Consider the following 121,896-nt stretch of genomic DNA (forward strand, 5'->3'; position numbering starts at 1 on the left):
ATCTGATCACTTTAAAAGATTTCTTCCTAGTCCAACTTTCTATGTCTTTTAAACATCAAATCAGCACTTCTCTGTGCTCATTCCGAAGCTCAGAAGAGGGCCAAGCAGGATTCAGAGGGCTTGACCACACCTGAGAAGGGATCTCCGAAGATGTGAATCACATCATACCAGGGCCTTTGAAAAAGTCAAAAAATCATCAGAATTCTACTGGACAGAGCCACAGGTCACTTAAATCCACAGAATGACACTGTGGTTGCCTCCCTGCTGGCCATGTTGGGTGACGTGGAATTGACCCACCACACCTTCAGTGTAGTCGTGTCTACCTTGCCACAGTGACTGATTAGGTACAGTAGGAGGGATGCTCAGAGGAAGACAAGCTCGCTCTTTCTCTCTAGAGTGTAGAACACAGGCATGTAAGGGCCTGGGCTGAGGGCAGCCCCTCTGCTGCAGTGAAAGAAGCCAGGGTGGGGACAAAGTCATTTCACAGAGAGGAGCTGAGAACATGCCTGAGGAAGTGAACCACATCTATTCCTGAAGTCAAACCTACTTCTGTACCTTTAACTTAGAAAACATAATAAACTCTCTAGGGTTTAAGACAGTTTTGAGTGCGTTGTTGTTTCCATTTTTTTTACTTTTTCTTTCTTTTCTCTTTTCCTTCCCTCTCTCCCCCTTTCTCTCTCCCTCTCCCCTCCTCCTCCTTTCTTCTTCTTCTTCTTCTTGTCTGTCTCTCTCTCTCTCTATTTTTATTTATTTTTATGCGATACTGGGGTTTGAACTCAGGACCTACACCTTGAGCCACTCTACAAAGCCCTTTTTTTGTGTGTGAGGGGTTTTTTTGAGATAGGGTTTTGCAAACTATTTGCCCAGGCTGGCTTTGAACCACAATCCTTCCTGAGTAGCTCGGATTACAGGTGTGAGCCACCAGTAAAACTAAAAGCAAAACTATCCTAACAGATGTCAATTACTTCTAGCCTTATTTTTGCTGGTTTTTTTTTTTTTTTTTTTTTTTGTGGGATTGGGGTTTGAACTCAGGGCTTCAAACTTGCAAAGCAAACACTCTACTGCTTGAGCCACTCCTCCAGTCTATGCTACCTATTTTTAAAAGCAAAAATAGCTCTGTTTCCTATGAGGGAGCTTCCTGGGCGAACCATTTGGCTCTTGGCCAGCTCTTTCTCAAACCCCTCTCCTTCCCTACAACCATCCTGTGTCTTCAGACACCTGTGCTGATTCTGCTCAATTGCAGCACACAACAAGATGAAGGGAAGTAGGCACCACACTTTGAAGTATCAAAGACTATTGGATGTGTTTTAAAGCCACCAGAACCCAATTCAGAGTAGTAATTTTAAGAATATTCTCAGCGTGACAGTTCAGGTAGGATCAATATTTCTAGGTTAATGGTAGAAACACATTACCTGGGGGTGTTTGCAAAAGGAAAAGATTCCTGTGTCTATCTCCGTGCTATTCTGTATCAAGAGCTCTAGCACAGGGCTCAGAAATGTGCATTTTTGATAAATCACTCTGGGTCCTAATGCAAGTTGCTAGGGTTCAGGAGTCTGCATTTTGATAAGTCCCCAAAGTTATTATGATGCTGGTAATCTGTGAAAACACTGATGCTGAAATTGGCAATAATTGCTTATTGGAACAGCAGTATTGGAAATTCCAACACAATCGGTGAACACCAAATGGACAGTCTGGTCACAGGCTGAGGCAAGAATGAGCAGCACTTGGACAGTGCCATGGAGCATTCTGGCCAGAAAGACTTCTCTGAGCATGCGCTGAGAAGAGGCTGGGCACTGCTACAGGATGATGGGTTGGAAAGCGTGAGGGTGGGGCTTGGTGGGCGGGAGGGACTCTTGGTCAGCACTCACCCCCTGGACCCTTTGGTCTGGTTCTGATGATGGGGCTCAATAGTAACAGGCTGAGCACAGAGGCCCATCCTTGCTCCTGGTGGGGCCCAGGAGGTGGCCCTTTGTTTAGCTCCATCTGCTTCTTCACCAGGCTTTCAGGAAACTTGCCAGGAATGTCTCTGAGTTTCCAGCCATTGTCTGGGCTCCTCCTGCTCTCTTTTTTGTGGGTTGGTTTATATCTGTGCTAGACCCTGGGAGGGAACCCTCACAAGAATTGCTGACCAGCTGCTGGGGCCCCCGTTGTAAGCTGGGACACTAATTATCTCTCTCCTTATTTGCCATACAGAGCTGTGACCCGGGTGGTTACAGAGCTGCTGCCCAGTCTAGGTGTCATTGGTCCAGAAAAGGGCAAAAGAGCAAATAAAGTCTTGAACAGCGTGAGGGGCGGAGGAGCCGTGTTAAAGCAATTAGTACCAGCAGTGAAGGCTGGACTCCTACCCTGTGTCACAACACCCCTGCAAGTTTGCAGCCACTGCTCGGACCTGCTCGGTGGACATATGTCCCCAGGGTTTTCCTGTGCTTTTTCCAAGCGTGGGAGTCAGGGAGAGCATTTCCCCAATGGGCTTGTCGTGACATCAAATCGAATCCTTGCAAAACCTTCCCCCAAACTTTCCTCCTGTCGCTTGTCTTTCACAGAACTGCTTCTAAAGCAATTGTAACACAGTTCTTTTTTCTCACACTCAATCCTGCTTGACAAAAAAGTTTAGAAAATAGAGACATGAAAAAAAAAAATCCACCCTACACCCAAAGATATTTGGTGTTAACATTCGGAAATATTCCTTCTAGACTTTGTCTCTCTCTGCACAGAGAGACAGAAAGACAGAGAAATGGAGAGACAGATTGTCTAAAAGGAATATATAAGAAGTCTAGAAAGAATCGTGTTCAACAGGGAGCATGATTAAGTGGGGGGAAGAAAACTACACAGCTAAAATTTAAAATGATAAAAGTATACGTATTTACAAATATGTAGACTTAGAGCTCTCAACCCCAGCAATTTGGTGGGGAACTCTTCATTGTGGGGGGCCTTGTGCATTGTAGGGTGTTAGCATCCTGGTCTCTACCCTCTAGACCCTAGTGGCCTCTCCTCAGAGCCAGTCATGATAACCCAACATGTCTGCAGATATTGCTACATGTTCCCGGGAGAGCAAAATCACCCTTGGTTTAGAAATCACTGACGCTCCCCCTCCCCCGTCCCCACACACAGAGGTAATAAATGGAATCCTTGTCTCTTTAAATTTACAAACATTTACACGCCACAAACTCTTTCCGTGACAATTACTAGGGACCTGAGCACTGTGTGCAATGGGTACCACTTGGCTCCCGTGTGAAGTAATGGATGCCACCAGCCCCCTACCACTAGACACTGCCAGGCATGAAATTATACCACACGCCCTGAGTCATCGCTGCTTTTGAAACCTAAGGCGTTCGAAAAGCGAACGTCTTTCCACATGACACCTGTGTGCTGAGCGTGTGACTTTGCCTCTCTAGGTCCCCGTTTCCTCAACTGTAGAATGGGGATATACTGAGAACTCATTACCAACGGCTTCCTTAGCCGTTGCCTGGCACAGACAGCGCCCTCCGTGGAGCTCTGTAACTGTGATTAACGTCTGTACGTTATGATCATTACGGTAGTTTTTATTTTTATTCTTTCTTTATTTATTTTTTATTACGGTAGTCTTTAAACGCTTTTAGTGACCTCTGTCATATGCAGGCACCATGCACAATTAGTCTGTATTGGTGGACTTTTAGGTGGTTTCCAAATTCATAAATTCCAAATCATAAATCAGCCTGCCAATAATACAGTCATGTGTCATTTCCACAGAAGTCATGGGAACCACTGAAAGAGAAGCGAAACCACTCATCCTAACCTGGGCCTTGTGAAGCAAGAGAAAACTCATCTTTTCTATGACCTGGTTTTAGGAAAATCAGACCTCTCTTCTTCCCTGCTCTGCCCACCCTTCCTCCCCTCCCATCCTGCCAGGCTCAGTTCATCTGTCCTAGGTCAAGGTGCTGACCTCAGGGCACCGCTCTTAGGCTAAGCCCTTGTTGGTTTGTTCCTGTTCCTGTGTCAAGCCTGAGTCTCCTTCTTTCTTTCTCAAGCACCCAGGGTTGTAGTCAGACACCTGCAAGAGTCTTCTTTTATTCTTCTGTTTATTTTTAAGTGGAGGGTGTGCAGAACTCGATGTATGTGACATTTGAGTATATGAAAGTGTGTCTGCACAGTTTAAAAGAGCTGAAAGAAAATAGTCCTGTGCCCACAACTCAGACCAAGAAACACAAGAGTTGATGCCCAAAAGTGCCCACTGGGGTATCTGTCTCCTCCAAGAGGGCATTTTTTGGAGAAAGGCAGGGCCCCCTGGGAGTAGTGGAGTCAACCAACCAGATTCCACCCAGCTATCCCCTCCCCACTCTGTGGTCTTGGCACCTTAGTTAATTAACCATGAGAGCTTCAGTGTCCTTGACTTTGAAATGAAGATCGTGCTACAGGTGGTATGACATGCTCCTGTTGGCTAACCCCAAGCTTGTGCCTGGCACAGAGGAGGTGGCCAATGCAAGGAGCCATTGTTCTCAGTAGGCTACAGTTTCTGGGCAGGGAATAGAGAACCAGAGCTCTTGTCTGGTCCTGCCAGCCCTCAGCTGGCTCTGTGATCCCAGCAGGGCCAGTCCTGGGCCTGGGTTCCTGGGGTAGAAGTGGAGGTGTAAACTCTCTATAAAAGCCCGAACTCCTATCCAGCTCCAGCCCTTTCTCATTCTACTAATTATTAAGCCAAGCAAAAGGGATTGTGATGAAGCAAGGAATTCATACAAGGGCTCTGTCACAGCATCCTTTCTATTTTATGCTTCCCACCATAACTGGATTGACAAGTATGTACCATCACACCCAGCTTTGTCTGTTAAAATGGGGTCTCACAAAGTTTTTTTTACTCCAGGCTGGCCTGGAATCACATTCCTCCTGATGTCAGTCTCCCAAGCAGTTAGGATTACAGGCATGAGCCACCACACCTGGCTTAGTGATGACATTTTAAGCATTTTTCCAGGGGACCCTGTGCAAAAAGCTACACATGGATCACTTCATGTTTGAAGACAAACTTACCTGACACATTCTATTTTTATGCCTGTCTTACAGATTGCATACTGAGGTTCAGAGAGGCCATATAGTTTATGCAAGGTCACACAGCCTAGTTTTTCCCATTGGTAGGCCTGTGTTCCAAACAAGCACTTCTCAGAAGTTAATGTGCACCTGAATCACAGGGGAGCTTGTGAAAATGGGGGTGGGGCCTGAGTGAATTTCTAGCACATTCCCAGGAAAGCTGACACTGGTGGTCTCCCACACCCTCTGAGAAGTAGACTAAAGTACTGAATTGCCCTACGGGAGCCAACCTAGGAAGAGACTCCAGGTCTTCAGATTCCTTGGTTTCCGTGAACGTACATTGTGTGGCTATTTTTATTCCATCCCAGGAAAAGAAAAATCAGGGCACTGCACGCTCACCAAACACTGCTGCTTCTGGGTCAGACATACCAAAAGGGAAAGGTTTCCTGTTGACAGGAAGAAGTTTCTACTCTCTCTCACTGACAATGTTTACTTTTTCCCACACATCTGTTGAAGTCTCTGCTCTGCATCCCTCTCTGCTGAGGACAGCGACTTGCTACACAAGCTCGGAATTGCTCTCTAAGCACACACCTTCATGACAGTGCATGTCCTATGTGTGCTGTCAAATTCCAGTTGTGGCAGAACTATTTACCTCTTAGGGTCTGTGTCCATGGAGCCTGGGAGGAAATTTACATACAGGATATTACCAGAAAGGATGGACACCATTAGATGTGTACATTCAGAGTCCAGAGGGAACTGCAAAATATTTTGCCCTGCAAATCATCATTTGATCCATACACGGGGTGCTTGGGAGGCCCCATAGAGCTGGTCTTCCTGGCCTCCCTCCTCGCCATCCATCCCCAGTGCTGCCAAGGTCCCTGTGTCATTTTTCTGCCTCCCTGCTCCCAGGGTCCCAACTCGGTGCTGAAATCATGCCTATAGTTTGGTCCTCTCGAGTCCTCAGAGGCAAACAGTTAAAGCAGACAAACGTGTCTCTCTTACAAAACTGATGCGTTACTATGCAAACCCAGCCTCAGGCTGCAGTCTTCTTTGCTGGGAACTGCATCAGTGTGGAAGAGGAAGGGGGGAGGGGATGGAAACCCGCATCACCCCCTGGCACTGCTTCTGCAATGTTTGATGCCACAAGGAGCTGAAGGGTGGGACATCCTGGGTGCAGCAGGATGCAGCTTGTGCTGAGTAACGGGGAGCATGAATGGCCCAATGTCAACCCCAGTCCTGGTGGAAGAGGGTGGGTACAGTTGAGATGGAGTGCTTGTCTGATGAGAACAGAAATAGACAAGGTTATAGCAGGAAATGCCTTTCTGAACTGACACAGGGCTACCAGGCAACAGAGTGCCTATGGGGTCCCTGCACACACACTTATAAGACCCTGGAGATTGCTAACCTGAGGAAATCATGGCTGACCAGTTTCAGTTTTAAGTCCTGCAAGTATGCCACGAGATCTTTGAAGCTTTTGGTCAATATTCACTGCACTGCTTCCACGTAAACCTTCAAGTTCAAAAAGGCCTTCAGTGAATCCAGGTCATACGGAAATGCCAGTAGAGTCAGCTTTGCAGCAGTGTGGCTTGAGCTCAGGGCTTTTGAAAGGCCCACACTTCACGAAATGCTCTGTCATTGCCTCTTGTGAGACCTTATCTCACTATGGGCTGGGGTTATGGCTCAGTGGTGCAGCAAGTGTTAAGTACGCACCACGCCCTGGCTCAGTCTCCAACAGGAAAAGAGAAGAGGTGAGGGAAAGAGGGGAGAAGAGGAAAAGAGAGGGGAGAGGAGAGGGAAAAGGAAGAAAGGGGAGGGAGCAGGAAGAGAAGAGGGGAGGAGTGGAGGAAAGGAATGGAAAAATAAATAGGAACTGAACTAAGAGTTGTAAGTTTGGTCTGCTTGTTGGGTGAGAAGCCCTCTCTATGTGCCACACGCTGGTGGTAAAATTTGGCCCTTTGCCAGAAGGACTTGGCTTACACTTCCTCATTTCTTGGGCTTAGGGAAGTCATTCTATTCTCTTCAGTTTGGCCTGAATTTAATGGCTACTCACTACATCCAAGAGGTTCCATGCTAGGCAGTGTGAGGGAAGGGGCTAGTTGTGTGGAAGCCATCATCACGTCATCGGGGAGCGTTGACTGTAGCTGTGCATTACAGAGTCTTAGTATGTCAAGGCTTATTTTCTTGGCTAGGATAATGGAGTTTGTGGTTATCTAGGAGAATGCTCTTTTCTAATAGACACATGTTAAAGAATTTCATGAGGTCTGCAACCTACTTTCAAGTGATCCAGGGGATCTGTAGATACATATTTTTTGCACAGTTTTTTTTTTGAGAACTTTAAAGTCTAAAAACTACATAAACTATATCATTCTAAATAGCTATAAATTACTATGTATCTATATTTGTATATCTATATATGGAGGGGGAAGAAGAGGGAGAAGAGAGCAGAGAGGAGAGAGAGAGGGGAAGAGAGAGAAGGGGGTGGGAGGGAAGGAGAGAGACAGAGAGGGAGAAACAGAGAGAGAGAGGTGAGATAAAGCAGTTGTAGGAAATGGTATCGATTGGTGAGCCGGCTGAGGTATTTATTGTTTCTACTTTTCTTTAGCCTGAGATTTTTCTAAGTGAAGCATTGGGAGGGGAGGTACACAATATCTCTCCCTGTAAGTTTGTTGTCACTGAGAGACAAGCTGTTGTCCTTCATCTTGTTTGGACTCCCTCTCCCAGAAGCAGATTCTGGTCCAGGCACAGCTAACTCTGGCCTGTGACCTGACCCCAAGGAACATCCTTCGGTGACCTGAACTTGCTTCTGAACAACTACCACACAAGGACACACTGTGCCCTAGCTCTCAGGCCCCAGGCTCTTCTGGGATTTGTGGTGTCTGATGTTCCCCAGAGGGGAGAGAGGACCTAGAGTCCTCCTATGGAAACCACATCCCCTCCACTTCTGCCAAATGTTTCCCCCTGGTCATCTAAAAACAGAGACATCCACAAAATCTGCCTCAATTCCCTCTCAAACACGTGGCTGCTATTTACAAACAAATAAGAGGCCATTTAGAACTGTGAAGGCTGCATACCTACAGTCCTCAGCTTTTTCTAACAGGGTATGGAGCGATTATTTTCTTGCCCTCTGGTTTTTATTGTTTTTCTGCAGTTTGGATGGTGGGGGGAGGGGGAAACCAGTGCTTTTTAATAAGAAATTGAGGAAAGTTCTCCATCCCAGCTTCATGGTGGCTTCTGCATGGTGCCAGGCTGATGGTAGAAGAAGCCACAACCTGAGGTGGACTCCATGCTGCCCTCCGTTGGGCAGCCCACATCCAATGCTGAGCTGGGCATGAAGTCTCTTCTCTCTCTCTTGTGCAGTGACACACCTCCAGGACCAGTGGACTCTGCCTCATGCCAGGCTGTGCCCCTGGAATTTCTCAGAGCCCCCATCCCCAGGGAGCTGGCCCAGACTTGGTTTTCTCAGGCCTAGAGGTGGCAGGTACCCCTCATGGCCTCCAAATTCATGGCCTCAACCCTAGCCCCTCCACCCAGCAGTTTCAAGAGCTTCCCCAAATGTAGGCCTGTCCATGGGTGGAGACAGCTGCCTGCGGCCATCTGCCATGACCTGGCTCCTCCAGGCAAATCCTTGCTCTGTGTCACAGCCTCTAAACCCCCAAGGTTCCAATCTTCAACCTCAACCTCCCACTGCCTCCAACCTTGCCCCCAGGCAAAGCAGCTGCTGTACCTCTGCACCAAGACACCTGAATCTTCCCTGTACCCGGACAGGACCCTCCTCCCTCCACTTTCTCCTTCTTTCTCTGAGTTTCACTTCCATGCTACCTTCTCAGCTAGTCTTCCCTGATGCATGCACTTGGGTGCATGGCACCACCAAGGCTCCCACTGTTCTTCTGCCACCCCTGTCACAGTAGCCAGGGATGGACCTTTTGTCTCTTCAACCAGCCATGTGTCAGAGAGCTGCTGGTGTGGGACAGCTTGATGGATGCATGATGGATGCGTGATGGATAAATGAATGTGTGGACATCCTTAGGAGCATAGCTCACAGCAGAAGTGTGACTACGCATCAACCCTACATGGAGTATGGCCCACCTCACAGGAACCACTCGCTCCCAATGCGTGAGGTGTAGAAAGTGAGAGTGTTTAAAGTTTAAACAGCTGAGTACTTTTGTGTCTGCCAAATCTAATCCCCAAAAGTGTTAGGCTGATACTCTGAAAACCTTTTGCTTTTTCCCTTTTACTATGTTTTTATTATATTTTATAGAAGTGCTGGTTCTAATGGATTAGAACTCTAAACACTGGCCCAGTAGCCAGACAATTTGAGAAGCACATTATTCTAGACCTCCTGTGCCTGGGGCAGCACGAAAGTGTACAGGAGGGGTGTGTGTGTGTGTGTGGTGTGTGCTGGGGGAGACGACAGGCACAGGAGAATGAACAGGTAAATTCCATTGATTCTGTGTTTTCAGGCACGTTTCATCTGGTCCACCTAAAAACTCTCCAGAATCAAAGACGCCAGTGAGTCAACAGCTCACAGAGTGGCCTTCTGTATCCCGGGGCCCAATGGGAAAATAAATTGCAACCATGAAGGTCATCCTATTCCCCTTACTGACCCAGACAGCCTCACACACAGGGGTCTGCACCGTCAAAATGTGTCCCTCTCACCCATGCTGGATACATGACTTTTAAATGTTTCCTAACTTTCCCCAAATCTGGCTTGTATTAGAGAACTAGTCCCACCATTAGCCCTGTGCCCTCTCGAGGGCGGAACGTGAGCGATTTCCACATTTCTCCTGTCTTCTCCTGCTTCCAGCACGCACGTGTGCTCACAGGGAGGTCGTCATTCCCAGGCTGGAAGTGCTAGGGCCAGATCATTTCGGATTTTCTTTGAAAATCTGCACAGTCTTTTTTCTTCTCGTGGTTTGGGGAATGGAACCCAAGGCCTTGTACTTGCTAGGCAACCACTCTACTGCCGAGCTCCCCCCACCTCCCTGCCCCGATCCTTTGTGCAAAGTGTTCTTAATGAGCCAGACCCTCTTCGCCCAGGTAGCCTCTCAGGTGCTATCGTGAGACAACATTTAATTCCTTAAATCACCTTGCAGATGCTGAGTGAGTGGAAATATCGTATCTGAGGGACTGAGAGGGGATGAGCTGGGGACAAGGGGACCCCGCTGAACTTTATCTGAGTGTGTGAGGAGAGGGCAGATGAGACACCAGGGCCTCAGCAGCACAGAGTTATTAGTCTCCACACTTGTTCAGAAAAAGGTCAGAACACAGGGTGGTGATCATCATTCCAGGCCACATTCATCCAGTCTCCAACCCCACCCTCCCCAAACGGTTTCCATAGCTGGGGCCTCCGAAGTAGACAGATTGGGTTAGTTCTTCGAAGATAGAGCTGAACATCCAAAGATTGGTGAAAAGTTCAGGGTCCAGAGTATAATTTCAGAAGCTATGAACTAAGCTGTGTGTTGATGGTGCACACCTGTAATCCTAGCTACTCAGGAGGCAGAGATCAGGAGGATCAGAGTTCAACTTCAGCTGGGGCAAATAGTTCACGAGACCCTATCAGAAAATACCCTTCACAAAAAGGGGCTGCTGGTGGAGTGACTCAAGATATAGGCCCTGAGTTCAAACTCCAGCACCGCAAAAAAAAACAATGAACTAAAATTTCAACTCAGGCATTTAGAGATAACTGGACACAGGCGTGAGCTTAGCATCACAAGCAATTCTTTCAGACTGTCAAAATGCCACAGTGTCCTCCTCCCTAGAGCCATTCCCTTCCCATCAGTTCTGAGCTCGACCGTCAGACAGTAAATGTGCTCCAGAGATTTGAAGAGTGTTTCTCCGTGGGCTTGTTTGCTGCCCTTGCACCGTATGACAGGCCTGAGCTAGCCTACTGGGGGATGAGAGGCCAAATGGAGTCTTCACAGCTGAGGCCCTTTGGAACCAACCAGCCTGGTTAGCTGGCCACACAGCTCACACCAGCCCCACAAGAAGACCAGCCCAACCGAACACAGAATCGTGAGAAATAGTCACTGTTCACTGTTGTAAGCCTAAGGATTTGCCACAGAGAAAATCCCACCTGCTCCACGCCCAGTCACTCACTTATTCTGTTAAATAAAAGCCACAAGAACCATTGTCTTAGTCTGAATTCCTGCACCAGGCCTCAACACACAGGCTAAAAATCAAAATGGAGTCACTCATGCTAATGGCCCATGTCATCACACGGAAGCTAAGCCTTTTGTGTGACCTTATGAAGAAGCAGGTTTAGAGAGATAATAGCCAAATTTCCCAAACTGGCCTGTTTCACTTGGCATGATACAAAAAAAAAAGTCAAAATGATCTGAAAGCCAGTGATGGGGAATTGTAGTGTGACATATTTGCTGGAGGAGTGGCTCAAGTAGTGGTAGTTTGAAGTCCTAAGTTCAAATTCCAGTACTGCCAGAAAAAACAACAAAAAAAGAGAAGCTACTTGCCTTGGTAATGTTCTTCCCTCTCCTTAATCCTGATGCTCAATGCTAACCTGAAGTAAACTGCCATTCAGCAGGCGTTTTTCTATTTGTGTCTCTCTGCCCTGACTTGTAAAAAAGACAAAGTAACTTTGAAATGACCAATCTGCTTTTCCTTCTGTTTCTGCTTCCTTGGGTCCTTTTCAGTCTATGAAACCAACCTCTACTGTTTGACTCATTGGAACACTTATCTTTTTCTTCTTCTTCTTTTTTTTTTTTGCAGTGCTGGGGTTTGAATTCAGGGCCTTCACTTTGAACCATTCTACCAGCAATTTTTTTTATGATGGGATTTTTCAAGATGGGGTCTCGTGACCTATTTGCCCAGGACTGCAATTCTTCTATCTCTGCCTCCTAAGTAGCTAGGATTACAGGCCTAAGTAGCTAGGATTACAGGCACCCGGACTGGAACACTTATCTTATGGAATTAAGTGTGGCCCAGTTCTAGGGGAAAAAAAAAAAAAAACAATTACACTAAATTGTAACTTTGTTCTCTAATGATTCATTCACCCACTTGTTCATTTAACTAGTATTTATTGGGTGTCTTTTTTTTTTTTGCAGTACTGGGGATTGAACTCAGAGCCTACACCTTGAGCCACTCCACTAGCCCTTTTTTGTGATTTTTTCGAGATAGGGTCTTGTGAACTATTTGCCCAGGCTGGCTTCAAACTCTGATCCTCCTGATCTATGCCTCCTGAGTAGCTAGGATCACAAGTGTGAGCCACTGGCTCCTGGCTGTTGGGTGCCTTCTGTTGACTATTGTGCATGACACAATGGCAACTGAAAGAGATGACAGCCCTTGAGGCCAGGGGTGCAGCTCATGCTCTTTATCCCAGGCCTGGTGCACCCTGGCATGGTGGAGGTACTCAAACACTTTACATCTAATAAACATATGAATTAGGATAAACCCTAAGGAGACAATTATAGATCTTAGGCTTTAAAAGTACAGACTGTTTGACTCAGCAATTCCACTTCTGAGAATTTCATTTAAGGAAATAGTTTTACGATGCATGCAAAAAAATTAATTACAAGGCTGTCCTCTCATAGCCTCACTTATTGTGGCTTCATCTGATTTGGTGGAAAACACGTTGGTTGTGACATCAGTTTCAACTCTAATTTGGTTGAAAAGAATATTACCAATCATGGGGACAGGTAATTTTGGGCCACTGTGGGGTCGTTTATGACTTTCTTTTTGTAGCTTTAGATAAAAGATATTTAACCATTTTCGAAAACTTGGGGATTGTATTTGCTGAAGTTTTAAATTTTCTGGATCCCTTTCGGGCAATTAAGCAGCAGAAAATAAGTTTTATATCTGCAGAGAGGGGATTGGCTAGATGGTTGCACAAGTGTGAAACAGATGCTCATCATTCACGTGATATGGTAGCCATATGGTAGTTATCTGTGCCTTAATTTACATCAAAAGATGGTCATTATGGACCAGGTGTGGTGGCACACACCTGTAATCCCAGAGACATGGAAGACAGAGGTGGAAAAACACTTGTCTAGCAAGCTCAAGGTCCAAAGTTCAAACCACAGGGAAGAAAAAAAAAAAAAAAAGATGGCCATTATATCAGTAGGGGTTCTCCAAAATATTTTCTTCAAGCAATGGGCTCATGTGATGTGTGAGGATAGCCAAGTCGCAAATTTGCAGGGAAGGCTGGAAACTCATCCAGGAGTCAATATAGCAGTTTTGAGTGTGAAATCTGTAGGGCAGGCTGAGGCAGGATTTCTATATTACAACAGACCTTTGGTATAAATTCTATTGTATAGGCAGGTATAGGGTTCCCGGGAGACCACCCTCCATGGAGGAAAACTCCCTGAGTTCAAACCCCAGTACTGCCAAAAAAAAAAAAAAAAAAAGTTTTGAAATTTCTTTTGATATATTCATTATTTTTGACTGCACTTGGTTAGAGCTATATGAAATGAATCTGTGAATTAGGCGGGCTAACTATACTGTTCTGATGAAGAATTTCTGCTTCTCCAGAAAGCCTGTTCTTGCTCTAAGACCTTCAACTGATAGGCTAAGGCCCTCCCAGACAGCCAAGGGTAATCTTTTACTTAAAGGCAATTGGCCATAGCGGCTAACCACAATTACAAAATTTTTTCAAAGCAGCAACTAGACTAATGTTTGACTGAGGCACTGTGCCCAGTAACCCAGCCCCATTGACATAAAGTTTAACCATCACTGTCATGACTAAAGTTGAAAAAAAAAAATCTGGTTGCAAAATAGAACAAGCTGGTCCTATTTTTCAAGATGAAAATATGTACAGAAATGTATGTGTCAGTATGTTAACAATGGTCATCTCTGTAAGAGCTGATAATTTTTGGTCTCTCCTCTTTCTGCTTGCTCAGTTTTTCTATTTTGCCTGGAAAAAAGAGAAGCCTTCATTATTAAGAGAAAACTAACAAATCAGGCTGGGAATATAGACCAGCGGGGAGCACTTGCCTAGCTGTGCAAGAGGCCCTGGGTTCCCTGAAAGAATAAGTGATAAAACCAATGAATAAAAGGCACAATAAATTAAAGAAAAAATTGTCACTGCTCTCCAAACCCCACCAGGAACACACCTGCGGTTGAGCAATGGGACTATTTTCACTGTCATTGTCACATTCTATTTTTCCATGATGTGCGGAATTTTACCCAGGGCCTTGCACGTGTTAGGCATGCTCTACGTCTGCGAGTTGGGTTTATTGCTTGGTGCAGCGAGGGGAAGGGACCTGTGCAGAACCGAGGGGCATCTCGGTATTACAAAGAACCAGTGTGGGAGTCTGGCTTTCACGGAGTAAGCTGGGAGAAGGTACAAGGCAGGGTCATGCTGTGTCCGGTGTCATCAGAAAGTGGGGGCAATTTGACCATGGTTGCCATGATAAAATCTGTGCGGAAGGCCCACTAAAGCGGGGATAAACTATCATCGACACAGGAACAGCCCTCACTCATCTTAGCTGAGAGAGGAGACGTTTATGCATTTTTGTGGGTTGTGCAGTGACCTTGTTCTTGGTTTACTTTGATCTGGCGGAAGAGTGACCTTGTTTGATGTTGCTGTCCTGAGAGATTGTGTCTGTCCAACAGAACACCATAGCCTTGTTATGCCAGACAGTTCCTGATGTCAGAGGTTACTTTTATTTATTTACTTATTTAGGCAGAACAAGAGTTTGAACTTGGGGCCTCTACCACTTGAGCCATGCCTCTAGCCCTTTTTCACTTCAGTTATTTTTCGGATAGGGTCTCATGTTTTTGTCCATGACCAGCCTCAGGCTATAATCCTCCTAGTTAGTCTTCTCTTTTAGCTGGGATAACAGGTGTGCTCCACAGCACCCAGCACTTTTATTCTTTCTCTAGCTGGACAAGGATAAGCAAAGAAACCTTATTTGCACTTTGAAAGAATCCATTTTGGGCTGGGTGTGTAGCTCAGTGGTAGAGTACTTACTTAGCATGCCCAAGGTTTCATCCCCAGCACCACCAAAACAAAGAATCTGTTTTAATTTCAGGAGCAGATTCTTTTTCTATTCATTTAACTCTGCTCTTGAAAGTTTTTATTTAGAAAATTGAATGAAGATTAATTTTTCTGTCACCAGTGCACACATCATGAATTCTGAGTGTTCTCTACAAGACGTGAAATAATGAGCACTAGGATTGTTTTCTTGTTAAGTGATGGTTGCTTAGGCTTCTTCCTTCTTAATCAACTCCCAAACAGGTCATAATTGATTGGAAATATGGCGACATTGAAAAGTGTGTGTGTGTGTCGGGGGGAAACCCTAAAACTAAATTAAATAAAACAAAGATGATCTTGCATAAAAAAGCTGGAAAATCATTCCAGGCAAAATTTCTTCCTGACATACAAAATTGCATAAACATAGTAAATTGCATAAACATTATCTAAACATAGTAACTGAAAACTTTTATTAGCAATAACTTCAATGTTCTAACCACACTGACAGCTTAACCAATTTGATTCTGGCCAAATTGCTCTTGACCATATTGTCTGCTGGGATGTATAAAAGTAAAAAATTGGGCTAAGATGCAGCTTGGTGGTAGAGCACTTGCCCAGCATGCACTAGCCCTGGGTTCCATCTGCAGCTCCAAAAATAAAAGGATAAAACAAAATTTTAAAAGTAAAACACTGCAGATACCTTGACCTTCCAACAAGAAGGTCACCAAAGAAAGCCAAATAAATGGTGGGTCCTGGGTTCATTTAAAGCAACATCCTTACACACTTTTGAAAGGAGCAAACAGGCTCCTCTAAACATCTAAAAAGAGTCACAGACACAAGTGAGCCCAATGAGTTATGATCATACAAGTTCTAGAACTTTGACCAACAGGAACACATACTGCTTTCTCTTAAAGATCACTGGCATTTTAATTGTGAATTCAGTTCATGGAACCTAATATTTCCTAAATATTCTTTGCTGCCTATTTTGGAACACGTGTATCAAGTAGAAAGCAGCTCACTCAGTTCCAAAATGGCACAGGTGATTCCACAGGACAGTGTCCAGGAAGCAGAGGCTGGAAGGCCAGCTCATGCCAACCCAGGAACAAAGCACTTTCTTCCAGAGAGACATTTTACTCTTTACTAAGCCACCATGCCCTCCTTCTCTGGGACTGTAGTTAAAATTTTTTTGGAACAGCTTTATTAAGGTCTACTTGACATGTGGTGCATTGCACAAATTTAATGCAAGTAGCCTGTGACTTTTCATATATTCATACACCCATCTAGCTAGAGCCACAACCAAGAAAATGAACATAAGTGACACTCCCAAGTGTCACCTTCTAATCCTCCTTTCTCTCTCCATACCTCCCTTCAGACAACCACTGATCCCTCTCCTATCGCTATAGACGAGATCGGGCACGTTCAGGGCGGTATGGCCGTAGACTCCTATCGCTATAGATAAGTTTGCATTTTCTAGATGCATCAGTAGCTTACTGCTCTTATGATGTCCTAATATTACAATTACAGAGTCATATTCTCTCATACAGGGGCACTTTACGCATCTACCAACTGATGGATGCTGGGATTGTTTCTAGTTGGGGGCTGTCACACCTAAGTCTTCTGTGAACATTCGTGTGCAGGTCTTCACGTGCACATATTCTTTCTTTTCTCTTGGAAGAATTTCTAAGGGTAGAAAGGCTGGATCCTATTGCCAGCATACCTCTAACTTTCTGAGAAACTGCCAAACTGCTCTCCAAAGTGCGCGCCATTTTTATTTTCTTCAGCAGTGCATGAGGGTCTGGACTTTGGTGTTGTTGCTGGTTTTGGTGCTGGGGATTGAACTCAGGGTCTTGTGTATGCTAAACACATGCTTCACCATGGGGCTACACCCCAGCCCTGGGCTCTGTTTCAAACCTAGACGGAAAACTCTAAGAGGGCCATCTTAACAGGATGGCTGGGTGAGAATCCACCAGGAGATGGGGATTGCCAGTGAGCTCCAGATTTATTCCACATTTTCTTTCTCCCAGCCTGGACAGTGGATGTGGAAGAGGAGGAGGAAATGAATTCTAGTGAGCTGCTTTGGACTTGATGCAATTTTGTGAGTTTCAATAAATATTTGTTGAATTAATGAGCGTCAAGGGAGGTGGAGAGGGAGGGGGTGTGGGGCATCTGGAGAGATTGTGGGAAGGAGGGAGAGCAAGAGAAGCTTAGCTGGGGAACAACATTCTCATTCCCCAAATGCCTAGTATCAGGATTGTGGTAGCTTTTGCAGTGCTGGGGAAAGGATACCCTTGAGGCTTGCATTCTAAATCCTGCAAAAAATGAATGGCTCTTTTAAAGTCTCACAGCTCCAGAGATAGTCTGTGTCTCTTGAGCCTGTGATCTGAAGGTTTTCCCTTGGGAATCCTCAACTGTGCTTAACGACATAGGCTTGACAGGCCCCAGGCACCTCTCAGTGCATTTTCTCATGGCCCATCTTCTTCCGAGGCCCAGCTTCTAACCTCACTAAGCCTGCAATCTCACGCAGTCTCCATCACTGTCTAGCTCATGGTCTTAGCCTGTCACTGGAATGACTGGCTCCAGGAGGCTTCTGGCTTCCTGGGTGTTAAATGCAACAGGCTTTTGTCACTCACTCGCCTGGTTTCCTGTTGGCATTTGGTCTTGCCGCCCACCTCCTCATCCTGGTGGCTCTCTCTCTAACCTCTGTATGGTACTGGTCTACCCGGCTCTCCCCGGCTCTTCCACTGTCATCGCTGGGCAGAGATCATGGAGAGCGCTCTCTGAGTTCCTCCTGTGGAAGGTGGGGAGGGAAACAGGACTGGGCCATGGGAAAAACAAGGGCCTCAGACGAGCCTGGATGCTGGGAGCCAGAATAGCCACTCAGAGGATCAGGCTGGAGCAGGAGATCCCTGCACAGCAGTCACTGGTGTGGGATGCCCAGATAGAAGCAAGAATTTGGGGGTGGCAGTGTGGTTCAACTGGGTCATTCTGATGGTGTCCCTGTAGCTGGACACACAAGCTCTTCCCAAAAGGAGGACAGGCCAGCTCAGTCCAGCGTCCTCTACACTTTCCTTCTTTCCAGCTGCTCCTTCCCTGTCTCAGGGGACCCACTTACTATGGCCCCAGGCTATGGCCTTCTGCCCTTCTTTATTTACAATCTGCTTAATTGTAAAGAAGAACCAGGAGCAGTAGCCAGCCTTACTGGGTGAGTACTGAATCTGCCAATGCTGTGCTTATATTAAGCACTGCCAATGTGCTATCTCGTGTAAGTTCTCAGAAGCCCAAAGGCATTGAAGGCAGAGCATGAAAACTCCATTCCACAGCCAGGGAAAATGCCTGGAGAGTCTTCCTGTTTTCTGCCAAGTCACCTTCCTGCTCAGACGCCTTCAGTGGCTCCCAACTGCTATCAAAATAAAAGCCTGGATTCCTAAATAGTATCTGGAGCCCCCACAGTCTGCCCTGACCTTTCCTTCCCTTCACAAGTACCTCAACTTGGTCTGCTCCAACCACATCCAGACTAGCTGGGTGTACCTCGGCGTTCTTTTTAAAAATTTTTTTTGGCGGTAGTGGGGTTTGAACTCAGGGCCTTGTGCTTTGGAGGCAGGCACTCTACCACTTGAGCCATGCTTCCAGCATTCTTCACTCACACATTTCTTTATTCATTGTGTCATTACTGTAGACCTCATATAGGTGAGGCTGAGAATATAACGCTGAACAGACATGGTGGCCAGTCCTCTCCCGTAGTCTCTTATACTTAGACAAGAAAGACAATCATCGTTCAAATTTGCCAAATAGTTATTTAACCCCAGCTCAGTGCTAAGAAGGAACACTATAAGACCTATTGTGAGATTAGTACATAGCCACCAGAAAACTCCTGAGCATCTGCTCCCAGCCAGCCACCCTTCCAAGGTGTGGCTGAGTCTGCTCACATTGGAACCTGCATATCTTTGGCGCCCTCTTTCTTCATGGTGCCTAGGGTAAGCATTTCTACTTTTTCGGCCCTTTACCTCTCCCTTCAGACATCTCAAATTCACTCTGCCTAAACCGTTCAAGCCTGCGAGGACTCACTTTCTCACCACAAAGCACTGTCTCTCAGGTAAAGGTGACATCTTACCAATCATAGTTGTCACTGATGTGAGGACTTACCTCAAATCTAGATTACAGAAGCACACCCAATAATGACAATAACCCCATGATAATCCTTCTTATCATCATCCTCCATTGTCTTAGACCCTCAGAAGCCAGTCCCAAGACAGAGATCCAAAAAGGAGTTTGGGATGGAAAGGAACTCAGGCAGGTGAGCAAGGAGGTCAGAGAAGGGCAAGTGGTCAATAAAAGACCATCACCAGGGAAGTGAACCTGGAGCCCAATCGTGCTGAGCATTCTGGAAAACAGCACAAATCATCAGAGTCATGCACCCAAGTGGTGAGGGAGTGGGGGTACTTTGGGTGGCACCAGTCCCGCAGACACTGGCTGAGGGCTACATGGGTGGCACCAGTGCTTGGGCAGCTGCTCACATAACAGCTGCCCAAGGGCGAGTAAATGCAGTGCTGGTGAGTACTGGTGTGCCAAGGACAGAGGGCTCATGTATAGCAAGTAAGGATACCGAAGCCTAAAGAAGTCAACTCAAGGTCACCATCCAGGAACACCAGGGCCAAGATGATCCTGAGTGTTCCTGGCTGTGAAACAACACAAAATACCCCTTGTCTTCCCCTTCACTGACCCTTACAGCAATGTAAGGGTCAGAGACTCGCCAGCTGCTTCCTGACCCCTGAGCCTGACAGATGAGGAGGGAGTTGGAACCATGGAACCACAAGCTCCCCCACCTGCCTCCTTCCTTCCCAACAGCAGCCTTGAATAGCAGCCTCGATGGGCCAGTTTTTGGATGTGTGCTTCTCGGATTTCCTTTCACCCTGTCACTTCTTGAACACTGCCAAATGAACATAGGGAAACTGAGGCATCCAATTCTTGACAGCGTCTTCTGAAGCTCTGGCCAGAACTGGAGTTCTATTCTGGAGCCTCTAACAACATTCAAATGCTCAGTCAATCCTTTTTTTTTTTCTTCTCCATGAAATTCCCCTAACTCGATTAAAGGGGAAGAAAATCAATCAATTTACATGGTAACAGAAAAAGACAGGGCCGGGTATAAAATACTACCCCATCTGTACCAGAGGCCACGGCCTACACGCTTCAAGAGCACAGCTGAAGGCCCTGGGGATTTGTTTTTCTTTCCCTGACCTGGGACTCTGATCTCTCACTTAACCTCTGACCTCTTCAATTCAGATAACCAGTGAACTGGCAGCTGGGGCAGGCCTGGCCTGTTCTGGCCACAGGGAAGAACAATGGGAGACAGAGAGGTGGCTCCCAGGACAGCAGCAGTGGCGGCTGGTGGAGGCCAGTCCTGTAGGGGACCCTGCTCTGAAATCCTTTTCCCTACAGGCCCCCACCTGACCTCAGGGCTGCCTCCTTACAGCTAGGGCCTCCTCAGGCTAGGAGGAGAATTGGAGTCCATGTGAAGTCCTCACATCGACCCAGGCCTCAGCCGTGGCCCCTTCGCACACACATATGCCCCTTGTCAGCCAGCCCCCCCGCCATGTTAGGCCTCATCCAAACTGGGTTGGAGTAACTGTGGAGCAGCCACTCAGAGGTGGGGATGAACCACTTGTTTAAAATTGAATCAGCCATTTTTATTGGCCTATATATTTTCATTCTTGCCAAGGAAGTTGGGGAGGATTTTTCCAGCTCCCTGTTGAAATCTCCAGCACATTCTTACTAAGAGGAGGGCTGGGGATCCAGACCCTGCCACCTTCAATGACCTCCCCCTCTCCAGCCCTGCATGCTGGGTAACCCCAGAAACAAGGAATTTGAAAGAGCCCCTCCCCCAAAATTTCATTTCTAAATGGGGGGGCCCTGTGGTCCTCACTTCCCAGCTCCCTCTGCTTCCAGCTCTGTGACTGCTCCCAGGGGCAACTTGCTGTCACCTGGATACTAAGCAGTATCCTGGCTCAAAGGCTGCTTCTGCTAGGCGCTGGGCCTGGGGACAATCAGATGTCTCTAGGGACAGGCATTTCTTTGGAGCCTCCGATTTCCAGATGGGCATGGCTGAGCCTTTATTCATTCGTTCATTGATTCACTCACTCACACGTCATTCACTCATTCCTTTATCCATCCCTGTAGACAACGCCCGGCACAGAAGGAATGTGCGTCACCCTCACAGTCAGCATCTATCAGGGACCTCCTACAGGCCGGGCTAAGAGCAGCACAAATACAGCCACGTGCCTCCTGAAGCCAGCACGTGCCCCAGCGCCTGCCTTCAGCAGAGGCCACACTACTAAAATGTGGATTTCCACCTGGCCTGCACTTTAAAATCACCTAGGGAGCCACCAAGACGTGTTGATGCCAGGATTGGGAGGGTGACTTGGTAGGAAAGTGGACACAGGCTCTGGGTTTGATCCCCAACATTGTTTAAAAAAAAAAAAAAAGCCAATACTGGTCCTTATCTGCAGAAATTCAGATGTGATTGGTCAGTGGCAGGCCCAGGCACCTGCATGTTGTGAAAGTTCCAGGGGTCGCTCAAGTGCGACCAGGGCTGAGAACCGCAGCTCCAGAAGGAAGGACCGGCCCAGGAAAGAACTCTGCCCTGAAGTAGGAAGGCACAGAGTCTAACTCCCACTGAGGCCAGAAGGTTTTCTAGAGGAGCCAGAGGAACCTGGTCAAGGCACTGGGAGAGGAGCAAAGAGGAGAAGATTCCAAGAGACTGGAACAGCCCAGGGAAGACCTGGGCTAGAGACCAGCCTTGAGAGGTTCCAACAATTACACATTGCTGGAGTTAAAAGTGAGAGCAGGAAGGAGGGAGGGAGAAAAGGGCAGGACGGAAGACTGAGCTGGAAGGGACCAGCAGGGTCTTTTGTCACCCAGGCAAGAGTTTGAACTTTGCCCAAGAGCAAGGAGGAGCAGCACAGGAAATGATTAATTTTGCATTTTAGAAAAGCCCGTCAGCTGGAGAATGGATCAGAGAGCAGCCAGATGGAATCCAGGTGAGAAATGGCAGTGTCAGGCTGACTTAGCTTGGCTTCCCCAAGATGACGCGATGACAGAATGTGGAAGAGAGCTTAGTTAGAGCTTAGTTAGGTTCTTCTAAGGGCAGAAGAACCACGTGGAGTCTAGCCTCCACCTGTGGTCTCCTGGGGACATTGACCTTCCTGGCATCCTGGCCTGCCCTACCTGCTTCCCCAAACACGTTCCTGGCCTAAGCAGGCCTCAGCAGACAGACACAGGTGCTCAGGCAGGAGCTCCGATAGGAGCTGCAACCAGGTCTCTACCCCTGAGATTAGGGAGTGAGGAACGGAAGTGGTTACATCTGGAACAGGCTAGAGTGTGGGGAGACTGGCAGGTACTAATGGGAGGGAAGAGTCAGCGAGGTTGTTGCCTGCAACAACCTTTCTAGGGTCTCTGCAGGGCACTCCCCTCCCTCTCCTCTCCCAGAGGGTCATATCTGCTGTCCACCTCCATCTCCTTCTTTTCCAGGTGTCCCCTGTTCAACCTCTTGCTGTACTGGTTGTGAATTATTTGGGGCAAGTAAGAGAAGTCCACACAAGGGCTGGGGGAAGAACTGAAGGCAGAAAATGCAGCCAGGTCCAGTAGTTTCAGAAACAGGGACCCATGAAGATCTCAGAAGTAGAAAGAAGCCCTTTCTCATTTTGTCTGGAGCTACCAGGCATTGTTTGGTTCAAGTCAACCTAAATAGTTTTCAGCCTTTGTATCTCAATTCTCAATTCTTAGGGAAGAATAATCTGATTGGAAAGTAATAGAAAACCCAATTCAAGCTGGCTTCTGGGGAAAAAAAGCAAATTTATTGGCTCAAGTAACTTAGAAGATCAGCATAGGCTTCAGGCATAGCTGGATCCAGGGGCTTAAACTCTCCCTGGGACCTCTGACTCTCAGCCCTATTTTGTTCTTAATTGTTTTCATTCTCAGGCAAATTCCCTCCAGGTTTAGACCCTCTAGTTTAGGAATCCTAGTTTAAAAAAAAAAAGGAGGGGATGCTTCTTTCTTCCTGAAGTTCCAATTAAATCCTTAAGCTTGACTCTTATGGTGGGGGGAGAGATTTTCCCCAAAGGGAAATGGGTGCTGGGGTGGGGGGAGGGGAAGGAGCCAAGAATGTGAACAGGCAAAAGTCAACAACTGCGCCTTCCACCAACCCTCCCCCCACCAAACCCTGAACAAAGCAGCTTCCTATGACAGCATGGGAGCAAAACCATCGGGAGCCTCCTGTCAATTCTACTCCAGAGCTGCCATGACACAGCTGGGGACACCAGCAGGGCTGACCAAAGGCATGGGTGCACACACCATTGCCATCACCAAAACTCCGCACTCCTTGGCAACCATCCACTGCCTTAGTCCCTGGCTAGCCCCCTGACCTTAGGCTCCTGGAGCCCTGCACTGCCTGCCCAGGTCCAGCCACTGAAGGGCTAATGCCGAGCGGGACAGAGTTGTTCCACAGATTGGGTGCTGGTAGTTGGATATTCGAAGGTCACCCTGATGCTAGCACAGCTTGCTGTCTATTCTCCACCTTGCTTTGTCCTCGCCTTCTGAGGATCTGGGGCCCCAGAGTCAGTGTTCTGTAGCCCTGATCCACCCTTCCTATGCCCTCCAAATTGTCACCTTGCAGGCCTCAGGCCCCCTGGGATCTGGTCCCCATCAAATGCCTGAATGGATGCCAGCTTGACATCATTCTTTCCTCTGCTCCCACCCGTGCACGCTTCTCTGTCTTTGCCCACCCTGTTTCCTCCTTCTGATATTCTTTACCCAAATGTACATGGAGGCCTACTGCGTGGGGGGCACTGGCTTAGAGTAGGAGATAGCTTGGGAGAGGCAGAGAAAAAGCCGACAGAGCCAAGCTATGACTGTTTCTTATAGAGAGGGTGGGCCATGTGGACAGCCGCTCAGCCATAGGGCACTTAACCCAGCTCCAGAACTCCCTGAAGAAAGATTCCCAAGAAATGGGGGTGTGAGGCAGGACCGTGACCTCAAGCAAGTCACCCTGCCCCTGTGACTCTAGGGCCCACGCCTGAGCACACGCCTGATTTGCTGAGTGTCAGGCACTGATGTCAGGCACTGCCAACCCTTCTGTGTCTCACCTCCCTCCCTCCCACACCACTCTGGCAGGGCACTGATGCAGAAACTGCAGCTCAGAGAGACATCACACAGCCTGTGGGTGGCAGGACAGGCATCCCAGCCCAGTCCTCCTCGTCACTCTGTTCACCACTCCCTTCCCCTGCCCTACTCCCTTACTAACTCCAGACCTATCATTGGCAGCTAGGCCTGGCCTAGGAGGAATGATCTGTCTTTTCCACAATGTCAGGACCACTGGAACAATCCTGGGACTAGAAGACCAGGGATGGGGTCCAGGTTCTGCCCTGGGCCATTGCTCACCAAGATGACCCGCCTCCTTGGTCTCTGTTGCTTTGAGGATGGGAATAGCTAGGGACACTAAATAGAATAATACATAGAAGACCATAAGCACAGCCAGGCATGGCAGCAGATATCTATAATCCCAGCTGCTCTGGGAGATAGAAAGCAAGAGGATCTTGAATTCCAAGCCTTGACAAAAAGCAAGACCTTATCTCAAAGGGGAAAAAAAGGACTGGGTGGAGCACAAATGGTAAAGCACTTGCCTAGCACATGTAAGGTCCTGGGTTCAATCCCAAATATTGAGAAAAAAAGCCATTAGCATAATAGCTGGCACATGGCAAGCCTACAGTAAATGTGAACCAGGCAAAACCGACTCACACTCGTCCTCTGGCACAATTCTTTCCTTCACAGACAGGGAGGGAGTGTGGCTGCAAACCCCCTTTCCCTGCAATCAGGCACTTCTGGGTTGGCTGGCTGTGTGATCTAGGGCCATTCACTTGACCTCTCTGAACCTCAGTTTCTCTGTGTTCAAAATAGAGATCATAATAGGGCTGACTCATTCATTCAACAAGCCATTTTGAGCACCTGCTATTTGCCAAGCCTGGTATTAGGAGCTGAGGATGCATGCAAGCTATCAGCACCCAGGGGGCTTATGTTCTAGTGAAGAAATGCCTATCAACACACACATGCACACACACACCCATCGTCAGACTTTCAGCCACTGATAAGCACTGGGAAGAAAATAGAATGGGGCACTGAGGTGGGGTGGAGGAGACTGCTGTGACAAGGTGTTCAGGAAGGGCTGTCTGAGGAAGCAACTGTGACCTGATACCCTGTTAGGCAGAAGAAGCCAGACATGGCTCTTCAGCCAGCTGGAAGAGCAGATAGAAAAGCCCTGAGGCAAGAAAATGTGGTTTAGGGGCCACAAAGACAGGGATCGACATAGTGTGCTGGCCAGAGTGAATGAGAGTGGAAGGAATGTGGGGAAAATTCCAGATAAGACACTGGAGGGACCCTAAGGGCTTAGTAAACACCAGCTAGTGTTTCTGTGCTGCCCTCAGTAGGGACAGCAGACTGGTTCACCTCAGGGAACCTGTGGCCACCACAGGAGCTGCTGCTTTTACACAGGTAAATACGGCAATCCTTTTCCTCTACCTCCCCGGCCCGCCCCGGCAGCAGCAGCCAGCAGCCAGGATATGAATTGATGTCAGAAGCTGTTTAAGGGGCTGTGATTGAGGAGATGATCTGAGATAAGCTGCTCCAGTGAGATAAAGGCCAACAGCTGCCTGGACCCACATCAGCCAGTGCTGCACTTTTCCCAGAGGTGGCTTTGCGGCTCAGCCCCCAGCCCCGCCCAGCCTGCCACACTCTGAGGAAGAGAGATTCTCTTTAGTGACAGATGAAATGTTGGGGACTAAGCCTGAGGGTGTTGACAAGTGCAATATGTCAGTTTCCTGTTCTTTGTGGGTGGGTTCACATGCACAAAAATTTCATAGAAATCTTAGGATTGGAAGGAGAAAAGGATTTAGGTGATGCTAAGTCCCACACCAAATCAAAGCTTGGGGATCCCTGAACTTTGTGACAGCAGTTTAGACAGAAAAAGTGCTCTCACCGGAGACCTGCATCCATATATCAACCCACCCATCCATCTATCCATCCACCCATCCATCTACCCATCCACCCATCCATCCATCTACCCATCCACCCATCCATCCATCTACCCATCCATCCATCCATCTACCTACCCATCCATCACCCATCCATCATCCATCCATCTATCTACCCATCCATCCATCCATTCATCCATTCATTCATCCATCCATCCACCCACCCATCTATCCATCCATCCGTCTACCCATCCATCCATTACCTATCCACATACCCATCCATCATCCATCCACCCATCCACCCACTCATTCATCCACCTACCCATCCATCCATCCACCCACCCATCCGTCCATCCATCCATCCATCCATTCATCTACCCATCTATCCATTACCTATTCACCTACTCATCCATCATCCATCCACCCATCCATCCATCCACCCACCCACCCATCCATCCCTTCATCCACCAACTCATTTGTCCACCTACCCATCCATTCATCCATCCATCCACCCACCTGTCTGTCCATCCATCCATCCATCCATCCATCCATCAGCTAGCCAGCCAGCCATCCACCCATTTATTCCCTTATTCAACAAATACAAAATGCTTAAGAGCTTAGGCTCTGACAGCTGACAGATGGATTCAATGAGTTTGGTCACTTACGAGCTATGTGACTTCAGGCAATTCACCAACCCGTCTCTGGGCCTCAGGCTATTAATACCTGCTTCGTGAGACTATTTGGGGATTATTGAAACAATGCTCAGAAGGGACTGAGCCCAGTGCCTGGCAAGTACCAGTACGCATTTGCATGGTGTGCCAGGGAGCAGGAGGTGCTACAAGAGTTCTGAAAAGCAATCAGACAGAGGCTGTAAGAAGCCACAGTCCAGGATCTGAGTAACCATGGCATAGAGGAGAGCTCATTAAATGTTCCCAGAGGCATGGGAAACCGACATGGCAAAAGGTTTCTTCTGATTGGAAGGATGAGGAAGGCTCAGGAGACAGGAGTGACATTTGAGCTGAGTGGTAAAGGATGGGGCAAGGACAAAGGGAAGGCACAGACAAGGGCATGTTCTCATGCAAAGCGTGTCCCCCTCCCCCAAGCAGTGTTGCATCACCTGGATGCAGATTCTCAGGCCACCCCACACTATAGCACCTACATTTGAACAATGGGGAAGTTCAAGTTCATCACAGATCAAAGATGGAGGTGCTCAGAGAGGAAGACTTCCAATCTCTCTGCAAAGGAAGGACAGAAGAACAGATGGCTTCTCTGTATGTCCAGGCTGATCAAGGACTGTAGGTATGCCTGCACTAGGACCTTGCTGGGGGTGGCCCAGAACCAGAGGCCCCAGGTATATGGGGAAAAGAGGGCCAGGGATGAACAGGTCAGGTGCTGGGAAGGTAGACGCTGCAGGGTTGAAGCCATGTTTGTGCCGGTTGGCTCAGAGGACAAAAGTGCCATCCTGGCCACTCGCCCGCTCCATCCATTCGTTCATTGTACAGGTATACATTGGGCATTTTTATGGACCAGACACAACACCAGGCTCTCCCCTGGTAATGTCACGAGTCCTCAGACAAGGCACTTTCTTTCTCGAGCCTCAGTTTCTCCATTTGTCCAGCCTGGGTCAGCATTCCTTACACCTGAGCAACATTTTCTGACTGCCCCTCTTCTTTCTTTCCTGCTTCCTTCCTTTTCTGTTCTCCTGCCCCAATATTTGCCCCTGGTTTCCACCCCACAGCACGGAAAATCCCAAGATCTCTGGGTCTTAGACCAGCTCCCAGGAGCAGACTTCAAGTGAGGATCTATGAGAAAGTGACTTGTTAGAAGTGGGGAGTAGGGCAATGGGGACAAAGAGGCAAAGAGAGTCAGTCCATTAGGCTCCATCCTACAGGCAGCACTGGAGCTTAGTGCTCTAGTCTTAGAGCAGTCCCCATTCCAGGATGAGGGCAATGGAGCTGGGTGGTCCACTTAAGAGTTCTCCACTGCACAGGCAATGCCAGCTCCTGCAGCCTGAAGACAGCCTGAGAGGGGATGCAGAGTGAAGTGGCAAAGGAGCCCAGAGAGTAAGTAAGGGTGGAGTGCTGACAGCATCAGTTACACTCTCCAAATCATCACAGGCAGGCTGCACCACGGGTGCAGAGACGTATCTGTCCTTCATCCAGCACGTCGTGCCAAGCACTGCCCTATGTAGCTACTGCCCAGGACCTCAACGAATTGACTAGAAAGGCTTCTGACTTTCCAAATTCACACCCACCCCCAGCCCCTGCAATGCCAATATTTCTTTGATATTTCCAAGTACAAGCAAAATGATTCTCACATGTATGATGACTCTAGACTATAAAACAGGCACAGAGCAAGCCGTGAGGCAAGTCAGAGCGCTTGGGAAATCTTTACCCCACCGCACTTCACTGCTGGGGAGAGGGGCTGATCACTGACCGGCAGGCAGAACGACTGGACTTCCCAAACGCTTAACACGCACTTCCCACCAGTCCCTTTCCTAGACCTGGAGGATTCTGCGTGGTGGCATGGCCAGCACAAAATCTCCTCAGCTGAATTTTAAGGCGATTTAAGGCATTTTCCAAGGGTATTTTGGACTACGTGATTTCCAGCTGACTTTAGAATCTAACCCTGTGTTTAGAAGTAAGTGTGCAGAATGGTCAGTGTTTGAACACACAGAGGAGAGAACTCAGGCACAGAGAGGGAGTATAACCTGGTCAAGGTCACACAGCTACTGGGGGGCAGTCGTGTGGTATCAGGTCTGTGCTCCTGACCTCAGGGCCATACGGGGCCTGAGGGGGAAAGAGGAGCACTGGGTGCCTTCTGGAAATGACGAGGGCCCTGAGCACTCTGAGGACAGGGCTGCAGCAGCCTGTGGCTTCTCCCCTCCTTGCTCCTCTGAGGGGAAATAACCCTCATCTGTCACATGGTCCCCGTTGGCAGCGGCTGCCTGACAGAGCCTCTGAAAGATGCATAAGACTCTGCCAGCCCGGTGTTTAATGCATGCAAAGCCTTTTCCAAAGAAGTCACTTAAAAAGATTACACAGGACAGAATGGCTTCTCCTGCCACCAGCCTGGGGAGTTTTTGCAGCTGGCCTGGAGCTGAAGAAAGCAAGGAATTGAGCACCATGAAGACAAAGTGAGCCTTTAGCTGAGAACCCCCAGGCTCCTAGCTGGGAGAGCTCTGCCTCTTTGTGCTGTAAATGGGGCTGGGGGAGGAGGCACCACACCACGTGGGTCCTGGGACAGACTGGGTCAGTCCAGGCCCTCCTGGCCAGCTTGTCAAGTGCTTCTCCCTAAAGTGGGGTCCTCTGGAGAGCAGCTCAGGTGCCCCTTCATCCCCATTGCATTTAGGGGAGTATACAGGTGTGGGCAGCCCTGGGAAGGGGCTATTCTGGTTTCTTTTCTCTCTCTCTCTCTCTCTCTCTCTCTGAACTCCCTCCCTCCTATCTGGATGGAAGAAGGAGGGAGAAGAGAAGGAATAAAGTGGGAGTAAGTAAAGAAGAAAGGAAGAGGAAAAGTTGAGAATGAGGGAAAGGAAGGGAACAAGGAAAGGCTCAGAATGATGGCACTGATGGCCAGAGTTAGCAACCAAGGACCTGGGATGCCCGCTTCTTTTCATCATGGTCCCCCAGACACAGAAGGATCAGGAAGGCGGAGGGCACTGATGGGTGGGGAGGCTGAGAGGAAACAGCCTAACCTTGCAGCTGCATCCCAGCCCTCCAGTCTGCCCAGATTATTTTTCTGTGTGTGTACTGCAATTTAAATCAGGGACTTGTGCATGCTATGCTATGCTAGGCAAGTGCTCTACCACTTGGGCCACGCCCCCAGTCCCTTTTACTTTTTAGTTATTTTTGAATAGGATCCGCCAGGGCTACAACCTTCCCATGTAGTTGGGATGACAGGCATGTACCACACCTAGCTTTTATTGGTTGTCACTAACTTTTTGCCCAGGCTGGGCTAGAACTGTGATCCTTCCAATCTCTGCCTCCAGAGGGATTATAGATAAGAGCCACCAAACCCCACTTAGTCTGCTCAAATTCTTTAAAAATGTGAAACAATGAATAATCCTCCCCACATTGCCTGTATAGCAGAGGTCAGCAAACTAAAGCCCGTTGGGACAGATTTCACTGGCTGCCTGATCTTGTTAATAAAGTTTTATTGGAACACAGCCATGTTCACTGCTGCACTGCCTGTGGCTGTTTTCACACCGCAATTGCAAAGTTGATTAGTTGCAACAGAGACTGTGTGTGGTCTGCAGAGCCTAAAATATTTACTAGCTGGTTGTTTACAGAAAAAGTTTGCCAAGCCATGGGTGTTATTTCTGGGCTCTCCAGCCTTCAGAGTTCTAAAATTGCTTATCAATTCTTCAGCATTTCTTTTGAATCCACTCATCAAATATTTATGGGAGCCAACTATATTAGAATATTCTCTTTTGGCTTCAAGGGATGGAAAACTCAGCTCAAGTGGGCTTAAACTAAAAGGAGAGGAAATGGTTATCGTCTTGGGTAACTGAAAAGTCCAGGGATTGAGGGGCTGTGAGCATGGCTGAGCTCAGGAGCACAAGCCACCGTGGCATGACGGGTTGGTTAGGAACAACTTGCTTCTGACCAACAGAGCATGGCAGAGCGATGGCATTTTAAGTCTGTGGTCAGATTACAAGAGACTGTGACAGTACCAGATTCTACTGCCTCCTCTGCTTGCACGACTGTGCTGGAGCAAGCTACCACGTTGGAGGGGCCCACGTGGCCAGCAACTAAGGGCAGCCTTGGCCAGTGGCCAGCAAGGAGCTGAGATTCTCAATGAAACAGTCCTCCAAGGAGCTGGATTCTGCCCACAACCACACGAGCTTGGAGCAAAGCCTTCTCCCATCGGGACTGCCACTGAGACCTCACCAACAGCTGACACCTTGATTGTAGCCAGGAGAAAGACCCTGAAGCCCAGGACTGGCTGCAAGGGGCCTAGGTTCCCGACCCACTGAAACGTGAGATGACGAAAGTTTTAAGCAGGCGAGTTTGTGGGGTTTTATCCACCATTACTGGGTGACAACTAATACATTCCTAGCCTCCAAGTGAAGCCGGGAAGGTAGTTTTAGCTTGGCATGTTGCCATCACTAAGCCAGTCTTCATTCTCCATACAAGAAGAGGGGGATGGGTAGTATGGGGAGAGCTGCAGAGGGGAGAAGCTGGTGTCTGATTAGACTGGTGGCAGCAGGAAAGGACCGAGGGACTTGAACTCCTGGTTCCTGACTACTCACATCCTCATTCCTTTTAGAACTCAGCAGAAATGGCTTATTACTAATCTGCAAGGTCTCCTTAGCCTGTCTCATACACAGCCTGCTTCCCACACAGAGATCCAGACAGGAGCGCAAGTCAGAAACCCAAGGCACGGTTTTGAACACCACCGGCCGTTCAAAACCATAAATGTCCTCTCCTCCACATTTCTTTTTCTTTTTGACTGTCCTGCGTTTTGAATCTAGGACTTCACACTGTGAGGCAGGTGCTCTTTCCTTTGAGCCGTGCCCTTAGCTCTCTTTTGCCTTTGTAACTTTTTAGACGAAGTCCTAAGCTTTTTGGCCAGGGCTGACCTCAGGCTGCAATCCTCCTACCTCTCTCGACCTCCTGCATAGCTCAGATTCAAGTTGTACCCCACCACACTGGGGTTGTTTGTTGAAATGGGAGATCTTGCCTAAGCTGGCCACAAACCATGATCCTCTCTATCTTTATCTCCCAAGTAGCTGGAATTACAGGCTTGAGTCACCACACCTGGACCCTGATCTCGTTTCTTACGGGATTGGTTGCTACAGTAAAGCAAAATCTCTTTCCTGGGAAGTTTAGAACGTCTGTGATTCCAGATGCAAAAAATAAATCTTATCCTTCAAAGTGTCTGCAGAAATGAAAAGAAACCCAGGTCCCTTTATAAATGGTACGAACGGTATAAATCTGAGGATCTCGTTACAAACTTTATGCTTGAAAGTCCAGCTAGCTCAACCTTTCCTCATCTTCTCTGGGGGAGTATGGAGAATGTGTAACCTGGACGGAGGCTGAATTTATAAGCACTGTAGTTATAGCAACAGACTCCAGCTCTGGGAGGCAGGTCCGCAAGCGAGACTGTTACATAACAGTCAACTTCTTCGTGGTGAAAATGCAAGGAACACCAAGGCTGCTGAAAAATAGGGAACAGGCCCCAAAGAAAGGGGAGAAACGTGCAGGCTGCAAAGGCCTCTTCAAGGAAGGTGATGAATCTTTTTGTGAAGGGGTCGAAGTCCCAGCTCACAGGATCTCTGCTGCCAGCTCAGGCACCCAGGAAGAAACTCATCAGACAAAACAGTGAACAAAAAATATGGACGCAGCACTTGGGGGGCCTGCCAAGTGAGGATTAGGAGACAGCAGAACCCACAAGGCTGGTGGAGGGATGTGCTGCCTTCAGAGGGAAGCGAGGATGGAGGGGAGGCACAAAGGGAGGCCTGGGGAAGCGCAAAGCGGTGCAGACTCTGCGGTTGCTTCTGTCTGTCCTGATTTCCCAGATCCTGAGGCAGTTCCTCCTATTCCAAGGATCATTTCTTTCTTCTTCTTTTTTTTTTTTTGTATGGGAAGGGAAGTCAAAGACGCACATCCCTAAAACTCTAGCTCCCACCCACACGGCATGACCTCCAAATTCGTGCAGGATGGTGGCCCCATGGTGTTGTAACCATGGGCACAGAGCCTTCGGTCCATGCCAAGAGGGGTCTTGCCCTCATCTCCTGCTACAAAGGGCCCCTCTGCTTTTGGCTTTCCCCAAAGGGGCAGAAGTCCCAGGAAGCCATGGGACCAAGAGGACACACCCTTCTGGGCTGCACATTCTCCTCTGTCTGGACCCTGTCCCGGGTACCTGGCATCTCTAACCCTTTCTCTGTGTGGCTCTGGTTTTGTTTCCAGGATGTGCATAGGCCTCTTGTTCACCAGTGTGCAACCCAGTCTGATAGTTGACCAATGGGCAGCCATATGCAGGAAGGTGGGGATGGAGCACAGATACACAGGCTGGCACATGTGCAAGCCAGCAGAATGGGGTACGGATTAGTGGGACCAAAGGGGAGAGGTCAGGGGACAGGGGCTGGCCTCCACATTCCAACAAGGAACATCAATGAGCCTAAGAACTCTACAGTCAATCGTGGTCAGGGTTGGAGAGTAGGATGTGGTTCGCATAACATTTTCTTAGGGGACTGATCATTTGTAAGTAGTCAGCATAGCTTATGAATCCTCCACTTAGACTCTTGCTGCACACTACAGTATTAGGGTCAGCCTGAATGTGAACCTCATGGTTCTGCTATGCTCAGCTCCCCTTGTCCTGCAAGAAGAGGAAAGGCAGTTGGAGGTGCCAAACCCTTCCCTGCTGTGAAGTCAGACATAAAAGGATATTTCTGCAAACTATAAAAAGAAAAAAGAAAAAAAACCACAAAAATAAAAAACAACCCGAATCCTTTGCTAGGGTGCAACAGGACTGCTTCTTCACAGTCACCCTTCATTGCACATGACACAGGATGCTGTAGTCCTAAATCCTGCTGGTAACACAGGCCCTCTCTCCCCCTGACTTCAGCCAGGCTCCTGCAAAGCAGCCCCTCAACCCACCACCCCTCTCCCCAAATTGGCCCACACAGCTGAAGCAAAAAAGCAGTCTCTCTTCTCAGCTCAGACCCCAGTAAGAGAAATCAATAGCAATTTGGCCCCCAGCCAGCCTCATGTCACTGTAGAGAAGCCAGTCTTGTTCGCCATCCCCCAGATGAAGCCAGGGCGCCAGAGGCCTCCAGACAGAAGGAAGCTCGGATCCTTTTCCTGGGCTAATCCTGGCGAGGCCTGATTTACACCTCAGGGTTCTGCTCTGTTGGTGTCCCCTGGCTGGAAACGGTGGGTTCGGCTGCTCACTGGCACAGCTGTGACCCTAGCTTGAGCCCTAAGCCTATCTGGGTGTGCCTGGTAAATGTGTGGGAGGGGCTTTGGGAAGTCTATTTGCATGTGGGTTCACAGAGCCTCTGGGAGAGGACCCACCCTAAGAAAAAGGGAGCAGGAGCCTTAGAGCTAGCCCAGTAACAAAGCTTTGATTGTTACCTCTAGGACTATCCTTAGGTTTTATATTTGAGCCTGGCTTCCTACTAACTAGGAGATAAAGACTGTGGGGGTAAAAAGGCAAGGGTTTATGAAAACTCTTGAAAGGCCTTTCTTTGGAGGAGTGGCTTTTAAGCCTCCTTTCCCAAACTCCCTTCCTTCTGGAAGACACAAATTACTACAACTACAACCTTATAAAACATTTCTTTTCTCATCAAGCATGTTCTATGTGTCACCCAAACAGTCAAAAGTCCTTTGATGTCTAACCACAGTTAAGGCTCTTTACCAGCGAGGCATACCAATGCAGTGGGTTCCAGAGAGTTCTGTTGTCATGCATTAAAAGTCAGGCCACGACTATCATTTTTATCTCCCATTCCTACCATGGAGCCAGCACGTGAAAAAAAAATCTCAGAAGCAGGTGCCAGCGAGGAGTGGAAGCATGAAAGGGAGCAGAGGCCACCAGTTACTCTCGCTTGAAATCAGATCAGTTGTAGTAGATTGAAGCATTTTTCCCCAAATCTGTGTCCATCTGGAAGCTGAGATGTGACCTAATTAGGAAATAGTATCTTCACAGATGCAGTTGGGTAACATGAGGTCATACTAGCTGGGGTGGGCCCTACCTGTATGGGATATCCTTAGAAGAGGAGACACACAGAAGGAAAAGCCATGTGAAGATGGGTGGAGATCAGAGCAACACAGCTACAAGCCATAGAAGGCCTTGGACTGCTGTGATGCCCAGAAGCTAGGAGGAAGCAAGGAGCATCTCCTTCTGAGCTGTCACAGGGAGGCAGGGCCCTGCCCATCCCTAGATTTCAGACTTCTACCTCCAGAACTGTGAGAGACAAGTTTCTGTCACCTGAGCCACCCAGTTGACGGTACAGGGCCTCTAAGAAATTAAAGCACAAGTTAAAGATGGTGTTTCCTATGGTCCAGTTGAGCTACTAGAGTCATCAGTGTGGCAGTCTGGAGCCCCAATTCTAGCCACCAAAGAAGTGTGCCTTTCTTTCCTATTGCTAGCATTCTCTGCACACATGTCTCTTTTAGACTGGAAGATGGCCATCACTTTTTGGCTCCCCAGTGTCCATTTTCCATCCTAGCTGAGGCAGGCTAGAGTTAAGGAAAGTTAGGGCTTTGGAAGTCTTCAGATCACAGACTGCACCACAGATGTCAATATGCCACACCTAGATTTCTTTGAGTGGAATTATTTCTTCCTTGGTGCATGAGATCTATAGGCAACTCCTGGTGATCACTTCCCATAACAAGTCAAAGGCACAGGCTCTGCCTCTCCCTGCCTTGGTGTAGCTCCATCAACTGGATTTTCCTTCCTCAGCCACAGAGATGAAAGGTCAGGAGTGAAGCTGTTCAATGCAGGGTAGTCTGTTCACAGACAGACTGCCTGGACACTGCAAGACAGCTACCAAATCTGCCTTGGTTCCTGCCCATAACTCCTCTGGCTCAGAATCCATTTCCCATTCCAGCAACATCCAGACCTCCTATGGTAAATCACCTCCTATCACTGTGTGAGCAACTCCTATGTTAGTTAGCGTTGGTTTCTGCTACCCCCCACCACAAATTCAAATTGATACATGCAAGAGACTAACAGAGAGGGATGGCTTAGTCCTGGACTAAAGCAAAAAATCCCTAATACCATAACATATCCAAATTCCTACATAACTTATATGAACTAGTACAATTACTTTGGAAACCTGCTTGCTAAATATCCACTAAAGCTGAATTACATACACAGACTATCACCTCTCTTCAACAGAAAGACACACATATATCAACCAAAAGACATGGACAGAAATAGCCACATCAGCACTATTCATTGTAGTCCCAAACTGGAAAGCACCTGGATGTCCAGTCACAGCACATAACTACATTGTACTATATTCATAAATGACACACCACCCAGCAACAAAAGCAGAAAACTATACCTAAATTCATTAATAAAAATATATTTTCACAAACATAATGTTGAACAAAAGAAACTATACTTTAAAAGTCCATGTGATTCCTACTTAGTTTTTTTTGTTGTTGTTTGCAGGGTGGGGAGCAGTACCGAGGTTTGAACTGAGGGCCTCAAGCTTGCTAAGCAGATGCTCTACCACTTGAGCCACTCCACCAGCCCCCTACTTAGTTTAAAAACAGGCAGCACGAATCTGCAGTGTTAGAAGTCAGGATAGCGGGTACCCTGGCGGGGAGAGGGGGCCACCCTTGCTAGCAGAAGCGGGCAGGAGGGAGATCCTACAGAGCTGGGAATGTGCTCTTCCTTGACCTGCTGCTGGTTACATAGTAAGTCCATTTTACCAAAACCTATGGATCTGAACACTTAGGATTCTCATCCTTTCCTGTAAAGTACACTGTCATAAACCTCCCCAACACAATCGTCCCCAGCCTCTTCACCCCCTCTGACAAATTAGTGCACCATATGGGAGAGGACAGTGAACTCCCCACTTTCATTTGGCCCACTGAGGACTTCGGAAATTAGGCAGCTTTGGGTCTTTGGGGTACCAGAAAAGGAAGGATGGAGTGACAGCATCCTGCATTGGGCCCAGCTAGGCCCAGAAGAAGCAGTAATGGGGCCCATACACAAATAAGGAGGCCAGAGCAGAAGGGAAATAAAACAGCTTATGCCATGAGCACATATGTGACACCTTGGTCACTTCTACAAATACTTGTTGGAAAGGACTCTGTCAGAGGTCAAGGTCCTGCCTTGTAACAGCGGGGAGAGGGTAGGGAAAGGGCAAGAACTGGTAAAACCCTGGGACATGTTGCTGGAACTGGTTTGGCAACTCAGACAGAGAGGACATCTGAGATCTTTGGCAATTCTGATTCTTAAAAGTTAGTGATAATAAAGAAGAGAGAAAATGAAAAAGAAAACCCACAGCGTCCACTGAGTCATGTCCAACAGGTAGGGGAGAGTCTAAAGCCTTTACCTACAGTAAAGCATTTGATTTTCCCTCAAGCCTATGAGCCAGGTATGCCAGGGGAAAAAAGACCTGTCACTAAGTGGCACGGTAGCACATTAATTTTAGGAATATACATATTAGCTGGGTGCAAGTGGCTCATGCATGTAATCCTAGCTACTTGGGAGGCTGAGATAGGGAGTTTTGTGGTTCAAGGTCAGCCTGGAAAAATAGTTCATGAGACCCCATCTCCAAAATAACCAGAGCCAAATGGACTGGAGGTGTGGCTCAAGTGGTACAGTGTCTGCTTTGCAAGTGAAAATTCCTGAGTTCGAATCCCAGTTCCACCAAAAAAAGAAACAAACAAACAAACAAACAAAAGAACACATATATTACAGACAGACCAGAGTTCAAATTCTGACTGTTACTTACAAGTTACATGATCTTAAATTTGCTCCTTAATTTCTCTAACACTCAATTTTCTTATCTGTAGGATGGGAAAAACACAAGATTATCTATTCTGTTGGATGGTTTCACAGATTAAACAAACTATGCATAAAAGTACTTAACAGAGTGCTCAACCCATATCAAGGACTCGACCAATGATGGCGGTTGCTGTTGTTTTTTTCTTATTATTTTTAATAATCTTATTATTTACTCTAAAGAGAAACTGTACAATATTAAGCAAGAGTAGAATTTATGATTTGTCATTTGCAAACTTTAAAACAGAGCCTATTATGCACAATTCTCTGTGGTGATCTTTTTGGAACATGCTTTAATTCTTAAGAATCAATGAAGATATAATTCCATCTATACTTGGTACACATTATTTTTATTTTGCCTTCATTTATTTAAATATTTATTTATTTTTGGTGGCACTTGGATTTGAACTCGGGGCCTCACGCTTGCTAGGCAAGCACTCTACCACTTGAGCCACTCTGCCAGCCCCACAGCAGTATTTAGAAACAGTGGCCATCTAGCCCCATTGGCTCGGTACTGCTGGATCCAAATGGTTTCTTTCTGTTAGAATCTTATTAGGACATTAATCCCCAGAGCACGTGGGAGGGGAAGGGCATGGCCCTTTTTCCCATGGGTGCCATCAAAGATAAGAGCAGAATGAAGACCCCCTAATTGATCCACACTATGGAGGCCACAGGACATGTGAACCCAACGGCAAGTTCATTAAGAACACTTTGGAAAATGGATGGGCTCTCATTATCTTTTCTCTTAAAAATACTTAAAATATGACAAGTTCTCCATGTGTCTTAGAATATCAATCTCAAAGAGAATAAAGTTTATCAAGAAAGAACAACTGGAGGTTGCAATGAACCACACGGCCCCCATTTAATTTGGAAATCTTTTTTTTCTTTGCTGACAACCCTATTCTAACGGCTTATTGCCAAAGGATAACCAGAGGGTATGATTATGTGGATATAAAACACTTCTTGTATTCCTAACACTCAGCATTTCTCAATAGGTGCTCTGCAGAAGTAACTCAACAAAATGTTTCTGAAAACAGGGTTCTAGAAGGAAAGAACTGTGAGAACACTGAATGCTGTTATTGAGGACATCTTACTGACATCTTGGCACAATTTCTCCCTCTTCCATTTTCTTTGTGGACTCACCCTCCCCTTCTGTGACCCTGGAGTTTGACTAGACTCACCTTTCCTTCTGAGAGTGGAACTCATGGTCCAGGCCTCAAATAATCAGCTGTCATATTTCCCTAGTCCCAACCATTGGTTCAGAGGTGGGCATGCGACTCAGTTGGAATCAAAGATACACAACGAGGCTTTCACAAGGCCTGCTGGGAAAAAGGAAAATGCCTTCTCATTGGTTTACACTGTGGTTTACTGGAGCTGGTCACTAGGGGAGAATTTGCCTGAGCAGGGAACCAGCCAGAGAAGCAGCAAAATAAGGAAAAATGTGAGAAAACATGTGGCAGCCATGAAAACTAACTGCTCAGATCTCCTATCATGGGGAGATTAATTGATCAATGGCCCCAGCTGCTGCTCCCGAAAGGAGAGTACGGTGTTTATCCTGAGCAGCCACGTGCCCAGTTAACAACCACCCAGGATCCAAGCAGATTCTGTGGAAGACTGGAACTCTGCCTCTGTTAAGTGGTACTGCCAAGGTAGAGGACTTTTCTGGACATATCACAAATGCTGCTCCCTCTGGCTCCCCCTCTGCCTACATCTAATTGCTCCTGGATAATCTGTCTTTCCCATGCTCCACTTCCCATTTCTCTTGTTAGCATCCAAGTTCAAACTGGTTATCTTTCTTCTACTGTTGTAAAAATAGCCTCTTGTCTCTTTCCTGTTTGGGGCAGGTTCATCCTGGTTAAGGTACCAGATGACTCTTCTTAGACACTGCTTTCCTACTGCTTCTTCCTGTTGAAGCTTTGTCTCTGGGAGAAGGAGCAGCCTTTGGTCTTGTCCTCTGGACTCTCCCTGATCTGGCCTCCTCCTAACCACTTGAAGCTCATTGTTGTAGTACAAGTTGGCAAACTGGGCTACTTCTCTTGACCTATAAATAACCAGTCTCCCCAGCTTTTCTGTGCATGTCAACTGCCTGTTGTTTGTCTTGGGTCCCTTCTCCTTGATCTTCTCCTGGACCTTTTTTTGGAGGTACTGGGATGTAAACTCAGGGTCTTATGCTTGCCAGGCAGGTGCTCTACCATTTGAGCCATGCCCCCAACCCTTTTAGCTTTAGGTACTTTTAAAATAGGGTCCTGCAATTATGCCTAGACTGGCCTAGACCCAATCCCCCTGTTTATGCTTCCCTTGTAGCTAGCATGAAAGGCAAGAGCCAACACACCCAACTTTTATTGGTTGAGATGGGGGTCGCTAGAACTTTTTGCCCAGGCTGGCCTCAAACCTTGATCCTCCCAATTTCTACCTCCCACGTAGCTAGGATTACAGGTACGTACCACCACACCTGGCTGAACTGCTGATCTCTCGCAGATAAGAGACAACTACTGAGAAGACCTCCAGTCACAGGGGAAGGGAGGAACAGATTACACGGGCACACTGAAGATGTGAATGTTATGAGAAACCAAGAATGGTGAACCGAAGAACTTCATGGGGTCTGGGGTGGCAAAGCAAGATGGTGTTTTGGTTAAACCGTGGACTTTGGAGTCCAATGGGTGAGTTTGAGAACTGGTTCTTTTACTTACTAGCTGTCTGACTTTGAGCACGTAAGTGAAGCTTCCTTTGCGCGCTCTCTCTCTCTGTGTATATGTGTGTGTGTGTGTGTGTATATTTATATATATTTGTTGTACTGGGAGTTCCTTTGCACACTTGGGAAGCAGGATGAACAGGATGAAGAATAAATCCACCCCTACAGGGCATGGGGAAGGTAAGTGAGGTGGTGTGTATAAGGTACTTGGCTGGGGCTGGAAAACAGAAGGCACTCAGGCAATGCAGGTGAGGCTCATGTTGAAAGTCCATCTAGAAGCCAGAGCACCCATAGCCTCACTCACAGCCAGCAATGAGGGATCCTCACTGCATTCCACACTGCTCACCCCACAGTTGCTCTGCCTCCATTTCTCTGTCTTCTCTAGCCTCTCCTCTCACTACTGACTGATTCTTTCTTCATCATTTCTCAGTCTCAAATCCCAAGAGATTGGCCACTGCTCATGGTAGCATCTGTTGGATAGAGCCTTTCCTGCCCAGCAACCAAGTACCCCTTCCATTTGGTTGTCCTGGGTCAAGGGTGTCCTCTGGTCCAATCAGCCCTGAAGAGGCACAGAGCTGCAGGGGTGAGGGTGACTGGGGACATGAAAGGACTGAGCGACTGGGTCCATGTGGTGTGTGCAATTCCATTCCTAAAGCAGATAGAAGGAAAGAGATCTTGTCTAAGTTTCACCTTATCCTAGACTCTGGGCATTTCTACATAATCACTGGTACAGGACTCTGTTAGAACATTAAAACGTTTCCATTGTATTTTAGTGCTGTAGTGGTATAAAGAATATAATCTATGCTGGATTCATTAGTACATATTTTCTACTTTAGTTTACCCTTATCCTGTTTTTAAAAGACAGAAATTAGAGTAACAGCATTATATAAACCCTAGCCACTGTGTCATCCCAATTTCACGTACCCAACATCTACCATGGGGCCAGGACTGCTCGCAGTACAGAGAGTGTGGCAGTAAGAAAAAGTCCCTGTCTCTTTACACTAATTTTCTAGTGAGAGCTACAGATCATTCCTTAAAACCTTAGAACAAGGTGTGGGGTTTTCTGAGGATTTTTCTCAATAGTAATTATGGGAAATTAGGATAAAGAGATCCTTTCTTCATTTCTCTTACACTTGGACTTGATAGGAAAAAGAAAAAGGCAGCAGACCTGCTAATTGAAGGGGCCGTGCCGCAGCCGAGACCCAGGATGGTTCATCTGAGGTCCTGGATATGGTGGGCGGCGTTGTACATCTCCGTCCTGCCCATCCTCGAGGGTCCTGACTCCTGGGGGAGGCAGTGCAGGGCAGTGGTTAGACAGCAGGCTCTGGGATGGTCAGCTTCCAGCCTGTGTCCTTCCACTTTGAGTCGGTTACCCTCCCTCCACTTCCATCTCTTCATGCAGGGTTTTATGAGGATCAAAGGAGAAAACCCATTTGTTGCATGGGGGGAGCTTGAGAATGTTAGATAGTAATTAATATTAGGCTGCCAGAGGCTGGGAGGCTGAGTCTGCACACCGGGCTGAGTGACCTGATCATAAATGATGTCAGGCTTGGAGAGCTCATTTATTCTGTACCTGCTACCCCAAGAGCAGGCTTGGGATAAGACTAGGGCACTTTTTCATTTTTGCCGTGTGGGGGATTAAACCCAGGGCCTCATGCATGCTAGGCAAACACAGTCCCATGGAGCTACGCTCCCAGCCCTGCAAGCGATACTAGCGAGAATCTGCATTTGCTGAGCGCCCTCTGGGTGGGGTTCCTTGCAGCCTCCTTGACTCATAGTTCATTTAATTCTTTTAAGTAAGTGTTAAGATAGGCCTTACTGTTCCCATTCTACAAAGAGGCTGTCTTAATCTGTTTCCCTTTTTTTTGGCAGTACTGAGGGTTTGAACTTAGGGCCCCACACCTGTTAGGCAGGAGTTCTACCACTTAAGTCGCACACTCAGCCCAGTCTGTTTTCTGTTGCTCTAACAAAACATCTGGGACCAAGTAATTTATAAAGAATAGAAGTTGGGGGTCTCACCCTGATAACCAGCTCTAACCCTAATCCCCTCCACAGACCATTAAGGTAATTCCAGCCAGGGCTGGAGGAGGAAGTGGGGGTAAGTAGGGACACCTGGGACTTCAGGGAAGGCCTGGCTTGACACGAGTGCAAATCCAGCCACACATTTCCCAGTGCTGGTGGGCAGGTACTTTGGGCTAAATCACACCTCCCAGACGTGGGAAGGCAGCTGGAGAGCCACAGAGAGCGCTTAACTCTCTCATCTCTCTCTCTGAGCCCACAAGGCCCTTTTGCCTCTGCTTTCACCACGGCTTCTAAGTGGTTTTGTCACAGCTACAGAGGACAATAGCTGTGGCCATGGAGAGATTTACAGGGCAAATTCTCGCCACCCCTCAAAACTGCAAATAAGTACAAAGCTCCCACAAAGCATAGGAGAGTCACTGACACCCTTGTGCGGAATCCCAGGTCCTGGCCCCATCCCTGCTCAGCCCACCTCTCCCTGGCAGCCTTTTGTTGTTAATATCTAACAGCTCCAAACTTCTCCACCTCTCATCCTGCCTTTCCCTTCCCCATGGACTTCCAAGATGTCTCCCTCCATGGGATGTCCATCCTCTGCCCAACAGTCTCCTCCCCTCCCTGCTCAGGCATCCTTCCTTCCAGAAGCCCCTCTCTTTTAAGTACCAACTTTCCAGACTCAGCAGCTTGAGGCAAAGTTGATTGTTGTTCGTAGGTATTCCAGGTGCTGTGAGCTGACGGGCTTTGTGGGGTGCTTCTCGCCTAGGGTCTCCCACCCTCATGCACCTGCCCATTGACTGGCTGAGACCGGAGAGACAACTGGCTACTGGTCTCCTTGTGGTACCTTCCCATGGCAAGGCCGGTCTTGCTCCCAGCATGGCGGCCTCACTGTAGTCAGACTGTGTGATGGCCCAGAGCACACGTTCCAAGAGACCAAGGCAGAAGCTGTGAGGTGTTTTCATGACCCAGCCTTAGGCTTCACACAGGGCCCCACTTGATATGGGAAGAGCCTACACAAGGATGTGCAGGCCAAGACGCGTGTGTCTTTGGAAGCCATCTTTGACCACTGGCAAGGCACCTTCCCTGTCTCTCCCCTTCCCTGTGCCCTCACAGCACCCAGCAGCTTGCCTTGACGCTTCCCCCAGGGCACTGCAGTCACTCATTTCTGTCTCTGTGTTCCACGGAGGCCTTTGCTTGCTATGTTGGCTATTTTTGAGCTGTCAGGGCCTGGTCTAATGAGTGGCACTTGTTCAACACAAACATCACTTTTTAGAATTAAACCAAACTGTGACGGAGCTTCCCCTGGCCCAGGATGAACTCAAGGCTCCAATCAAAAAGCTCCCCCACCTCCAAACTAGCAAGAAACATCCCAAAATCTGGACCCAGGCCAGTTACCTTGCAGATGACACAAAACCAAGCACTTCCCTTTTTCTCCTCTTTGACAACAAGTGAATTCAGTTCTTGGAAAACACACCAACTGCCAGCCACACTGACTAAGAAACATATGTCTTCCTGCAGAGGGGCCCTGCGTGTGTTGGAGCCTAGGCAGAGTCTGAAGAGGGCAGCTGGTGTGGGCAGAGGCAGACCCCGTCTCCACCTAGGATGTGTGTCCTTAACAAAGCCATCAGCTCTGGCCACAGTGGGACACTCTGCCTGGCTTTACACTTTGGCTCTCTCTGGGTTCTTCCAGATTTATTCAATTTCAGTGAACTGGGGAGGGAAAAAGAGTGGAAGGAAAAACACCTCATTTTGACAGTGAAGCCCAAGGGGGGTGAGTCAGGAAAGGATACCAGGATGAGAAAAGAGAAGTGAGAGAAAACATTCGTCTTCAGTAAGCTATAAGGGAAACAAATGCTGCTTTAGTTCCTGCCCTAACTAGCTACTTAGCTTTCTCCACACCACGGCCTGCACCTTCTTCTTTTTAAAAACCATAAGTGCAATGGGTTACCAATTAATGAGTGATGGATAGCCACAGGCTAGACTGTGCTGAGCACCTCATGTGTATTAGCTCATCACTTAATCCTCGCCATTCTGGGAAATGACTGCCTCACTCTTGTCATTTCATAGAAGACAAAATAAAGGTTCAGAGAAGTCAAGAGATTCGACAAAGACCACGGAGCTCTAAGTAGAGAAGTCAGACTTCCCCCTCTGTCCACACAGTGCTTCTGCAGCAGCAGCCCCAGGGAACAGGATCTCAGGGCTGCGAGGCCCTGGACCATGGATCTGAAGTGCATCACCACGTGGTTCCTTTAAGCTCTGGCATTGAGAAAAGCTGTCCTGGACATGTCAGCAACAGCACATGTGATTGGCTGCCACAGCTGTCAGTCCTTGTGAGGAAGAAAGCCTTTGCTTCCTATTTCTCTGTTAATGTTTCTGATGAATGCTCAGATCTTGCTTGTGTAAACCATCACCCAAATGAAGATGGCAAACGTTCCCAGCACCTTAGACAGCTCTACCCTCTCCTGACCAACACCCCAGAACGCACCCATTCTGATCTGTTAGTCAATCCACCTGTCCTTGAATGTCAAATCAAGAGAATCACACCCAAATGCATTGATTTGTGTTTATATGATCATGAGGTTCAACTGTGTTGTTGTGTATTTCAGCATTTGATTTTTATGTGGGATTTTTTTTTTTAAGACAGGGTCTTGCCCAGACTGGCCTAGAACTTTGCGTTCACCACCACTCCCAGCTTTCTAGTACTTCCTTCTTTTTCATTGCTCAGTAGTACTCCACACGTGAATATGTCATGGTATATCCATTCTAGGCTCAACGGGTATTGGCATTATTTCTGGTTTGGCCCTCTTCTTAATAAAGCTGCTAAGAATATGTTTGCGCATGTGTTTAACTATTTCTCTTAGAGTAAATGCATAAGTATAGAAGTGTTTTTATTTGTACCCATTAAGCTTGTAGAGCTACTGTCAACACCCATTTATTCTCCTGTCAAATGGGTGTAAGAGCAAGAGCTCCTTTTGTTTTCTGAGCCAGGTCTCACTACGTAGCCTAAGCTGGCTTGGAACTCATGATCCTCTTGCCTCAGCCTCCTGAGTGCTGGGATGACAGGTGTGAACCACCACATCTAGTGACTTTATTATTTTTTTTCTTTTGTGGTGCTGGGGATCCAACTTTGGGCCTCACACATACTAGGCAGTATTTTATCATTGACCCTCATCTGCAGTCCTCAGGGCTCCTTTTCAAGTCTGCCCCCATGTCAGCCAGGATTCCACGTTTCCTGAGTTGTTCTCCTCTGAAAAGGAGAAAGACCTGCACCTCCCCCAAACCCACAGATTGCTGGTGCACGTCTGATGTCAGATATCAGATGTGCAGCCCGTTTATGGCACCCCAGAAAGGACACTTGGCCCCAATGAGCTTCCACAATTGAAACCTTTACAGCTCCTGCTCACATTAGGAAAAGTCCCAAAGATGTAATCAGCCCTGACAAACACATGTCAGGTTTCAGGGAAGCGCACGGGAAACTTAGGGCACAGCTTGCATTAAAGTCATCCCGAGGTAACAGAGCTCGGTGGACATGTGCTGCCTGGCACACGGGACCGGCACCTCTGAGATTGTCCCCACTTCAGAGGCCACATGTCAGCACACACTTGAGTCAGCCGAGACTCAGGCCCAGGAGTCACAGTCGGGGCATGAAAGTGCCCACCAATTCCCATGGACCCCCGACTGGTCCTTCAGCCTTTCTACATCTCAGCCTCCCTTCCAAAAACACACTGCTGACACCCCCTTCCCTCCATACCACTTAGCCTACACTTCTTCTTTTTCCTCTCAGTAAAAACCTTTTTATTAATTATTTATGAGACAATTTTAATCACAGAGAAGAACTGCAAGAATGGAAGGGACTCCTTTATATCTTTTGTTTATTACCTTGTAAAATATATTCCACTTTTACCTGAAACAGACATCACAGCCCTTCACGCCCAATATTTCATCACAAATTTCATTTAAAATGACATTTTCTGAATATACTTAATATCTATGATCTAAACATACGGTCCATATTCAAATGTCACCAATTGTCCAGTCATGTCTTTTTTCTTCCGTTTTTTTTTTTGGTGGTGTTTAATTTTGAACTCAGGGTCTTGTGCTTTCTAGGCAAGTGCTACCATCTGAGCCACACCCACAGCCTTTTCTCTTGCTTTAGTGTTTTTTTAGATACAGTTTCTTGCTTTTTGCCCAGGTGGCCTCAGACAGTGATCCTCCTACTCCCGCCTCCCCGTAGCTGGGACCACAGACACGCACCACTCCACCTGGTCTTCAGTCATGTCTGTTGTAGTAATCTGGCTTCACCACACAGGGCCAGCCCAGGGCCAGGGCCATGCATTGTACCCAGCAAACGTGTTTCTATTATCAATCTGTTTGTCTGTCTGTCTCGCTCTCTCTTTCTGGCAGTACTGGAGGTTGAACTGAGGGCCTCACACTTGTGAGGAAGGCACTTTATCACTTGAGCCACTCTGCCAACCCTTTTTGCATTGATTATTTTTGACGTAGGGTCTTGGTTTATGTCCAGGCTGGCCCTTCGTGGGGAAACCAAATTACTGGTGTAACTGGGATTGACAGACACATACCATTGTGTCTAGCCACTGGTTGAGATAGCAGTCTCCAGAACTTTTTGCCTGGGCTGGTCTTGAACCTTGATCCTCCTGATTTCAGCCTACCAAGTAGCTAGGATTACAGACGTGAGCTACTGCACTTGGTTTGTATTGTCTCTTTTAATCTGAAACAGGTTTTGAGCCTTTCTTTGCCTTTCATGACAGTCACATTTTGAAGAGCACAGGCCACAGTTCAATGGTGTGTCCTTGAACTTGTACACTCTTCCTATCCTCGGATTTGCAAGTCCCCAGATTTCGTTTGTACAATCCCCTCTACCTGGGATTCCCTTTCCTTTCCCTCCTACGGGGCAGTTCCCACTCTCCTTCCCAGATGCCCTCTGCACAGCCACTAAGGCCATTTTGTGGGATCCACCTGCACCCTAAGTTTGGCCCATATGAACACCTGTCACAGTGTGCTTGCCTGTGTGATGAGGAGTTTCTGGTCAGGACCCCACCAAGGCTCCCACATCTGCCAGGCCAGGTATGAAGGCTCTGCATACCACCCTCCACCCCCACATCATCTGCTATATCCCCAGGAGCCCTCTTTGGCTCTGGGAAACCTGGAACACCATAGGTCATGCTCACCTGATCTGTTCAATGTGTCAGTCAAGGTCAGTGTCACCAGTCTTCTGTAGATGAAGCAACAGTGCAGACCGTGTCAGCTGGAGTTCCTGTGGTGGTGACAACAGTAATGATTTTACTGAAGGACACAGCACGTCTCTGCACTATGGCTAAGTTACGTGGATCTCATTAGTCATCACGGCTAGGCTGTAGACACCTCGCTAGTGGGCCTGATGATTCATTCACCTTGCCTGCAGGTGGGTCCCGGCGGTGGCCTGGTGGTAATCAGCCAAAAGCCCAGGCATGCTCTCCCCCTGTGACCCCAGATTCCTTAAAACATGGCAGCTGGGTTCTAAGATAGGGGTCCATAGGGACAGCACCAAGCAGAGCCTAGATCCTTTCTATGACTGAGCCTTGGTAGTCACATTGCACCTCTTCTGCCACTCTCCCTTGGTCTGGGCAATCACAAATTGCATTCGTATTGGAGCCCCAGCCACACTGTGAAGGAAGCTGAGGGACTGACTGTGGGCATCTTTGGAAGGTACAGGTGGCCATGGCTGGCAGGTGCTGAAGCAGACACATAGTCAGGCTCCAGAACCCAGCTCTGAGCCCATCGGCACACTTGCCGCACAGAAGGCCCTCAGCTGGCCGGCGAGACCAAGGCCACAAGAACACTGAGCCTGTATCCTTTGGCGTTCCTCTTCTTGTCCACCCAGCACTCCCTGGGCGCCTCTCATGGGCAACCACCCCAGTCCATCCATGTTCACTCTAGCACCTCTCTTTCACCCAACCCCCATCCTTCTCTCTTCTTTCCCAACAGACCTGGACAGCCATTACATCCAGGGCCCAAATTGCCAGCTGCCAGAGACCTGGCTCTGCCCTCCTTTCGGCCCCACCCCTCCTTGAGTTGAGAGGGCGTTTTGCCTGCCTTGCCCATGGTGGCTTCCTGTGGTGTGCTTGCCTTCCTACTTTTTTTTTTTCCACAGTACTGGGGTTTGAACTCAGGGCTTCAGACTTGCCTGGCAGATACTCTATTACTTGAGCCATGCTTCCAACACCTTTTTGCTCTGGCTATTCTGGAGATAGGTTCTTGATTTTTTCTCAGGACCACGATCCTCCTATTTTGCACTTCTTGCCATTGCTGGGATGACAGGCACATGTCACCACATCCAGCTTAACAGAATAAAGATGGGTTCTCACAAACGCTTTTTGCTTGGGCTGGCCTGGAACCACAATCCTCCCATTCTTAGTCTCCTGCATTTCTTGGGAACACAGGCATGTGCTGCTGTGCCCAGCTATTGGTTCAGATGGGGTGTCATGAATTTTTTGCCCTGACTGGCCTAGAATTGCAATCCTCCCAATCTTAGCCTCCCAAGTAGCTAGGATTACAGGCGTGACCTACCAGCTCCCAGATACAAGCTTCATTCTTTAAAGGCTATAAAGAGAACTTAACTTTGTGTTTCCAGCTCCTGGCAGGTGATTAATCATGTCTCCAACTGTCTCCCTCACTGGCCTCTGTGCACCCTGTGGCAGTGGGGACTCTATTTACTTCATGAATGTATTCATAACAAGAGTGAATATGTTTTAAAGGTTACTCTGTGTCAGGAATGGTCCTAAATGTTGTACTCTGTGAGGCAACCCTATTAATAGCTCCATTTCACAGGTCTCAGAGCGAGTTACTGTTCAGTCTCCTTGAAGGAAGGGAGAGAGGGAGGGAGGGAGGCAGAAGGAGAAAACAATATGATTCTTTATTCCAGACCGAGTCAGTCACCTTCCTGCCAAAATGTGAATGCTACTCTTTGGAGAGTCACTGAGACCTTCCTGCCATGGCGCTCAAACTCCCTCCTTTAACTCGTGAAGGCCTAAACCCTTCAGATTACAAATGTCCTTCAGCGAGGAGGGCATCAAGATCCAGCACACAGCCACAGGTAGGTCACATACACACGTGTCAGAGCACACTTTGGTAGGTTCTGAAACTTTGGATCCCAAACAGGCTAATTTGGGGAGATGAGAGAGAAAGCAATGTTAAAGAATATATAGTCAGTGCTTTGCAGAAGGAGGAGGAGGACAAGGAAGATGAGGATGAAAAAGAAAATTTTTTCTTTCTGCGTAGATAGGACCTCCCCTCAGAGAAATCTAATAACAAAGGTTGCCTTCTGAGGAGCGTTGTAGTAAAAAGGCTTCAGACCAAACCCTTCACCTATTTGGCGGGCTTCCTCCTCCCTCCAGGTGCAGCCCAGGAGCTCCTAAAGATCTACTGATAAGCAAAGCCCTGACAGCATCAGCTCAGGGACAAAGTGACAAGGAGGAGAAACAAGGATGAGCCATTAGTGACAAAGAGGCTTCCATGGACTTCTAACACAAACTGGGTGGACAAGGATGAGAAGCCTGGAGGCCAAAGGTTGAGCTGCCAAATCCAGGAAGCAGAGCCAAATGTGGCCTTTTGGGCCGGGACAGCCTGGCTTTGTAGCGCCCATACTGGGCAAGAGGCTAGTCCTTGACCACTGGCAGCAATTTTAGTGCTGAAAAGGCAGTCAAGGTCTACACAAAGCCACTGTACTGCTGGCTACTCAGGGCTCCCTGAGAAGCTGCCCCAGAGAGCAAGTGGCTTACTGGGGAGGTGAAAGAACCTAGGCAGGTAGAGACAGAGACAGGCCAGTGTGGGCCGCTAATCAGGGTGAGTTAGCAGCTGGCTGCCACTGCTGACAACTGGCGTTCATCCCTAGAAGACTTCTGCAGGTGTGGGAAGCTGTATAAACCATTCCCCAATGCCCAAGAGGGGATTCTGTAAATAAACAACAGGATCTGACCTCAACAGAAAACCACAAAAGCCAAAACACAACAAAAATAAATAGATGGATTGACAGATGACAGACAGATGTAGATAACTGAGTAGTAATTACTTACCAGCAAGTTTTCACCACAAGCACAACTTTCACCTATCTGTTCTTCCTTGGGTTTCCCATCTGAAAACAGATGACTTCCTTAATAAAAGAGATAGACATTAAAGAACAGCAGAAGCAAAAGTGTTAAGTCCAGTATTATAGGAGAGTATGCCAGGTGAAGGAATTCTAAGGTTAAACCCTTTTGAAAAACCAAAGGTCCTTCCAATAAGGACCTCAGAGCTCCCTAGTTGGTCTCTGGTACAAAAACTACCACTTTAAAAGGGAGGGTGGGATACCTCCATAGAGGCACTTGGTTTACAGCCAGACATTTTTCTACCTGTTACCCAAGAAAGCCAGGATTTGCTGAGGTCTGGGAAAGCCAGGACACATACTTCTGGCCCACACTGTTCTCCCAGATGACAGCACCCACCTGCAGCATGTGAAAGGTCAAGTTGGGGTCACTTTTCCTGTACTTCCCCAAAGGATTGCAGCTTAGGACCCAGCCTGGCAAGCTGGAGCCTGTTTGCCAAAGCCTCATCACCTGAACAGGAGCCTCAGTTACTGGGAGATGATGGCAGATCCTGCCAGGCCGGACCAGCTTGGCTGGTGATCTGCTCATTGTCCGGGTGTGGGGTGCAGCGGGGAGGATAGGCAGATCCTCCTCCACGAGAAACTGAAACACTACGCCCCAGGGGAATCTGGGGATATCCTTCAGGAGCACAGAAGCCCATGGTGGTTTTGAGTATTCCTGCCTGGGTCTGGGGGACCTCAGATCATTTGAGGACCATGACTGTAAAGGCAGAGAATGTACTGTTCTTCTACGTGTGCCAGGTCCAAAGACCCTCGGATCCACGTACAGCAGGAAAGCAGCCCAAGAGCACTCTTGGATCTCCTCCCACCAGCCGAATACCCAGACACCAACCTCCTGGTTCTGTCACTACCCCACCCCACCACTGCCCATCTGATCCTATCTCTCCCCTTGTTCCTATAAATATACCGTCCCTCTTCTTCAAGACTTTCCATCAAGATTCACATTGTCTCAGTGACTAGGATTCACCTTGCTATTCACAGAAGAAAAGGATCTGATCAATCAATCCACACTAAGTGAACAAGAACACTTTAATGGATTTAGCCAAAGGAATGAATTTCTAATGGTTTAATTTTACCATTTAGGGTCAGGCTAGCTTGTTTTGTCTTGTTTTGTTTTGTTTTGTTTAATGCCTTGCTAGAAAAATCTCAAATCATACTACCTCACAGTTGGGAACCGAGTTCTCAATCAGAATATAGGTGTGAACCCAGAAAGCCTGGCTTGACATTCTGACTCTTCTACTATGGATTTCTGTCTTCTACTTCCTTTTACAGACTAGGAAACTGGGGTTGTATGGGGGATGGAGGTGGCGTAATGACCAAATGGCCAAAGTCAGAGACTCCCTATTGCTTGGCACTAGTTCTTTCTTTTTCACCCCAAAACAGGAAGTGTAATTCTGTAAGGAAAAAGGACATGGAGAAGTCTGACAGCTGGCGTTCTAATGTCTTTTAACCTTAGCAACCTTGTTCAATGAGGTCTGACTCAAAGTCCAATACAGCCTGCAGATGAAAGTGAGCTGCTGAGGATGAAGGTGCAAGAAGGCAGCTGCACTTCAGTCTTGACCCTGCAATGACTCTCGAGGCAATTCTGTGACTGCCCTATGCCTGGAGGAGCACGTGAGAAATACGTTCACCTCCCAACAAAGACACACAGAGTACAGTGAAAGTGACACTCTAATGGCGGTCTTGCAAGACCAGGTGCCTGGTGGGTGAGCAGACACACCCAAAGCCAGTACAAGAAGCATTATGTTCTCTAGTGTGCAAGCCCCTCCCCATTCCTCACTGGCTAGGTGTGGTGTGTACATTTTCCCCTACATTGCCTAAATTTCCTATTGGGTTATTTTAAAATATACCTGTCTTGGGATTGGTCAAATTTTGGAAGCAGGCTTTAGTGGCATCCACCTCACTTTGTTGTGGGAAGGTCTCCCTGTGATACGTGCTTTCTGGCATGCACATCGTTTTTAACCATTTCCTCATTTTACCCCTTCCAGTTGAAGTTCCCTTATCAGTTGGCCCTCCCCCAATATCTGCAGTCTGATATGCAAGCAAGCAGCCAGGGTTAGATGCCTTGCCTAGAAAATGGACCACCACTGACTTTCTTTTTAACAAAGCAGATTTGGACAAGTCCTCCCTGTTGTCAATTGCAAAAGTGTCTAACAAGCATCACTGCTTTTCCCAACACTAAGTGGGGCTCATTTCTCCACTCTGAGAATTGGGCTTGACCTTGAGACTTACTTTAATTATAAGAATGCAGCAGCCAGGCGCCTGTCATCCTAGCTACTCAGGGGGCAGAGATCAGGAGGATCGTGGTTTGAAGCCAGCCTGGGGAAATAATTTCTGAGACCCTATCTGGAGAAAACTGTTCACAGAAAAGGGCTGTTGGAGTGGCTCAAGGTGCAGGCCCAGCCCAGAGTTCAAACCCCAGTACTAAAAGAAAAGAAAAGAATGCAGCAGAAATGACCTCATGCCACTTCTGAGACTGAGTCTAGGTCTCAAGACTAAATTGCTACTGGAACTCTTCCATCACCCTGTGAGACACCCAGGCTGGTGGGCTGGATGACAGGGACTCATGTGGCCTTGGTCATCTGAGCTGAGACTATCATAGCCAACTGAGCAGCTGACCATGCACATCTGAGAGCAGCCCACCCCAGCCCACCCCAAAGGACTGCCCAGCTGAGGCCATCCTGAATTGCTGACCTGCAAAATTGTGAACTGAGTAGAGGGCATTGCTTTAAACTACTAAATTGAAGAACACATGTTAGTTACACAGCAATAACTAATAGATACACAGCCCTAGTAGAAGAATCTCCAAACAATGCCATGACCTTCCCCTTGGCTGAAAACATGGGGAAACAGTACTGGAAGATGGCCCTTCCCAGAGCATGTCTACCCCTAGTCTCCCCGACCTGTGCTTTAGGGTGTGGTGGGCAAAGGGAAGAAAGGTCTCCATAAGCTCTCTTTCTAAACAGAATTACAATCACAGAGGAGAAAATAAAAATTCCGTTATCTGGTCCTATTTACTCCTAATTGAAAGCTGGTGTGCTGAGGTTTCTGCGCCCAAGCGTGACACACAGCCTTCCGTGAGGGATTCCCAAGACCTCCCCCTTCCCGAGGTGTCCTTCATAGGCTTGCAAGGGAAAATGTCAAGGGGACACTAACTTAGAACTCAGTTTTGTCTTGAAAAATAGATTCAATCCTCAATAGGATATGGTTGGAGAGACACCAGCATTAGCATAATTACTCAGTGCATTTTAGAGGCCAATCAAGAAAAAAGGAGAAAATTTTCTTTTTTTGGAGGAGGAGCATTTGAGACAAGGTCTCACTATGGAGCCCAGGCTGGCCCTGAACTCTCAGTCTTCCTGCCTTAGTCTCCTTAGTGCTGGGATTACAGATGTGTCCAAGCATGCATGCTGGGACAAAAGGACCATCAGAATATCTTCCAAAAGGAAAGGACTCATGGGAGCCACACGTGCTGTATTTCAGAGCCAGAGAGCCTTGGGACTTAAAAGTGACATTGGGTACTTTTTTCTGGGAAATTTCACTTATGGGGATGATTCCAACACAATTGGTCAGCTGGTGGTCATTACCATCCAGAGAGCATCAGTTACCTTGCTTTCAAAAGTGACAACTATGGGCTGGGGGTGTGGCTCAAGTGGTAGAGCACCTGTCTAGCACGTACAAGGTCCTGTGTTCAAATTCCAGTACTACACACACACACACACACACACACACACACAAATTTGTGACAGCTACACCCAAATTCATTAGTTCACTCATTCACTTACTTCCTCATGGCTTCCCTGCCCCCTGTGGGGAGTCACAGTGCTGTCTACTGGGCACACAGCCTTGCATAAATTTGCCTGCCCAGGGCAGGGGTGTGGCTCAATGGTAGACCCTAGCATGCTGAGGCCCTTGGTTCCATCCCAGCTAAGGATTGCCTACCTGCTCAAAGCCCACAGCCTACAGGAAAGAAGAAAAGCATGCAAGTCAAGACAGCCTCCCCTACATAAGGGCACCTGCTCTGAAAAAAGCCTACTGTAATGCTCTTGTGAGAAGCCCAGATGTTTACAGTTCTAGACTCACTGTGCAGGGGAACATCACGTGGTTGTCTCCTTCCATGTCTACCCTTCCTCTTAGGCAAACCTGCTCACTCATGGAGAGGTAAAGAACATGGACACTGAGTCGAGCAGACCTCTGTTTTACTGTTGACGGAGTTGATCAAGATGCCTGACTCTCAGTGCCCCAGGGTCCTCATTGATAAAATGACCATGGTAATATTATGGCAGGGAACCCCCTCCTTGAGTTCATTCTTCCTTTCTCTCTTGAGCCTAGCTCGCTGCAGCAAGCCTAGATAAAAGACCACCCTGACTATCCAGTCTTGTCTAGCTGTGGCCATGAGGTCCACCTCTGGCCCATGAAATGTAAGTGGACTTGTTGGGTGGGATTTCTGGGAAAGTGGAGTAAAGGGAATTTATCAAGGTGGCATTTATAAAAGAAATATTGCTCACTTGTAATCCCAGCATTCAGGAGGCAGAGGCAGAAGGATTCCAAGTTCAAGGCAGGCTTGGGCTACACAGTAAGAGCCTGTTTCAAGAGTGGAGGGCTGGGGGGGGGTGGCTCAGTGGTAGAACGCTGGCCTAGAATGTGCAAGGCCCTGTGTTCAATCTCCAGCACTGCCCAAAAACAAACAAATTCTGTCCTTCCTCTCTTCCTTCATTGTCCCAACATAATGACTGGATCTACAGCAGCCATACTGGACTACTGGACTTGAACTCAGGGCCTACACCTTGAGCCACTCCTCCAGCCCTTTTCTATGTTGAGTATTTCTGAGACAGGGTCTCCTGAACTATTTGCCCAGGCTGGCTTTGAACCAAGATCCCCCTGATCTCTGCCTCCTGAGTAGTTAGAATTATAGGAGTGTGCCACTGGCGCTCGGCTGGAGCAACTATTTAACCCATTGCCACCAAGCTTCAGGCTTCTTTAATGTGTAAGAAATTTTATCTTTTAAAATCACTATAATTCCTGCTCTCTTTGAAAAAAAAAAAAAACCCTAAAGGCAATTCCTATTACAACTAGCCATAGTGTTACCATAGTAATCAGATGAGGTCTTTCATGTACAGTGCTTAGTATAGTGTCTGGCCCACAGAGAGCTCTTAGGGAAAAGATTTCATGCACTCATTATCCACAGGAGATATTTCCATCATCTTAGTCCCCCAGGCTGCTATACAAACTATTATAGACTGAAGGGCTTAAAAAAGCACACATTTATTTTTCACAGTTCTGGAGACCCAGACGTCCACGATCAAGGTGCTAGCCAAGGTGGTTCCCTGGTGAGAGCTCTCTTCTTGACTTCTCTTCTGTCCCATGGACACAAAAGGAGAAAGAGAGAAAGCTCTGGTCTCGTTTCCTATAATGGCTAATTTCATCATTAAGGACCCCCTCTTCCCCCTCCTCACACAAATGCCTCTCCTCCAAACACCATCACACTGGGGTTAGGGCTTCAATATAAGAACTTGGGAGGAACACAGACACAGTCCCTAATGCTGTTGGACACTTGGAAAACCTTAAATACACTGAGTCGGCTCGAGCTAGACTACCATAAACAGCAGCGCTTCTGGGTCACAGATTGGATGAGGGGAGTTGAGACCACTGGTAGATGGAGCATCCAGGGTGGTGACAGGGGCTGGCACTGTGTCCATGATCCGCCCTCTGGCAGGACTTAGAGGGTCCACCATTCATCAAAACCACTCCACATTCATGAGTAAAACCACAACATCTGATTAAGAAGACAAGACTTCAAGCCTGATGGCCACACCGCACATCCGTCACACGTCTGACCCGCTGCTCTGCAGACGATGACATGACAAAGGTAGTAGCCTGTGCTGAGCATCTGGCCCAGGTCTCGTCACTGAGTGACTCAGTCAGGAGCAGCAGAAGCAGATGGCAACTCAGACTGGAGGCTTGGAGAAGAGGTGACAGAGCAAAGGTATGCAAAGTGGGCAAGATGGAGGGAAAACACTGGGAGAGTGCAGTGGCCTCAGGCCATCAACCCAGAGCCAGAGCTGTTTCCTGATCCTGTGAAGAGGCTGCCCCACAGGAGTTGAGGCCTCTGGTGACAGGACACAGCCAGCTCATGCTGACCAACAGGAGTGAGCCTGCTCTCACTCTTCTCCCACTCCAGATTTATGTTTCTGTGGACTGGGATCCTCTAGAAACCAGAGGTCCGTGGAACCTGGGGGTTGTGACTCACTTGGGCCAGCTCCTGACCAAAGCCTGGGCAGGAAGGACAGACAGCAACTTTGCAGGGGTCATGGCCTTTCTTCATTTGACTTTCAATGACCTTGTGAGGTGTATATCATTACTACCCTCAGAAAAGGAAACTGAGGCCCAGGCACAGAAATTAAATCTTGCACAGTTTAAATGTACCATTGTGTAGAGAAATGCTACTTGGATAGTATAGACTGAGCGTAAATTCCCGTTGCTTAAGCTATTCAAAACAAGGGACTTTTTAAATTGAATCCTAAGGCTGAGTCCTACCTTAACAGATAGGATAGGTCACATGACTGCCAGGTGCCTACTCGACTGTACTCATTTCACTGGAGAAGGAGCCGAGGATTGATGAAGTTGAACCAGGTGGCTTCTAGAATCATCTGAGATCAAAATCAGTCAGGCATAGCTTAATGACGGGGGCACATTCTGAGAAACGTGTTGTTGGGCAATTTTGTCATTGTACGAACATGACAGACTGTACATACACTAACCTAAGTGGTACGGCTTACTGCACACCTAGCTATGTGGTGTGTGCCATTGTACATTCAGTCCCTTGTTGACTCAAACAATGTTATATAGCTCATAACTCGAGTCTCTAATTCCGTGACTACTTAAATCAGTACTTTTGGTTTGTAAAAACAAAACCATAAAATGTCCCTGCCACCCACAACAAAAAAATGTGCTGAAATAACAAAACTCTTTCCACTGAAATACACCATTGCCATAAATTCTTCTGCAGGGTAATACCAAAGTGGTTAATGTTAGTAAGAATAGCACATTTCCAGGCCTGGTGATCCCATCTACTTGGGAGGCAGAAGTAGGAGGATTGTGGTTTGAGGCCATCCCAGGCAAAGTTAGAGTAAGATTTTTATCTTAAAAAAGCAAACTAAAAACAAAAGGGCTGTGGGTATGGCTTAAGTGGTAGAGACTCTGAGTTCAATCCCCAGTACCAAAAGACACCAAAAAAAAAAAAAAGCACAAATAATCAGCAATCATGGGCAACCATGTTCTGTTCCTCTCAATTTCATTCTCAGTCACCATGCCTGCAGCTCCCATCTTTGTCCCCCCCTTTGGTGTTCCAAGACCAAAATTTCCTGGGGAAAAGGAAAAAGTTTCCTGGAGCCATGACCTGTGACGGTGCTGTGGCCATACTGTCAGTCAGGACTCTGTTGGGATAAGCTATAGGAAATGCAGTCGCAATGGCTGAAGATGCAAAGGCGTCTATTGGTTCCTGACCTCGGAGAAGACTGGCTGCAGTATCCACTGACTCAGGCCTAAATGATGTCTCTCAGGTGAAAACCCCAGAACTGGGGCTCCTGAGCCCCAAATGCTATGTAGGGATTACATGCTACTGCGGCTAAGAGAGTGTTGCATTCTGGTCCGCTGGTTGGGCTGACCCTCTCCACATCAGAGACTGGGATGGGAAGGGCAATCCCACAGAAGCATCGGGGCTGCTGCTGAAAGGGAGGGGCAGCTGCGGGGAGGAAAAAGGTGTATCCACCACGTCGTCAGAACCACATCCATAGTCACTGCACCAGAAACACAGCCAGGACTGTGTGCAGGCGTCTCCAAGTTCCCCAAGCTGCAGTGGGACTTGAGCCATGTCGGTAACCTCCCTTCCACCTGCCCTCTTCTTCCTAACTTGTGAGGGGTTGCAAAGCGGGAGTGCTTGCCTCCACAGCCCAACACAACTGCCCCAGTTTCCCACTCTTCCTGGAGAATTCCTCCCCTGTCCCTCAAGTCTGAGCTTGCATGTGACCTCTCCTTGAAGCCATCTCTCCAAAACCTACCCCTCCCGACTTCCTCCAGAGCCACAATGTCCCCTTCATATACTCACAATGCTACATGTACACACAGTGTGAAAGTGCTTATTTGCACGCCATCCCCTCATATTCTACCCTGACACACACACCACTCACCCCTAACCTGATTGGAGGCTGTCTGAGGGCAGAAACTTGCCATGCAACTCTACCATGGAGCACAACATCTGGGGCGGAACTCGGTTATGCTGAATGAATGAATGAATGAACAAATGAATGAATGAAAACTTTCTATAGCGCTCTGCCACTGCGCAAAAACTGCAGCATTCATGTGGACAGTTAATCAACAGTATTCAATCAACACTATTTATTTAGCACGTATTAGATACACAGCAGTCACAATTGTTGAAAATTAGATTGGTAAGAGAAAAGCAAGACTATGAGCATTCTGCTTGCTTAAAAATAGAAAATACTGGGAAGAAAGAGACCGTACATTGAGTATGTATTCTCTTAGGGGGTTATACGGTCATGTATGGAAGGGGGACCCAAAAAAGTCTTAAAACTACAGTAAGACCTGGAAGCACGGTCTCTCCCACAGGCGTCCCAGAAGGTCTAAAGGCATACCAGTGAGTTGAATGTGTGGTCACGACATCAGATTTGAGACACAATGTCCTGGGCTCCTTATGGGGATTTCAGCTAGGTTATTCAACTTCTTAAGCCTCTCTGTGCTTTATAATCAGGAAACAATAAAAAACTATCCCATGAGCTGCCCAGTCAACCTTCATTTCTCTCCTCTTCTCCTTGTGCACCTGACAGCCATCAGCAAGCCCACCTGCTAAAATAGATCCAGAATCCCACTTCCCTGTAGTTATAGGAGTCCTGTGCACCACCAGTATAGACAATGATCCCTTGGTATCCAAAGGCGCTCATTCCTGATGTGGCCTGAGGACAGCAAGCCCTACCTGGGACAGTGAACTGAACCTACCTGTTCCTGAGGTTGGCAACAGCTTCCTGGTCTTGACCCCTCGAATATCCTCTCTACCCAGACCCCCAAGACAGATAATATAAGCACAGAGCCAGATGCTGTCTGTTGCCTAACCTCCAACATCCACAGAGCCCTCCATACTTGACCCAGCCTCCTCCCAGGTCACACTGATTCCAACCAACATCTGCCGGTGCCCTCCACTCCAGCGGGCTGGCCTTTACCTACTCCCTGGATGTGCCAAACAGGTTCCCACTTTGAGCTCTTGCCCTAGCTGTTCCCTGGGAGGACAGCCCTCTCCCGAATCTTTGCAGCTCGGTTCTTGGTGACCTTTAGATCTAGGTGGCCCATGAGGTCCTCCATGACCTCCATCTAAATGGAACAGAACTCCAGCTCCTGTCACCTTGTTCCTCCACCTTCTTCGTAACTCCATTTACTGCTCAAACTCATCTGTGTGCTCAATGGCACGGCATGCAAGCTAGAACAGAAGTTCCACAAAGGCAGGGATGGAGTTATCTTGCTCAGCCTGTCTCCAGACCCAAGAATAGTGCCTGCCAAATTATCAATGGCCAGCTGGTATTTGAAGAATGAAAGAAGGGAGGAAAGAGAAAAGGAAGGTGAGCAGGAGGGCGATGGCACAACCCTCAAAAGGTGATAATTTTAAAGACTCCAAGATATTTGCATAAATCACAGAGCACAGCGGCTGGCACCTAGGAAGTGCTTAATAGCTGGTAATTACTTTCCAGGTACTAGGATAGGATGGGCAGCACACAGCCAAGTGTGTGGAGAAAGGAAAGGAAAAGAAGTAGCTTCAGTTTGCCTGGATTCACCTGGCCCCTGGAGAGAATGTTCGAAGCCCCCACTAAGCAACACCCCCCCAGGCTCCCTGGAATCTGTTGCTTGAACCCAGTTTGGACCCTAAGGGTTTGGAGTTCATTTGCTTTTGGCAAACTGTCAGCTTTTTCTTTTCTAAAGGAAAAAAGACAATACAAAGATACACTTACATAACATCTTGGAGATCAAATGGCTCTTGGAGAACTGCATTTTGATGAGTGAGGGAATCAAAACCATATGGATTAAACTCTCCTTGGATCTCCTGGGGGAATGAGAGCAGGGCCATGGGCAGGCGTGGTTGCAAAGTCAGCACGGATCCTCAGGACTGCGCAGAGAGTACATGAAGGAAGGGGAGGTGGCTCAGGTCTGTAGAGCAGTTTTTTGACCACATTCCAGCTGGCTCAACCGAAAAGGAAATAGGCACTTTTAATAATGACTCCATTTTTTTCTGACTTCTCCGCCCCCATGGGAGCTTTGGGGTCTTACTAGTGACTGGGAAAGAGGAGTGGGTTGATGTTAAATTTGTGTGATTTATTCCAGAAAGCAATGACCAGGTTTCTCCCTAAGGAAAAGCCTGAACTATCTGTTGAAGCCAAGTATTTGTAATCAGGTACTTAGGTGAGCGCCTCGATTCTTTTTATGGCCGTGTTCTAGCTCCATTTTGCTGACGCAGGCTAGTTCAGACTCTGAGATCCCACATCAGACGTGATTCATGCTGCCACTGCTGTGAGAGGACACCACAAGGAGCAAGCACTTCTAACTTTTTCACCTAAAGCCAGAGAAAACTCAAAGCTATTTCCTCTAGAACCCTCCTGGTCTCCGGGAGCAGGTGACAGTCCTGGCCATCAGCCTGTTTAGTGTATTGAATGCAGGTGGCATTTAATGAGGCTCTGACCATCATCTTTTCTGGTTCGTTTTTGATACTGGAGTTGAACCAGGAGCCTTGTGTATGCTAGTCAAGCACTCTATCATATGAGCTATGCCACCGCCCCCCCCCTCAGCCCTTTTGTCTCTGTATTTTTGATTTTCACATAGGATCTCTAACTTTGCCTGGGCTAGGCTCAAACCATGATCGTCTTACCTCTGCCTTCTAAGTAGCTGGGACTACAGGAGTGCACCGCCATACCTGGCCCATCATCTCACTTCGTCATCACTTTAAAGGAAATACTGTTCTCGTTTTACAAACAAGGAAAATGAGGTACAGAAAGGGGCTTGCAGAGTGGCTTAAGTGGTAGAATGCCTGCATCACAAGCATGAGGCCCTGAGTTCAAACCCCAGCGCTGCCAAAAAATGAGGCACAGAAAATTGCCTAACCCAGCCTCCTCCTGGCCACGTTGATTCTTAACCAAAGCCACACAGCTAGTAGTTGACAGACCTAAGATTTGAGCCAATGGCTTTATCATTGCCAGAGTCTGTTATTTCCTTCAAAATAACCTGTGCTTTTTAATTTTGTGCCTTTGCTTATGCTATTCCAGTCATCTAAAAAGCCTGTCTTGCTGTATCTCTACTCTTCCTCCTGTTATCAGTCAGCTCCCTGGGGTCCTTCTGCTCTACTCAGAAATCGTGAGTAGTACAGGCCTGGCTCTTCTAGTGTTGGCAGACCTGGGCTCCTGAGTGACAAAGGCTTAGGGGCTGCGGGCACTGAGAGGGCGCTAGAGGCCTGAGATCATGCCTCCGGGTGCTCAGGTTGGAGGCGGCAGCTCTGCGCTTTGCTTGCCGCGCTCCACCCTCGGCAGCCAGTGTAATCCCTGGCTCTCAGCAGCTGCTAGTGTCACCGCTCCTGAGCCGCTGGTGTCAGGACCCTCCGCCACAGTGTACAGATCTTGGGTCCCTTGTCCCTTAGGGTTTGGCAGTTCCCTGGAACTCTTGCAGGGACCAGAGCCTACAGTGCCTCATCTTCACTGTCTTCTCTATATTTCCAGTGTCCTTTGTCACCCCTGCCACCTCTGCCCCGGCAACTCTCTGGAACTCTTAAGCCAACTACTCTACTGCCACTCTTCATTTTGCCCTCTCAGCTCACTCCACTTATGATAAAAATCAAAAGTAGGAAAGAAATAAACACCAGGGAGAAGCCTTTTATTGGCCCTAATGTTGCAACACCAGGGGGAAGCACAGCATGTCTCACGGCTGGCTTGAAAAATGAACTTATATAGCCAGAAATGGGCTGTGGCGAGGATGTTCACACCAGTCCTGGCACAGTGCTTCATGCAGATGAAGGATTGCATTTGCATCAATCATGACACAGTCCTTTGTGCAAATGAAGAAATGTGTTTACACTAATTGCAAGCCTTCCGCTTGGCCAGAGGGAGAGGTGCTCCCCCTTGGAACTGGGTAAAAGTGGCTGTTAGAGTTCAAGAGGTGGCAGGAGGTGGAGAGCATGAGAATCATGGTTTGAAACCAGACTGGGCAAAAAGTTACCAAGACTCCCATCTCAACCAATGGCCTAGGCATGGTGGCAGGTGTCTGTGATCCCAGCTACACAGGAGGCAGAGGTCAGAGAATCAAGGTCTGAGGCCCGCTCTCAGCAAAAATGCAAGACCCTATCTGAAAAACAACTGAAGTAAAAAAGGTATGGGAGTATAGCTGAAGTGGGAGAGCACCTGCCTAGCAAGTGAATTCAAACCACAGGACCTCCAAAAAAAAAAAAAAAAAAAGACTTGTAACACAAAAAAACCAGTACAAGCTATTTCCAATGGTCATGGCTAAACTATTGCCTTTTGGAGCCAGAGTTGGACTTGAACAGCAAGCAGCTCTGGTTGCAGTATAACTTCCTCAAGGTGTTGATGGAGTGTTCAAAATAGCCAGGCTGCTTAGCTGACAGTTCTCCACTCAAGGCAGCTGGTCACCAGGGAAGGAGCTAACAATTGTCAATTAGGAAGTCAAATCACCTGGCAGGCCCCTAACATATTACCTCATTTAAAGGAAAAAAATTAAACATTTGAAAGGGGTGCTCACAGTTACAGTGTCCAACAATACAGAACAGCACTTAACAATTCTTACCAGTGCTTAACCCCTGCTCCAGGGTGCTAAGGAGATGAGGTCCCTCTGATCTGTCTCATTCCCACAAACTGACAAAAAGTCATCTTCCTCACCCTCCGAGGCAGCTTGTATGCCCGTGAATCACCCCCACTCCCCCACGCTGGAGATACCACCCAGGACCTCGCAGATGATAGGCAAATGTTCTTTCCCTGAGCTACACCCAGCCCATGGCGAATGCTTTTTAGAAGCCTTCACACCCACTGGGACCTTTGCCACCTCCAAACTCCAGAACACCTTGTGCCTCTCAGACACGTCACAAAAGCAGCGTGATGATTCGGAGCCTAGTTTTAAATGGGACACACCTGCATTCAATCCCCTGCTGAGGCGCTACAATTTTACAAACCACTCAGGCTCAGATTCCTCACCTGCAAGACTGGGAAGAAAGAAGCCATCCTTGCAAATAAGCCACATGCTAACGCACTCATGGCATAAAGCCAGCATGTGAGCTGTGTTAGCTTCTGCTTTCTAGGCACTGGGACACTTGTTTGAGCTCCTTCACCTGAAGTAAATTCTCCCAGGAAATGAAACAGTCCCTGATTTAGGCGTTGGTTGGCATCTCACTGACTGAGTTCAGAGAAGGAGTCAATGTGAAGTAAGAGTTTGTCTTGAGACAAGGCTTCCAGGATTGATTCATTTAAATGTCATGATAACCCAGGGAGGTAGACGCTGTTACTGTCCTATTTTACAGATGAAGAAACTGAGCACCAGGGAGGGTGATTGACTTGCTCAAAGCTATGTGTGTGGTAAGGACAGAGACAGAAATGGAACTCAGGCATTCTGGTTCAGAGTCCAAGGCCTTCCCTGCTAACCTAGACATCAAGATCACATGTCCAAGAGCTGTCCTAAGACAAATGCCTGTAAGGGAAAGTGGGGATGTGGCCAGGAGAAATGGGACATGTTAGACTGGGAGGCAATTCTGCTCCTTGTGAAGGATGCAGGGAAGGAAGAAAGGTGATGAAAACACCTTAGACTACAAGCCCATCAGGCCAGTGGACATCTTTAGCCAGAGTGGCCTGGCAGAGGAGTCCCACATCTCCAGGAAGGGGCCTCCAGTAGCATCACTGCCACACGCAGCCCAAGGCAGGTGTGGCCTGTGGGAAGTATGTCCTCCCAAACATGGTAACAGATTTCAGAGCCCAGCAGAACTGGCCATCAGTCAATGCTGGCAATCAGATCTGAGTGATCATGTCTGTGGCCAGCCAGCAGTGAACAACTCCACAAAAAAGATCAAACACAGACAAAATGGTGCAATTTGATGTGATAAAATAAAAATGGCAGTCACTTCCGGACTGGGGTAGGGTTGAAGGTTGGACTGAGAGAGGGAAGGAGAAAGCCTCCCAGGGTGACTGAGAATGTTCAATACCTTGCTGCAGGTGGTGACTGCATTGGAAAATCTTCCAAGATGACCCCTTGGGTCTGTCTACCTTGAACAAATAAAGAAAAAAGTGGGGCATGGTGTCAGGATGAATGAGAGTTTGAGGCTGGCCTGGGCTACACAGTGAGACTCTGTCTCACAAAAGAAAGGGAAGAGAAGTACTTATAGAGTATGTACTATATATCAATGTGCTCAGTCCTGGACACACAGGGGTGACAGAAGCAGCAGGAAACTGTCCCCAAGACCAGGCAGCAAGGAGGCCAGTAACAAGAGGAGCCAGGCAATGCGGTCTGACCAGAAACCCGGGAAGTGCTGCAGAAGGGCAGCACCAGGGGCGTGGGTCCTAGGTCCCATGGTCAAGTCTAAGAGACAATTCCTCAAACACTCTCAGAAGGAGTGAAATGAAAGCACTGAAATGGGAGCTAAGGATGGAAAACGGTTAGAACTGCCACAGAGGGAGATAGTTTTGAGAAGATCAATTATAGCACAATTCCCCACGGGGACCTCGGGGAGCCTGGGCCCTGGGAATTGCTCTTTCCTGGAGCACCCTAGGCCTAGCCAGCAGTTCATTTGGTGTGGAGGGGTCCACTGGGAAATTATGTCTGATATTTTTCAAAGCCAGAAAGGGATTTCACAACTTTGCAAGAGTTGGTGGAAGGTAGATTTAAAAAAAAGAAGGAAGGAAGGAAGGGAGGGAGGAAGAGAGGGAGGGAGGGAGGGAGGAACCAACTGACCTGTCCTGTGGCAGAAATGGATAATGAAACTCACTCTGTTCTGGAAAACTTCGATGAGCTCCCCTGCTCAGAGAAAGTTCTCGATGGAAAAGTGGTTTCATTGATTCCTCCTGAAGAAACCTCCCAATGAGTCTTGGCATTTTTCTAGTACTTCTGTTATCAATGCTCAATTTCTAGTCATTCTCAGCTTGAGACTCTGACACTGACTGTGTCAGGTTCTGAAACAAAACATAAAAATAAATATACACACAAATACATATATTTCAAACCAATATGCTCTCAAGATGTGAGTTCTCTGCAGTTTTCTGGTAGGAAGAATTTATAAATAGAACATTTTATACTTGTCTAACTTTTCCTAGGTTTTTTTTTTCTCTCTTTGAACTGTCTTGTCTTTTCAGTCTGTGATAAATGAAAAGAAGAAAAACAGGCATCCAATAATTTCCTGTACAGAGATGGCAGCATAATCAAGTCACCCCAGCCACCAACTGCTTCAGGAAAATTTCTATCAGGTGTCATTGCACTCTGGCCTAAGCTTTATTTAAAACTCCCTGGATCAATTTGAGTCAATCTGACATGTACACACTTCAGGGCATGGTTAGTTCCAAATCAATTAAGTTCCTGATGACTTTATGATTAAGAACCCAAGGTTAGAAAACACTAATATAAAAATCACAAATTGTAGAGTGAAAAGTAAAATCTCCACCGGAGGTTTGGTAAAGATCATCAGAATCGTTATGGAAGCTTCATTAAGCAAATGAGGTAGGAGTAATTAGGAGATAAATTGAACGGTGATTTCACGAGGCTCAATTGGGATGAACGAGTTTATTAAAAACTAGCCAGAATGTGGCATGGCCTTTGGCAGGAACGTGAGTCCAAACAGAACTTCTCAGGAGTCTGGAAGGCCTTCAGTCAGGAGCAACACAGTCCCAGGACAAACGGATTAGGGTCTAGACCTTGGCACACCTGTCCCCTGACACCCCAGCACAGGATAAGGATCTCTCTTGGCTGGACCCAGCAGGAAGTCACATGAAACCTTTTTTTTTTTTAACCATATGAAACCATTTTAAACATGGCAATGAAATGTGATTCCTGCCTTCTGAAGTTATGTGCAATTTTTTCTCTCCTGGTCTTGGGACTCAGGGAAAGGAGGGAAGGGGAAACTAGAGTATTTTATCAAAATAATGTAATTAATGAAAATAACGAGGGCTTACCAAGTACCAGGCCATTTGATAAACTAGATGCTAATTATTCTCATTGGTCCTCATGACCACCCCACTGGGCACTCTTAATTCTTCTTGGTTTAGAGACTGAAGCACAGAAAAGTACGGGAACTTCCCCCAGAGTCACAATGAGTAAGAGACAGAGCCAGGCCTCAGTGGTTCCCAGGCTCTTTACCTCCACAGATGGAGAGGCCTCTTGCATCCATTTATGCAAACTTGTGACTGGGGCCGCTGCCTCCTCTGTACCAGGTTTCTAGGAACTCGAGAATCCACAGGAACAAAAGAGCCAGCTTCCTGTACTTGTGGGGCTTTCATTGCAATGAAAATAGACAAGTGATAAATAAACTAACAAAATCAGACAGTAACAAGGCTCTGCAGAGAATATCTAAAGGGGTAACTCAATCGTAGTAACTGGTGGCTTCTTTACTGGATGGTCAGCTCTTAAGAGGTGGCATGAGGCCAAGATTTAAATGATAAGAATGTGCCAGAAACACTGTGATCAGGGAGGAGGACAGTTTATGCACCAGGGGTAGCAGGTGTACAGGCCCAAGGAAAAAGAAAGAAGGCCATGTATTCTTTGTTTCCCTCCCCTTGAATCTAGATATACTGGTGACCTGCCTTCACCAGCAGGACTGGGATAAAATAACAGCTTTTGCTCTGTGCCTAGGCCTTACAGATCTGGTAATTTCCAGTATCACCCACCTGAGCCCTGGGTCAACAACAACCATCCTACCAGCTGTCCTGCTGCTGAGACCAGACGAAGAGAAAGCGAGGCAGAGCCGGTCCCCGTGTGAGAGGACGTTCCAGTTCCAGCAGAAGTCCCAGTTAAATACAGCCACACAGGAGTAAACGCAGCTAGCATCACAGTGCACCAGAGATGAACCTCTCAGCTGAGCAACAGATCATTAAAACAGTCAGGGTGGCTGGAGTTCCCCATAGAGCCATGCAAAGTGGCAGAGGAGGAAGCTGGGGAGGTCAGCCAGGACTGGCTCAGGCGGGGTCTGTAAGCCAGGGAAGCAGTCAGGATTTCATTCAAATGTGTTTAGGAGGAGGGGTACAATGTGATCAGATCATTTGTTAATTTTTAAAGCTTACTCTGGCTGCTGTGTGGGGAATGGACTATGGGATGGGGAGAGCTAGGGTAGAAGCAAGGGCACATCCACCTGGTAGCTCTCATGGTAACCCCTCAAGGGATGATGGTGAACTGAGCTAAGGTAGTAGCAGGGAAAATTCAGTGTACTGATTGATGCTGTATTTTGGAACTAGAACTTCTGTGGATTTTGTGTATGCCTAGGGGTCCCAAAGTTGGCCATGGAAGGTAGGCAAGCAACCACCTTCATCCTTACACAGAGGATTACAGTGGGAACAGATCTGGGATGCCCAGAAGGATGCTGGGAAATAAGCCCCTTGCAAGGCACCCACAAGAAGGCCACAGACCCTTACAGCATCAACAGCTGGGGCAAACAGATTGATGCCTACAACCTTGCCAGTCCCAGGCAGGACATGTGGGGGCATTTCTTCTCTTTCCTGCTGGCCCCCACCCCAGGGAGCCAACAAGGACAGAGAAGAGGGGAAAAGGTATGAGGAAGAATCCTCACTTCCTTTCTGACCCAGAAAATCACAGTGCAGCTGCCCCTTCCCGGTCAAGAGCAGGAGAGGGGCTGTTTAAAATGACCAGGATGGAGCCTAGGAAAACCAAAGTAATAGTTTTAGTAAAGGAACTGGTTAAACTATAGAATCCAACTGAACTACTGCTAAGGCTGTTTCCTGATGTTAGCGGGACGGGGAAATTATGAGAAACAATAGGACATTTCGTGTTTCTCCCACTAGTGAATTGAGACTGTTGAGTGAACAGGTTGCAGTGTATTGGGGAGCTTCCCAGGCCAGGGCCTGAGCTGGGCATTTTGTACATGCTCTTTCATCTCACCCCACAGCACCCTATTAGGTACGCACAGCCATATTCTTACCCCCTTGCTGATAAGGAATTAAGGTTCACACCAACTCCACATGGAAACTGGATGACAGAGTTAGGGATTCAAACCCAGGTCAGTGGACTTGAAAATCAAGTATTTTCACCAGGACCCTGATTCCTGCAGAATACCTATTTATCACAACAGCCAAACCTGTTTCATGCCACAAACTCAACCCTGAACGAACACTTCTCCCTTGTTTTTGATAACTAAAATGAGTTTATCAGGTACTGAATCCTGGAGGTGGCAGAAATAAAATCACTTTCACTTAAGACTTTCTCTGATTCACCCCCTGTCAAGTCCAAGTGCTAGGGCACTAATGCATGGAGAGTGGGGGTGTCACACCCCTCCCAAGGCTTGTAGAGTACTTGCAGGTGCTTAGAACAGTGCCTGAGTCATCATAAATGCTTGACTAGCATTAACTGTTATTTAGAGGGGTGGGGTGGGAAGAAATGACTCTTAAGAATTAAGGTCTTCTTATTCCTGGACAGTAGCTTTCAAAATTCAAAATGCCAAAACTTTAGCCCTCTTCCTCCTCGGATTCACTAGCATCCTTCCTTCCCCTAGCCCACACAGGCAAACTGTCTGGCTTCACAAATTGGGGAATTTGGGGTGTGCTGTGGTTAATCTGAAAATTCTACCCTGCCCAGTCATAGGTGGTCAGGTCTGTTTAAGACCCTGGGAGCCGCCCTGCACTCATCCTGCCTTCCCCTCAACCCATCCTCACCACCTCCATCATCTCCATCACAGGTCAGAATTTTCTGGTATATGATGCTCCCAACTCAGTTTATCCTGAAGCCACAGTCACTCATTGGTACCGTAGCATAATCTTCAAAAACAGAAGCAGATTCAATTCTTGGACTCCAGTTCTTTTTTTTCTAACAAAAATTTTTGCATTGTGGAAAACTTCAAACACATATGATCTCAGACAAAGCTGGATCACGAACAGGCATGGACTCTTGGCCCATCCAGCTTCCTGGTCTGTCACTACTCATATATTTCCAAAGCAAACCTCAGAGATCATATCATTCCATCTGTAAATATCAGTGTGTTTGTAAAGACAAAGGAAGCTTTTAAAGCCCATTATCATTATCATAACTTTTACAAAGCCTAACGATCGTTCCTTAATATCATCAAATTGGCTTAGAGTCAATCAGTGTTCCAATCTTCAACAGATCTCTGTTGACACTGTAGGGTTGGGGTTCCTAAAACCACTGGGGGAGAAACGCACCTCCCAAATTGTTTCAGGAAACAGCCTGGGGCTCTTGGGAAGAGTAATCCCTTCCCAGGAAGGAAATATAATAGCCAAACCCATCCCCACCACAGGTTCTGCCAAGAACTCCAAAAAAGACAATCACGTGTCAAATAACCATGGAGACAGAGCAGTGACAAAAGGGACTTATCCCTGCACTGGCTTGTTTAGACAGAGCCATCAGGAGGCGGTGGATCGCAGAGGGAGGGGACAGCTGCCTGTGGCCGCACACATCTGACTCGCTGCCCACTCTGCAGCCTCACAAGCACCCCAGCAGCCACCTTGGCCACTGTCACACCCAGGATTAGCACGTGGGCTCCTGCGGGGAGCCCGGTGCATTGGAATCGCCAGACTTTTCTTGTTAGCTTTTTCTGATGGTTCAGCAGACAGTTTTGAGCTGAATCCAGCAAAGAACTCATTGAAAGCATTTTTTGTTAGTACTCGCATTATTTCATCTGGTCCCAATGCTGGTTATTGACATGATGAGTCTGTGATATTATTAACTCAGGGACAATGCTAAGCCTGGTCCATTTGACTGCAGCATTAGATTTGTGGTCTAGAAGAACAGGTTTTCCTTTTAGACAAATCAAGAATAGAGGGATCCTATTTTTATTTTTAAAAAATATATGCACAGAAGTGTTCTTCTAGCAGATGCCTCTGGTGCTTTTCTCTGGCTCAGTGGCATTACTGGTCCTATGTCCCTCTGCCCCTGGCTGCAGGAGGTAGACATGCATCCAGTCAGGGAGTCAGTGCCCTCAGGCACAGCCCTCAACCAGACAGGCACAGCTATTGGGGATAAAGGCCCTTAGGTGACACGTTCTAGAGTGCCCCCTAAAGGTCCCAAGAGGGACAAGCCCAGCCCCATCCATAGCACTACCTTGTTCATCACTGCTTCCTGTCCTTGCATCTCATTTCCCCACTTCCCTTCTTCTGGATTACTTCCTGCTATAGGGCGGCCACTTCATCCTGGGACCCTCCAGTCCCAGGCACATGGGGACAATCGGTCACCGTACCTCCCACCTGAAACACTTGCACTCAAATCTGGGTGTCAGGGTCTGCTTGTGGAGTACCTGAATCCAAGGCAAAATCTTGGATCTGCAATGAGACCAACTTAGTTGTGTTTTCTTTGTGAACTGAGTCCCCTGGTTTGGATGGCGCGGGTGTGTGTGTGGCAGAGCTGGGCTCCTTGAGTGTTGGGGGGTGGAAGAGAATATTTATGCAATTTTGTTATAAAGAATGTATGTCATTCTTATTTTTTAAAGTGCAATAAAACTATGGACTTTTTAATCTTTAAAGAGTTATTCCATTTAAATTTCTGAAAAAAGAAAACAGGTTTTTAAAAATTTTAATAATGACTTAGGACAATGTGGTTTTCAAGTTTTTTTAAGCCTCTGAATCCTTTCTCATTGGAATACTACGTGGCCGGCCATTACAACCAGATCCAGATGGAGCTGCTGTGACAAAAACAGGGCTCCAAGTCCTTCAGCCCCATCTTTTTAGCCTCATCTTCCAGGCCTCTGACTTCCTCCCACGCCATGAAATTGAGAAAGATCAGGGGGACCTATTTCTTCCTAGGGTATTGGGGCAAGGGTTAAACACTGTTGAAGATTGTCACATGTCATTGATATTGTTAGCTTAATCTTTGCTAAGTCTTTTCCTGTAAGCACTTTTGATATTTTTCTGGGAATACATGAGACCATGAGGGAGCAGGGCACTAGACAGACCTTTCCCTTACACCTGACTGCCTTGAGCAGGGAAGTTGTCCAGTGACAACTGTGCTCCAGCTGCAAAGGGCAGTAACAAAAGCTTCAGGGGGCCTTGATCCAGTCACAATCCTACACCAGCACCAGAAATCTTTACTCCAGGAAGGGCCGGCCTCTTTGAACTTCAGATGACCCAGCCTTCCTTTGCGCCAGAAGCCCACACTCTAGATGCTCTGGACCTTACAGAGGCTGTCTTCAATCAGGTCCAAAGGAGGAAGCACACTCCCCTAGTGACTCAGCAAAAAGTTTGTGATGGGCAGACAGAAGGATTGTACCTACAGTTGGCTATGATTGGTCCTGATAAAACTGGAAGTTGTGCTGTGATTGGTACAAGTTACAGTCATCAGTTGTATGCCACACCCCCTCCTGGCTAAAAAACCAGGCTGTTGGGCTCACTTTTTGGGCCAACAGAGAGTGTTGTCTTGTGCTATTCCCCTGATATTGCAATATTAAGCTTCAACCAAAGATTTTTTTCCAAGTGGTCTTCTGCCTGTGCTTTTTGTCACAGGTAGAGCAGGCTGAGCTGAAACATGAAGTGGCAGTGGTGACTGCAATAGCAGCAAGGAAGTGAAGAGATTCAGAGTGTGACACAGAGAGTGACTGGGGTAGAGACTTTGAGAAGTGGAAGATGATGGAGGACTAGAGAGGTGTATAGAGAAAAGACCCTAAGGAAGCTATGGGCCCTGGTTGCTGAAAGTGTTCCAGAAAGCTGCCAACACACACACAGGGAGGTTCCCAATGCCTATAGCCCAGGAGCTATGACAGCAACCACCGTTAAGAAACTAGGCTCTCACCACCCAGGACTTGGAAGTCATAACACTGACCTCACCTGGCTGCTGTTGCACAGTGCTGTGGGTTGCTGATGGCTGAGCATGGAGCCTGTAACAGTCAAGACCCAAAGCAGTAAGCCTCTGACCTGACCACAGGGAGCTCTCATCTTTGGGCTTCAGCGCTTAGAACCATAAGCGTCTGGTTGTGTTAGTCCATGGCTCCTTGGCATTCAAGGACCCAGAACCACCAACACTGAGGCAGCCACCCTCTCTCTGCCTAGTCACAGTTTCCTTCCAGAAACTGGAAGAGCAGAAGAACTCTAGTCAGTTGTTTGGTAATAAAACCACTAGGCACTTCCAAGGAATCAAGGGTTTTGTCCAACCCAGGCTGAAAACCACTGAATATTTATTGACATGAAAAATACCAACTTTTTACTTTAAAACATATTATTAAATGAAAAGAGAAGCTTATAGTACTACCTTGATTTTGTGGAAGAAATCATTATAATACACATATTCACATACCTAGAAAAATGACTGGAAGAAAATACACCAAAGATATTAATTGTGGTTATCTCAGACTGGATTACTTTTTATTTTTTAGTGACGATACTATATTATGTACCTCCATTTTCTACAGTGAAAAAAACTAGGGCGAATAAGGCACGATCCATGATGTTCACGAAGGGGAGTAGAAAATGGTTCTGGTCACAGGCAGACGACAGCATTCATTGTTCTCAGACACTGGTCTGAGGCACAGGACCTTTCTGAGGGTGAGAGAGTCTGCATCTGAAGGCTTCATAACTCAGATTGCAGCCTGTCAGCTCAATGCACAGCACAATCTTCGAAGTTTTCTGATAATGATGTCTGAGCACTGCCTATAGACTAAGCAAGACATGGGGCAACCCATCCCGCTATGGTGGAGTGGCTCAGGTGTGGAGAAGGCAGAGTCTACTGCCCAAGTGGGTGCCATCAGCTCACATGCATGACTAAAGGGCCTTTGAAGGGGGATGGAAGTGTCACCAAACCCAAGGCTACCAGAGAGATTATAGTGAAGTCAGAGCTACCCTAGCCTGGTTGCCCAGAACCCCTTGGGAGCTTGTTAAACATGGGCGCCGGGTCCCTCGGGGCCTCACATTCAGGAGGTCTGTATTTTTTAATAGTTTCATTCGATTTTGAATTAGTATATGTAAATAGTTCTAGGGCTTATTGCAGTGATTCCATACGTGTGCACCATGTCCTTTGGCAAGTTCACCCCTCCCATTATATTCCCTTCCCCTCCCTCATCCCTCCTTTTTTCAATGTTTGGTGAATTTTGAATGCACACATGGAGCACAGTTTGAGGATCTGTGTTTTTAATGATTTTATTAGTATATGATGGTTACACAGAGGTAGCATTGTGACAGAGCCATAAATACATATATTGTACCCTGGTTTGGTTCATTCCCTCCCTTAATCTCCCTCTTCTCCCACTCCCCTTCTTGAAATAATTTCAGCAGGTGTCAATGTTCCATATTCATACATGTGTAGAAAATAGACTGACCACATTCACCCTCCTTTACCCTCTTCATTCCCCCTCCCCCTCCCCCTCATACCCTCCCCTTACCATGACCTGTTTCAAATTCCTGTCCTTTACTGTTTCAGTGTCTGTTCATTGTGCAGTGTGATTTTGCCTTGGTATTTTACCTGTGAGTATATTGTACTGTAATCGGTCTAACCCCCTCTACTACTCTTCCTTAGCCTTTTCCCCTACTCCATATTGTCAGCAGCTTTCCGTGAGTTTCGCTGTCTTGTTGCTACACAGGTGAGATGTTTTTCAATAATTCATCTCTGTCATTCTCATCTTTCTCTCCTTCCCCAGTCTCTCTAACAGTCCCACTTTTGGAACGGTTCTGTGTGTGTAGATATGCATATGTATATGCAATATCTACAAGTTATAATGCTGTACTTGGATCTGTTTTCCACATATGAGAGAAATAGAAGACCTTTGTCTTTCTGAACCTGGCTAACTTCACTTAATGCGATGTTCTCCAGTCCCATCTGTTTTTTGAGGACAAATGCCTGGGGATTCTCCAGCATCTCCTCCACAAAGTTCATGACCATTGCTAGGTTGTGAGCTCTAGGAAACCCATGTGCGTGAGTGGCTGCTGTCACCCAGACACCATAAGCAGAGCTCCGATGCTCTGTAAATGTTCTGGCAGGGCAAGCATGATTTATTAAAAGCTCACTCTGTGCAGGACGTTCTGCTAAGTGGTTTCAAGTCCATTTTCTTACTCATAGAAAAGAAGTCTTTCTTTTTTCTTTTTCTTTTTTTTCTTTACTGGGGTTTGAACTCAGGGTTTCATGCTTCCTAGGCAGGCACTCTACCACTTGGGTCATGCCCCCAGCCCTATGAAAATATTCTTATGCCCATTTCATAGGTGATGATGCTTGCTCAGGGAGGTTAAAAATCATGCCTGGCATCACTTAGTTACGAAGAAAGAGGTGCAGCATTCACATAAGTGTGAAGTCCACACTCCAGCTCATCACATTCAGCCATGCTTCTAAAAAGATCCCATGACTTTTTCTTTCTTTTTCTTTTTTTTTTTTTGTGGTTCTGGGGCTTGAACTCAGGGCCTACACCTTGAGCCACTCCACCAGCCTTTTTTTTTTTTTTTTGAGGCACTGGTGCCTGGCAAGATCCATGATTTTTACTGGGAGAAAGATTGAATTAGACTTCCCCATTCACCTTCCTCTTCTCTTATCCTCTACCTACTCCTTTGACTACACACACACACACACACACATGCACACACACCCCTCCTGTGTGACTGCATGGCATCTAAAGTGGCCCCAGAATCCCTTCTAGGAAAGCCTTGCAGAGTTTTATTCTCAGTCTTCTGACTTCTTGTCATAGTGTGTCATTCCTCAGTTGGAGGAAAGCAGCTGTTCCCGAGACACTTGTAATTCTCTTACTTACATGAGTGGTGAGATGGTGGCTTCCCATTCAGCAACAGAAGTCCACAAGATTGCAGGTTTCCTCCCAACCCCCTCACCGGGGAATGTAGCACTGAGAGAGCCCCTCACCCTCTCAGATGCAGTTCCACCACATGTGGAACCAGTGGACAGGAAAAGCCACTGAGCCCACTCTGGGGATTCGAGTCATTTCATCTCTCTCTCTCTCTCTTTCTCTCTCTCTCTCGCTCTCTTTCTCTCTCTCTCTCTGTCTCTCTCTCTCTCTCTTTCCCCGCCCCCCCCCTCCAGATATCTCAACAGCCCCTTTCATGAAAGTTCACTTGAGGCAGATGTGACAATACAATTAGTGCAGGGTTTAGCTAACCTAGTCAGCTGGGTGATAAAATCAATCCATAAATGTCCCTGACGCAGGGCTGGCTACACTTCCAAGGCCAGTGGCTTTCTAAGAGGAGAAGCACCTGCTCTGGCTAGGCTCCTTTGCAGTATTCAGGCCAGGCAAACACATCATGATACATTTCTAACATCCACCTTTCTCCAACGACATTCTTTTCATCAATGAAAAACCATTTTAGAAATCCATTATGCTAATTAACACCGTGGGTGTTGAGCTAAGACAGATAATTGAAGCACTTATGGCAACTTCCTCTGGAGTGTGGGGCTGTGATCTTTCAAATGTTAACTAACTGCTCCCGCAATGAAGATGAGCGCTCACACACACGCACAGGCATATGTACACACACGCACATTATCTATGCTTCCATTGCAGAAGTAACTCACTGGACTGGCGGGGTGGCTCAAGTGGTAGAGTGCCTGCTTAGCAAGCATGAGGCCCTGAGTTCAAACCCCAGTATTACCAGAGAGAGAGAGAGAGAGAGAGAGAGAGAGAGAGAGAGAGAGAGAGGGGTAAATCACAGATAACAGCAGCCATAACAGCCACCATTGAATCAGAACTCATGGTGTGCTTGGTACTGTGCTAAATGTTTGACCAGAAAAGAAGTCATGTCATTTAATCCTTGGTGCAGAGGATGAGGCCCCAGGAAAGTCCGAGGGTAAGGATGAGCCAGCCTCAAGCTCCAGCTGCCTTAAAAGTTATCCATCTTAACCACTCCAGGAGCTGGTTGCCTGGAAGTCCTTCAAGGCCTCCTGAGAATTCTCCAGTCATTAGCAGCAACCATTTTTTCACTTTTTGCTCAAAACTTGGAACAATAAATAAAATCCTGCTCTCAACAAAGTATACCATGCATGACTTCTGAGCATAACTGACTCTGAAGCAGGCTTGGGAGCTCCTCCCACTTGACGACTGTGTTATATCTGGAAACGTGCAAGGCAGTAGCTCCAAGCATCCACCCCGCCCCCACCCCGGCCCCAATCTCCTGCTCCTAGTTAGGCCTCCATGGGGAGCCCCTCTTTTTTCCCCTCTCTGCTCTGAGTCCCTATTAGAAGCTAAAGCAGAGGACAGCCACCCAGGAGGGACTGCTCCTCCTGCCCAGAAGTTGCCAGGATCTGGGCATTGCTACCATGGGCTGTAGAGCCATCTGGACAGAAAGGAAAAGGGACAGGTCCTGGGAAGGAGTCAAGGTCTGGAAACAAAACGAAAGGAGAATTGAAAGAATTTGCTGGTGGATTAACAAAGAGTCTCTCTATAAGAATGAAAGGAGTCAAGGTTGACTTTAAGAATTTTGGCCTGAGCCAAGAAGTAAGGACTACCATGGTCACTATGGGGAAGACTGTGAGGAGCAGGTTGGGGAGACAGTTGGACCTGTTATTAGCTATTGGACAGCCAAGTATGTTCTCTTTCTATTGCTGCATACCAAATTACCAACACTCAGAGTTTAAACCAAACCCTCCGTTAGCTCACAGTTCCGTGGTAAGCAGTTCAGGTGGGTTCCACTGATTTCTCCCCTTTGGACAGCAGAAGTCTGAAATGGCACTGCAAGTGGGACTGAGTACATGTGTGAAGGCTCTGAGAGAAGTTTTAGGGCTGGGCATGGTTGCTCACAAGAGGACAGTTTCAAAGTCAGTCTGGGCAAAAGGTTAGCAAGACTCTCCTTCAATCAATACAGCCAGGTGTGTTGGTGCACATCTGTCATCCCAGCTAGTGGGAGGCAGAGGTAGGAGGATGGAGATCTAAGGTCAGCACCTAGCAAAAATGTGAGACCTTATCCAAAAATAACTAAAGCCAGAAAGGACTTGGGGAGGGCCTGAATTCAAGCTCCAGTACCACCACCACAAAAGAATCCACTGGCAAGCGAGTCTTCCTCGATGGCAGACTTCCGTCCTTGTAGTTGTAGACCAGAGCAGCTCTCTGTTCCCTGCTGGCTGCCACTCATAGCTTGTAGGAGGTACCCACATGTCTCGCCTGAGGATCCTTCCATTTTCAAGTCAGAGAAGATGAATCTGATCGTTTTCCTGCTTCCAAACTCTCTCTTCCTCTTCCTCCAGCAGCCAGAGAAAACTGTCTTTACAGGGCCTACTGGATGAGCGTGGGCCCCTGGAATAATCTCCCTCGCTTAGGGTCACCTGAGCCATATATGGTCACCTAGTCAGGGGAGTGAAACCACTATATTCACAGTCCTGGAAACTATGGAAGGTGTGCACACCAGGGTGGCATGGAAAGGCAAAAATCTTGGGGGTCATTCTTAGAATTCTGCCTACCACCCATGGGGAGATGAAGAACATAGTCTCCTTCAGAAGCTTCCAGGGCTGAAGGGGGGTGGGGAAGGCAGGAGGAGGAGGGGCCCATCTGGATCGCTTTAGCCTCTGGAACCTGAGGCATCAGGAGGGAAGGCCGGACCCTTTGAAGCCGCCTCACAGAGCTGCCACCGGGCCCCACAATGAGCCAGCCCTGCCAAGCCTCCTGCACAGGCCTGGAGGCATTTTGGCTGCTGTATCCCGAGTCTGGCAGGTGAGTCAACATTTGGCTCCTCTCCTGGGCTTTCTTGGAAAGGGCTGTGTTCCAGGTTGGCAGCTGTGCTCGCAGAGGAGGAGGAAAGAAAAAAGCCATGTTCCGGGGGCCCGGCTGCCATGCAGGACACCTGGGCCTTCTCTCCTTCAGACACTGAACCTGGTGGGAAGAAACCCAGGGAAGCTGGAGCGGGAATATAGCAGGGTGGTACAGATCTCAGGCAGCAGAGTCAGACGGGAGACTTTGTCTCTCACTTCCTCATCCATGTAATGGGGATTGTCACTAGTAGCCATCTCATGGGGGCTTATGACAATGACACAGCATGCTCTCTGCAAACTGTTCAGCACAATGGCTGGCATATGGGAAGCACCATGAAGTCTACACAGGGATACAATTAACAGAGGGGAAATGCCTGGCATATAGAGGTGGTTTAACCAGAGGGGATTAAAGAGGAAGGGATTATGTGAAGAGGTCAAATCTCTTTTATAAGAAACTCTCATGATACTGGAATGCAAGCTGGCTGTCTCTATAAAGACCTATGAACCTACAAAGCACAATTGCTAAACCCCTAGGCGTGATGGATTTTCACTGTGTGACACAGGAAATCTGGATATTTTATGTCCAAGACTCCCAGGGACTCGGGTAGGGTTTCTCCTTCCTGCAGAAAGTCAGGAGGAAAGGGAGGGCCAAGCCTGTTATGTTGGTTTTTTGTGTGCCACCTTTGGTCGTAAGAAATGGAAACGTATCCAGACTTCTGGGTTGGGGTACCACGTGAGGCCTTAGTGGGGGGGTTCCCCTCACCCTGCTGTACTCACCAAATTTCTTTACTATCCTGAGGATCTTCCTCCATCCCCTCTGCCTCCAACCTGCTCAGAAAGAGCAGGGAAAGAAAAGCAAAACCTGAATATTCTCCATGAAGATGGTGGCTCCACTAGCCTTGCTCCAGGGAGATGAGAGTTCCTTGGCCCAGCATCAAAGCATCTCTCTTGTTTGACAAAGACCACCAGACCCCATCACTCATTTACTTTGCAGTGATGTGTCCATGGTCAACAGCCTTCCCCCATCCAGTGGCCAGGACAAGAGCCTTCTAAGACAAAAGGGCCCCTCTGAGGCTAGTGGGCTCACTGAGAACAGACAATGACAGAGAAATAAGGTCTGGTTCCTGCCCCAGGTGGATGACCTGGAACCTGCTTGAAATCCCTACTGAGGAAGCCCTTGAACACGCTTATTTCAAGGAAGTGACTGACAATCCTGCATTTCCCAAAAATGGGAAATGAAGTGTGCCAGGCCCTACCACTGCTTCACCGTCAGCTTGTTCCCCCTTTCCCTTTAGGGACTGGAAGGTGCTCCCTCTGCCTCTTCAGATAGTGCACACAGCACTGAAGTCGCTGCCCCAAATTGGTTCCATGTGATCCTTCAGTTTCAAGTGAGCTACAACCCCAGCCTTGGCTGGCTCATGGATTGGTTCTGGGTCAGAAGTTTACCTCTGACACTAGGCCTAGGTATGGTTGTTTAGGCTCATAGCTAAACAGCTTCTTCCAGCAGCTTGTGAGTGATAAGACTCTCACAGATGGCATAAAGGCTTGGCTGACACTGCAAATATATCTTACCCCAAATAAACTCCAACACAGTTCAGACTTCACAAGTTCCCTCTGACACTTAATCAAAGAGTGCTTGAAAATCTAATGTATTCCAGAACATTCCCAGATGGACCAGAAGGGAATTAACACGCTTTGTGTCCTCTCTTCCTTCTAGAATCAAATTTTCAGTGTTATTTCGAAATTAGTTCTACAGGAGTCCTAGTTTGCAAAACAAAGTCTCTTGTGGTTAATTAAATAATTATCTGTGATTTATCTTTTCAACAAGTTTTTGTTTTCATAACTCTGGGTACCACCAGATGAGTATTTCTGGGGCAACAATGTGCCATGGAACAAGCCAATAAATTACAGGAGAGCTCATGGCCTTGTCCAGGTTAATAGCAAAGCCAGGTGCCACTGGTAGAGTCCCATTGTGCCTTTCCACCAGGGCTGTGAGCTCTGACTTCCCTTCGCCCACCAGCTAGAGGCAGAGCAGTAGTGAGGCTGCAAACCCTGTCAGGGCATGAGGAATAACAACAATAAGGCATTCATATTAGGAGAGGAGATTCATTCATCACGGTTTGTTTACCCTCTCAACAACCCAGTAGATTTGCTGTAGCTGTCTCTGGGGAAGCAGCGGACGTAAGGAAATCAGATTGTGGTGAAAAGGATGTGAGTTTCACAGGCGTATGGCCTCATTTCAAATCCCAGACAAGGCCTTTCCCTTCTCTGATGGGACCAATCTGTATGATGGCTCTGATGAGTCAGAGTTCAGGCCATAACCCTAATTAAAGGGTCTAGAACTGCTGGGTGTGGCGGTTCATGCTTATAGTCCCAGCTACTCAGGAAGCTAAGGCAGGAGGATGCAGTATTACTTGAGCCCAGGCGTTCAAGGCCAGCCTGGGCAACACAGTAAGCCCTTAATAGTTTGGATGTCAATCTTGCCCCTCAGGCTCTCAATTTTTCTCCCAAACAGTGGGAATTAACAACCATACTTAAAGGATGACTGGAAATTATGCAAGGCACCTATAGAAAGTCCCTTGGGTCTGGTTGGAATCTGCTCGGTGTACACGGTATTTACCTCCTCATGGTACCTGACTTTTTCCACATTCTGGCTGATCCTCTATGAAGTTTCTCAAATGAGCCAAGTCAACCATGGGCCAAGTTAACAAAGAGAACAAGTCCCTCTCAAGTAGGACTCCCAGCCTCCTTTCTAGATCCTTCTTCTACCGTGGCAGCAGCTTCTGCTGTCCCCTCTACTAATTCTTTGTGAATACAACATAATTCTCAAATTTAAGCTAAGCATATGACCAATGAGAGAGGGAGGGAGGGAGGGAGGAAGGGAGGGAGGGAGAGAGAGAGAGAAAGAGAGAGAGAGAGAGAAAGAGAGAGAGAGAGAGAGAGAGAGAGAGAGAGAATTTTCCAGCATCCCTTGCAGCTAAGGGATGTGCTAAGCTAAGCATGTGACTAAGTTCTTACCACAATGAGAGGAGGTGAATTATACAATTACAGGATCCGACCCTTAAAATGACTGAGCTTCTCTTTCTCTTTTCCTATTGGACATGCAAAGAACTCATGAGCCAGTGTTGACCACAGATGGAGACAACAGTGATGGGCAAGTGAGAAGGAACCCAGGTTGCTGGACAGCAGAGTAGCCGTGTGCCATCCACCTGTCCCCATACTACTAAGGAAGAAAGAATCACACTTGTCTCCAGTTATCAACACTGTATTTTGGGGACTTTTTAATGCAGAACTTCAGCTTTTTCCTCACTAAATGTCCGCTTTTCTTTTACCAGAATTCATCTGTGGAGTTTGCCTTTAGCAAGAACGGTCTGAAATCAACCTATGCCTTTAGGGCAGATTATTGGATTTCAAAATCTAGTTGTTTGTAAACTCGATCCAGCCCACAGACATGCTTTGGTTGACTCACATGGTATATATTTTTCAAACTGGAAGTCATGGTCAACATTTGGAAATGGAGAAAGTTCACATAAAAATTGGATTCTCTTGAGAAATCTGAAGGTCTGGCAACCCAGGCCCACATTCTTGCTGCCGAAAACCAGCTGGTGCCGATTTTATACCTTTAGATAGGGCAAGAGCACTTCAAGTAAACAATACCTTCCTCACCATGTTCACACCTGGGCCAGATGCTGGTGTGCCCAGAGCTTTGTTATTTTTGAGTCTAGTGGCATCACTTCCAACCCCCCAGAGCCTGTGGTCCTGCATCTGAGTGTTTATCCAGCTCTGGACCCTCTTTAGGGCGTGGTTGAGGCAGGCCAGAGGAGCTAGACAACTAAAGTACTATTTGAGAAGCACCACCAACCCCCAAACAACAGCTGGCTGGAGTTGACATGTAAGTGTCCCAGCTCCTGGTCCTCCCATGAATAGCTGAAGGGCAACTTTGACACTGGGCTTTGAGTTCAGTTACCTGTGGTAGCTTAACTTACTCCGTGACATGCCCTTGGTAGACTGGCTGCCAGGTCCCCAGATCCCCCTCCAAATGAGCCACCTACATGCAGGAGCAAAAGTCACCAGTGCCTTCAGCTAAGCAGGTGAGGGCAGCATTTACCATCAAGCCCCACTATGGGTTTTTTTCCTCCCGCAAGAGACATATTTATCTGTATTTAATATTTATTAAAAGTGAACAGGAAATGGAAAGACAGGCCCAAAGGCAATGTGCTTCAGAACAAAATAGATATGAATATATTTTCTCATGGGAGTAAAGAATATTTGTACAGGGTTAATGTGCAAATTCTGGTCTGTTTAGGTCTTGATGTTATCTGCCTGGCCTACGGCTATTTGTGTTTGTGGTCCTTGGTTTTACTGCACTGAAAGTTGTGGTAAAATTCAGGAGTCCTTAACCCCTGGCTTTGGATGAAGTTAGCTTCATTCACTAAGATTTTGCTCTGAGGCCATCGCTTAGCATATTAGAGAAGAGACAGGAAGATAAATGAGTTTCAGTGGGAGGAAGATGACAGGACAGCCTGGTCCTTGAGCCAGGTTAGGGAGCTCCAGGTAGCATCAGGGTGGGGGGCTGAAGGAAGGAAGAGGCACAGACCTGACATTTTCATGATCTCCCAAAATCCCTTCTTTTCAGGAACCTGGGTCACACCTCCATCAGAGAACTGTTATCCTTGATGTGCCCTTGCTCCCGGGCATGGCTCTTCTGAACTTTCAGGAATTGCAGGGGATGGAAGCTATACCTTATCCTACTTTTTATCCCCAACTACTGATCACCAATCAGTGGGTGCCTTATGAAGATTATCTGGAATTTCTGTGGACCACACCAGCAACCCTAGAGCCCATCAGAGCAGCTGTGTAAGCAGGAGTTGCTGTGGTTCAGTGTTCATTTCTAGAAAGATATTTCAGTTGTACACTGCAGGGGTTATGCATGTGCCAGCTAGCACCACACCTCTTAGGAATTTTTGGAAAACCTGCTGTCTCTTAACTGATTAACAACTTGTGTGACAGTGTGGGATCTGGAGTCAGCCTGCCCAGGTTCAAATTCTAGCTCTCCCATTTACCAGGTGTGTGACCTTGGACAAGTCATTTAACTTCCCTGTGTCTCCATTAAAAAATGGGAACTTAGTTAATACATGTAAAGTGCTTTACAGTGAGCGTGCATGGAGTAAGTGCTTAAAGACAATAGGTATTTTGGCTGTGGCTGAGAACAAGAGTCCTGATAAAACAAAAGCCAGAGGAGACAATCCAGGATATTGAAGTGACTCTATCTCAGGGATAATTTTTAACCCATCCTATTGTACTTGCTTGTAATAAATGATATATTTTACAAAATTTTATGCTACTTCTATAATTTTTAAAAGGTTTAAGAGTAAACAAAAAAAGAAGAAATCCAAAGGAACTTGTAGAATCTGGGCTCCTCTATGACCGTACAGACGCACCATGCCTCTTGGGATTCCTACACCAAGAGCTTCCCCTTTTATCTCCAAATTGAACTTGAACAGACTTTTGCTATATTCTTGGCCATCTGTGTAGTCCCAAAGACTCACACTGCAAGGTCTCTTGTCACCCATGCTTCATCCAAAGCAAGCCCACCAGTTCTGTCCAACACCTTCTTCATGGACTGCCACAGGGTGACTTGCAGGCTGCTCCTGGCCCCAGCACCTCTCCCTAGGGGCTCACAGCATGGAGAGGAGGCTTTTCTGCCAGCAGGTAAAGGTATGCACTCATCCATCTGTTTGTTCATTCACTTACTCAATGACTGTGAAATGTACATTTTATACAGCAGGTCCTGACCGAGGAATATGGCTGTAGTTAGGCTCAAATGGTATAATCCTAGGCAATCAGGCCTGCAGTCAGGGGAGAGTGGTTGTCGGTCTGTTGCCTCAGCTCCATTCTCTGCCCCTCTTCACCCTACTCTGTGCCCATGCTGACTTGTGAGAACCACGTGAACTTGCACTCTTGACTCTAGCTTCCCATTTGTTGGACTAATGAAGAGTCCTGGCAACAAACTGGAGGGAGGAGGTTGAGGCTGGGTACTTTACCTGCGTGGTGCCCTCTCTGCTCATGCTGCACCTGTCCCTCTATGAAAAGTCACTGAGCCTCTCACAACAGCCTCCTCTACAGACCTCGCGCTCCAGTGTCTAGTCTCTGCTCCCTCCTACGTCTCCACCTGGCCAGGGACAAGGGGACTGTGGGAAGCTGCACAGTCTCTTCTGCTTCCCCCATACCCAGTCCCTTTGCACACAAGCATTCTTGGAATTAGTGTCATCTGAGTGAGATGCTGCAGGGGATAATATTGGACTCCCGTTCTACAGATGAGGAAACTGAGGTTCAAGGAAGTATATTCACCCAAGGAAGCTGGGAACCAGAGGAGGCAGCACTGGAACCCAGGAGGGTCCGTCAGTGTGGGAAGGAAATGGCTCCAGCCCTGGGTGGCCTCTTTGGGGGACCTCATCATTGTTTGGATGCCCTCCTCTAGGAATACTTACCTGTTGCTCAGGAGGGGCTCTGCTGTGGGAGGGTAAGGGCTTAGCGGGGTGTTAGAAATGCTAGCTCTTCAGGGACTTACCTGTCACCTGGGCTTTTCTTCTTTTCCAAGTAAAACTAAGCTCAGAGCCCAGCTTAGTTGCCTGTCCAGAGGAAAATCTCACAGGACCATCTATCTGCCATGGGTCTGTCCAAACCATTGCCAGTGCAGTCTGGGAACGCTCCTTCAGAAACCTGGGGCAGCTGAGACAGGCCAAGTAGCTCCCTCCATGTATCCATGCCCTCCCCTGCTGTCTGTTCAAGGTCTGCTTTCTCCAGGTCCTGACCACCACCCAGGAAAGATGCAAACAAGACTCATGGTGCTCATCCAGTCCTCACAGCCACACAGGCACACACACACACACACTCACACATGTATGCTTTCACACACACACGCACACACACCTGTGCACACGCACACTCACATTCTTAAACGTTCACACACAGTGCACACATACACGCACACACCCACCATGCACACACCACACTCCCACTCACACGTATACACACTCGCACACATATACACTCACATATGCACACACACACATATACTTACACACACTCTCACACCACCCTACCTTTTGAACCAGCTCCAATAGCAGTGCTTACACCTATAGCACAGTGGGATCTCAGGTAGGGAGTGAGGAAGCAAGGGTGAGCTCTCTACCTGATCCAAGCCAGGGTGATTTTAAAGCTGGGGTGGGGCTGCTCCCGCTAATTAAGTCCAGACACCTGGAGTCAACAGGGCTGTCCCAGGACTGTTACCTCTAGGTAATGGGATGCTGAAGTGACATTTCCTCTAGTCCTAGCATTGTGGCCAAAGCCCAAAGCTAGACACGGGGTGTGACGCACAAATCTGACCTTTCCTCTGCAAGCCCCTTGGGTTGGGTGAGGCTGAGACTCCTTCGCAGAATCATGGTTTTAAATTCATAAAATAAAATGCATAGGATTATATAGAAAATGAGCCCTACAGCTATCAAAATAGGAAATAAATTTATGATATACCAGTATCAGTACTTTATTAACACATTAAATAACAAGATCTAGCATTGGGTCTAATTATGACTGTAGTTTTTAAATAGAGACAAGCATAAAATGTCATTTTCAGATATCTGCAACAACTGAAGTGTGATATGCAAACATCTCAGATTGTGATGGATGATAAAGTCATAGAAGCTACTAATGCTCTTAGAGGAGGGGCTGAGGTCTACATTTTGAACAGAAAGAAATACCAATTTTCAGTTAGAGATTAGCAAATATAAAAAACAAATTGCCAGGTATAGTGGCTCACACCTGTAATCCTAGCTACTTGGGAAGTTGAGATTAAAAGGATTGTGGTTCCAGCCTAGCCTGGACCAAAAAGTTCATCAGATCCTATCGCAGCAGAAAAAGCTGGGTGTGGTGGCACACGCCTGTCATCCTAGCTATGATGGGAAGTGTAAAAATAGGGTATCATGGTCCACACTGGCCTGGGCAAAAAAGTGAAACCCTATTTTGAAAATAACCAGAGCCCCACTAACAAAAAAAAAAAGAAAGAAAGAAAAGAAAAGACAAACATAACCAGAGCAAAGGGCTGGAGGGTTGGCTCAAGTGGTAGAGAACCTGCCTAGCGGGCAAGGCTCTGAGTAGCACCCAGAGTCCCACTACCCTTTCCCCAAATAAATAAATCTTCCCATCCAGGTCATAGATCCCAGGTAAACACTCTGTTCCTAAGGGGAGCCACCAAGACCATGTGCACCAAGACCTATTAAAAGGGGGCCAAATGGGCCTAGGTAACATCACCTCCGGGTGCAGTTTAGATCTGGAACAGCTTCCAAAAGCCCATTGTTAAAGGCTTGGTCCCAGCCCATGGCACTATTGGGAGGGCGTGGAACCTTTAAGAGGTGGGGTCTGGTGTGAGGTCTTAGGTCACAAGGGGGTGTGGGGCTGTCCTTGAGGGGATTGTGGGATCCTGGTCTCTTGCGCTAGTCTTTCTTCCTGGCCATGAGGTGAGCAGCTTTGCTGTACTGAATACTCCCTACCGTGATGTGCTGCCTCACCACAGGCCCAAAAGCAATGGGTCCACCCAGCCATGGAGTGAACCTTCCAAAACCTTTTCTCTCTGCACATTGATTTATCTCAGGTGTTTGTTACAGTCACAAACAGCTGATGGATATGCTGGCTGCCTTCCCTCCAATCTGTATCAAGAGACATTGAGATCCTGCAGGCTAAGGCTCTAGCAAAATGTGATGCTCCAGACAGTGACTTGCGGGAACTAGGGGTGCTCACAAGGGGAGCCAGGACCTTCAGATCTATTCTAGAGGTGCAGGAGAGAACCAGAGACAGTGCGGTGGAGGAAAGGTGCTATTGATCCTCACATCACTTAGAGGGATGAGGTGAAGAATTTCCCTTGAGTGCAGAGGACCTGTGGAATATCCAGGGTTGAGTCCCACTCAAAAAAGTGGCCCCCTAGCCAGCAGGACCCCAGAAGCCAGAGACTGGGAGGATTCTTCTAAGGGAGGAGGACAAGGTCAAGTCAGGCAGTTGTCCACCTCAGGGGACTGCACATTGTAGAGAATTGGCCCCTCCAGCCCCGTCCAGACACACGAGGGCTTCAGAACAGCCAGAGGCACAGCCATGGGACAGTCAGTATGTGGTGCTCACCACAGAGGGCAGGGCGGCCAGTCTATCTAGGGACCACAGCTCCACTGTAGCTTGTCCCCAGTCCCCAGGACCAGCCATGGTGTGAGTGGTGTTTTCTGGAAGGTGGGGGCAAGGGAAGGGGAAGTAATCCAAGCCTTCCCAACCCACATCAGAGGTCAATGGGGCAAGGGTCAAACCTGAGCCAGGCAGAGGGAGGAAGTGAGACCAAAACTTTAACCTGGACTTCCCATAGCCAGAGTGGAGACTTCTAGTGGACCTTCCCAGGATGCCAGGAAGGAACAACATTCAGACAGACTTTTGGATGGAAAAGAACCTTCTTGTTGTTTCTCTCATCATTTGCTGACTCATCAGTATGGCAAATGCACCTTGTGTACATGTTGTATTTAGGACACCACCCAAATGTGGTCACAGGCCTGGGAAGTCATGGGGAGAGCCACCATTCCCTCACACATCTGGGAGCACCAAAACCCTTCCTCTCCACAGGCTGGTTGCCAGAGACAGCAACACCTCCTATACTTCCTGGCTGCCGTCCCTTTCCTTCTGGGGACCCAACAGTCCCACTGGTGAGAGTGCCTCCCTGCTGGAGCCTATCTCAAAGATAGCAGAAACCCTCCACAATCAGAGGCTTTAAAAGAAGCCTCTGAGTGAATGAGCTAATGCCCAAAGTCAGGGAGCCAGTATGTGTCACCTGGCCAGAAAGGGATACCTGCCTGCACCCTGCACACTTGCACATCCTCATTGCCCTGAAGCTGATGGAAAGTCCAGTCTCAAGTGCACACAGAGGCCTGCTCCAACCCAGGAAAGGCACTTCGTTGGCCAGGCACAGCTAGAAGTGCAGGGAGGCCAACCCTCCAACACTGGATCTAGGGCCAGTGGAGAAATGTCCCTGCCTCTCCTCCCTCCAATGGGACAATAGAGGTACACCTGTATCTATGGTTACTGTGTGGGTAACCAGCAAGCTAAGGCGGAGCCACTGCCTTCCTTTCCTCCCCCTCCATCACACCTCCTTCCAGAACTGTCACCCAGATGCACTGCACCAGACCGTGGGCTCATGGCCAGCTTTGGGGGGAATTGCAGTTTAGGACTGTGGTCCCCCACATAGCTGAATAAGCCAGGCCTCCTTAAAGGCCCCTAGAAGCCTATGTGGCAGGAGCGCTTGGAAAAGAGCTGGGAGAGGGATGGAGGGGAAGTGATTTGGAAATTATCAAATGCAGAGTGTTTAAGGACAGCTAAACCTGCTTGAGAAGTCACTGGAAGAACACGTATTGAAAAATGAGCCCCCGACAGCTGAGAATCTGTCAAGTGACAGGAGAGGGCTTTGTGAAGAAAATGAACCAAGTGCCGGGTGTCAGGAGGACAGATTGATCCAATTAACAACGGGGGGGGGGGGGGTCAGGGAGGAGGGGGAGCTGGGGAAGAGGAGTGAGTTATGGTAGTCTGGCTCTGCCCATGGGGTTCTAAAACAGCTGTGGCCCCACAGGCAGTAGGGACAGATCCAAGTCCCCAAGACCTTTGCAATGGCTCTGTTGGTACCTGCTGCCTGCCCGTGGGAGGCACTTCTGGAGGAAGACTGCATTTCCTAAAGGTGCCACCTAAGGGACACCAATTCTGTAAGATTCCCTGGATGAAGGGGAGGGATTGGTCTTCTGCAGAAGCCTCCTCTTGGAGAGTTGTATTCGAGTGCTTCTTGAGCACTTCTGGGCATTCTGCTGGTACAAGGATTGTAGCACAGGGTGGGACAGAGGACATCCCTGCCCACGAACTCCACAGTCTCCCGAGGAAAAAGGGGCAGGAAATGCATAAATGTGACATTAGCTAACAGGCACTGCACTGTGGGCTGAGTCTACATGCATTACTGAACCCCAACCTCTAGAGGCAAGAATGGCCCAGAGATGATTTTAGAGTTGAGGAAAGAGGCACAGAGTGGTTATGTGATGGCTAAGCACACACAGCAAGAACAGAAGAGCCATGAGCTAGACCCGGGCATCCCAGCTTCCAAGTCCATCTTCTGACCCACTAAACTTTACTGCCTTTCCAGGAAAGGGTCTGACAAGTCCTGCAGGCTGCATAATTTGTTGGACTCGATAAAAGTGAAAGTGTACATCCTGGGCTGGTGATGAGGAAGCCAATCTCATCCTCCTTCGGTGGACAGGTGATCCCCAATGGTATGCAACTTCCTGGGTACCAAGTCAGAGATGGTGGGAGACCCCCACCGAGTTGCCTGCCAACCACACTGTGGTGCTTCCAGCTCCATCTTTGGGTCAGTGCCAGCTAGTCCTGCCCCAAGACACCTCGGGAGGGGATCTTGGTCACAGCTGTCCTTTCAGGCCCCTGGAGAAGGCAGGGAGCGACAACAGAACGTGGCTCTCCTTGCCAACATGAATGTCCATGCCTTGGGTGCCATGGGCTGCTTCTCTGGGTGGCTTGGTCTCATGAAAGGAAAAGCTGGGGAGCCCCAGGTGCTAGGAGAGGTCAGCATGACACTGACAGCAGGTTGCAGAGAGGCAGGTGCAGACTGCAGCAAGTCAAGACCCCAAGTCCCCGGACATGTGCTGCACTGTCCCACAGGCTTCACTCAGTGCAGCTTCAGAGATAAAACTGTCAAGAATCCCACGACAGATGTGCAAAGCATGAAGCTCCAAGGGGGTCCCCTGCCTGCACAGGGGCCCGGGAGCTGCCCTGCTGCACGCCCATGGACCGCCCAGCCTGCACTGAAGGAAGACCAGCTCTGCACCCTGACTTCTGCTCAGAGCCCCTCCTGGGTTACCTGGGCCTGGTCCCAGCGTCTCCCCATGGGCCGCCCTTTTAGAAAGACCGCATCACTTAATCCAAACCCAGTAACAGCCTGCGCATTAGAAAAGCCAGGGTCACCACCATCTCTCTTCCTTTCTTTTCTCCTTTCCTTTTTTTTTAGAGGTACCCCTTGATAGGGTCTCATGTGGTCATCCTACCTATGCCTGCCATGTAGCTGGAATTATAGGCATGTATCACCATGCCCAGCTCCTGGAGAGAGACACTGAAACACAGAGAGGAAAGAGGATCATTTTAAACAGGACAGTGATTATGATGCAAACCCAGGCACCTGACACTCTTTTGCCTTCCCAACCCTTCAAGTGCTTCTACACGTCCCATCTGCAGCTTGGAGAGGCTGCCGTGCAGGCAAATTGCCACCGAAAGCCAGGATTTATTAGGGAAGCTCCAGACATGCCAGGAGGCTGCACACCAGCAAATGAGTATAGTCAGTTTCCTCGTTTATTCAAGGAGCTCGTTGCAAGCTCTCAAACAGCCCTCTCAAGCACGAGCCGTGGGAAGGGGTGCCTCAAAGATACTGGGTCATCCTGAGCATCCAAGGCCACCGAGGGGAAAAGAAAGTGAAACCTTATTTTCACTGGGCTTAATAAAGGTGCCATACCCCGCTGCCTAAGTGGCCATCCTCCAAGATGCCCCCCAGAGAGCCCTGGGTCTTCTGGCAGCTGTGTGGCCTCTTTATAAGCTTACTGTGTAATCAGAGTACTGCAGAAAGGACACACTGTGACTTCTGAGGTTTGGTCATTTAAAAAAAAAAAAGCAGCTCCCTCCGTCCTCTCTCTTAGATCACTCACTGGGAGGAAGGAGTGGCTGCCATGCTGTGAAGACTCCCAGCAGCCCTGGGGTTCCCATGGCAACAACCCCAAGTCTCCTCTCAACAGCCACATGTGCGTGCTCCATCTTGGAAGTGAGACTTCCAGCCCTCGTTGCACCTTCAGATGACTGCAGCCCCAGCCAATGCCTTTGGCCTCAGGAGAGACCTTGAGGCAGAACCCCCCAGCAGAAATGTTCCAGAATCCCTGGCCACAGAAGCTTTGGGATAGCAGATCTCTACAGTTTTAAGTTTTGGGGCTTATTTGTTATGCAGCAGTAGGTAACTGATACCCTTTGTAAGAAGAAAAAAGTAGAAAGAAAAGAAAACGGGGAATCCTGCTGCCTTGGAGTAGGAGGGGACAGGTCATTTAGATTTACAGCAAAATAGTCATACTCTTCAGGTCATCCTCTGGTTGCTGCCACTGTCAATGCAAACAAATCCTGGGGACACAGGAATCACAAGACAGGGAAGGCAGGGAGAACCCAAGTTGGTGTATAGAGCTCACAAACAGGATCACGTGGAGGCTTATGACCCTGGGTGGAGCAACAGGAGACCACGCATGGGTAAAAGCAGCCAGAACTGCAGCCATGTGTCTACCTCTGGGAGTGGCAACAGCAGCATCACCACGCACAGCCACCTACCACCTCATCTTGACTTTGAGTGGAGGGCTTGGACTGGTCAGAGCACGTCCACTATGAGAGGTAAAACCCAGTTCGTGAACTTAAGCCAAAACCGCATCTACAGGCTTGTCACCCAGGGTGTTTGGGCTTTTGGAATCATGTGAATGCAGCTCGCTCTCTCTCTCTCTCTCTCTCTCTCTCACACACACACACACACACACACACACACACACACACACACTCAGCTCCTTAGCTCCCCATTTTTCTCTTTGCTCCAGGGAAGCCCAAGTCTCTGCTCTTACAGCTCATAGTCAAAAAGCAAGAGACCAAGGCTGGGTGTCACTCAGTGGCAGAGCACCTGCCTAGCATGTGCGAGGCTCTGGGTTCCATCCCCAGTGTCACAAAAATAGATAAGGAAAATAAAATAAAAGCAAGACACCCTGTCTCCCAACAGTTCTGTAATTCTCATGGAGGAACTCTGATGGCCCTGCCTGGGCCACGAGCTTAAACCAATTGTTCTTTTTTTTCTTTTAATTTTTTAAAACCAATCACTCTTTTTTTTTAATTGTTTTATTATTCATATGTGCATACAAGGCTTGGGTCATTTCTCCCCCCCTGCCCCCATCCCCTCCCTTACCACCCACTCCACCCCCTCCCTCTCCCCCCCACCCCCTCAATGCCCAGCAGAAACTATTTTGCCCTTATTTCTAATTTTGTTGTAGAGAGAGTATAAGCAATAATAGGAAGGAACAAGGGTTTTTGCTGGTTGAGATAAGGATAGCTATACAGGGAGTTGACTCACATTAATTTCCTGTGCGTGTGTGTTACCTTCTAGGTTAATTCTTTTTGATCTAACCTTTTCTCTAGTTCCTGGTCCCCTTCTCCCATTGGCCTCAGTTGCTTTTAAGGTATCTGCTTTAGTTTCTCTGTGTTAAGGGCAACAAATGCTAGCTAATTTTTTAGGTGTCTTACCTATCCTCACCCCTCCCTTGTGTGCTCTCGCTTTTATCATGTGCTCAAAGTCCAATCCCATTGTTGTGTTTGCCCTTGATCTAATGTCCACATATGAGGGAGAACATACGATTTTTGGTCTTTTGGGCCAGGCTAACCTCACTCTGAATGATGTTCTCCAGTTCCATCCATTTACCAGCGAATGATAACATTTCGTTCTTCTTCATGGCTGCATAAAATTCCATTGTGTATAAATAACGCATTTTCTTAATCCATTTGTCAGTGGTGGGGCATCTTGGCTGTTTCCATAACTTGGATATTGTGAATAGAGCCGCAATAAACATGGGTGTGCAGGTGCCTCTGGTGTAACCTGTGTCACAGTCTTTTGGGTATATCCCCAAGAGTGGTATTGCTGGATCAAATGGTAGATCAATGTTTAGCTTTTTAAGTAGCCTTCAAATTTTTTTCCAGAGTGGTTGTACTAGTTTACATTCCCACCAACAGTGTAAGAGGGTTCCTTTTTCCCCTCATCCTCGCCAACACCTGTTGTTGGTGGTGTTGCTGATGATGGCTATTCTAACAGGGGTGAGGTGGAATCTTAGTGTGTTTTTAATTTGCATTTCCTTTATTGCTAGAGATGGTGAGCATTTTTTCGTGTGTTTTTTGGCCATTTGAATTTCTTCTTTTGAGAAAGTTCTGTTTAGTTCACTTGCCCATTTCTTTATTGGTTCATTAGTTTTGGGAGAATTTAGTTTTTTAAGTTCCCTATATATTCTGGTTATCAGTCCTTTGTCTGATGTGTAGCTGGCAAATATTTTCTCCCCCTCTGTGGGTGTTCTTTTCAGTTTAGAGACCATTTCTTTTGATGAACAGAAGCTTTTTAGCTTTATGAGGTCCCATTTATCTATGCTATCTCTTAGTTGCTGTGCTGCTGGGGTTTCATTGAGAAAGTTCTTACCTATACCTACTAACTCCAGAGTAGTTCCTACTCTTTCCTGTATCAACTCTAGAGTTTGTGGTCTGATATTAAGATCCTTGATCCATTTTGAGTTAATATTGGTATAGGGTGATATACATGGATCTAGTTTCAGTTTTTTGCAGACTGCTAACCAGTTTTCCCAGCAGTTTTTGTTGAAGAGGCTGTCTTTTTTCCATTGTATATTTTTAGCTCCTTTGTCAAAGACAAGTTGGTTATAGTTGTGTGGCTTCATAACTGGGTCCTCTATTCTGTTCCACTGGTCTTCATGTCTGTTTTTGTGCCAGTACCATGCTGTTTTTATTGTTATTGCTTTGTAATATAGTTTGAAGTCAGGTATTGTGATACCTCCTGCATTGTTCTTTTGACTGAGTATTGCCTTGGCTATTCGTGGCCTCTTGTGTTTCCATATAAATTTCATAGTAGATTTTTCAATCTCTTTAATGAATGTCATTGGAATTTTGATGGGAATTGCATTAAACATGTAGATTACTTTGGGGAGTATCAACATTTTTACTATGTTGATTCTGCCAATCCATGAGCATGGGAGATCTCTCCACTTTCTATAGTCTTCCTCAATCTCTTTCTTCAGAAGTGTATAGTTTTCTTTGTAGAGGTCTTTCACATCTTTTGTTAGGTTTACACCTAGGTATTTGATTTTTTTTGAGGCTATTGTAAATGGAATTGTTTTCATACATTCTTTTTCCGTTTACTCATTGTTAGTATATAGAAATGCTAATGATTTTTCTATGTTGATTTTATATCCTGCTACCTTGCTATAGCTATTGATGATGTCTAGAAGCTTCTGAGTAGAGATTTTTGGGTCTTTAAGGTATAGGATCATGTCGTCTGCAAATAGGGATATTTTGACAGTTTCTTTACCTATTTGTATTCCTTTTATTCCTTCTTCTTGCCTAATTGCTCTGGCTAGGAATTCCAGTACTATGTTGAATAGGAGTGGAGATAGTGGGCATCCTTGTCTGGTTCCTGATTTTAGAGGGAATGAAAACCAATCACTCTTGACAGGAATCTGGAACCTGTTGATTGCCTGAGCCTGAGTCCTGTGCCCACTCCCTTCCCCAGTGGGAAGGGGACAGAGTGATTACCAGGCCATCAGAACCACACAGGAGGGCGAGTTCCTAATTGAAAAGGGATGACTGCCAGAAAATAACAGATAACTGTTGCTACAAATGTCTCCATTTTACAGATGAGGACAAGTTGGAAACCTACCCAGAGTCTCAGAGCAAAGCCAAACCTTCTAGAGTCCAGGTCCAAAGCTGTGCTCAGTGAGCTCCCTCCAGCTACCTCATCTCCCCTGATCCTCACACGAGCTCCACACTCCAGAGGATCAGCCTCTTTCTAAAAGCCAGAATAGTTTCCAGAACTAGATCCAGGCTCTGGAGCTGATTTCACATCTGACCCTTTCCTGCCATCAAAGGTCACCCAAGGCCAGAAATATTTCACCCAAAGATCCCATCATTCCAACCCTGACTGCACTCAGAGCCAGGTTGGAACATCCAATGCCAAACTGGTTGGACCCAGCACCACCCCAGGTGGAGCTACTCCAAGGTATCCCCTTGCTTCTGGAGTGGAGACCCGAAATCATCAGACTTCACCTCTCTGGCTTTGTCATCTCCATTCTCTTTTCAGTCCCACTGATCTTGCATTCCTCAGAAGCACCTTACTTCTTCTCACCCCAGGACCTTTGCATATGCTGCTCCTTCTGCTCGAAGTGTTCTTTCCTCCTTTTCTTCCCCTAGAAAACACATCCTTCAAATCAGCTCCTCCAGGAAGTCTCCATGGTCAGAGTCAGCATCTCTGTTTAGATCAGCAGGGAAATGCAAAACCTTCATTGGGGCTGAGAGAATGAGTGTATGTATGGCTCTGGTGAAAATCTGTAAGCTCATCAGAGCAGGGATCGCGTCCATGTTTGTAGTCATCATTCCCAGCACCTGCCCAGAAGAGACCCTCAAAAACATCCACTGACTGAATGAAAGAAAGAGGGGAGTGAGGAGAGAAGAAAGGAAGAAGGGAAAGAAAGGAAAGAAGAGACGAAGGGAGGGAGGGAGGGAGAGAGGGAGGGAGGATGGAAGGAAAGCAGGGATGGAGAGACTTTCTGAGCCTGAAATTCAGGCTCTGTGGAAGGAAGCTACCAGTACATCAATGATGTTGATAACCTCTCAACCTAGGAGGAACATACATCAAGTGAAGTGTACCAGCTGCTTCTCACCTAATTCTTCAAATTCTCATCTCCTCAACCACAGAACGGAAGTCCTGGGGGAGGGGAGCACAGGAAAAGAGGAAAGGAAGGAAAGACAGACAGGCAGGGAGATTAAGACAATGGGCCTGAGAGAGGGAGAGTGGTTGAGGAGCCCTGTCACACCCATCTGCCAGGTGATGCCCCAAGCGGACTCCAGTGGGGGCTCGACAGCAAGCAGGACCCACAGAACTTGGATTTTAGGGAGGAAACCTGCCCTGAGACAAAAAAGGGATCACAAAGATCAGGGCTGGCTGACCCCTGTGGTGGGGAATATGATGCCCTTCTCCCTGGGAGACCCTGGGAACCCTTCCTTCCCTCCAAAACCCTGGTTCTCCCCTGTCTGTTGCTGGTAAGCAGGAAGCTCATTGCTAACCCGGCAGACGTGGTCCCACGGAGGCAGTCTGTCTGGCTGCTTAATCCATGCTCTGAATACATGAGCAAGAGTTCACCTTGTTGGTGTGGTTGCTGGACACAAACAGGGGTGGCCCTGGCTGTCCACAAGCCATATGCTGATGGAGCCACTGAGAACTCCCTACCTCCCAATTTGGGTCCTGGGAGCGTGGGAGGAATGCAGGGCTGTCCTTTGTGTTATTGTAGGAGATAAAGTCCTGTGGCTCACGCTCCTAATCCTAACTATTCGGGAGTCTTAGATCAGGAAGATTGACATTTGAGACCAGCCCAGGCAAATAGTTCTCAAGACCCCATCTCCAAAATAACCCAAGCAAAATGGACTGGAGGTGAGCCTCAAGCACCCGCTTTGCAAGTTCAAAGCCCTGAGTTCAAACCTCAGTCCCACTAAATAAATAAAATGAACTGGCAGAGGGAGATGGCCTCAAACCAGACTGCTCAAAGCAGACACTAGTTTGTTGTTATTGTTTTTATTTGTTTTGAAAAAGTGGCAGTTTATGGGAAGGTAGGAATCCCAGAAGAAGCAAGAGAAGAGGTGACTGCAGAAAGGAAGGAAGATGGCAGGCAACATGGTGGCTGAAATGTCAGAAAAACCCAGTAATCTGCCTTTACCACCTCTCTGGGCCCCGCGCCTTGGGCAGTGGGCTCCTGCTGGGACCTCTCACTCATTCAGTGCTACAGCTGTACGGCCCTTTCTGACAGGCAAAAATGGGAAATTTATTGGCTCAAGTCCAGGGATCAAGTGGCTTCAGGCACAGCTGCAGAATTATCTTCAGAGGCTGGAGGTGTGGCTCAAGGGCAGAATGTCTGACTAACAAGGAGAAAACCCTGGGTTTAATTCCCAGTACTGAAAAAAAAATTCAGACTTTGACTTTAGTCAGGCATGGTGGTGCATGCCTGTAATCCCAGCTACTCCAGAAGCACAGGCAGGAAGATCACAAGTAGCAAGACCTTATCTCAAAACCAAAATAAAAACAAAAGTGCTATGGGGTGTAGCTCAAGTGGTGGAGCACTTGCTAGGCAAGGCCCCCAGGTTTAATTCCTGTGAAAACACACACACACACACACACACACACACACACACACACACACACACACACACACAGAGTTTTTGAGACTGTTTTTCTCTTTATCTCTTTGATCTGCTTCTCTGTGCTGGAAGGATGTCTCCACTCCTGACAGGGCTGGTGATGATCCCTGTTCCCCACATTTTCAGGTATGTGTTTTACTGGCTGGGTTTGGGACTTGGACCACCCCCGGAACAAGGGCTAAGGGTCAATCCCACCCAGGTCTGGATGCTGTTAGCCAAATGATGACAAGTGGCCCTAGTACAGACAAAAACAACAGATGTGATCACAAAAGCTGTTTGATGGCCACCAGATGACAGCTCCCTCCCCCCAAGCATTTAACACAGATGTGGTTGCTGGGGGGGATGCTGAAGTCAGTCACACATTGATTACTTTCTGGGACGGAAAGCTGGGTGGAAAAGATCCCTCTTGGCTGGTCGTCTTTGGGAGTTTTCTTGAAAAATCCATCCGATGTCTCCAGAATTATCAGACTTAGAAGGAGGTATGTCAAGACTTTGCTAGAATGCCTTATCCATCTATCCATCCATCCATCCATCAACCCACCCATCCATCCACCCATCCATCCACCCATCCATCCACCCATCCACCCACCCATCCATCCACCCATCCATCCACCCACCCATCCACCCATCCACCCATCCATCCATCTGGCACTTTCTCATCTCCTTTTTATTCCTTGGCTCCCTGACAGCTGGCCTCTTCCCATTGTTCAGGGGAAGCAACCTTGTGAAAGTCCCCATGTCCCCTCCCTGGCTGATGCTATGGACCCTCCACTCTGCTCCTTCCTGGATCTCTCAGCCTTCTCCCCAGCCTCCCCACCATTCTGCAAATCCTCGGACTCCCCATAAGCATGTCCACTCCTGTGCCTTCACTCCCTCTCTCCACTGCTCCCCAGTCCAGGTTCATGGCTCACACACTGCTGAGTTTGGGGTCATGGATGCAAGCACTCACTAGAACTCCACTTGGATGCTCCCTGGCATCTCAGTCTAACATGTGCAAAAACTGACATCCTTGTCAGCCCACAACCACGCCTCTCCTGCTAGAGGATTCCCTGGTTCTGGGCCTTGCCCCACCATGCATCCACTTCATAACCGGAGACTGAGCAGTGGCTACAGCCCTCCCTTGACATCAATTCAGTCGCTAGGTCAGCCGGGAAATAAGCACTAGTCCCCTGACCTCTCATGGCTCTGGCCTGCACCCACCATCACACCTATGTCCTTCTCCATCCAACCATCCACATTTCACCACTCAGATTACTTCCTTTGTGTCTTCCCACCTCTCTTAAGGATGGGTCAAAGTCCTTGAGGTGGCATCTAAGGTCTAGTTACAACCCAGTCTTGCTTTCCCTTACAGCCTTACTTCCTTAGTGTTTTTTGTTTGTTTTTGGTGGTACTGGGGTTTGAACTCAGAGCCTTGAGCTTGCTAGGCAGATGCTGTACTACTTAAACTATTCTCCCAGCTCCTTACTTCCTTTTTGTCACTTGTCTCTCAAGCTCGATGTGCCTGCCATGCTGCACTGCTCGCCAGTCATCTTTGCAGAGATGGCTCCCAGGTAGAGGCCTTTCCCCCTGCCCTTCCCCTAGCTTCTCCCAAGTCTCCACTTATTCACTGCTCCCTTCAGGACATTTTCTTGATCACCCCAAGACTAGGCCATGTGCCCCTCCCATGTCTGCCCATACAGTAAACTAATGAATGAATGAATCAATCAATCAATTCTCTAGAAAAGCTGCTGGTCGTGTTCAAATTCTTGAGGAATAGGAGAGTACCCGGAGAAGGCATATCTGAGTGTATTTTTAGCCAAAGACTTTCTTTTTGATACTTACTTTCCAAATAAAACTTAGCCTGGCTCAGCTGCAGCCACTATACCAGGTGTTCCAGCAAGCACAATGGACACACACCTTGCCCTTTACAGGGCTGTAATCTAGTAGGCAAGACAGACAGCAAACAGCTCAACTAAACTTAATGGGTAGAGCCTGACTCTTGTGGCAGACTGTACTTTCCAAGATGGCAGCACCAATGAGTGTTCAATTCAATACACTCTCTTTTATGGTGGCACTAGCTCCTCCATGGACAGGTGGTGCTTACTCTGCCTTTCCTTGAAACTGAATGGTCTGTGTTTTATAACTGCTATGACCCACAAGATGCTTTGGAAGTGACCATGAGTGATTCTGGAGTCCCTAGGAGTTTCCACCCATCTTTCTTTCCTTCTCTCTCTTTTTCTCTCAGGACTCTTTTCTTTGAAACCCAGCTGCCATGTTGTGAGGAAGTCCTGTCCACACAGAGGCCTCATGCCAATGCTTTAGGACAATTCCCGGTGAGGGTTCAGGCAGCAGACAGCATCCACTCATGTGAACGGACAAGTCTGCAGATGAACCCAGTTGAGTTCTCAGATACTGTGGGGTGACAGAAGCCAGCCCCATTTCCCCTTGTCAACTTCCCAGTTCAAGAATCTGAGAGCACAACCTTGAGTGCCTGTTTCAGGCTACTAGGCTGTGAGCAATCTGTTCTGCAGCCATGGCAACTGTCCTCCCACTCTAGGCATCCTTGCAGAAAAGAATTCTGCACTCCAAAGAAAGTGAATCAAATACATTCCCAGTCCCCCCACCCCCTTGGTGGTACTGCGCTGAACTCAGGGCCTTGGCCTTGCTACCTCTTGAGTCACTCAGCCAGCATGTCTGTCCTCCTTTTCTGTTTTTTAAGGACAAAATCTTGCTATGTAGCCCAGGCTGGCCTGGAACTCGTGATCCTCCTGCTCAGCCTCCTAAGTACTGGGATTACAGAAGTGAAGCACTACACCCAGCTTTACATTCCTGTCTTGGTTGTCCCCTTTTAGCCATTGACACTCATTAGCTGTGTGAGCTTGGGTGAGTCATTTTCCATGTCTGGGTTCTTAGCTTTCTTGTGTATGAAATAAGGGGAAAGGGCTGGATGATTTGTAGGACCCTGGCAAGCCTGAAGTTCTATCAATATCCTAGGCTATGAATTTCCCAGTTAAAACATGTCAATTGATGTGGTGAGAGGTGAAGTTTTTAATTGAAATACTTGATTTTTTTGGTCAATTTTTCTAGGAGGCGAATTCAACAAAAGCCATTAGGAAGGCAAAAGGCTCCTGTAATGCATAATTCATGAAAGGAGAGTGGGTTTGACCCAGCAGGTCATTCAGAATAAAAATGCCATGAAAATAAAATATGTCATCTCTCCCCTCTGTGTCCCCCTTCCCTACACTGGCTAATGGAAGCGAAAGAGTGAATTAAACTGGAGTTGAGGTCACAGGGTTGCTTGAGTCATTCCGCAGTGGTCATTCCCTCCAGACACTCTGGTGACAGCAGACAGTGCAGAAGTTCAGCCACTTTTGTCCCCACCCTAGGGTCCTGTCCTAAGTGGTAAACCCTCTCCTCTTCCCTGGGAAAATGACCTCACTTTCTTATGGTCTGCCCAACTAGACCAGAAGTCACCCCATGCCTTCCAGAGCTTGGGAGAAATTGCCCAGGGGCCGTCCTGTTTCCACAAAGGCACAGAGGTGGAGGGAAGGAAGGAGAAGCTGTAATTAGTATAATCACCTGCTCCGATTCCATCTGCCTGTGATTTCCCCAGTTCCCTCATCCATTCGTGTATTCATTCACTCACTCAGGTAACAAATATTTACAGTGCAGCTGTGATGTGTGAGCTCTGTGATACAGGGTCCCCCAGAAGGAGCGAAGGATTTGTGTGCAAACGACTGATTAAGGAAGGGCTCCCAGGGGTGACTGGCAGAGAGTGGGGGGGGCAGCATGCCAAGCAAAGGTTAACATCTAGTGAAGTCCTGGCCTCAGCCTGATCCTGCAGGAGACTTGGAGTGCAAAGTAGGCCTCAGAGTTTGTCCCAACACAACACAGAAGCAGGGCTTTCATGCTTCTGAAGCAAGGTTCATAAGGGCTGCATTGGTAGAACTGGAACCCAAGCCCTTTTGCTTCTGCTCATGCAGGCAAAGTGGCTCCAGCCAGGGGGACATCCTTCCAAAGAAGTCACAGGTGTAGGATGGGAGAGGTGGAACAAAACAGGACAGGCACTGATTTCTCCACTCTGATACCATAGCAATGTCTCACTTCATGGTTGCAAGATGGCTACAGCAACTTCAAACATCCACCTTTTCACAACAATATCCAAAGACAAAGAAAGATAAGCAGGAAGCTAGCCTACAAGTCTGGTTTGTCAGAGAGGAAAATTTCTCCCAGAAGTCTCCAGCATACTTTGCACAATGTCCTAACAGTCAGAAGTTAATACCCATTTTCAAATCAATTGCCATTGAAAGGGAACAGGATGACCATGAATGAATTCCTGACTTGGGAAGGGGTCACCTTCCCCACTGATTCACGTTGGATTCTAATGAACATGGAAGAATGGGGGTATGGCTTTTGGGTGCAATTTTGCCACCAGGATAAGAAGCCCACATGGTGACATGAACACTGTAACTCTTCCAAGCTTTGAAATCACCATTTAGCTTTGACCATCTAACATCTAGCTTGTGAGGTTGGCATAATCTTTTGTCATAGTCACTATCAGGCAGTCGTGTATACGAACACTTCCTTCACAACCTCCTGGCTTTATTTTTATTTTGTTAAGGTTGACAGCAGCAACTCCATTTTGATTCTGACAACTTTACCTTCCCTTCATCCTGATGCTGCAAAGAACAAGCTGGTGCTTTCAGGCAATGTTAACCTTCTCTCTTCAGCTGTCCCACCTTCCAAACCATGTCCCTAAGCTTGTTTCAGAGTCCCCAGAGGGAGAGAACGGGCCTTTGGGGGGCCCTGGATGCTGTACACATCTTCCCCCTTGTCCATTCTTCAGATAGAACAGCCCAACTCTGTAGTGTTCGTCCTTCCTTCCTTCCTTTCTTTGATGGGACTAGAGTTTGAACTCAGGGCTTCATGCTTGCAAAGCAGGTACTCTATCAGTTGAGCCACACTTGCAGTCCATTTTGCTCTAGTTATTTTGGAGATGCGGGGTCTCATAAACTATTTGCCCAGGCTGGCCTCAAACTGTGTTCCTCCCTACCGATCTCAGCCTACCAAGTAGCTAGGATTACAGGTGTGAGCTGCCAGCACCTGACTTTCTTTCTCTCTCCTTCCTTCCTTCCTTCCTTCCTTCCTTCCTTCCTTCCTTCCTTCCTTCCTTCCTTCCTTCCTTCCTTCCTTCTTTCCTCCCTCCCTCCCTCCCTCCCTTCCTTCCTTCCTTTTCTCTCTCTCTCTCTTTCTTTCCTTTCTTTCTTTCTCTCTCTCTCTCTCCCTCTCTCTCTTTCTTTCCCTCCCTCCCTCCTTCCCTTCCTTCCTTCCTTTCTTTCTCTCTTTCCTCTCTCTTTTCTCTCTCTCCCTTCCTTCCTTCCCCTCCCTTTCTCTCTCTTTTTTTTTCCAGGCAGTGCCTCACTATGTAGCCCACAATGGCTTGGAACTTGCTATGTAACCTAGGTCATCCTGGAATTCTCAATCCTCCCGCCTCAGCCTTCCAAGTGCTGGGATTACAGCTGTGCTCCAGATTTCTTAATAGAAAACAGTGGGCATGGTTTGAGATAAAAGACACTTTGAAGTAGCGGTGCATGGTTCACCTGAGAGGGGGCAAAAACTCCAGCTTCCTGAGCCCCCAGTTTGGAGTCCCCTCCCCCACCCAGCAGCTGTGTAAGTGGAGCAGGCTGGCTGGTCCCTCTGCGCCCCACTCTCTCAGACTTCTTTGGCCACGAGAGCTTCACGGTATGGCCAGGGTAAAAGCCTGGGACAAGGCAGAGTCAGGGTTGGATAAGTGAATCCTTAGTCATGGATTCATGAGGCGGAGCCCCAAAGCCACATTTTACCAAGGGGACAGGTGCAGAAGATGTAGGGCGTGTGCTTTGAGCACTGGGCACCACAGGTGCTTGTCACCTGCAAGAGACCCCCCTCCTTTTGTAAGAACAAGGAACGAGATGCTTTGCACAGAGGCTGGCAGAGTGGCTCAAGTGGTAGAGCACCTGCCTAGCAAATGCGAGACCCTGAGTTCAAACCCCAGCACCACAAAAAGAAAAAAAAAATGCTTTACATGACCAAGTCCTCTGGGTCACAGAAGGAAGAAGTTATTTGCCCAGCAAGTGGAAATAGCTTGTTATTCCAATTAGACTCAGAATACAGACTCATTACCCCCAAATCAGAAAGGTCCGAGAAATAGAAAGAAAAAAATAACTATCGATAGTTACCAGAGAAAACAACTAGTAAACTGGTGTTTCTGTGCACACACACACAAAGACCAACAGAAAAAAAAAGTTTGTGCTACAATTATCCTGCTCCCTTTAGTAATGTGACAGGGACATCTCTCCATATCGATAAACACAGCCCTGTGACATTAATTTTATGCTACTCACTATTCCAAGTGTGGATTAAATGTAAGTTGGTCAACCAAACTCTGCCAGGCATTCAGATGATTTCCTTCCTTGCTGGGCTGATAACCCCGGGTTCTGGGGACCGGAGTTGCAGAACATCACACATGTGTAGATTTCACCTCCCTCGGAAGGGAACACTCCAGGGATCAGGGGCCCGAGCCCCATCTCACTCTGAGCTTGGGCAACAAAAAATGGGTTAGGATCTGTCAGGAGTTTGTGACCTCAGTCAAAGGAAGCCACCCTAGCCTAGCTCCCCATCCAGTTAGCTCTGTGACTTTGGCCTCTCTGAGGACAATGAGATGGGAGGACGGTGAGAGGCATTTCACAGAGACGCCCTGAGTGTCTGTCTTATGTTGTCTTAGTACACAGTGTGGGTAGCCTAGTAAGTTTATCACGTACAAGACTCTTACCAAATAATAAGTGAGCTAAAATATCATAAATAAATTTGCACTTTGATCAAAACTCCTTAGGATCAACACCGAAGGTAAGAAGAGCTGCATTCCTTCAAGATTTGTAACTCATACCATCAAACTGTCCTCCAGAAACTTGGTACCACCCAACACTGTAATCATGCTAGCTTCTCTCACTGTCATGACAGCAGCCAGGGGCTTTCTGGGGTAATAGGTTCCTCTTTTTGATGGGGGGAAGGTTCTGGTTAGAGAAGGGAGCTTGAACTGCATCTTTCTAAGGGGAGAGTGACATGTGACATCCCCTGGGGCCAAGAAGCATCCATTCTCCCTGGCTTTCAAGTGAGGCCTTGGTGTCATGTCTGCCTATGTACATTGGGCACACTTAAGCCTCTGGGACCTCGACCTCCAGAATGCACTTGTCTGTAGTGGCCCAGCTCACTGCCAGGAACCCCCAGCACCATCCCTTCATGGGGACTGTGGCCATATGCCGATGGTGTCCTTGGAGGCCCTTCTCCTCTCACAGCTGTGAGCAGCTGCATCTGCTTTTCATCTCATGGGTAAGTCCAGGATTGCACTTTCTAAGCTGCTGTAATGCAATAGCCAGAGTGGAAAAGCTGTGCCTTGCTCAGCCAGAGCCCCAGGGCGATTCTGCACCATCGCGCTGAGGCTGGGGCAGGGCCCTTTTCTGACATGGTCCCCTGAGCGAGGGGATTCTGGGCAAGAGGCAGATATTGAATCTCACTGTAGGCTTCAGAAAAACTGAAAAAAATCCATCCTCAGTCACGCTCTACATGCATGGAGAAAGGCCAGGGGAACATATATTCCAGGTAGTATGACATTCTCTTCCCAAAGTTTTGGCCCCAGAGCACATTTAGGAGAGGAGATTTAGGGGTCATGGAGGCATTTTTAAAAAATGGGACCTTTTTCTCATTTTCTGCAGTAACTTGACGTGACTCACAAAATAATCTAAACCTTTAGGAAGGCCTCTTTGAGGGCTGTTTTCTTTCTTTCTCATCTGAAACATAATGGTACTCCCTCCATATCTTTATATTTATTTTATGTATCTACTTTTTAATTTTATTTATTTATTTAGAGACAGGGTCTCACTCTGCAGCTCAGGCTGGCCTAGAACTCGTGCTCCTCCTACCTCAGCCTCCTGAGTGCTGGGATTCTCCTTTTTTAAATTTTTTTTTTTCTTAAAGCATGAGGCATTCATAGAAGTTCAATTACCCTTAACAAAAATAATAACAAGGATAACAGCCAGCATTTGTGAAGCTCTTCACAGATTTTAAGCAGTTCACATTACGGTTCACATTCATTAGGTCTTGATATAACAATATTCCTACAGCCAACGCATACATCCACAACAAGCAGGCCTAAGCCTGATCTGGTGGTGCACACTTGAAATACCAGCTACTCGGGAGGCGATAGCAGCAGGATCACAAGTTCAAGGCCAGGTGGACAAAAAGGTAGCAAGACACATCTCAAAAGCAAACAACAAGCAGAAGGGCTGGGGTATGGGTCTGGTGCTTGTACTGGCCTGGCATGTGTGAGACCCTAGGTTAAAAAAACAAAACGCAAACTTAAAGAGGCAAAACAATTTGACTAAGTTTGGCCAACATTTTTATAATCTTTCATTTCATTTCATTAAAGATCTCAGAAAAATATGCACATTATAAGTAAACAGCTGGATAGATTTTGCCAAGTGAACACAACACATAGCCAGCATCTCCATCAGGAAAGAACATATCACCATAAGTGGCCCAGGGGCCTTACTCTTGTCCCCTCCCTCTCACTAACATCCACACCTCCACTAATTTTGTCTGTAGTAAACCTCACATCAATGGATTCATCTAGTGTGTCTTAGTCTGTTTTCTGTTACTATAGCACAATACCCAAGGCAGGCAATGTACAAAGAAAACAAGTCTGTTTAGTTCACAGTTCTTGGGGCTGAGAGTCCATGATCAGGCAGTCACATCTGTTCAGCCTCTGATGAGGACCTCTTGGTGATGGCATCCCAAAAGAGGAAGCACAGATGAGATCACCTGGTGAGACAGCAAGCCAGAGGCATTCAGAGTAACAACTCAAAAGGATCCAGCCAGGATCCTGTGAGAGCTACATTAATCACTTTCAAGGGTAGCACCCCACCTCAATGACCCAACCACTTTCCATAAGCCCCACCCCCTTAAAGGCTCCATCACTTCTTAAAATTCCCAAATTGGAAATCCAGCTTCTAGATATGACCCTTTGGGGGTGACACTCAAGCCACATCCCAACTGTTAGACTGAAAATCGGAGAGAGATAGACAAAGAGACGGCTCACCGTCAGTACAGGTTTATTCAGGAGACAAGGAGAGGGTCTCCACCAGATGCTAGAGCCCACGGCCACTTACAGACTGGGCATTTTATAGGAAAGGAAGGGCCTGGTAAAGGTTGGGGTGGGGGTTCCATTGTGGTTTGTCCATTGTCTGTTGCTAGGGGTAGTCAAGGAACTAGGTCTTGTGCTCTGGTAAAGCTGCTGGGAAACAGGACATTTCCCTTGGAGGGCCCTTCTCTACAGGAGTCAAACAACTCTAGGGTCAAGTGGAATTTAAGATGGCATAAATGATGTCAAGTTGAGACCTAACACTAACACAGACAATACCTACTCTCTTCTTCCAAACATCCTTCTTGCAACGTTGTGAGGTTCCTGTCTGCTGCAGGTGATGTTTGCTTATCCATTCTCATGGCAGCCAAATATTCCATGGGATGGCCTCTATTCTGTACCAAAGAGCATTTGGGGTGTGGCCTGTTGGTGGGTCCTGTAAATTGCACAGCTATGAACATTCTTGGACATTTCTTCTGGTGCACTTAGGAGGGAAATGTTCAGCTTTAGAAGACTGTTTTCCAAGGTGGTTGGACCAAGTTACATTCCCACCAGCAATATATGAGCATTCTACTTGCATTGCTCCTTGTTAGGACGTGGGACTGAATCTGTTGTTTTAGCCATTCTGCTGGATGGATGATGGATAGATTTTAGGTTGAAGAACTGGGCATCAGACCCAAATGTTTCTGATTTGGTGCCTAGCACCTGGTGGGGGCCCTAGGGATATTTGTTGAACTCCTTAATCAGTGATCCCAAAGCTTTGGTGTTCCTGCTATGCTATTCTACCTCCTGCCTCCTCGTCAGCCTCAGTCCCCTCATGTCATGAGTTCCAGCTTCTCCCCTAAAGCCACATGGTGAAGTGGCCTGATGGAACACCTTCGGGCTCTAAGATTTACAGTCAGTAGGAAAAGCAAGCCAAGGGGAGCCAGGAGTTGATTCAGGACCTATACACTGTGGAAAGCAGTCACAAATGTAGGCACAGGGTCCCAACCTGCTGGCCAGTGCAAATATCCCACCAGCTTTATCCATAGCCAGATATGGGCACTGAATGATCCCCTCGGTACAGGCATGGCTGCCCTCACCCTGGGTGGAAGAAAAGTTCAAGAAACTAAAAGAGAAAGAAGAATAAGAGGGAGACCATGTAAACAACACAACACATGTGTGCAAACATCCTCCAGGAGAGAGGAGCTCGTTTTGACTTCAAGACAGAGAATAGGCCTCTTAATGCCCTTGCAAACTGCATGGGCTCACTAGGGCAACTTTTTCAGAGGAAATCAGATTGCAGTTTTAAATACCCTCCTAAGAACAGGATTAAGTATGATTAGGATAATTCTATTCATTGGGATAAGTAGAGAGGTGCCTCCAGTGTACAAGGCCTGAGAGCTCTCTTCCCTTTACCCCTTCTTCAGTACGCCATCAGCAAAGTCTAGGAAAGGAGCCAGGCACAGGTGGTTCATGCCTGTAATCCTAGCTACTTGGGAAACTGAGATTGGGAAGATTAAGGTTTGAGGCCAATCCTAGGCAAATAGTTCTCCAGACCCCTATCTCCAAAATAATCACAACAAAATGAACTAGTGATACAGCTCAAGTGTAGAATTCCTGCTTTGCAAGTGGAAGCCCTGAGTTCAGTCTCACCAAAAAAAAAAAAAAAAAAAAAAGTCTAGGAAAGAAATACAATCACTTATAGCATGTTGAGTGCTTGCTATGTACTAGGCCCTGCCCCAAGCACTTTTCTGGAATTATCTGTTAGTGAAGACTCCTTTTTGAAGGCAGGGGTTGTTCTTGACTATTTACTGAAGCTTGGAGAGAGATTATCCAAGATCAAAAAGCTGCTTAGGAAGAGGCAAAGGAAGAGCTCAATGGACCCACTGCTGTGCCACAAATACCCCAAAACTTAACGGCTTAAAACAGCATCTATCTGGATAGGGCTCAGCAACATGCAGCATTGACTGGGGTCACTATGTGGCATTTTAGCTGGCAGAGGGGCTCATCTGAGGGTCCAAGGTGGCTTCTCTTGCGTGACTGGTGCCTTGGCAGGGCAGGCAGGTGGCTCTGCTGGGACGGTCACCTGAAGGCTCCAGGTGCGGTGTCAGCAGTGAGTCTGGGTAATGACACTTCCACAGGCAGGTTTTCAAGAAAGGGCACATGGAGGCTGTCTCTAGCCTGGGCTGCAGACTGGCCCAGTGTCATAAAGGCTGTCAGAGGTGGGGTCAAAGAGCTGGTGGCCATCTTTGCCACCTCTTTTCTTGCAAGCAAGAGAGCTCTCAATCACGCCCATGAATTTGTACTGATTAGAGGCCATTGTGCCAGACATTTGATGCATTTTCATACCCTGTTCACTTATTCTTAAAGAAGTGGGGGAGAGAGAAGAGGGGAGAAAAGGAGAGGAAGAGAGGGAGACAGAGAGAGAGAGGAAGGAGAAAGAGTGAGGGAGGTGGAGAGAGAGAGGTGCAAAGGAAGGAAGAGGGGAGGAAACTAGGTACATTACTCCCTTTTGATAAATGAAGAAGCTGAGGCTTAAAGAACTGAGGTGCCTTGTCCAGAATCAGCCACTAGTGGCTCAAAGTCAGAACTCAGGTCCCTGTGTTTCCTGCAGCTGTCCCTCTGTCAGATCTGGTGGCTGTACCTTTCTCGGTTCCCACACAGTCCTGCAAGTACAAAGGGCATCGCTAATGCTTCACCTTGCTCAAAGAAACCCCAGCTTCTAGAAAGGGCTCCTCCAAACAAGGTGGTGAAGACTTGTTCTCTCAGGAGCAGCTCTGATTTGGTCAGAAGGAAATGAGCCATTTCCTCAGCTTCCATAGCAGAGGGGACTTTCTCTCCTCTGCCCACCCGAAGGCCAATTTCCAGAGAGACATTCTGCAGAGATCACAAAGCTCACTTGTCCTTTGGAAGCAAACACATATATCAATCCCATAGCTCTCCAGTGCAGCGTGCAGCTTCAAAGGCTCACAAGCAGGTCCCTGAAAACAGCTGACTGAAGCAAGGAGCTTTGTGTGTGATGCCCCAGTTCCTCCCACGCTGGCAGAGGACAGGAGTGCTGCCTTTCCTGGCACTGTTTATTGTGATGACGTGTCAGCATGGGTAACAGAGAGCAGGCAAGGAAGGCTTAATTATAAAAAGGAATCTTCAAGACATTTTAATTTTCTTTTTTTTTTTTTGCCTTGAGAACTCACACACATGCACAGAAATGTGAGTTCAGTTGAATTTGGGGCTCTCAACATCACTGCTAGCATGACTACTTAATCCCCCTTGGTTCAGTCTTAGAATTTCAAATTTTTCTGATTAAGACTTTCTTTGGCTGGTAGCAGTAGAGCAAGGAGTCTAAAAGCCTAGGTTCTAGAGACAGCCTGTCTGCCTTCCAGTACTGCCGCTAGCTCTCGGTAGCCAAAGAGGTTTCAACTCAAATGCCAGCGTGGTGGATCAGTGCTGATAACATAGATCCCAGATCAAGAAGAGTGTGGTGACTGATTAGTGATGTCTGCCACAGACATAGACATGGAGAATGGGGCCATGTATACCTGAAGATGGTGTCATTTATTATTAAGGACACATTTTGGCTGTCCTTAGGGCCCATCGTTCTGGAGTCATGTGCCATTTTCCTGTTCTTCTGCTCCACTTTGCTCTTTACTTCTTTTCCACACCCAAGCTACTCACTTTCTTTCTGTCATCTCTGGAATTCTTCTTTCTGACAGATTGTGTTCTTATGTGAAGCTTCTCAAGAGAACACACCCTTGCCGGCTACTTCACTCCCTGATCTCTTTCTCTACTTCCCTGTTACTTAATGCTGTTGGTGGTTAACCAGATTACTTGGGCCACCAAATCATTCAGAACTAACTGACCACAGGAGAGACCGTGTCCCTTAGGAACCCCCTGTGTTTCTGCCAGAGGGACCTGGCTCCTTGATAGTCACCTGGGAACCACCCCCACCAGAAACAAGTCACACTGTTTATGGTCCTTGTTCACTTTAAACCATTTCTTGCCTGCCTGTACTTAAAAAGCTTCTAGAAACTGGTAAAATGTCAGTTTTTAGAATTAACTCCATCCTGCCCCAGGCCTGTGGATTTCATGGAAAAACCTCAGCTTACAAGGTCGACAGTCTCTGGGTGTCTTATTACACTTATTGAGCACTAGGTGTTCAGACACTGCATGACAGACTTGCACCTGTTAGCTCATTGACTGTTCTCAGTAATTTGTAATGTGGTTACCATCATTATCCCTATTTTACAATGAGTAAACTCATTGTGAAGGTAACCTGGTCAAGAGTACTCCACAGGGAGTTGGGAGCCTCCTCTGGTCTGTGTCACTCCTCATCAAACATCAGCCAATACCAAGTATTCCTCCTTGCGGGGGCACTGAGGCATTCATCATCCCGTCCCAGCAAAACTATGGAAATAAGACAGAATTAGCATCTGGAAGCTAAACCACAGTCTGTTGGCAGCAGGCCAGATTAGCAGACTGCAAGGTGGCTCTGAAGGACCCTGACTCCCAGCGTGCAAGAAAGAAGACTCACTTAAAGAAAAAAAATATGTGCCCATACGAACCAGCATGGCTCACAAAGGGAATTCAAAGGATGCCTACCCAGGCATACCTAAGAGAGGGGTGAGGAGCTGGGGGTCTGCTCTGCCTAGCCTGTGTTTCCTTGAGAGACTATTCATCTGTTAAACTATTATTTATGGAGCAGCTACTAAGTGCCCTCACCACAGGGGCACTGCCTGGCACGGCGGTGTGGAGGGGACAGAGGAGATCCATTGTGCGTCAGGACCTGGACACCTGCCAAGAGCTCTAGTGCGCTCGTGTGCCTACGCGTCTTTGTAAAACTTGCCCGTGTAAGATATTTCAAAAGCCATCAGTTAAGTCCCTTGTCTCCCATTTTATTTCCTCTCTGTATTTAAAATAAAGATCCAATTTTGTGCTTACTTAATTTTGTTCCCTTGGAAGCTGCCCCTGGGACAAGGACGAGAATGCAGGTGGCTAATTTGGGGAGATGCAGGGACACTGGCAGGCAAGTGGGGACAAGAGAGGGGGAAGGGAAAACAGCCAACAAAGGCCATTACCAGCCGGCTCCCACCATGGGCAACTAGACCTTAATCCCATGAGGCAGTGGGGGAAACAGAGGGTTTTAAAATAGAGGTTTTATTATTATTTAGCTATGGCAAGGCCAAGAGATCCAGAGATGATGGCCACTGAACAGTTAACTTGGTCCTCACAGTTCCCAAGAGGAAGACCACATCATGTCGCACACTGGTGGCTGACAAGCACCAGTGTCAGCCAGTTTTGAAGGAAGGGCCAGAGCAAAGTGTGGGCAAGAGCCTTGCTATGGTTTCTAGAAGGACTAGATGAGGCAGGGTGAGCAGGTTTAGGACTGGCTGGGGGAATAATTCAGCAAGCTCTGGCTGTTCCTGTCGCCTGGCCCTGGGGCAGGTGGAAAATGACCCAGGTGTCTAAGCTCAGTGAAGGGGTTGGAGTGGCTGGCTTGTGTGTGAAAGGCACAGCCCTGGGACAAGTGATAGGTTACATGCACAGAAACTAGCAAGTTCAGTCCTGGGCACCAAGGCCCAGATGTGAAAGGACAGAAATGAGATGCCAGAAGACATGTTGAATACGAAAGGCAGAACATTCACCTCAGAGTGACCCCAGCCAAGGGGTGAGGGAGTCACCAGCCCTGGGCTTCTGGGAGTGAGTACAGTTGTCCCCAGTACTTTTGGTAGGCAAGAGGCTAGAGCCGGCTGCAGACTATGGCAATCCATGCGTCCAGAACACCCTGAAGTGTCCCAACCTGTGACTAGGGTAGGCTGGGAAGGATGAGAGGAGGCTGCACTTCCTCTTTCTACTTCTCATAAAGTAAATCCGCACTCAGCCCGAGAACGCAGGCACCAGCCCAGCTGTGACGGCCTCCTGTCTACATGGATTGAGGGTGTGACCACTAGTCCTCCTGTGGGCATTTGTCCTGTAGCAGAGAGAAGCACTGCCAGGCTTGGGAGCAAAGGGCTCAGTCCTCGCTTGGGTGTTTCCTTGCCTTGGAAGAACTTTAAGCAATCTCCATGTGACTCTAAGATCCTTAATTTTCTTATTTGTGAAATGGCAGACAGTAATGCCTACTTCAAGGAGGAGGTGGAAGGAAGAAAGGAGAGAGTGTAGCTGCCAGGACCTGCCAGTCCCCAAGCTCAGCACATCACATGAACTAACTTAGTCCTTCCAACACCCTAAGCGTATGGGCTGTCTATAGTCTCATTTTATGGCTGAGAAAGAGAAGGCACAGAGAGGTGACAAAGGACGCACAGCACAGAGGTGGAAGAACCAGGGTTTGCATCCTGGGGTCTGACCTCTATATTTTATATAGACATAAAATATATGTCTATATTTTATAGACAGTCTTGCTACACAGCCAGGCTAGACTTGGCCTGAGATCTACCTGCTTCAGACTCCTGGTTCTTAAGTATTCTGCTGGGAGTATAGACATGAATTACTGTGCCTGGCTTCTTTCTTGATATGGGGTCTTGCTAACATTTTCTTCAGGCTGATCCTGAACCTTGATCCTCCCCATGTCTGCCTCTTGAGTAGCTTCGATTACAGGTGTGATCTCTGATTACCTCTGATCACCTCTGATCCCTCCCACCCTTTGACTCTAAGCCTCCCTTGAGGAGCCTGGTGCTACTAAAATCATTACAATCCAAAACATCCTGCAATGACACAAAAAGAGAAAGTATTTACAACCCATGAGAACTGAGTGGGAGGCACTGGAGTTCCTGGTCTCCACGTCCATCTTTTCAGTCAATAAAATAATTTTCGTTGGCAAGCATTTTCTGGATGCTGTCCTGAGTTGTTTTTCATGATCTTCATTAAACTCCATGACAGCTCATGGGGGCAGATCCTTCCCCTCTCACATAGGCAGAGACTTAGAGGGACCAGGAGATGTGGCCACAGACACACACAGCCCACAGGGGAAGGACAGGGCTTTAACATGCATGGCTGACCCTGCTTTCCCAATGAGTCTTCCAAAGTGGCCTTCCTTTCTTCTTTCTCCTCCAGAGCTAAGCGGCTAAGAGAATCAACTTTCATTTAATACAGTGTCCTTGAGCACATACCAGCTGGGTGACAAACTAGAAATGGGGAGATTTGATGGTATGTGTAATTGAAGGGTGCAGAGAGAGAGATGTATTAGGGTCAGGTCAGTTTGATCCAGGGGCACAAATCTGTTTTTTTTTCCTCTCCATCTCTAATGATTCTATTCCCAGAGCATTCTAAGTGTATTTTTCCCTCATGGTGGCAACATGGCTGCTGCAGCTCCTGCCCTACATCATACCAGATTCCTATCTATCAGGAAAGTGCCTCTGTTCTAGCAGTCCCAGCAGAAATTGTGTGATGCTTCCATGGCTCTAATAGAGTCACTTCCCAGCCCTGAACTGATCCTTGGGGCCTGAGGATTATGATGACCTGGTCAATTTGGATCAAGTTATGAGCTGAAGCTAGAACCACTTCCAAACCATATTTTCTGACAGGGGAACAGGAGTAGTTTCTTGGCGGGGGGTAATTAGAAGGCTGGGCATAGTGGTGCACATCTCTAATCCCAGCATTTGGAAGGAATAGGTAGGAGGACTGAGAGTTCAAGGCCAGCTATATAAAAAAAAATTACCAAAAACCAAAAGAAAAGCAAACTAAAAAAGAATAATTATCAAAAGTCTAAACTGACTCCAGATATGCTTGACAAAAGGGCAAATTCCCCATGCCTCAATTTCGACTTCTGTAAAAATGGGTTTTCATAATGTCAGTCTGTTGCCAGGACAAAATACTGCAGCCTGGGAGACTTCAACAAGAGTAGTGTATCTTCTCACAGGCCTGGAGGCCAGTTCTGGTGAGGGCCTCCTAGTGTGCACATGGCTGCCTTCTCACTGCGTCCACACACGGCCTTAAAGAGAGAGAGAGAGGACAGGGAGAGAGAGGCTTCCTCTTTTCCTCTTCTTTTAGAGGCACTAATCCCAGCACAACCTCCAACCCCCATGACCTCATCTGTTCCTGATTGCTCCCTGACACTGGAGGGAGCGCTCCTGCACTTGAATTCCGTGGGGTCACAGTTGAGTAGGTAGCAGACACCACCTGCCTTATTATGAATTCACTATTATTCATACTGCTACCATAACACTTTGTAGTATTTGGACCTGGTACGCAGCAGCTGATAAACAGTAGCTTTGCAACCATGTGTTTTCATTTTGGCGGTTGTTCTTTTCCGACTGAAGTACAATGAAATTCACCCGTTTTTACTGTAGACTTGATTCTGTTCATCGTATAGGAGGTGTGATCACCACAACGGGCAGCACAGAGGGACCCCTGTCCCCCAGAAGTTCACTCCAGCTGCTCTGTAGTGGGCCTTCCCCAGGCCCAGGCAATCCCCGCTCTTTCTGTCAGGATGGCTTTGCCTTTTTAGAGGTTCACACCAGTGCCATCATGCAGCCTCTTGCCTTCCGTGTCTGGTTGCTGCACTCGGCATGCTGATTCAAGTTTCACCCACGCTGTTGCACCTTGGTGTTTTGTCCCTTAGTGGGGTGAGTAGTGTTCTGTGGTGTGGATGGACCACAGCGTGTGTCTCCATTCACAGTCGATGGACGCCATGGCTGTTTCTAATTAGGGTTGGCTGGAACAATCCTGTGTGCTTCCCTGTGGGGACGTGTTTTCTACACTAGACACTTTGGATGGGAGCTTCTCTCTCTGGTTTATCTCCCTGTGTTCAGCAGATGGTTAAAAACTTTCATCCTATGCCAGGTGCCGGTGGCTCACGCCTGCAATCCTAGCTACTTGGGAGGCTAAAATGGGGAGGACTGAGGTTTGAGGGCAGCCCAGGTAAATAGTTCACGAGACCCCATCTCTAAAGTAACCAGAGCAAAATGGACTGCAGGTGTGGCTCAAGCAGGAGAGCGCCTGCTTTGTGTGTGCGAAGCCCCAAGTTCAAACCCCAGTCCCGCAAAAAAAATAGATAAAATTTTCATTCTACCACAGAAAACACCAAGTGAAAGAAACACTGTCACGTACCCAAGCAAGCACAGGGCACACCCACTTACGTGAGAGGCCCAGGCAGCAGGGACAGAGGGCAGGCGAGGGGCTGCCCGGGCTGAGGAGCTGGGAGAAAAGGGACAGTGAGTGACCCTGTGGGTGACAAAATGTTCTGAAACAGACTGATAGGGCAACAGTTTCACAACTCCCCAAGTGTACTGAAAACCCTGAATTATACACTTTCCATGGGTGAATAGCACACTGTGGGAACTGTATTTCAATAAAGCCATTAATGTTATTTGTCAAATGAATTAATGATATAATAATTGGATGACTCCACGTATGACTGAATATTCTTGGCCATCTAATCCTGGCCATTAAATCACTCCAATACCTTTGGTACTTATTTTTAACTCAATTTAATTCAACACACTTACTGGACATCTATTAAGTTACAGGTACTGTGATTGGCCCTCAGGGCTCAAAGACACAGGAGACAAGGGGTCCATCCGCTTAGAGACACCTGCCTGAGAGAAGGAGACCAAGTATAGTTGTAGCTACAAAGTGCCAGACTCACTAAGAATCATCTCTATTCTAATTATAAATAGATATCTGTGTGTGTATATATATGTGTATATATATATATATATATATATGCATTTTTTTCAATTAATCTTCATAGCAACTGTGTCAGGGACACACCAGCGTGATTTTTACTCTTTGATGAGAACCGTGATGCACAGACAGGGTCAGTAACCTCCCAGGGGTCACACAGCTAATGAATGATATGCCAGACTTGGCCTGAGATTCACAGTTTTGACCTCTGTGCTCTGCTGCCCACTCAGGGTGATGCTGCTCCCATGATATGAAGTCAGGCCATGGCAGGACCATGATGGCTGAGGGCACTTGCACGCCTCCCCTTGTACAGTTTGAGCACACACAGCCTTCATTCCTTCCCCCTTCTGTCACCTCTCCCCACTGGCCAGCCTCTGTCCCTAACCCTGCTCTAGACACCCCAGGAAAGGGCTCCCAGCCGGGGCTCCAACAGCAAAGCAGCAAAGCAGGTGCCACACTGCTGGTTACGGACTGAAGTGTGACCCTCCTGATTCTGGATCAGAGTCTGGCCCCTGTAGATTGTGTGGACTTAGGAAAACGAGAGAACAAGCTAGTGACGAGGAGTGTTGGCATCTAGCCGTTATGCTCAGCAGCACAAACTTCAACCTTCAAAAAGTATGCCCACTTCAGCAGAGAGGCCACTGTGTCGCTGGTGACGGAGGACAGTCTGGCATGTGTCCTCCTTTTGTTTCACGGTGAGCACCAGTGTTCCCAAGGGGACACACTCAGTCTCCAGTGGCTGTTCCCTGACATGTAAGAGTTGGGTCAAGTTGACAGAAGTATTTTGTGAAAATCAGTCGGATTTGAGGAATTTATAATAAGGAGTATTGATAGTTAACTATTTTCAAGTTGTTTACATCACTTCTATCAGTGACTTTATAGTAAATATGTCAGAACACACATGTGCGTAGGTGTGTGTGCTTCTATTGGAGAGGCATCGCCTGTTTCCTGACGCGCCCCCCATGTGAGGTGAGGAGACCAGGCCCCGAGGACAGAAACGCCAGCCCCAGGACACACAGTGGGTTCCACACACCCCAGGCCCTCCCTCACCCTATCCCGAGCTTTGTTCTATCTCATGGCAGCCTTCCCAGGGTTGTAGAGGGACAGTCCAGGGAGACAGGAAAGGTCTCTGGGATCCAATTCCTTATATTTGTTCCAGAAATCCTCTGGGTGCCATGCAAATAGCTAGGCCACGATTCCTCAGAGATGCATAGTCTCTTCTAAGGTTAAACACAGAGTGACTACGCAACGTAGCAATTTCACCTTTTACTCAAGAGAAGCGAAAACATATGTCCACACAAAACTTGGAGATGAATATTCCTAACTATTCCTATTCCCGTTCTCTTCCTCCCTTCCTTCCCTTCTCTCCCCTTTCCTTCCTTCCTTCCTTTTTCTTTCTTTCTCTTTACCTTCCTTCCTTTCTTCCTTGTTGGTGGTACCAGGGTCTCACAGTCCTTTTGTCACAGTTGCTGTATTACACACATTAAAGGACAGTGATGCAAGCCCTTGCACAATGCCTAGAACGAGCGAGCGCACATGAACACTGGTCCTCATTCCTTGTTGGGTTTCCTTCAGCTATAAATGGCTACATAACAGGCACTCGTTCATTCATTCCCTCTGCACGTAGGTACTAAGCACCGATCACATCCCAGACATTCTTCCCCACCCTTGAAATACACAAGCAAAGGAAAGGGACACAGATATTTGCCTTCTCCATGATTTCATGCTATTAGGGGAGACAAACAATAAATGATACAGCTAATACACAAGTACGTGGGGTATGCAGGAGATATGGGTGTCAAGGGAGAAAGAAGGCATAGAACAGGGTGACAGGAGGGCTTGGCCATGTTGGTTTTGCTTTGCAGCAGGGTGGCCACAGAAGCTTTGCTGAATAGATGCCATCCAAGTAACGACGTGACAGAGGTGTTCAGCACAGCTAGAGACAGCAAAGGCAGTGGGGTATGTGTTTGGGAACTATCATTTCCCAGTTGCCTAAAGCCAGACATGAGCTCTGCAAGGGAGAGCGGTGAGTTTTCCATGATATCAGGTTGCATGATTTCCTTCAAGCATAAACACTACAGAAAAATAGCAGCTGAAGTGAAGAATGTTTGCAAATCACAAGAAGCCACGTCTCATCCAAAACACCTGGATGCAGTCTTCTCAGCCACCTCCCAGCCATGTGACCTCAGGTGGGTCAGTCACTCCCTCTGTCAGCCTAGGTTCCCTCCCTGAGTCCAGATGTAACAGCCCTTCAGATGCGGGAGGGTTGATGGAAAGAACATGGTAGAGCTCCAGCCAATCCCTTTCTTACCTGACATCCCCATTAGATCTGCAAGGCTGGCCTGTGTGAGCATGTGTCAGTCAGCTTTCCGGTGAGGTAACAGGTGCCTGAGACAAAGGTTTAGTTTGGCTCACGGTCTTGGAGGTTTCAGTCCAGGTTGCTTTTGGGCCTGTGGCAAAGCAGCATGTTATGGTGGGGAGCAAAGCAAGTCACTTCATGGGGCTGGGGTCCCATAGTCACACAGTCAATGACCTAAAGACCTCCTGCTAGGCCCCACCTCTTAAAGTTCCCATCATCTCCCAAAAGCACGAAGCTGTGGACTCAACCTTTAACACATGGGCATTTGGGGAACACTTAACATCCAAACCACAGTAGGGTGTCTCTGTCATTCAGACTACAGAAAGCTCCAGATGATTCCAGACCTCCTCCTGCAGCCCTGCACTGGTTCTTGGACTCTCCAATTAGCACCTGCAATTTCAGCACTTCTCCAAACAGACTTTAAATTCATATTTAATAATTTACAGACATGGAGGCTGGTTTCCCGACCTCCCCCCACCGCAACACTAAAGACTTGGCCGGGCTCTGACACTTGACACAGTGGATGAACAATCAACACGCCAGGTAGCAGAGTGGTTCCACTGTGTTAGAGCTCGACCTCCTGGGAAGACCCAGGAGAAAAGAAGGCTTTCTAAAACACTTTAATTGTAAGAGGAGTTTATTAGCTCAGATCCTGTTACAATAAATTATCATTCACTGCTTTAAATCATAACACAGTGGACGCTGTGATGATGAGGGACCCCGCGTTTGCAGAAAGACCCTGTAACACAGGTGCACTTGATATGACAACAGCAGATCCGTCCTCAACCAAATTGACTATTTTCCCTAAGAGGTAAAGCTCCCATTTGAAGGTAAACAATAGGAACCAGGCTCTCTTAATTTTTCTTGGAAGAATATTAATGCTGGAGTCCACAGGCAACTTTAATTGTGGCCGTTGTCTGCTTGAAACCCTCCATAGTTTCTCATTACACTTAGGAGGGCACTCTGTCAGAGAATAACACTGAGAGGAGAAAAACCTGACTCTTAAACTAACAGTGAATAAACACGTGTCAAACACTTAGCTAGCTCATTAAGGAGAGACCCAGGGAGGGCGTACTGAAGCTTTAATTTATTTGTGAATTTTTAAAGTTAGAAACAACACCGACTAGTCCTTCAGAGCAATAAAGCATGACCTTTGGGGTGTCTCCCTTACCACACAGAAACTGCTTGTCTCTCTATGGGACAGTGACCTGCAAATTACAACCCACTTCTCAGAGATTAGGCCTAGCCAGTAACGAGAAAAATCAAACCAAGGTGGGATCCTTGGGTGGGCCTGGCAACGACGCCCTCCTCCAAAATGAAAACATGGCAGACACTGAACGTGGCTTCCTTCCTCGCCACCACATTTGTAAGTTTTGGAAAGTCTTTCTTAAAGGTGCTCTGCCTTCAACATGGCTAACACCACCCAGCCAGCTCCTTCCTCTACCCCCAGTCCCTTCTGTGACAAGTGACAAGTTCCTTCCCAACTCCAGGCCACCATAGCAGCTTCCTTTAGCTGGAACCACAGCCCTCCCTGTTTCCCTCGCACTTTCCTGAGGATGGCGGCTGAAGGCCTTCCCCAGGGATGTTCCCTTACCTTAGGCTAGGTGAGATTCCCTGGTGAGTGTGCCAAAATGGCTGCACAGAGCTTCCCTTCAGTATGTCTTCCAGCTTCCATGACCTACTGCTTCTTGGTGCATTTTTGCCTCCGGTTTTCTGGCAAATTGGACAGTGTTTGCTCTGCCCTTTACCCTCACCCTTCTCATTAAGAATTCTCCCTTCCGGCTGAGGGCCCCAGCTTTACTCAGGAGCAACCAGAATGTCCCACCCTAGACACACAGCTGATTGGTCCAAGAATGGACTCCCAGTTCAAGCCAGCCCCTAAGTCCTTAGCTGAGGCCTGTTAGAACTGAGACACATCATCCTTGAGTTGCCCAACAAGAGAGGTCAAAGACATGAAAGGCAGGGAGCACTGGCAGCCATGTTCTGCCATGAGGACTGGGGTGCAGAGTGAGCAGAGAAGGCTTATACCCTGTTTCAAGTCCAGACCTGCTGGCTGAATAACTTTCTCCTTTTGGTTAAGCAAACTTGAGTCAGTTTTGCCATTTTTAACTGGCAAAGGAGACTATGCTATTTGCCTGCTTAAAGTGCCCCCCAAATCCTTAAATAAAAAGTGAACACTTGGGCTGGTGGAGGGGCTCAAGTGCTGGAGCTCCTGCCTAGCAAGTATGAGGCCATGAGTTCAAACCCCAGCACTGCAAATTAAAAAAAATAAATAAAGTGAACATTTTCATGTTCTGAGTTCATCCACTCTCTCCACAATAGCCTCTTTCCATCCTCCTCCTCTCATTTTGCTCCTACTATGACAGCCTTCTTGCTGTTCATCCAACTTGCCAAAGTCCTATGTTACAGATGAAGAAAAGGAGGCACCAGGGGCCCAGGAGCTCTTCCATGGTCACCAGCCCATAAAGCATAGAGCAGCTAGTGTCTTGCCAGTGTTTCTCTCCCTCTCCCTCTCTCTCTCTCTCTCTCTCTCTCTCTCTCTCTCTCTCTCCCTCCCTCCCTCCCACTTCTTCGCTCTCTTCTTTCTCTTGGGCTTTGGGGCAGAACCCAGGACAGCCCACTTTAACCCAAGGACAAGTCCAGGTGAAGTACAGTGCAGGTTCTATGACAGATGGCGCCCTCTAATCACACCGGTTGGCATCAGTGACTCTGTGCCCCCGAGTGCATCTCTGGGATTTACACCTCATTAGATCTTTGGTGCCAAATGAAGCAACAGGGCTCCGCTGTGGCTGTCGCTGTTGTGGTCCCCTCCTTAGGGAACTGTTTGTGTTCTAGGCTCAAACGGTGTCGAGTAACTGCCATCCAAAACCTCCCAGGAACACCAGGAAAGCAGAGGAAAGAGACTCCAGCAGTCATGAGGCTGTGTTGGGGTCCTGACTTGAGTCACTCCTCACCACCTGCCAGACTCCTGCTTCAAGTCTCCCTGAGGTGGGCGGGCAGCCGGAGAACAGAAAACCACAGATCCAGGTGGTCCAGGGACGGTGATGGTGGAGAGGCTGGGAGTTCTGAGGTTTGCAGAGTGAGCAATAGTGACAGTCAGCTTTGTTGGGAGCAATGCCAAGGACAGCTTTAGGATCCTGGTCATTCCATTGGCTACCCCCGTCACTTAACAACATAGGAAGAAGTGGTGTGGTAGTCCCACAAACACTTCACGATGATGCCTGTGGCCCCCAGCTCCCTCCACCCCTGACAACAGCCCTGCGGAGGGCTGTAGGATAAAAACAGGAAGGCCAGGAGCCAGGAAACCAGGATTTCCTTATTGGCTTTTGAAGACAGAGAGGAGGAAGAGAAGGAAACAGAAATGAAGATAGGCCAAGGAAACCGCCCCACACGAGAGCCAGGGACAAATGCCAGGATTGCAGAGAAGGTCCTGCGGCTTTCAGTGGAATGTGGGCAGCAGTAGCTGTAGGTCTTGTTTTTCAGAAGCCATCAGGAGCCCACAGTGGGAAGACAACGTCACAGGATTGTGCCCAAATTCATACTGCAGGTAGTGAGAGGGGAAG

General features: G+C 47.6%; 1 long non-coding RNA gene across 2 annotated transcripts; it reads right to left on the reverse strand.

Moving 5' to 3' along the window:
* Positions 1-36,911: 36,911 nt before the first annotated feature.
* On the reverse strand, positions 36,912-120,776 carry LOC141411533 (uncharacterized). Of its 2 annotated transcripts, XR_012436356.1 has the most exons (8): positions 119,928-120,776; positions 118,286-118,424; positions 50,188-50,246; positions 47,305-47,390; positions 41,271-41,386; positions 40,449-40,751; positions 38,592-38,732; positions 36,912-37,415 (listed from the first exon to the last, which is right to left on the reverse strand). It is a non-coding gene; the product is annotated as an uncharacterized lncRNA (long non-coding RNA). The 2 variants fall into 2 exon arrangements; XR_012436357.1 differs by lacking the exon at positions 40,449-40,751.
* Between the last annotated feature and the right edge of the window lie 1,120 nt (positions 120,777-121,896).

Source organism: Castor canadensis, chromosome 10 (assembly GCF_047511655.1).
Source record: "Castor canadensis chromosome 10, mCasCan1.hap1v2, whole genome shotgun sequence".
Taxonomy (NCBI): domain Eukaryota; kingdom Metazoa; phylum Chordata; class Mammalia; order Rodentia; family Castoridae; genus Castor; species Castor canadensis.